Source organism: Balearica regulorum, chromosome 1 (assembly GCF_011004875.1).
Source record: "Balearica regulorum gibbericeps isolate bBalReg1 chromosome 1, bBalReg1.pri, whole genome shotgun sequence".
In the NCBI taxonomy this organism is placed as follows: Eukaryota; Metazoa; Chordata; class Aves; order Gruiformes; family Gruidae; genus Balearica; species Balearica regulorum.
In genome coordinates, this window is record NC_046184.1 from 121,414,096 (window position 1) to 121,536,917 (window position 122,822).

The window sequence follows — 122,822 nt, forward strand, 5'->3', positions numbered from 1 at the left end:
GCAGCACAGAGCAGCATCCCTGCATCAAGTGGATCAGGGCATTGAGATCTAGATTTTGGCCCAGAAGACAGGTATTCCGGGCTCCCCTGCCCTGATCCTCAGCCCACCCTCCTCCTGCCCCATCAGGACTGCAGGGCAGTAGGGAAAAGGCAAGGGGGAGCGCAACCCACCACACTGCTCCTCCCTTAAGGTCACTGTTTTTCTGCTTGTAGCCCTGAGCAATGGATTATTTTTACGTGCCCGACACCTGCTCTGGACACATGTCATTTGCTGTGAAGTTTATTATTCCAGGAAAAGCTAAAGGGGCACAGTGCCATTGCATTTGCCTGCCTTACTGCACACTGAAATCCTAAATTCTGGCGTGCTAAGGGCCCTAGGTTGCCTTCCTCTTGCTCTGCCTGTGTTTGGCCTTCAAATGGGCAAATATAACTCTGGTAACGACATAGAGGAAAGCCCAGAGAGGCCACAGGAGCCTTGTGCCTCTTGGGAAGGAGGCAGCAGATAAACAGGATTAGGGAATTTTGCATAGCTCAACCTGCCAATTTCTGCAAAAAGGAAATGTAGGCAGTGCCTGCAGCCCTGATTCAGAGGAGAAACCTTTGAAATGCCTGCCAGGCAAAATGTGTTAAGGTACAAGCTACTTTTCCTCCGTCACAGGGTGCAACGCAGGGAACAGCCCTCCTCTGTGGAGCCTACCCTGCGCCAGGCACAATTTATGGCTGATGAAAGCCCTGGGAACCAGGCAAAGGAGGCCTGATCCTGCACCACAGGCTCCAGCTACTGCTGGGATTCAAACAGGGAGGTCAGCTGCAAGAGGTTCTGCTACAGACCAAACCAAAAAATTTCACTAAGAATTGGTTTCCTGGGAAAATCTTTATTTTTTTCACCTCTTTTATTTTGTTGAGAAGAACAGACTGAAAACCTAAAATATTTGAAATGGGGTAGGAAGGGGTTGGATTTGGGGTTTTCTTTGGAGAAAGTGTTTGAATTTTCAGGTGAAAATGGTTAGTTTTCAACTTTCCATCAGAAAGGCGGCTATTCCATGGGGAGATACCGGCATGCACCCACTAGCTCTGACACCTAGTCTCACAGCAGCAGGCATATTCTGCAGTAGTTAGGGCTTCGCCCTGTGGGAATGTGATATCAGAGAGTCACCCTAGCATCGCATAACTCTGCCCTCAGGGGTCTCGCACCCCCAGGAGGAGAGGACATGCCCATAACTTGCCTCTGCTCTGTGACAAGGGGAACCACTAGTGTCTCTCCCCAAAATCAGAGCCCCTGGCATCCTCTCCATGCTCCTGGTCACGGCACCAGAGGATGAACGCTGATTTTCTAGTGAGCTCTCTGCAAGCAAGCACACCATGAAGCCCACGAGGGCTCTGCTCATTAAACCCAAGGGGACCATACTGGGAGAAAGGGCAGGAGCACTGTAAAAATAAGTTGCTGATGTGTGATCAGCTCTGTAGCGGTCCAGTCTGGACTGGACTGCCGTGTTGGTAATACTTGGTGTTATCACTAGCAGCTGTGCCTTTTTGCCCCTCGGGTTTGGCTGGGGATGGTGGCTTGAAAGCACAGGGCCAGATTTGAGCAGTTTAGTGGAGCTGGGGAGAGGGGGGAGAAGAAGATCAGAGCAGAAACCACGACAGCCTAAGCATTCCTTGTGGCATATCCATGGGGGTGCTCTGACAGGGACAAGGACCCACACTAATATGGTGGTAGCATCCATCATCCCAGCCGGAGGACAAGCAGCTCTTCCCTCTGGTTCTGCCACGGTCCCAAAAATCTTCAGTGAAGAGCTGGGGTAGGCATGTGGGAACAGAAACTGGCATGAAATGATGGAGCTGGTCTGGAATATGGCAAATACAGGCTGGGCAGAGAACAAATTGAGAGCAGTCCTGAGGAGAAGGACTGGGGACTGTTGGGGGACAAGAAGCTCAACATGACATGACCCAGCAATGTGCCAACCACGTCCTGGGCTGCATCAAAAGAAGTGTGATCAGCAGGTTGAGGGAGGTGATTCTGCCCCTCTACTCTGCTCTCATGAGACCTCACCTGGAGTACTGCGTCCAGCTCAGGGTCCCCACTACAAGAAGGACATGGAACTGTTGGAGCAAGTCCAGAGGAGGGCCACAAAGATGATCAGAGGGCTGGAGCACCTCTCCTATGAAGACAGGCTGAGAGAGTTGGGGTTGTTCAGCCTGGAGAGGAGAAGGCTCTGGGGAGACCTTCTAGCAGCCTTCCAGTACCTGAAGGGGCCTACAAGAAATCTGGAGAGGGACTGTTTACAAGGGTATGTAGTGACAGGACAAGGGGTAATGGCCTTAGGCTGAAGGAGGGTCGATTTAGATTAGATATTAGGAAGAACTTCTTCACTGTGAGGGTGGTGAGGCACTGGAACAGGTTGCCCAAAGAAGCTGTGGCAGCCCCCTCCCTGGAAGTGTTCAAGGCCAGGTTGGATGAGGCTTTGAGCAACCTGGTCTAGTGGAGGGTGTCCTTGTGGGGCAGCCCTCAGGCAGCTGCCAGTGATGAAGCGTGAGGCTGGTGATCCCCAGTGGGGAGCTCCAGGTCGGGGCAGCTGGTCCCATCTTTGCAAGAAGGCTGAATCTGCAGGCCTTGCACCTACAGGGGATAATCAAACCCACATGTAAACACAAAATAAAGCTGCACTCCTGAAGTATGTAGCTCTAACCAAGTCCAGCTGAAATGAAGAAAAATCTAAGATTTTAGTTGATATATTTTTTAATTATTTATTTGCAGGTAGTGATTCAGAACAGAATTTTTCAAGGTTGGTCTGTACAGCCTTTTATTAAAATTACTTTTCTCCTGCACAAGTGGCACCCACCAGTGGTTACATGAGCGAAGAATTAAGTGAGGAATCACGTCTAGTCTCCCTGCATCTGATCTGAATTTTCTCTCTTTTGCATTGTATGATATTTGTTCTCCCCCTCAGGGTACTCTTGTCCTTGGATGAGATTTTAGTGTTGCTCTTAAATCCTGTTTGGGTGGACTTCCAGCAAGCTCCAGACAGCTGAAAGCTTGGTTGCACAGCATGTAAGATAGGACCATTTGGTACATGGTGCACAGAGCAGGCATGGGGAGAAGCTGCTTCTTCAGACAAGGTCTCACATGTGGTGGGCAGGTTTCCAAAGCAGCCCACCCTTCCCAGCACTCCTGGGCCTGGGGGGCTGCAGGTAACCTGGGTTGTTGGCCCACTCCACAGACCCTCATGCCCAGCCACTTTCATGATGCTTCCAGGAGGTCCTCGGGGACACCACCTGCCCCGCAGCCATTGCAGAGTGTTCAGCCAGGCCCTGTTGGCTCCCAGGAGCTGGCAAGCATGATGCTAAATCAGCAGAGCTCAGCAGCACCCAGAGGCAATGCCCAGGGCTGGGAGAAAAGTGAGAGACCTGGGGTGGAAGAGGGGATGATGGCCCCAACAATGTGGTTTGATGACATGACCACGGAGATCCTAGCAACAGCCATGCCCGCTAGCAGGCCAAGGGATGGCCATGTTGGTCAACATGTCCTGTGCTGTCCTGAGCACTGATGCAGTTGGATGCTAAATGTTCATAAACATTAGACCTGAAGCTCTAATCAGGATTGAGCCCTGAGAAGAATCTCAACTCCCTCTCCGAGTCTTTCTTTCTCAGGTATACTGTATATCAATTTACTTCTATGCAGAGATTGCTTAGGACACTAGAGACAGGCAAGAGAAGCTGCAAGTAAAGAAAAATTGTCAAATAAAAGTTAAAAAAATATAAAATATCCCATAGTAGTCTGAAGTAATAGCTCAGCTGCTATAGATGGTGAAATTAAACAGGTCAATCTGTAGAGCTGTGCCATTTTATGCCAGATAAAGGAGCTAGCTTCTCATCTGCTAGACTATTTCATCATTATCTTTTCCAAGAATCCATCTCTCTGATAGTAATGATGTCAAATAAATCTTCACTAAAATGTAAAAATGTTTATGATTATACTTACTGACCCGTTCCTTTATTAAATGAGGACAATAGGATGATGCTCTGATATTTGCTAATGGGTTACTCCCATCTAACCTTTTCTTGTTTATCCAGATCATCTGTTTTCATTTCATTATACAATAGTTGCCAATAAAATTAAGTCAATTAAATTAAAGGTCTATTATGTTCTTTGAAATCAGGCTGAGACCTTTTTTCTTTCCTCAGTCAATGCTCTGAGAAGATTTTTGATAGGGGAGCTGGGAAATCTCGAGCAGATTCTCATCTGTGGTAAATTGGGTTACCTCTTCTGAAATCAATAGAGTGGCATCAGCATACCCTAGTTGAGGGCCTGAAATGTTATGTGTATGAATAAGCCTCAAGCCTGTCCTTGGGCCAAAATTTAGATCTGGAATTACTCTCTCATGCAATCTCAAAGACAGTTTACCTATAACAGAAGTTCTGTAGTTAGGTATACCATTAGCAGCCAGGTATACAGTGGAGTCACACCATGATCTCTTCCCTATGTAAACACCTCTATTCCAGTATAAAAATGACCTTTTATATTTAACTTTAAATGTGAGCTATTCCCAAGAGGCATAAGTGAAATCAATGAAAGACTCTGATGTTGCATCGTAGTGTCCGCACAAAGCTGCCTGCTTTGCTTTTCTCATATAAAACATTTTACTGCATTTTTTTCCAGTGTAGACAAGGCTTTAATATCTCATTCAGCAATTATTTAAATAAAAAGGCAAACAGAGGAGGAATGTTCTACATCCTAACAAAATTCTAAGCTCTAGCCTTGAAATGCCATTCAGGTCTCTTAAGAACCAGTACTGGATATTACAACTATAAATGGTCTGAATTTGCAGACAACCCATTCACTTTGCAACATCTTTGAAAGTAACTTCTCATTTCTGGGCCAGGCTTCCAGTAAATTTTTTGCCAAAATCAGCTGCTGCTTAGAAAACACCATTTAGCTATATCATCCTTAATGGAAACGCTACGGCTGATAAGGCCGGGTGCCCATAGATTATTCCCCTGCCTTACTGTGGGACAAATGCTTTGTGAAGAGCTGAACATGCCCCTCAGACAGGATGTGTAAGTGAGGAGAGCTCAACCGCTTTGAATATCCCTGGCGTGACTCACCGCCTGGTGTGGTCCCCAGCTCCATCTCATTTTCTATTCACCCACAGTGCCTCTGGCATGTCTGATAAAAACACAAAGGGGAACAGCTTCTCATGTGGTGGGGCAGGACCGATGTCTCCAGTCAGCCAGTGGGACATGCTAGGTTGAAGCCAGGGACTCAGACCCATCCAAGGGAGCATCTTTAAGCAAGATGTCTTGTAGGAGACTTGCGTATTTTCTTGTACTTCCTAAGCAGTTGGAACTGGTTAGTGTGTTGGGTTTGCGTGGCAAGGTTTTGGTAGGGGGGGGGGGCTACAGAGGTGGCTTCTGTGAGGAGCTGCTAGAAGCTTCCCCTGTGTCTGACAGAGCCAATGCCAGCCGGCTCCAAGACGGACCTGCCGCTGGCCAAGGCCAAGCCCATCAGCACCTCTGTGATAGCATATTTAAGAAGGGAGAAAACCAGTTAGGAAGAGCTTTTGCAGCCGGAGAGAGAAGTGAGAAGATGTAAGAAACTCTGCAGACACCAAGGTCAGTGCAGAAGGAGGGGCAGGAGGTGCTCCAGGCGCCGGAGCAGAGATCCCCCTGCAGCCTGTGGTGAAGACCATGGTGAAGACCATGGTGAAGCAGGCTGTCCCCCTGCAGCCCATGGAGGAAGGATGAGGGGGTGTAGAGATTCCACCTGCAGCCCATGGAGGACCCCATGCCGGAGCAGGTGGAGGCACCTGAAGGAGGCTGTGGCCCGTGGGAAGCCCACGCTGGAGCAAGTTCCTGGCAGGACCTGTGGCCCTGTGGAGAGAGGAGCCCATGCCAGAGCAGGTTTGCTGGCAGGACTTGTGACCCCGTGGGGGACCCACGCTGGAGCAGTTCGTGAAGGACTGTCTCCTGTGAGAGGGACTCCATGCTGGAGCAGGGGAACGATGAGAGGAATCCTCCCCCTGAGGATGAAAAGGTGGCAGAAACACCGTGTGATGAACTGACCACAACCCCCACTCCCCGTCCCCCTGTGCTGCTGAGGGGGGCGGAGGTTGAAGCCAGGAGTGAAGTTGAGCCTGGGAAGATGGGAGGGGTGGGGGGAGGTGTTTTAAGAGTTGATTTTATTTCTCATTCCTCTACTCTGTTTTGCCTAGTAATAAATTAGATGAATTTCCTCTCTAAGTTCAGTCTGTTTTGCTTGTGACAACAATTAGTGAGTGATCTCTCCCTGTCCTTATCTCGACCCACAAGCTTTTTGTTACACTTTTTCTCCCCTGTCTAGTGAAGGAGGGGAGTGACAGAGCAGCTCTGGTGGGCACCTGGCCCCCAGACAGGGTCAACCCACCACAGTTAGTAAGCCGTTAGTGACCCTGGGTCATGGCTTGGCAAAGTTTGGAGGCTACACTATGAATCTGAGCTCTCAGCCACCAGGAAACGTCAGACTGCAGCCTCCGGCAGCAGAACGTGTGACCTGCCTGGTGGAAAACCTGCACTGTGGCAATCGCAACAGGGTGCAGGGATGGGGGACATCCTTCTCCAGGCACAGATGAGTGGCAACTGCTTGTGCAAAAGGCCATGTGTTGGCATATGGTCAGGGGAGAGAGGAGAAGCTGCCAGAGCAGCTAGGGACTACCTCAAAGAGGCCTTCCGAAATGTGTTGGGCTGCAGTCTGATAGATTCCTGGTGGAGTGAGGGACACCAACTGGAACTGGCCAAGTGGTTTCCTTCAGTCTCATCTCATAAGGTGGGGATGAGACCTGTCTTTCTACAGCTCAAAATGGCAGGCCTTGGGAAGACAAAGGATATCATACCAGTCTTAGAGGCCCAAGATATTCTTATTAACCCTTTAGATGGCATAGAGAAGTGGGCTTGCTCACATTGCCCCAGAATGTATTTTCCTTGTTGTGTTTTAGTGTCTTCCCTCTAATAATAAAGAAGGACTGCAGATCTTTTCTGTAAAATTCTTATAGGGCTAGTGAAAATGTCAAGAATAAACCTAACAAAGACACCATCATCTAGCTCAGGTCACAGTCTTGGATGCTTTATTCAACTTGAAAGCGGTGAACCTTGTTTAGCACTCTCTCTGAATGCTCTGTCAGAAGTCATCTGTAAACTCTTAACTCATCACATTGGTACTGCTATTAAATTTCAGACTCCAGCCCTCTGTTAGCAATCATCCTGAAGAGCTGGTGCACAAGTAGAAAGTGTTTTAACTGTCTTCCTGCAGATTTGATGGCAAAGTTAGCACAATCCCCACCAAGCCTAGACAAACTCTGCTGTGAAAGGAAGGCAAATAAAGGCCTGGAAGAGCTGCTTCATAGACATGGAGAGGAGAGAAAATGTTTACCCGAAAACCTTAAAGCAAACTCGGGAATTAACAGCGAACAGCTTTGTGTGTATTTCCAAGTGAGAGACTTTGTAAGCAAAGCTTTATTTAACTCTCTGCTGTCACAAATTCAAACAGTGAAACAGCTCTTAACCCTAATTAACTCAAAATGTTTGACATGTTAGAAAAGCTTTGAAGTGCAGAAAGGCTCCCTATCAGCCAAACCTACAGTGCAGACCAGAAGCTTGCCTATTCAAAATTCAAAGTTATTCAATTTGCATCAGGCATTGTATAAAATACATGCAACCTCACACAAGATCCCGCGATGTATTTTGCTCCTGGAGTGCATTTTTCTAGGATTAAAGCTTCAAAGTGATCTATAGACTTCTGACTGTAAACCGAAAATCCCAACTTCTTTTCAGACCCAAGGGATGTGAAAATCAATACAAGAGATACGGTCACAATGTCAAAAGGCAAGGCAGAAATGTCCCTTGCATGGTGTTGCAAGGGGCACAGGACAAGAGCTCAGGGACAGACTTTCCTTCTGAGCTGATCTCCTTGCTGCCACTGAGCAAGGAATGGACTGGAGATATCCCAAAGTTTCTTGCCACGGCAGTCCCTACTCAGGCTAGAGACTGGCTGAGGATAGAAAGTTTAACACTCTCTCTCCTCAAAAGATCTTATCATTCATTTATGGGTTTCCAACTCTAAACAGCCTCTGAAGCTATGCAAACAAGGCTTGATTGCTCGTTGCCTGTTAATGACCCTGGTGCGTGCAGTTTCATCAGCTCCGTGTAGAGCTAATTTTTGCTGAACAATCACAGCTAGGCTGCTGGAAACCCACACGTCATCAATTTCAAGAATCGTAAAGGTGAGCTTCCTCCCATGACAGCCACACCCCTCCTGTAATTGTCAAATTAATAGAGTTATGTTGGGGTAAAAGAGATGCAAATGAAAAGAACACTTGCTTGGCAATTTATGTGCTGTATCAGGAAAATGTTATCACTTCTGACATATTAGGCAGATTCTCTGTTCACTGACACCTTTGTAACACAACAGTAATTTTGATGAAATTCTCCGGTAGTGATTACATCAGGAGAGTTACACCACTGAAAAAACTATAGTACTTTCCATCTGCGGTGCACATTAAATATCAGTGATAATGACTTCCACGGGGCTATCCCTGTGTAGAAGTGAAGCAGCAGAGCTCAGATGGCTGCCTTTTTGTCAAGGCAACGCACAGCTTTACAGTTACTTCCAGCTGCTCACACAGAAACAGCATCTTGAGGTGCTTTACTACATTACAGCTTACAAAGCAAACAAGGGTAGTCACCGTGGTGCTACAGGTAACTACCATCTCGTCACGTGAACCCTGAGAGCCATAGCCAGGAGAGCTTGGCGTCAGCAAGAGAGAAAGGGAAGGGGATGCTTATACCTGATATGCTTACTGAAAGAACAGGGTTTGACCAACAGAAGCAGCAGCAGAATGACTTCTCCATCTCCAGACAGGCATCATGTCTATGATTCACTGATTCACTCACAATGGTGGATTTTAACAGGAAGGAGAATAAAAGTACAAATTTGCTGAACAAGATAATATCAGTTTGTATATAAAAACTTTTGCAATCCAGTTACCTTTTCCTTAAAGAAAGATCTTTCTTTAGATCAAGGCCTTTAGATCAAGGTGCTCCAACAAGAGTTAATGCTCCCTTTGACCAAAACTGAAGTGTTGCTGCCATAAGGATTAGGCTGGGGGCTGTGGAAGAGTACCACGCTCAGAGTAGGCCAGGGCGGTGCGCTCTGTTGAGGGGCTGCCCGAAGGGTTTGCAGATGAGGGACATCTGGACTGCTAAGTCACACGGGTGGAGAGAGCCCCTGCTGCAAGCAATGGCCAGATGGCAAAAACATACAAGAAAAGCTGTGTCCCATGTGCCTCCCATACAGGATGTGGGATATGACAGTATGATACAGGAAATCTGTGTTGGAAGAGGTGGCTGAGAGGCTTAACCCTGACTGATGGGCGAGGGGCAACCCTTGCTAAAAATGGCAGTGGTGGGTGGTTCCTGTGCAGCACAGGACACACAGAAGCGGGTCCCACCCATGGTACCCATGCATCCTGGGGGGCCTGTCCACCACCCGGGCAGCACCCCATGTTTGCTGAGGAAAGATGCTGCAGGGTATCCTTGCCCTCTCCACTGGGCTCTTTTCAAGCCAGCGCTGCCAAGAAGGTCAGCTGCCTATTTTAAGAGGTCTGCCTTGGCTGGTCCTGTCCTCTGGCTGCAGAACCTCAGTCTGGGCCCTGCTGCATCTGGCTGCAGGCACCTCCCCATGTGGAAGGGAGCACTCTCCCTGAAGGCTTTCCCCTGGAAGAATGGAAAGCCACCAGCAGCTCTCGGCAGGAAAGCGCAATTGTTGTAAGAGAAAAGAACAATGAAATGATACATAGACGGGGGTGGGAGGCAGTGAGAGGGAAGAGCAGTCATTTGATAGTTTGATTTACTGAGCAGGGATTATTTACAATATCCACAGTGCAGTGATGGACCTGCGACTTTTTGTGGGCGTGATGTGTCCAAGCCCAGTTCTAACAGCTGGGGGGGTTCCTGTGTCACAGGCCCTGGCTTTATTTCCTGCCAGGTAGACTGGACACCTAGAGTTCTTTTTTTCCCTTTCGTCTTGTTTGCTAATGGGCGGAGGAATTCCATCACATTAGTCTGGGAGCAAAAGAGAGAACAAAAAGCAAATATTGCAAGACTTACAAAATTACAAGAGCTGGCAGTACTGCATAGATTTGTCTGTACGTAACTCTTCTGGAATAATTGGGAGAGACTTAACCCTTAACCCAGAGAGACTCTGCCCACTGGCAGAGACAGGGATACATGGTGTCTTGTAAAACTCAGAGCAGAGAACAAAGTGAAAAGGTAGCGAAACCCAGCTCCCTGCAGATGCAGAATTGCAGCATGAGTCTTGCGGATCTACTCTCTCTCTGTGAATGCCCTTGTTCCCTGCTACGTCCCCAAATCCCTGCAGATTTCAGCATGAACAGGTACTCCTTGAGCCTTTTGACAAACTGAAGGAGAAACAAAGTCTATATGTCAAGAGCACGAATTAAGAAAAAAGCATTTGTTAACTCCAGACAGCTGCCGAGTCAATGTGTCTAGACTGCATCCAGTAAATGCTCCCTGTGCCGTGTGGGCAGACCACCTTTGATTCCCACTGCCTCTGGCATTTCAGTGGCAAGAAGCGTGTTGTGGTGTAAACTTGTCCTTAGTTCACTCACAGTTCTCTGTGGTTCTCTTGGGACTTGTTGGATAAAACATGATCTTCTCAATGTCACCACAGTAAGGACGTGTGAGCCACATCCTGTGTTCCTCATGCATCTGATACTTTCAAGGCTACAGAAATATCTATTCTAAGGCTAACATTTCAAAGAAAAAGTTAAAGATGCCCTTTCAGAAGAATGTCAGGGTTGGATGCTTTGCGTCTTCTCTCAGGTCTGGAGCTTCAAAACCAGTTGCCCATATGGAGGCATGGTTTAAAGTAGAGCAACAGTTTGCATTTTGTTTCTAGGCAGCCATTTATTGAAAATGCCAGGACAAGCAACTTTCCATGGAGTCACACTAGCCCCATTTCTGCCTGCCAAAGGAGAGCTGTCTTAACCAGCCACCAGTCAGATCCTTCCCCATGGAAGCACACCAAGCCTAACATCCTGTAGCACCTACGCCTCCCCTCTTTCACTCCAGTTTGGGTTAGGAAGCATTGAAAGAGGCTCAACTGATAGAAAACTGTAGGAAACTATATTCTTAGGCACAGTCGTTATGGTAATACGGTACCTTTGCAGGACAGAAATAAGGCAATTTTTTTTTACAAGAACCAGCAGCAACAGAACCGTTGACACTCGCAAAACCAGCCGTAGCGAAGGAGCGAGAGCTGTCTGACAAAGCTAAGTAAATACACTACAACAACCAGGATAATCCTAACAGTGTGGCGGGTAAATAGAACAGGTTTTTCTCTGTCTATACTTGCACACATGCGTGCACACGCATATCTATATACACACACACACACGTGCAAGTATATATATTCAGGTAGAAGCATTATTCAGACAGAGGTCTAATTTTAAGTTGATGATGCCCATTAGTGTAAGGCGTAACCAGCAATTTGGAAGCACTTGGAAGCATTTCCTTTTGTGGGTGTAGAGCTGCTGAATTGCATTATAGAGGCAGCAATGGCTCTGTCTTAGGGAGACCGTGCTGCACAGCCCCAGAAGGCAGGCTGGTGCCCCCACTTCCCCATGTGCCTTTCATTGCAAGTCAGAGCTAGGCTGCAAGTAGGATTTGTTGCCTTACCACCTCCTCCTGCCCCTTTCACTGGAGTTTACATCAGCCTGAATCTGGCCTGGCTCATTTAAACAAAGCCATCAAAGAAAATGTCACTGTGTTTTCCTAAGCACAAATGGATTTAGAGAGCCCAGCGTAGCAAATAGCAACGTAAAACTCACTTGCTTTACAAGTACAATCTTGCTGATATAAACCAAAAGACATATGCCAAGGGAAAGTTGAATAGTCACCTGGAAAAAACATTAACTTGAGTTACATCTATTTTCTAATGGCATATTGTGTATGTAACAAAACACCCACAAAGAATTTTGGGACCAGGGATGTTCCCCCTTCTAATTGTTTTCATCATGGGGGCCGCCAGGGCTCTTACGTGCACTTTCGACTGCCGCTGTGAAATATGTGTTCCCTGTTTGTTCTTGTTCTGCCTCTGCAGGAAATCAGAGACTCTGGCTTCCTGTAGGCTGCAGATGCTTTATTCTTTGTATTCCCCAAATAGGAAGTCCTGGGGTCATTCTGCCAAATATATGGAAACTTAATTTCATTTCAACACAGGATTAATCACTAGGAAGTGTCAGGACATTGATGGTTTGATAACAAGACAGTTACAGCAGAAACCTTTTATGGGCACCAGGGCTAAAGCATTTGGCAACAGACGTGAAGCTGTACGTCTCTGCATCGAATGGGGAAGGAAGGCTACCTGATGAGAATTAATGCCGGCAATTGTAATAGCGGTGTTTTTTTAATGCCCTGTAAACCTTACCAATCTTTTATGCCTTTTTATATTTTAAGAGGAATGTAGATTGTTTTTGATGACTAACCCCTGTTTTTGATGACTAAGCTCTGTTTTTTCTCTACAAATCATAACAGTCTGCAGCGAACATCCTCTCACCTACCACAGCCCAGCAATGGCACACCTCCACTCATTTGAAGGAAAGGCTTCTGATTTGCACCCTTGAAAGTCACAGATCAATCCCCTATAGCCACTGCATGTCAAAGGGGGTGCAGAGGTCTCAGGCTAATGGATACAATAGGAACACTGGAAAAAACAATTGCTATATTTAAGTCTGTAAGCAATTAAATGGAGTTTCACCAAGCATGCACAGACTTTCTGTTTAAAGCACTGTTTAAACACAGCCAAGGCCACACTGCTGGGAGGTTAGCAACTGTTATTATTCCCATTGTAAAGGCTGGGAAATGTGAGGTGCAAGACTGTGAGCTTGGTCTGTGCCCATGGAGTTGGGCTCTTCGTTAACACTCAGGGATCAACAGCATCAATCTTTATGCAGTGTCCAGCTTTTTCTCAGGGCTCAAGGTAGCTTACGGAAGAGTTGCTGTGTGTAGCATCCAGTTTTAACCGATCAGATCCCAACAGCATGACCTTCATAACAGCTCCTCCTGGATTCCCTTCTGTGCGGGCTGGCTGTTACAGGCCCTATCTCTCGTACTGCACCCTGCTCAGCTCATTAGGCATTTTTACATTTTTTCTGAGGTCTAGCTTTAGGGACAGGTACAACACTGTTTTATCATGACCCTGGGCCGTGTTCATCTTAGCTGCAGTTGGGACAGAAATGCAGCTCTGTAAGGGATTAGTATGTTTTATGGCAAGCAGTTAAGGACAAGACAGGGTTGTGCAAATCATTTCACGAATATGAAACCAACCGTATCCTGGGCTGCATCAAAAGAAGTGTGACCAGCAGGTCGAGGGAGGTGATCCTGCCCCTCTGCTCCGCTCTTGTGAGACCCCACCTGGAGTACTGTGTCCAGCTCTGGGGGCCCCAGTACAGGAGAGACATGGAGCTGTTGGAGCGAGTCCAGAGGAGGGCCACGAAGCTGATCAGAGGGCTGGAGCACCTCTCCTGTGAGGACAGGCTGAGAGAGTTGGGGGTGTTCAGCCTGGAGAAGAGAAGGCTCCAGGGAGACCTTATAGCAGCCTTCCAGTACCTAAAGGGAGCCTACAGGAAAGCTGGAGAGGGACTGTTTATCAGGGAGTGCAGTGATAGGACAAGGGGTAATGGGCCCCAAACGGGAACACAGGAAGTTCCATCTGCATATGAGGAAAAACTTCGCTTTGAGGGTGACTGAGCACTGGGACAGGCTGCCCAGAGAGGTTGTGGAGTCGCCTTCTCTGGAGAGATTCAAAACCCATCTGGACATGATCCTGTGCAACCTGCTCTAGGTGATCCTGCTTTAGCAGGGGAGTTGGACTAAGTGATCTCCAGAAGTCCCTTGCAACCCCTACCAATCTGTGAATCTGTGTGAATCTGTAAAAGAAGGTAGATTTAGATTAGATATTAGGACAAAGTTCATTGCTGTGAGGGTGGTGAGGCACTGGAACAGGTTGCCCAGAGCAGCTGTGGATGCCCCATCCCTGGAAGTGTTCAAGGCCAGGTTGGATGGGGCTTTGGGCAACCTGGTCTAGTGGAGGGTGTCCCTGCCCATGGCAGGGGGCTTGGAACTAGATGGTCTTCGAGGTCCCTTCCAACCCAAACCATTCTGTGATTCTATGATTCTAATATAATGTCATCTCCTGCCTTAGAGGAAGAGATGTAAATCATAGGATTTTGTGAAGACAGTATACTTCTAAAACCATGCATTTTCTACAAGGAGTAAACTGGGAGGGAGGAATCTCCTTTACAGAAAGCAAGAACCCCTTCACAGAGACCAGCAGGCATCTGGTGCCCTGCCCAAACTGCTCTTGCACAGTGTACAAATGGAGCTGTCACCTCCTCCCTTCTAAAAACACACTGCAGAAACTGAGTATTTCAATTTCTACCCTTCTGAGCTTGTGTGAAATCTGCTATGGCAAAGCAGTCAGATCAGCCCACTGTGCTTCACGCATCTCCTCCATCTCCATTGTCTGAAGCCGGAGATGAGAAAAACCGTGTGTGTAGAGCGATGCTCTCTGCACACCGCATGGGATCACCCTTCCCACCCAGCAAAGCTGAGATGCTCGCCAAGGTCTTGAGCAACCCCACAGGCCATTTCACCTGGCAAATCCAATACTACAAAAAGATGAGCGAGATTAAGATATCAACACCATCCCCTGGGAATAAACTGTTGGATGCATAACTGGTGGAGTGGGGAAGCCTTGGGGCAGGAGTGCACCACTCTTCTGCCTGAACACAGCTCAGCAAAGTTCCCCCTTCCTTGTAATTAATCCCCTTCTCATTCAGTGATGTAGTGTGGACATTCATCTAAATCCAATAATAAGCCATGGGATTTGAGCATGAGTTTAATATTAAACTCATGGTTAAACATTCTGCTGAATAGAAATGGAGCAAAAAATTGGCTTATGTGCTTTGCTGAATAGGAACAGCTTGCTGCAGTTCAGCCTCAGTGGAGAAGGGAGATTACTCTGTGAGGATGATTCACTTCACTCAAGTCCAGACAACCCTGAGCTCCGCAAGCCAGATCCCACCCTGCTTGTAAGGGAGACTTGAGAACATGAGAGGCTGGAATCGAGCAGTGATGCATACGATGACTGCCAGAAGACACCCAGGACGTGAAAATAACAAATGCAAAAAGGTTTGCTGGAGAGCGTCACTCCCTCGGGGGACTACATGAATCTGCAGAGACGCTGCATGAATAAAGCGGTGACCTTACCTAACTGACGTACGGCAATTGAGTCAAACCACTGCTACTTCAGTCAGCTTCACTTAGGAGCTCTTGTCTACACTACAAAGCCTTTACCAGCAGCTAAACTGGCTGATTTATGTCAGCAGTGTCTCCTAAAGCAGACTAAGCTTATATTTGGAAGGGGGTGATTTGAAAGATTTATCTTAATGTCGTCCCTGAATAAAATAAGCCGTGTTCTTCTGCTGGTCAAATTCTGCTTACTCTGCAGGTTTTCCTTACCTACCTAACCTCGTTTGGGAAATAATCTCTTTTCCCCAGAAAAACTTCAGAACATCATCTTGCTGAGGAGACCAATGCAGTGGCAAACACACATAAAGAGGGCAGCCTAGGAGAAACGAAATGTAAAGATGACAAGAGGCAGGAAATTTGGGATAAAAAACAGGCGAGGAAAGGCTTCCCAATGGTAAATCATTTTTGTTACAGACAAAACCCGAAGGAAAAAAAGCTAAAGAGCTTATCACAGAAAGAGTCATGCTAAAAGCCTGTCACAGAGAGAGTTTACATTAGGGGATAAACAAAAGACATCAAGAAAGGAGTAAAATGTTGCCCTGAAGGACATGGCCTTTTCAGAAATGGCTGGGCTCTGGAGGACAGATCAATTGGGGATGAGAAGGAAGCTGAGAAAGCTAGATTAAAGGATCCTGCTGAAATTTGTTGAGATAGCTCTTTCAGTCTTTAAAGTCTGAACTGGAATACCAAACTAAAAAAAAAAACAAAACAAAAAACACCACCACCAAGTGAATAACAGCATTTCTTCAATTGAAGGGTTTTACCAGAAGCCCTGTGAAGATTTATGGTGTGCATGTGTGTAGCCCAGGGCATGAGCTGGGTAGAGCCCCAGTGGTGGGTGCGAGCAGGCTCCCGCCAGCCTCCGTGCCAGCCAGCTCAAGTTGTGGCAAGCAGAGATCTCCTGAGCACGGAGCTGGCACCAGCAAGGTGCCTTCAGGGCCAGACCGAGCCCCTGGGGAGGCTGTTCTTGCAATGTCACCGACATCTTTGTGCAGCTGTGCAGAGCTGGGATCAGAGAAAATGGGTGAGGGGTCCAGCAGGGGATATACTGAAAATAAGACAACCAGAGAGAAGAATTGCATTTCACAGAAAAAAGAAAAAGGAAAAAAAAAAAAAAGGATTTCAACATTTGTTCCCCACCCCATGCCAGAGCAGGAACTCAATTTTGGATGGCCCCAACATGGGGAGAGGAGGGAGGAGGGAGTAGGGGAAAGGGCGAGGGAAAAAATGTGGAGAAAGCCAGAGAGGAGCGCCTCAGCAGCAGGCGGCTGGGGCTGGGGTAAAGCCTGAGGTCAGGCGTGAAGAGTACTTAATCCTCAGCATGGCTATTCACTTCCTCACTGCTTAAAAAAATCCATATATTTACAGGACCTCTCAGGGAAGGGAAGTTCTGTGAATCACTGTCTGACTATCAGTTGCTGACCCAGATGAAGGCATTAGCAACTCGGAGCGCCCCTTTCATGTCGGGTCCCCAGGCATCCTGTTAGCTGTGTGCCATTAGAGCTAACCTCACCTGACCTTGCATCGCTGTCATGTTGACATAGCACTAGTAATGTCTCTCATGGACCTGAGCTCACCTGAGGGGCTTTCTCTTCCTGCCTTCAAACTCTTCTTTCAAGGTCCTTGGCTTGTTGAAGTGTAAAATCTTTCCATTTCATGATAGGAAATTCTTCAAAAGGAGGTACTTTCTCTCTACGCCACACTATCCTTGGAGCTTCTCGCAGCAATCAAGTTCCTACCCTAAGGTGCCTTTGATCATATCATTGCTCTGCAGAGCACCCCAAAATATATACTACCAGTTTCCAAGAACTGTGGATTGCCGAAGGAAACCTTGCAGCTGCTCACATCCCTGTATGTATTAAAGAGGTGCTCCTTTCCCTCTGCGAGCTGCCATCAGGCTCCGCAACGCTTCTCCCAGGCTGAAGGGTCACATCTGACTTCAGCCTCTGTCAGTGAGGTCTTTCCTGTACACCACAGCCCTGGCCCCGGGCCAGAGAGGGGTGGTGTTCAGCCAGCGCAGCCGCTGTGACTTCCCCCAGTTCCTCGTCACTGCAACGAAGGAAACCCTTGGAGAAGGACCATTTGGAGCCCTTATGAATTCAACAAGTCCTAAGTTTTCTTGATGGCATCTTCCAAACTGCCAGTCAAAGGCATCCCCGTGAGATAAGGACCAGCAGGTCAGCTCAGCCCGGGGAAGCATGGCCACAGGGTAAGGGGATGTTCAAGTTTGTGGAAGTGATGGAGAAACTTCACAATTTGAGTGGTTTCTGGTGAGACACCCAGAGACACATTTGTCAAGGCACCCAGCAGGGTCTTCAAAAGATCCCATTCTCCCAACGCATTTACTTCAATGGAAGTTGGGGACCAAGGGGCTGCCCAAAGCCCCATTGCTCCCCCCATCACCTGGGGCTCCTTGCACATCTGGCCTTCAAGAGCCACTGGTATCACCCACCAGCGGGCTTTTGGCCCCAAAGGCTGTGGCTTCGTCACCATCAGCAGCAGCTCTCCATGCTAGCAGGTCAGCTGGCAGGACAAAGCTGGCCCTGAGCAGTCACGCTCACACGTTTGCCTCTCCGTTGAATTGGCTACAACACGTGACCCAATGTCTGTGCAGCTTTACTCCATCACCCTGGGCTCGTGCTAGCTGCAGGGGGACGTGTAGCACCTGAGCTAGCATGAAAGTTGCTTTAATAACGTTAACCCATCCAAAACCACGTCGTCTGGTGAATAAGAAGCAGCAAAGGGATTCAAAATAGCAGCTCACTGCTTTGTGCTGTATGTTTGCAATGGATTTGGGTCAGCACTAAGTGCCCTGAAAGTTGATTTACTATCTATCTCATTGAGCCACAGCCTCTGCTACTTGGGAAATTTGAATAACATTTCCAGAAGTGCTCCTGATAAATTTTACTGCCAAAAATTAATTTCCTTCATTTCCTCTTTTTCCTCCCACTTTCTCCCCTTATTCCCATTATTGTTTCAGGAGCAAAGAATTGATGTCAGTACCATGAATAGCTTTGAATTCATTTGCTTACAGCTTTGGGTAGGGAGATTATTTTTTTTCCAAAGGAAGGTTTTTTTTGCATTTGTTCTCTCCTCCTCCTTTCTTGCACCTATGCCTGGCCTCTTCCTCCCTGCACTAGCATTTCAAGACTCCCCCTCAGCTGCTCTTGTAATGGAGGCATCACTACTGAGTCATTCTTTTGCATTCAGCTCGTTGCTAATCCATCTCTTGCTGTTTCCTTCACAAGAGTTGTTCACATCTTCCCCACATCCATCCCCAGCGGGCATTTCCACCCTCAGTCACTCCTGTTACCTCCTCTCTGAATTTTCTCTCTCTCCTTCCTCTAGAGCCTGCATTATTGAAGATGGTGCCCATCCCTTTACCCTACCTGCTGTTTATTTGAATGCCTTCTTCAGATGTCCTCCCAAGCTTCCAACCTTCCTCCCCACAACCCCACTATGAAAGTAGCTACCTTATCCTCATCTTTACAGTCACTGTGGATGCAGCAGGGACGGGCTTGGCAACCTTTCATTTTGATAATTTTCCATGGGAAATAGATTTCCCCGTTTTGATTTTTTGCTTTTGTTTCTCTGCTCTGGCCACTGGAGTCCTGAGACCTCCTCCTTCTCCTCCTCCGTGTTCTCCTCCTCCTCCTTCAGAGGTAGCTCACAAGGAAGGAGGCCCGCTACCCTTGGAGGCTGGTGACACAAAGTCAAAGCCTCTCCAAAAACCTCTCTGTGCCTTGTGCTGTTGAGGCTGGGTCAGGGGAAAGCTGTAAGCAAAGCTCCTGCACGAGGTGCGGGAATGGGGAAGGGAGGAGACGGTTCCCTCCCTGGTGCTCCCAGACACACTGCTCAGGTCTGTGGGCAGCTGCCTCCCTTTGCTCCAGCAAGGCAGTTGAGGTAGGGCAAAACCCACTGCTTCTTGCACTACAGTATAATCAAAAGAATTGTTATTTCCAACATTACACTTGCTATTTAGCACATTGCAACGACTCTATGGGCAGGTTGCTTGGACTTAACCAAAATCCTTGGTTTTCCCACCTCTTCAAGAAAGGAGAGGACATCACAGTCTTTCAGTCCTCCAGGTCCTTCCCCCTCCCCTCCTCTTCCTGCAGCCCTCTTTTTGTGAGCCCATCCATAGGGCTGGGGACCCTGAGAGTTTCTTCCTCAGGCTGCCTCTGCTTAGGTGTCTGGGAGCTCAGAAATACCTGGGATGAGGGTCATAGGAGGAGGCAATCATACAGAGTGTCTTTTGGAGAGGAGCCGGAGTCCCCAAATCAGAAGCTGGTTGTCGTTACCACAGATGAAACACACTTCAGTGGAGTGGACAGTAGCCAGAGGCAGTGATTGAGAGCCAGTCGCTACAACACAGGAGGCTGCATGCTTTTTTACATCAGGGTCAGGAGCTTTCACATCATGTCCTCAGAGGACTGAGACCACCATCAAGATCAGATCATTTCTCGTCCAAGCAGCAGCTCTGCCCTCCAGCACAGTTAAAGCCTCCGGAGCGGGAGAGACTTCCTGTGCATGAGCACATCACAACAGGCTGTCACACCACTAAGAGTGCCCATACCAGCATCTTCGCAGTTGTCATCGGAGAAGTCCAATGTGCAAAATGGAGGTAGAAGATGGAGAGGGAACAAGACACGCTCCTCTTCCTGCTCATCCAAAGACCTTTCTTTCAGAGGTATATGAAAACAGTCCATGTAGCCAGGACATCAGCTGGCAAAACTCAATCACCCAAGTAAAAGGGAAAATTATAGGATGTTTTGCCAACCAGAAAAAAAAAAAAAAAAAAAGAAAAAATAGGTTCAAGTGGCAACAAATAATTCAACCCATAACAGCAATAACCTTTCAGCAACTTACTGGCTATTCAGTAGCTTTCAGTGCCATTTTTATTAGCCATATAGGATGGAGAGTGTATGATCCTATCCAGGTAACACCGTTAAACTAGGAAAAGATACTGGAGCGAAACAGCCTTTTCTGTGGCTTAATTATATGGACCTGATCCAAACTCCGCTGAAGTCAATAAGAATCCTCGCCACTGACTTCAACGACTTCACACAACTGAGTACTCCCAGAAGGGCTTTAATAGGGAAAAAGACTGAAGTTTAAACTGCAAAATACAGGATATAATGTGTACAGCAGGAAAGCTGCCGACATACTTCCAATGGCATAGGCAACTGTCATTGATGGGAAAAGGGACATTCTGACCTAATGGAAGAGCTTTAAGGTTTGCATCTTTGTTTTCTGTTTACAGACTTAAGGAATCCTTTGGGATTTACATTAACAAACTGGTGCCTAACTATAAAACATACACAGACAGAGGGCCAAAATGCACGTCTGTGCATCTGGGAGAGGTAGAGCATGTTGACACTCAGAGCTTGTTTTTTTACTGTGCCAAATCTTGATTATGTTGAAGTGAATGGAAACACTTCCTTGGGCTTCAGCAGGATGGTGATTTAGTTCACTCTCTGGAAAGGGCTGGCGCTGTGGAAGGAGCGCTATTGCACACTGTGGACTGACTGTCGCTTTGCAGAGCCCTTTTTATAGATGCTTTTTGTTTATAAGCAAAAGTACTTACATTAACATTGCAAAAACAAATAGTCTAATGTTGTTACATTTTAAGGGCACATTAACTTGAAAGAGCGGCCAAGTTTGTTGACTAAAAGGATTTACACAACTCTAAGGCCACTAAACAAGTATTTCTCAATGTCTCATCAGCAGCTCAAGGGAGCAGAAGCTAAAAATGCCACAGCTCAACAAACAGTTCTGTATTCCTACTGTTGGTAAGTACATCATGTTTCTTTGCAAATAAAAGACTGTCAGGGGTTGCTTTAAGGAAAAAAAAAAACCCCACACAAAACCAAAACAAGAAACCAACAAGCAAACCAGAAATAAATAAATAACACAAATAATTTCTAACTGTACATACTATCTTCTTTCCCTCCTTCCATTTCCCTCATATAACTCCATTACAACAGCCCTAAAAAATCATCTGCAATATGCCCAGGATTCCCTAATTACCTTCAGACGGGTTGCTGGCTGGCCAAGAGGCAACCCCTAGTGCGGCTGTTTCGACACAACAGCCCTTTGCTTGGCAGCAACAGGAATGTCCAGGCGTCAGTAAACTCCATTTACACAAGTTGATCATCCAAGGTTCCCGGGTTGCCTGAGGGATGCCGAATGTCCTCCACCAGCAAATATTTTGATGGGAGTTGAGCATGTTCAGTGTCACACAGACATGGTAAGCACCCCACAGCGGCCAGCCCTAAGACTACAAGCCTACGCATGGTCGTGGGGCCTTGTGCAAAATTCCAGTTTGCAGATGCACCCCATGATTTGTCAAGTTGCAATGGGCATAGGGCCCTGTCAAAGGTTGTCATTGGTGAAGAACTCAGTCAGGAACTCAGCTCACCAAGGAAGCCTTGCCAAGGAAGCAGTATAAAGTTCTTTAACAAAGCAGGCGAGGGAATGGTAAGACAAGCAGCTGGAAACTGAATTCAGGAAAGCATTATGCTAGCAGACATCTAGTACTGAGAGCAATCAATCAAGGGACTTATTTCTGAGGGACACTGTGCAATCCCCATGACTCGATGCTTTTACATCTAGACTGGCAAAAATTTCATAACAAACACAGTACAACCAAAAGCTGTTGAGCTTGATTTTAGGAACTGGAGGATAAAATTCAAAGTCCTCCATTATATAAAGGTCAAGCAAGGTGATGACAAAGGATTTAAAAACATTGAAGACTATGCATGCAATCATTTAAAAGATTTGAAAAGCTTTTGTCGCTGTCAAAATGTAGGACAAGCAGAATGGGAGAGTGTGCTCCACAGCTGGACTGTAGGTAGGCAAAATACCAAGAAGCACTACACTGCTCTCTCAGTTTTGGTAATTTCTATGGCTGTAGTTGCCAAACGAGAGATCCTCACTGATGTGTTGACTCCAGCAGGCCTAGTGAAGCATGAACAGGGCCAGATTTCACAGCTACAGAAAGAGATGAGAACCACTGTTTTATGTCATCCAGTCACATAAAACATACCTATGTTCTAATGGAGGCATGCAAAGTACTTGCCTTACTTCCTTTGCTAAGCCAGCTGAGCTGCTAAGACAGCTGAGAATTTTTGCTCTTGCAGTAAAAATGGTCAATCTGCCGAACGTCGCATTTGGGGCATACGTCTTCCATCACATATAGTCTGTGTTTTCCCTTGGGTTTCCTTCTGTTCTCTGTAAGGTAGCAAGAAAGCTTCACTGTAAGTAGACAGACGTCTTGCAGACGTGACTCTCATTCAGGTCCTATATCCTTACCATGCATATTCATTACACAGATCTATTCTGCCACAAGAAGATAGCTGGTCTTTTGCCTGAGATAGGATCATTTGCCAGAAATTATTTTAAATAGAGCAGACAATAAGCCTATTACTTAGAAATGTTTTCTGATAATTATGTTCTGTCACCCTGAGCCAAAATAATATAACATCTTTGCTCAAACAGTTCCTACACAGATGCTGTCTGAGACCCATTTTCCCCCTGAACATTTGGTGAACGGTGCAAGACAGAGCAGGAAAACACCACTTTGAGTAACATTTGGCAGTATCTCCATGGTGCAGGGAGAAGTCCACGAGCTGAACTCTCTTTACATAAACACCAATAGGGGATAAGTCAGTACTCTTGAAATCGGTATGTCACCTTATTTCAACATCAAACTGAAGATTGATGTGAAAGTTCAGTCAGAGCTGAATCTGGCTCCATGATTTATAGTGTTTATTTAACTTAGGAGCCAGCATGATGGTAAAATATCTCAGATATCTCTTTAATCTCAATAGTTTATATCCCAAATTAAATTTAACTGTTGGAAGATGGGAAGGAGGGATAGTCACATTTTGGGCAAGGTTTTATTTTGTGCACTGGAAACTGCATGTCCATCCTGGGCAACAAGACCCGGAGAGTGGGCTCCAGAGCAGGGACAAACTCTGGCCTTGGAGGCCAGAGGAGAGGCAGGAGAGGAGCGGGGAGGGAAAAACATGTCCGTATGGAAGGGCAAAGGCACTTGGGATTTCCCCACCCCAAAATGTATGCTACAGGGCAGGAGGCTCAAATGAGAAAGGCATGGGCCAAGCTTGGCACACGAGGCAGCCCGACCGACCGCGCTGCCCTGGAAGGAGAGGGGAATGGCTCTGCAGGCTGCCCGCGTTGCTCAGCTTCCTCTCCTGTTGCCTCCCTCTGTGACAAGGGATGATGCACGTGTCCCCTGCAAGGAATAGAGCCCAAAACCCTGGGAGTCAAGCTTCACCACCGTGAGAAGACGTCCCCCACCACAGGCAGCTGGCAGGACTGACCCCTGCTTCCAGAGAGGTGCTGAGGGGCTGGCTGGGCACGGGGGGGCACCGGGCATCCCCAGGCATCCAGCATCTGGCTGTGGAGCCACACACAGCCCCTGATGTAAAGGTTGCTGTTATTTTGGATTCATTAACGACTGGGCTGGAAGCTGCTTCAGTAGGGAATTATATTCAAATCATCTTCAGCATTTCGGGGGGGGGCAGCGAACAAAAGCTCGCAAATTCCCCCGTGGGCCACATAGCTATGCATCTGGATTTTTAAGTATCAATTTTGACATTATATATAATATAAACATATACATTTATGTACACATGTATATAAAACTCAAGAGAGTTTTTTTTAAAGGCATTTAACTGCAGTAGAAAGTTGTCCCGTTTCCCTCCAGGAGGGCCCTGAAATGCCTCTCATGGCCAGATGGCATTCCCTGCCTTTCTCCGCAGTTGTCTCAAGAAGGTGGCAAAGGTTTTGTGCTTGCTCGAGAGCCACAGCCCCCAGGGAACTGCCCAGGGACTCACTCCTGCTGCCCACCTCACCCAGGCTCCACCCAGCAGGGGATGGACCTGCTGTGAGGAGAGGCCTGACAACCCCAAGGCAGGAGTGCTGATGGGCTTTGTACAAAAAAAAAATGAGGCTGTTATCCAGAGGGTGCTGCAGCTGAAGTACTTGGGTGCAATATCAGGGTTGGCACATCTCAAAACTGGCACAGGTCCCAACGCAGATCTGCTGTGGGTGGCACAGGCACAACGGTACATTTGGACCAAAACCACATCCAGCCACAACTGCCATGTTGAATGGTTTGGTTCGTCGGGATGGTGACAAGGCCTAACGAGGCCCCAGGCTTTGCTTTATCCTTTTGCTTGGTTAGCCGGTGCCGAGATGTCCTCCAGGATACCATGACAAATACCTTGTCCAATGGCTCCCCCTGTAAAGCCAGGATTTTCTGAGTCCTAAAACCAGTCATCGCCGGACGGTCTAGGAGGCAGATCCAAGTGATTCAAACAGCAAGCAAATGCCAGAATGGGGATGATTTCACTGCATTATTGAACGCACATCCGACAGATAAGCCTAGCAACAGGGACCCTGTCTGCAGTCTGACTCCCAGCAATCAGCTCCTGCTATAGCTCCCTGTCATTTGACTGCACTGCTGCAAACGCATGAATAAATAAATAATCTCCTATAGCATCTATGCAATAAGCACAATATTAGCATGTGGCTCTCAAGACAACCTTTATCAAAGGAAGAAGCATTTATATTGAAGAAACTTATCTAAAAATAAATTATTATCACTCATGTATACATAGAAATACCAAGGGCAAGATATGACTTTCTATAATGTGAAATGACTCATTTTCCCCCTGAAGTTTTAGCGAGTGTGGAAGATACGTACTTCTAAGAGTGAATCACTCCAAATGGCCACTGGGTGACTGGCTGAGTTTGAACTAATCTTGGGGAGGAGAGCTGACGTAGGGGTGGTGGGACTTGGAATGCATCGGCTATTTGCAGGGCAAGGATGGCATACATTAGCACTCAGTTGTCAGTAGTAAATCTCAAATTGCTTTGACAGGTGGCAGATTGTGAGACGTGAATGGCTACAGCTTCCAGGGGGAACACTTCTTTTCATGGAAAGTGGGATGAGGCCAAGGAAACAGCCCATATTTCTTCTTTATATATACGTGCGCATGCGCACACATGCATATATAGCTATAAAAAATAAAGCACCTCTTTTATAGATCAGTAAACTAACTTGAACCCTCATTTATACTTGCTAGTTCAACCCCAAAGTAAGAGCTCAATATTTCTGGAAGCATAGCTGGATTGCCAGCCTCCAGAACAAGCCCAAAAAAGTTCTGGTGAGTTATCTGCAAACTTCATAAGCCTGAGAGAATTCAACAGCTCTGCAGACATTTACAGGGGAGCGTGGAGCCTCTTCTCGCTGGGTTCAAACCACTCCTGGGACAATCAGTGACCGCAGTAAGAAGCCTAAAGTGTGGGGTTTTTTTCAGTTACCCCAGTGAGGTGTGTCCTCTGTGTCATTGCCAGGTGTCCACATCAGCACTGATTGGCACCCCAGGAGATGGCACAAGCCCTGGAGAAGGGTGGCATCCCTTGTCTTCCTGGACACAGCCAGTCTGGCCAGCATATTAGTTGTGACAGTACAGGGGAAGACCTTTCTTTTCTCTTCCCAATGAAATAGATGGGAATTGAGGGTGGCAGGACTGAGCAGGCACGGCTGCAGCGTGCTAATTGAGCACACAACAAATTCCTGACTCATTTAGGAGTGCCTCCCCCAGGGCACAGGCATTACATATACATAAATATCAGCTTCATATTGGAGACGTATCCTGAGGAGGGAAGTGAAAGAGAAGCGAGCCATGACTTTACAGATTAGCTCACAGCTTTTCGCAGTCTCCCTTTGAACAGTGATTAGAGCAGCCTGACTGCTGAGGAGGGAAAGATCCCCAGAAAGCACTGTCTTCCGGGGGAACTTAGCAGCCTCCATAAGCAATGTGAGTACAACTGTACTTGGCGATAACACATGCCAGCCATGCAACATGTCTCACAGTTAAAATGGACTGAAACAGCAATGTACCGATGCCTCAGAAATGGCTGCACATGCAAACTCATATTCTATGCTCTGCTACGTATAGCTCCCAGCATACAGCCCGTGCCTGGTGCGTGTGCGGGTTCCTTACGCTCAGCGAACTCAGTTGCTGAACCAGGGTCCCACGCAGGGTTTACACCTTGCTAAGAGACTGCCTGTCTTTCTTTTTCCAGTCCCAGAGGGAGCAGTCAACACAGCTTGCCCTGCATTTTATAGGGAAGTTCATGAAAACTAATTACACTGGGGTACAAGTTTTGCCGTGGACTATAAGAAAAAATGAAAATCAAGGCAAACCAATTCAGGGCAAACTTGTTATGAAGAAATGTTTCCTCAGAGGACAGAGCTGTCAAGCAGAAGATCTTTCAGACAACAGGAGAAACCTCTTTTGACTAACACAGTCTGCCAGAAAGGATGAAATCCTGGAAGGATTTTGAAAATGAGAGGGAAATGTGGATATTTCCAGTACTGCCACAGAGACTTTGCATGGCCTTGGAACAGTGGTTTAACCCGTTTGGGCCATAACATCTCCCTTCCTCCAAAGGTAGAGAGATGACAAGAATGCCTGCAGTTCCTCCCGCTCTATAAGGGCATTGGTAAGTCTAACACACTGCACAGGTAAGGATTTTCAGCAGCTGAATTATTTGCTATAAATATTCTTTTCCACTTTACTAATTATTCATGTACCTACTTGGACAGCTATAAATTTGTTCATCATTATTAAACAAGAGAGGGACGCAGCTGTACTTCATCCTGTATGCAAACTCTTTGCAGCTGCACAGCCACAGCCAGCTGCTGCTAGGGGAGGCATCTCTTAGCCAGCCTCACACAGGAGTAAAACAGGGGTGCAAACCACTCTTTTTTTTGCTGCCATGGAGTTCTTCAGTTGCACTTCCCATTCCCATGGCATCTGATGGTCAAAGCCACAAAGAAATGCCGAGCTAACCCTGTGACCCCTTCCAAATATTGATATATTTGCATTTTACCTTCTTGAGAACAGTCTCAAAAAAACAAACTCCTCAAGTAAGTGGGGTCCTTCAATAGCTAGTAACTCATGTTGTTTCTAGTGAAAAAAAGATTTCTGGGTCCTTTTGAGAAGAATTTAAACCATTTTGCTCTTACAGTGTGTGCTGGTTTTGGCAGGGATAGAGTTAATGTTCTTCATAGTAGCTGGTATGGGGCTGTGGTTTGGATTTGTGCTGAAAACGGTGTTGATAGCACAGGGATGTTTCATTACTGCTGAGCAGTGCTCACACAGAGCCAAGACCTCTTCTGCTTCTCACCCCACCCCACCAGCGAGTAGGCTGGGGGTGCACAAGGAGTTGGGAGGGGACACAGCCGGGACACCTGACCCCAACTGACCAAAGGGATATTCCATACCATATGACGTCATGCTCAGCATATAAAGCTGGGGGATGAAGAACGAAGGCAGGGACGTTCAGAGTGATGGTGTTTGTCTTCCCAAGTCACCGTTACGCATGACAGAGCCCTGCTTTCCTGGGGATGGCTGAACACCTGCCTGCCCATGGGAAGTGGGGAATGAATTCCTTGTCTTGCTTTGCTGGTGTGCGCGGCTTTTGCTTTACCTATTAAACTGTCTTTATCTCAACCCATGAGTTTTCTCACTTTTACCCTTCCGATTCTCTCCTCATCCTGCCATGGGGGGAGTGAGCGAGCGAGCGGCTGCGTGGGGCTCAGCTGCCGGCTGGGTTTAAACCACAACACAGTGATACAGCTTATCTAGAGGGAAAGATACTATATAAAAACACAGACAAGCTGGATTCAAATCCCACTGCACCCCAGCTCTCCTCTGTGATTTCAGACAAACCGGGTAAGCATTAACTACAGTTTCCATTTTCCACCAGAGGACATTCAAAGGACTGTTATACCAATGACTGAGAAGAGGTCATAAACTACACAGATGAGATCTATAACCATTTGCACAGGTGAGGCAGGAAACTTCAACATAACATGCTTATTTAACAGTCAGGTTTTCTCTCTTGTAACAGGCAATAGTTGATACCTGAAGAACAGATTGTTGCATGAAGAATTTTGCTATGAATATTCCATTTTCAGTGGCTGAGATTCTCCTTCAGAGAATAATTAAGTATGCAATATATGGTCTAAACCAGCCAGGAAATAGATTGAAAATATAGAAAATTGAAAGGAAATTATTTCAAACTGGAGTGCTCTGGCTCTGGAAACTAAGTTATAAATGCTTTTGAGAACCTGCATTTATTACTTGCAATAAATAACTTTTCTTCCAAACATGCCTTTGTGTGAGAGACAGATTAGCAGTGCAAGTGGAGCATATTTCTGCTGTGCAGAAGTTACTTATTTTAGAATAATGGACGTCACAAATTGGCCCTGCATAGCAACACTCATTGGAAAAAGATCACAGTTCCACTTAACACAAAAGTGCAATCTTGAAGCCCATTGAAACTGAAGTCTCTTCACAGGGCAAACACTGAAGTAGCTCCTCATTTGCGTAAAGCTGGACAATTGCTCCACTTCCATACACAAAAAATTGCTTAGATATCTGCTATGCATGGGGAAAGGCTCATTAATCACATTACAGCAAGTGAACATCCCAAGGTTAAATCCTCCTGCTGTGGAGTGCTTCAGTGTTTTATAAATTCATCTAAATGGGATTTATATCTGCAAATCTTCACCGTGTGGTGAAGATTTGGAGCTTACCTTTAAACTCAAGGCATTTCTTCTTCCCTGTAAGAAAAGCAGCACAGTTCTGAAAAACAAATTTAGATACATAAGGTCTGATTCTCCACTACATTAAGTCTGTCTTACAGCTGTGTCACTGCAGTGAAAATCAATGGACTGGCACTGGTGAAAAAAACCAACGTAATGACGAGGAGAACTAGCACAGGCTCTTTAATAGGCAATTCATGCAGCCATTCCCTCAGGTCTTCTTCAAGTCCATTTTGCTAGCTGCTACATGGCAAGAGGACATAGGAAAAAAAGGCCATGAGATTGCAAATCTTTCCACCCTTGTTTGCTTGTTTTATGGCATTCCTGTCTTTCTGCCTTTGCATCATAACTCTGCTTTCCTTCAAGGAAAAGAAAACAATGAGACCTAGATTTATCCTCACTAAGCGAGCTGCCTTTCCTTACAGTTTTTTTCGGAGAGAAGCAATTACACCTGCATTTGTTCCAGTGCCTCTTACTGCCTGGGAGGATGACTGGGAGCACGGGCTGTAAGCACTGAGGGAATGGTGCTGATTTACACCCACAGAGGATCTGTCTCATGAGGTTTGCTATCAGGCATATTATTTCACTTCTGGAATCTCCACTGGCAGACACTAAGTTTCCCCTCAGAAGCCAGCCAAAACTGCTCAAAATCTTGCAGATCGCTTCAAAGTCACCTTGAAACCGCTTGTGAGCAAAAATGGGGCAGCAGCTCCTCTGCTTGTCACCAGTCACACACATCCCTCCCAGTGCCGCTGCCTCCCACCCAGCACACATCAGCTCTCGCTCGCACTCCTGCAGGACGCCCGGCGCCGGGCCGGACCCAGCCTCACCACCCTGTCCCTGACAGAGCCAGCTGATAAGGCACACGTGCTGGAGTTTCTCCTCATGCATCATACCAAAAGCTGCTCTTATGTGGCCAGGACCCAGACACAGGAAGTTTGAGTTGGTGTTTAAATTTGCTACGGACTCCCTGCATGAGATTAGGGAAGACAGTTGAGCCCTCTGTGTCTCAGTTGCCCGTCTCTGCTGCCAACACCATGGCTTGTCCTCTCATCCACCCTCTGCCCTGAGCATCAGCTTTTGGGGACAGGGGGTATTGTATGTGTCGCCCTGGTAGGACCTGTCCCATCCCACTTCATTGTGTGAAACTCCCCTCAGAGTCTAAAAAGCAGAGGTGGGTTGCATACCTGTGCCTGCATTCGCTTTCTCAGAGCAGGCACTTTTCCAGAGTTGGGGCATAACAAGGCCAAGTGGCAGAAGAGCCGGCTGGGTGCTGGGACTCTGCTCAGTGTCTACAAGCCGAGTTGCTGGCTGCAGAGGAGGTTGGCACAAGACAGCTGGCAGCAAGGAATTATCCGGGTCAGGGGAGCATACGAGCAAAAGAAGGTGTGTATGAGCAAAAACTTGCTTAAAAGAGGGGGGGCCACACCTGGAGCCATGGCTGTGGAGAACTGAGAAGGGAAACGAGATAGGACGGCTGAGCAAAATCCTGGGGAAGAGTCAAGAGCCATGTAGGCACAGAGCAGCGCAATACACCAGCTTCAATTTTTCACGCCTCTCTGATTTAGCCAAGAAACGTTATTCCTTTTAAGTGCTTTGTGTCACGCAGCTGCAGTGTTCTTTCGCCCAGGACAAAGCGCTCTAAATCCAGATTTGCCACCTCCCAGACGCACGACACCACAGCTGAGGCTGTGCCCATGCTGGAGACAGCCCCGGGGAAGGGGGAGCAGGGATCCCCGCGCAGCAGGGTCGGCTCTCTGATCGCATTTCCAATAGGCGCTGCTGCAGCTGCGATGTATACATGTGACTGGCAGAGCTAAGTCACCCTTCGTTAGATTAACAACCGATTCAAAGGCCAAGCAGCTGTCATATCATCCGTCCCATTTCTGGGGTCAGACTGTTTTAATTTTAGCAGCCCCACATACTTTTGGGGCTACTTACAAGGTTAGAAATGGGGGGTTTCCAAGTAAAAGCCATGGGTAGCCAGACCCACCCAGAGCTGCTTCTTCGTTCTGGAGATGACACAGCTAACTGGACATCAGCAACTGGAAGACAGACACAGCTCCATGAGGTGTCTGTGAGTCATCTGACTGGGGTTTCGGATTTGGTTTCCCTTTGGAGGTAAAAGTGAAGTGCCATAACTCCCAGTAAAATGACAAAGCACAAAGATGAACTGCAGGGATTCAGCCGGTGACAAAGTAACGAACGAGGAAGGGAGGGAACTCTGACTGGAGGACTCTTCTGTTAATCCACAGCTGGATGAATTGCTCCTCCTGATAACATGAACATATTGCCCACTGGCAGCAGGGTGGGCTTGAGATTTTCTGCAATGTTCAACGAAGTATGAGCTTCAGCACTAGTTTGTGGGGATGTGGGGCCAGGTAAAGGAATGAGGTGAATAAGTGACATATCAGGAATAAAACTAGGTAAAAAGTTGGTTTTGTCAGTGGTGTAGCCAGAAGGAAACACAGGTAAACACAGCTCACCCATTTCTAATTTGGACACTTCCTTCCTTCATGTACGAGGAAGCAGCAGACAAGTGAGTTTACCCACCTCCTTCCTTACCAGCTCCCACCAAGCTACACTGTATTACATTTAGCTGAACAGCCAGCTCCAGCACTGACCTTTAAAGCACTACACAATCCTTTCTAACCCCCCTGTAAATAAAACAGCCTTCTATCCTAAGGACGGGCAGCTGTAGACACCCAGGCTATGTCCGTAACAGTGTACCAGGCATGCCCAGGTCTGTCCTCAGGCACTAAGGCCAGCCAGTTCCAGACTATTGAACTTTCTTATCTGCCAAAACAAGGCAGTTTCATCTCAAATGTCTACTGAGAATGGTCTCCAGGCCCTGCTGGCTTCCAAGCCATGCCTGGGAAACATCTGAAGGACCACAGACGTGCTTCAGACATCCTAACAATTTAACAGTATAGATGACTCAGTCTTAATGTCTGGGAATGTGCCCTGGCACCATTTAATTAAGTAGCAGAGAAGTAGCTTGAGGTGCTCAAGTACCGCAACTCCAGCTAAAACCAGGGGACAGTTTCAGGCAGCCACTGGCAGCTAGCACTTCAGCTGGTTTGAGCTGAGCACCAGCATCTGAGAGAACAAGAGCAAAGCAGCTTTCTGAAGCCTCTTTGTTGTGATTGACTCACTCCAGTAACAGAAGATGTGTCACATCACTGCCCCAGAGCATGTCTTGGATATCTCTTCTCTCCTACTAGAGAATGGTGTGGGAGTGAAACATCCTTTCTTTCATCCCCATTGCACCCTAGTTCCCACACAAAGGAAACCTGAGCACACAAGCTGAGTTAGACCCATGCCGCAGCTTGTGAAAAATGTAGATGCAGCTGCAGTGGTCCAGAAGAACTGGGAAACATCCTCCTAAGAGCTCTACCTCCCCTCCGCCTTTTGCCCCAACTTTCTGGGCAGCCTTCTTCTGTGGCTAGGTCATGGAATTAACCCTGAGCTTAATTGCACAAATGACAGCATGCAACTCGTTAATTAACGACAGACATGTCAGCCTGCTTGCATGGAGCTGCACACATGCCATGCATTTTTAACATCACTTAGTAAACAGTGGTGATGAAACGTGATAAAGAATGCCAAATGTTTAGCACTGATACGATGCCCAGACAGGTTTCAGTGCCTTTGGCAGACAAGAGAGAGGGTGAGCTCCTTTTCTTTGCCATCACAATAACCCAGCGGTCTCAGTAGAATCGTATCTGCAAGATCTCGGAACTAAGCAGGATGTCCTGTTCATAAATCAAATCCCTGCAGACCTCTCCCTCGACAGGCTTTTCCCTTCCTGGACTGGACTTTCTGGAAACTTAACGTTTAAGATTCTAATCCTGCAAACATTTGTACACATGTTTTCCTACCTAGAGGCCCCATTCTTGAAGTTAAATCTATGCACGAATGTTGACAGGACAGGCCTGTGCTTAGGAAGAGATTTTGTAATGTTTCTTTTCAGCAAGTTACCTATTTCTAAACAAGCATCTGTATTTTTCCACATGACCTTATAACTCTGGGGCAAAAAGAGAACTGCATACACCCACCGAGTGACATAATCACTTGTCTTAGCAGCCTTGCCCTACACCAGATTTGGGATGTGCCCAATGGAGTACCTCAGATATTGCTCAAGTCTGTTGCACTTCCCTCCCTATTATTTAGGCAATAATAGCTGATGGGGAGGGTATTTCCTGAGAGTCATCTGGAGAAAATGAGGTCTCTGCCTTAGGCCCATAATTCAGCGAGGAATGTACCGCCAGGAAGTAAGTCCCACCCTGTCCCCCTACGCCGGGCCCATCGCTGTTACAGCAAACCAGCAAGTGGCTGCTTGGTTTGGGGTTCTCAGGTGTAAAAAAAAAAAAAATGTCAGACTTACTTACATTTGTGTTTTCTTCAGTGAGCTATTTCTCAGGTTTCCAGAGTGACTGGTGATTTTGGAAACACAGAAGGATGCTCCATTTCCAAAGGGAAATTTTGCCCCAAAGGTCAATGAATCGTGGGATGTCAGGCTGCAAAAGGGAAGATACACAATAGGCAATATATGGAATATTATACAATAGACAAGATACACAATCAATATGTGATTGCTGCCACGTGTCGTGTATTGATTGCTGTGGCCTTCACAGGACAGGCCACAGGAAGGCTTCACATAGGAAGGCTGCACAAGTAGCAGGGGTCTTCACCCTGCGTTTGAAAAATCTCTGCTTTACACGGGGACAAATTTACTGATCCAACTACACACTCGGAGCCATTGCTCTGAGCCATAAGCTGCCATCCATAAGCAGGGTTTATGGCTGTACTGAATTCCCGGAAAACTGCACAGCAATCAGAGCACACAGAGGAATCTGCCGCAATTATTTTATACCAGTGTTTCTTTGATGGGTTCTTTGCTTTTCATAGAACCTTTTCTTGCTTAAATTGTTAGGATAGCAGGACTTCTTCTTCTCAGCAGTTATATATATATATACATCTATAGGTATATATTTTCTTTTTTCCTAACAGAGAAATAAATAAAAAAAACCCCACAGGGATTTTAAAAACCTTGGATTCAAACCTGGAAAAATGCCAGTAGTGGATATGCTGGGGAGAGTATTGTTAGCTTTATTAATGTGAACTGTGAGAAAGAGAAAATATTTTTTCAGATCTGTACCTGTACAGCTACAAAGACTGTAGCACAGCTCCAGCAGTCTGCAGAACCCATTGCCACAGGACAGCAACGTGTTCACAGGTTGGGTAGGATTGATGTGGAGTATTTGGAACCACGGGATATTGTCTAAAATTACTTGTTGCTGCTCCAAATTAGCACACTTCTCCTAACTTTACCAGAGAGCTGTTGCCATCAGCTGAAGTTTTAGCTGCAAAGGTTCCTGTGGACACAGTAACACCAGGACTAGAAGGCTATAGTTTCATAATACAAAGCCATCAGTAGGAACACTAGCTCAGGCAATTAACATCGCCCTCCCTTCTTGTCCCCTGTGTCATTCCCTCACACTACCTAGCACCATTGTCAGTGGGGCCACGTTTTGAACTGGCTTAGGAAATGGATCCAGGAGAAAAGTAATTAAAAAACCCCAAACAACCACAACAAAGAATCCTTGGGTTTTGACCCAGCTCAGGTGTCCCACCTGCTTGACAGCACTGGCCAAAAGCAGGCGGGCAGCACAACAGCAGGCAGGCGATCCCCAGCGCAGGGCAGAGGTGAAGAGGCGAGGGTGTCCACTGCTGAAACCAGCAGTGCCAGCAAAGACGGGGCAGTGCAAAAGCACGGCCTGGCTGAGCTCCCCTGGGTCTCCACGAACAGGGCAACTGTACATGAGGCCCTTCCAGTCTATGACTGCCTGTGTTTCAGGGATTTCCTGAGCCGACTGTGGTGTCTATAACCCTTCTGGTGACACTCAGTCCGCAAACTTGTCTAACCTCCTCCTGGATCCACCCAAGCTTCCTTAGCATCTACAATACCCCTGTAAGGGAGAGACTTGCTCCACCACCAGGTCATGGAATGGAGGGCCCAGGTACGGAGCATGTGCCTCCCAGCAGGACTTAGCAAAGCCCTGCTGAGGGCAATGTGGCTCACACCACACGTCACGCTGACCCCCTCACATCAGGCACGATGGTAGGGGGTGTTATGGGGCTGGAGAGATGCTGCAGTGCTTTCCCCTGCCAGCGCAACGAGGTAGTGGCCAAGAAACACATGGCCAAGTTCAAGGGGCCAGCTCATGCTTCAGAGTACAGATCAGAGCAAACAATAGGGTCAGGAAGAAGTGTCCCATCCCCCTCATCCTCCTAAGAAATGTACCTATTCCCCAGATTTTCAGCATGTTCCTTGAGAGCATCTGGTGGTGTTTCCAGCTGGAAATAGGATTCTGGCTTATGGATTGTGATTTTGCCTGATACAGCTGCCGCTCTCTCTGCACAGTCCCCACCACAGTGCAAACAACCTGCCTGTGGAAGATGCAATTCTTGCTGTTTCTTTAGTGCTGATCGATTGCACATTTTGGGTGGGAATGTCTGGATTACTGCTGATGTGAGTTATGGCAGAGTGTCAGGTCGTTAAACATCAGAAGGTTTCAACATCTTGCACCTGCCACTTGGACAGCAAATCCTGGCATTTCACATTTCCACCGGACAAAAATGTAAGCCCTTTAGAGAAACTGAATCTTTAAAGACACCAAATACTGTAGTGTGACAAAACTGACAGCATTTCTATATTCACTTTAGGTTTTGTCTCTTTTTATCTGAAATCACATCTATACCCTAGTGTGGCTGAAACTCTGGATGTACAACTCAATTGAAACTGAGTCACTGGGCTTGATAAAAGCAAACAGACGTCATCATAATGGGAGTGAAGCCCCACTTCAAGCCTCTACTGCCCTGCTGAGTTACAAGATTAATTAAAGGAATGTATAAAACTGTAATGAATAAAGGAACCATTAAACATGTTGCTAATATTTGAAGAAACCTGGCCAAAAAAGAAAAACCAGCTAGCAAACTAACGTTTACATTGTAAAATGTAAATTTACAGTGTTAACTTTCTCCATAATGGACAAACAAATATTTTAAGCAAGCAAAAAAAAATGCACACGCTTTCAGCAAACGTTGACATCAACGTTGACATCTTCTCACACTGGGGAAATTCTTGTCATGCTTAACCCAAGTGTGACACAATGTCTTTTAATAATTATCCATTACTGAAGCTTATCTCGCCTTGCTGATAGCCTGGTGTTCCTGTAGCACATAAAGAAATGTGTATATTTCACCACATTTATCTTGGACACCAAGCTTACTTAACCCACCCACTGCCTTAGGAGGTCCAACTGCCTGTATACTCAGCATAAACCAAGAAACACTTGGGTGCTTTGAATGACTTGCTTGGGGCTACAGTCAGTCTTTGGAGAGCTGACAAATCTACCAACTTCGATGCCTAAAGTAGGGCAGGGTGAGTATTTACTAGATATCTATCTCAGGAGCTGAGGGTTTGGTCCCCCACTTATAGTTTCACCAATGGCAAAGACATTGCAAGTGACTTCCCTCAAATCTTCAAAAAAAATTGCCCAGAAAGAAGTCAGGGTTTCTTTTAAATCTGTGCTGCCCCACAAGCAGACGCTCCAGTATTGCTGGACAGTGTATCCTGCACTGAGAATGAGGGAGAGGAAGGGTAGGTGGTGACAGGGGACAAAGCCTCTTATCTGGGGACTCATAACACAGTTAACATGCCCTGCTTTCATGCACCCAGGGAAAAGCAGAAGAGGTCTTGACTAAGACCACGTTCATGGGCCATTAAGAGTGTGCCAGTGATCCCAGCTGCTTTCATGGTGGTGACACCCTGCTTTGTTGGAATGGACCAGTACGGGCCACAGGAGAAGATTTTACTGGCAAAACCATGCTGTGCACAGAAGCTGTGGTGACACCACTGTTCTGATCTTCAGAGATCCTCCTCGGGGCAGCTGGAAGACCACCTACAGGGAAGCCATTTTCTAGACCGAATTAAAATGTATCAGTGACCACAAAATACTTGTGGCAAAGAGCCAGGCAGATGCTGATGGCCTCTCCCCATCACACTGCAGAGCAAATGCAGCCCACGAGGCAGAGCTGATGGCGACACAGGAGAGCAGGGGGCTTACAGTCCCCTTGCCCACATTCCTCTTTCCCCCCCATCTAATCCCTAGCAAAGGGAAAGTCTATGTGTCTTTCTACAGATTTTCCCATCCTAATGCCCACTTGTGGCCACGGGTTCAGGCTTGCCTCCATAAGCAAAACACTGGCAAACTTAGAAGTCAGTCTTAACTGTAGTTATTGACAGAACAGACCTGATTCAAGTGATAAAAGTTTCACTTGTTTCTGCCTTTTTTGGTTTGGAGAGCATTTACATCAGGTTATGTTAGTGGGCCTGTGTCTTTTCTACTGATGTGGAGAAGGGATAACTCTTCCCATTTAGCCCAATTCCTTTTATTTGGAATACCAGATAAAAAGTATTACTTATCCTCAGAGCAAAAACCACTGTTATCAAAGCTCAGCAGCAGAACCTAAAGTTCTTTGGTTAGGCCTTCAGTCCAAGAATTTAAAGATACTGGTGAATAAGTCAAACAGATGTGTGCATGGGGAACAATGAGGGGATGGGGAACAGACTAGAGAAGATAAACAACCATGTTATACTCTTCTCACTTCCAACAGCCCCACATTTTCAAGCCACAGAATGTAATCTTCATGCTGTCTCTAGACATAAGGATAACTGCTCTTCAGGATCTACTTTGTGTGTTAAACAAATATGACATTTACAGATTGTTTTCTCTCACTATTTATTTGCTATGTCCTGAGCTAATGACCTTAAAAATTGCTCTCTCTGATGGCATTAGTGTGAGACGATTTCCAAAAAGCATGAAATTGCAATAAACTGTCAAGTTTGCACAGGTGCATTAGAGATTAAGAGATCAGCCACAGAGCCATTAAGATCTATGGCAAAATGCCCAATGGGACCAAGATCAAACCTTCAGAGTGTTTTTTAAAATGTCATCATTAGTAGAGAGATGCCTTGCCTGGCAATCCCAGGAGTTCAACATAACGCTGCATTTTAACCATATCCTTCTGCAGTATTCCTCTGAGATGGCAGCTGCTGGAATTTCTTATTCATCTCAAAACAGATGAAGCAAATATTACTTCTGCTGGAACAAAGATCAGTGGAACATCCCCACTGAGATGTTGGTATATACTATGGAAGCCTTCAAATTCTTCCTAACCTGCAGGAAGAGGGCATCTTACAGCTGCAAGAAGCCCATTTGCACTCATTGGGCAGGGACATATTTTTACCTGCTATGAAAAACTCTGAGGAGGCAGCTCTTGTGAAAAATCACACCGGCCACCAAAAGGTGGTTTTGAGATCAATGACTATCTTCTCTGCAGTCACACAAGTTTCATTCTTACTCCACTACCTTTCCACGCAGAAGGACTCTGGCCGAGGAAGCTTCTGCTAGCTGGTGTGGCCAAGGGCAAAGGCATTGTCCTGAGCTGTCCGCCTGCACAGAGAAGGTGTGGAAAGAAATCAATCGGTGTTCAGAATCTCCCATGCTTCCCCTGATCTTTTCCTGGAAGGACAGACAAGTTTCCTTGTAACTGCCTGGGAAAGAGCTCTAGAGCATCTCAGCCCAAAGAGCCATGAGATACGCCCCAGGCATACATGCGCAAATGTGGAAATATTGGTACTGCAGGAACGCAGGTGGAGATTTGCTTAGCAGCGCTCACACATGTGGTTGACTCTGCATACATGATAAGTAATGAGTAGAGTGTTTGTAACGGCTTGGGAATGCCTTTCGGTGCTTCTCATCTGAAAAATGACATCATCAATGCTGAGGTTACACTTTGCTTCAGTTCTCTGTTGGCAAACTCCCAATTCTGTCCTTTTGTACTGCTGCTTTTGCTCTGCATTGTATTACCCCACAAAGGAAAACAAAGAGAGAAAGAATAAAAACTAATCCAACTTTTTTTTTCCCCCCAAACATTCCATATTGCTTTTCCCAAGAGAAAACCCGAGGTGTTCATGGAAACCCATGCCCTGTACCATACTGTTGAGCACATACTTTCAGTTAGTTCTTCAAATATTTTTGTAAGATAGAAAAGTCAAGCAGGAGGCGGGAAATGACTAGATCGGAGGGAACACATGCTTAGCAAGCTGAGTCACCCCTGAATCCAGCCAGCTGCCTGTAGACCGCTCCTCTGCTGCTCAACTGTAAATTACTTCTGGCCTTGCACAGGGAATCTGTTAAACAACACACAACAGGTGCTGCTTCTGTAACACTTTATTGTTGCTGATTTTATCCTTGTCCTGTCCCACCATGACACAGGCACCTGAAGCCCTGCAGTTGATAGCATTACCTGCACGGTACTGAAGGTGCTTTCTGCACACCCTTTCACAGAAGTCCAAATCAGACAAGCATCAAGTCAAGTACCGCTGACAAGAGACAGCTATATCCCAGCCACTACAGCGGTTTGCAGCTTTTTTCAATACAAAGGCCCATACGCATTTTCTAGTGCTTAATTCCCAGGAGAGGAAAGAGGGCAGAACAGAGGAAGGTGCCTATCTTTGTGGACAGGGCAAGAAATAGAAAAATACTCTCCTTGTCAGTCAGACACCTAGGAGACCTTCTGCCCATCCCTGTTGTTGCATCCTTGGCCTTGGCTGCTATTCTGAATTCAAGGACAGTGAGATTTTCAAAGTTAAAAAACAAAGCATCCCCTGCAGGGCAGAGGAAGGAAGGGAACTACAGCAAGCCCTTGGGAGAGGGTCAGGATAAACAGAAAGTCACAGAACCTACCTGTCTGCCTCCTTTCCTCTCTGCAGGTTGTGGTGGTGGAGCAGACAGAAGAAGCTGGGCAGCTCCTCACCAGGCCAGGCAACTTTATGCAGCACTCTGGTCACTGCTGCTGCCATTTTCCCTTCTCAGTTCTGCTCTATCCCCTGCAGCAATCCCACGCTCATTGCTCATGCAAAAAAGCTGAAATATCAGCCTGCTTGGTTAAGACAGGATTTGCAGCCCCTCGGGGACAGCATCACTGCAGTGACCCTGCTGTCAGCTTATTAGATACACCGTCCAAAGACACCAGCAGGCTCAGCAGTATGGGGACGTTGCTCTAAGACCTTGTGAAATGAAGGAAGGAGTTTCTTTGAGACCTGACAAGGAGATGAGGGCTTCAGGGGCAGCACTAACACATGCTGTGCTTGGCTGAAGGTCTGGGAGGTGTGCTGATCCACAGCAAGAACGATGCCGTAGACCCAACCAGCTTCTCCAGGCTCCCGCTAGCAGCAGGAACAAAACACACGGGACATTTTCCAGTTTCCGAGACACACTGCGAATCTTAGGTTGCCTGCTCCCCAACTCTATCTTTTACTTTCCAAGGAAGCTGACCTCTTCAAGAATGAACATATTCAGTATTCAGAAAACATTCTGCCCCAACTTCCCCAGGGGAGGGAAGGAAGCCAGGTCTGGCTGTGCTGCGGCATGAATGAGTACACACATGGGCCTCCTCAAAGCCTGGCCCACCAACAGTGGCACACCAGCACCACAGGCAATGCAGCCACAGACAGTGGTTTCTGCTTCTGGGGGACGAGCTTCCCAGGGAACAGACCTACCTCTTTGCCCTGCCCCAAAGGACAAGCTTTCGTTGGTGAGCTGCTTCTTCCTTCCCCACTCTTTAATTTCCTTTCTCACTTCCTCCGTAAACAGAATCTCCTTCTTTCTACGTCACTGTGCTTAAGGGTTGAACCTTTGGAAGCAAGTTTCTTTTTACTCTTCCTTTTGGTGCCAGAATGTCCTTTGTCCTTTTGTCCTCCCCTAAAGTATCCAAAAGGCATTGCTTAATTCTTTGTTTCTTCTTCTCTCATTTAGGATTTTAGCAGGCTCCTGTCTGGAGGGGTAGAGGAGCACAGGGATAGAGTATTTCTCCCTCACATAACCTATGGTGGTGAAAGCAGGAACACCAGTTTTACCCCTCCCTGCAATATAGGAGCTGCTCCTCTCAGCAGCTGCGTCCTGCTTTCACAGCACGAGCCCAGGAGAGATCACACTGCCCAAATCCAGACTGCTGTGTGCAAGCTGGGCTGCAGATAGGCAGGACCAGCTTGCCTAGGGCCTTCTTTTCCACTGAGTTCTCTGTAACCTGGCAGGAGCAATATCTCCTGGGCTGGAAAAGATTTATAGGACTTTGTAAAGATGGGTCCTCTTAGAAGCGTTCATGGGTTTCACTCATTATCCATAGGTGGACTACCAGGTCATGTCACAGCCACACAACCAACTGAGCCAGGAGCCAGCTGGTGGCTGGGAGCAGTAGCCTGGGTATCCTCAACAGCTCAGGCTCCCTCTTCTCCTTCCCTCTGCCACCTATTGCTTGGACTGCAGTACTAGCCAAGGAAGATGACAGCCCCTTCGTGTCTGCCAGACAGTTTAGATACTTACCTGAAAGACTTTGCAACCCAAATAAACCTGGTCAGACTAAGGCAGAAAGGAGGGGAGTTACATGAAAAGAGAACCAAAGCAGAAATCTAATTTGGAGGACTGAACCCTCCAGCATACTCCCTCTGAAATCAGGAATGCTCCAAGAGAAGCTCAGCCCCTCAGCAAATGTGGTCCGCGTGGCTCACCTGGGCACACAGGAGGTCTGTTATTGCACAGGGAACCAAATCCACATCCCCTGAGTCCCAGACAGCTGCACTCTACCTTGTCCTGGAGGGCTGCACCTCAGGCCCCAGCAGGAACCACGGAGACAGTATCTCCTGGCCACTAGTGGAGCACAAGCTGTACAATCTTCTTGTGCCCAGAGAAAGTGCAATGCAGGTCTAAGAAACTATAAATTAGTAGCAGCAGAGCACTTCAGTGGAAATGCTCAGTTTGGGTAGTAATGTTTCATTTTTTGTGGCATTATAGCAGTGCCTTAGAAAGATTTTCCAGTCCTTTCCTCTGTGCTCCTCTTGTGATAGCCTTATTAGTGAGAAGGTTGCCAGTGGGCCACCCCCTGCTGCAAACAGCCTATACAGTAGAAACTACCTATCACTACAGAACATTCCATTATAATTAAAAATTAATGGCAAATGCACTTTCTCCCTTTCTCCATCCTGAAAAATGTGTATCATTCCGGGGCCAACGGCTTGTGGGATACCAAGCACTTTCCGTTACAGGCTCAGTATGTCGCTCAAAAGCTGCCTCCTCTCTGGCAGCTTCCCCATCAGTTTCACTGTGCTCTCAGGCTTGTAATCTGCCCTTGAAGCCTCCCCTCTCCCTAGGCCACTTACAGCAGCACTATTGTTTTTTAGCAGCTCAGCTTTTCAGCTGACTTTAAGATCCCCAGAGGCAGTCCCTTTTTTTCTGACTGTGTTCCATGTTGCCATCGGTGCTCATGAAACAACTCCAGCACCTTTTGGTGCCTTGCCATTTACAGCCAGGAGGGTACCTCCTTTCCCTTGGCTTCCTTACCCAAGATCTGTCTGTTGCTAGATTAGCTGCCTGGGTGCTGGAGACACTGGCGGTGTCTGACAAGTAATCTCTGAAGGTTTCCGGGGCAGTATTACACACTGTCAGCATTGTTAAAGCTGAATAGCTCGGCAGCGGATCAGGGCTGCACAGGACATCATTGCTAGAGAGGCTTCCTGAAGGGGCTTCCTTACTGGAACCAGGGTGACTCACTCCTACTCAGCTGCTCTTGTTTCAAACAGATTAAGCTTCTGCTGCAACAGGGCAGTAACGATGTTCACGAAAATGACTCTGAAGGAATAAACAGTTACTGCAATAAAAAGAAGAGAAAGGATACGTTTGGGATGAACAGCAATCGCTATCGGTAGCTTCTTGCTGCTGAACAGTTTCTGAGTGCATGGAGACCTCTGCGTCTCTTTGTGTCAGGCACAGGATGGAGCGTCCACTGCATTTTCCAAAATGCAGCTGCACCCCAGCCAAGCTGTGAAATGCAAAAAACAGTCACAAGAGCACACGTATGTCTGTATGTGCATGCTGGGGATCTTGCGAGCACTATGGCAAGCCTACTCCAGCAAAGCAGAGGCAACCACCCTGCCCATCTGCCGCACTGGTATGGGCCCATTATGCATTGCAGATCCCCCAGAAGTCCCCTGTTGTCCCTGTGAGCAGCTCTGCCCGCACACCTCCAGTGCTAGCAAGGTCTGCTGGGGCGGGCAGGGGACCCGCAGGGAGGCTAGCAGGAAAGCCTTTGCTCACTGGCACTCGGGTTTACAGTGTCTGTCTGCCCTTTGGGTTGGCCTCTCTGTCCTTCACCCCAGGTTCGTTACTTGGAAAAGGCATCCCACATAATGCTAGCACCACTTTCTGGCACAAGCAAGGCCTTGGTGCTTTCCGCCATCCCCCCCAAAGTAATGCACCTCAGGAAACTCATTCAGGATTGTATGTACCAGTGGCCCCCGCCTGGGCAGAAACATGCCTGCCCAGCTGCCTGGAGCAGAGCCCCAAGCATTGCTCAAATCCCAGGCATGTCTGCCCCCAACCCGCTCTGCCCTGCCCTGCCAGTCGCCTCCTCAGAGACTTCACTCCCTCTTATCGCTGGCACCCAGCCCGCTTTCAAGCGGCAGGGCCCAGCCACAGCGTGGCAAGGTCCTGCACGTGGGTCAGGGCAATCCCAAGCACAACTACAGGCTGGGCAGAGAATGGATTGAGAGCAGCCCTGAGGAGAAGGACTTGGGGGCGTTAACTGACGAAAAGCTCAACATGAGCCGGCAGTGTGCACTTGCAGCCCAGAAAGCCAGCCGTGTCCTGGGCTGCATCAAAAGAGGTGTGACCAGCAGGTCGAGGGAGGTGATCCTGCCCCTCTACTCCGCTCTTGTGAGACCCCACCTGGAGTACTGTGTCCAGCTCTGGGGGCCCCAGTACAAGAGAGACATGGAACTGTTGGAGCGAGTCCAGAGGAGGGCCACGAAGATGACCAGAGGGCTGGAGCACCTCTCCTATGAGGACAGGCTGAGAGAGTTGGGGCTGTTCAGCCTGGAGAAGAGAAGGCTCCAGGGAGACCTAACTGTGGCCTTCTAGTACCTGAAGGGGGCCTACAGGAAAGATGGAGAGGGACTGTGTACAAGGGCATGTAGTGATAGGACAAGGAGTAATGGGTTTAAACTAAAAGAGGGTAGATTTAGATTAGATATCAGGAAGAAATTCTTTACTGTGAGGGTGTGAGACACCGGAACAGGTTGCCCAGAGAGGTTGTGGATGCCCCATCCCTGGAAGTGTTTAAGGCCAGGTTGGATGGGGCTTTGGGCAAGGTGGTCTAGTGGAGGGTGTCCCTGCCCATGGCAGGGGGGGTTGGAACTAGATGATCTTTAAGGTCCCTTCCAACCCAAAGCATTCCATGATTCTATGATTCTATGGTGGCAGGTGTGCCTGGCTGCTGGCTGTGGGCTTCCCGAGACTCTGGTGGGCTGATGATGGCTCATCTTAACTCTCTCTCATGGCCATTCATGCTGTGGAGGCAAGATACACTTGGCTTGAAAAGCTTCAGACAGCTCATCCATGCAGGAAGTGGTCCTTTCATCAGAAAACCTCCCTGATGTTTCCTCTCGGCAGAAGATGCCCTGAAGACCTATCCTTGTGCTGCACTGAAGGCCCCAACAAGCCCCACGAGAGCTGTAAAACCACCAGGAACCGTAGTAGCAGGTCCTCCGGTAAAGCTGCAGTACACTGGCAAGCAGCGAGGGGCTGGTTGCATTGATCACCTTTCACACATGCTATAGCTAAGCCAAAGTGCCCTTGAAATGGATCCTGGACACCACAGATTCTGCAGACCCAAGAAGTGGTCTTTTTTTCTAACATTCTCCATTTTCTGTTTTGTGCTAATACAAGGTGACTCCTGCACCTTATTTGACCCTGCCAGTGCTACAGCTCCAGAAGAAAGGAGGCATTTATCTTTCTGCAGAGACCTTCAAACATCTCACTTGCTTTCCTAACACCCAACCCCCTCCCCTGCCTCAGTTCCAAGCAAGACCCAGGTGGCGTGAAAGCCACTTACGCAGCTCAGTTGGACCTGGCAGAACCACCTGGGTGGCACAACATCTTGCCTTTCTCCAGGCCCACACCAGCTTTGCCCTTAGCGATTGCTGCCTTTCATGACTGCAGCCCAACAGCACAGAAAATGAAAAACACATTGCATTCAAAGAGACTGAGCACCTGGCATCAGACGCGCTTTAACTGCAGTCACGCCCACAGTAAAAATTATAGTCCTATAAATTACATGCGGAACTATAATTTGGTCAAAGTCTTTTTAAGGTTTCCGACTGAGCGAGTTATAGATTGTAAAGGTCATCATAAAGCACTAAGAAGTTAAAATCTGTATGACCTCATGAGTTTTCTGATGACTTTTTATCAGCTGTAACTTGTAACTCACATATACGAGAAACAACTAGCAGTTGCGAAAGTTCCTACGTACAAATCAGGAAAATTACCTACAGAACATAACAGACACGGCCAGATGCAGCTGCAGATTTCCTGCTATGAAGGGAGGGGAAGGGGCAGCCATGCTTCGCATATCCCTTAAGTTGTAGTGTATGCATTGGGCAGGGATAAAAGAGGAAACAGAGGTTCCTTACTCCCCAGTAAAACTCCTTTCTCCTCACCTCCAGCATCCTTGCAGGACTGGATGCAGCAGAGGAGATGAATCATACAACATTTGCAAGGCTTGTAAAATCTTATCAATTCTGAAGTCCAATCTGTGCTAATCAGCGCATATCACAAGTACAAATGTTAACCCAAAGGAGCAGCTGAAATTGATTCACCTGAAAGTTCCCTCATGGCCATATGCCCAAATCACCACCCTCTCCCATTCTTCCTCCAACTTACTTCCCTCTCTTACAACTGTAACGGGATGATGTGTCTTAACTCTAGTTCACCACCTTTGTCATGAGCTCCTGGGAGCGGGTCAGCATCGGCACACAACCAAACACCAGCTTCCCTCAGGAACTGGGCAGCCAGTTGCCATTCTCATCCAAGACCTTGCAGTTCCCTTCCGGAGATGCCAGGCCCCTCGTGCTGCCATGCCTGCCACTCAGCACGGGGCACCAAGCCACCAGGGAAGGTCTCCCTTCAGACTGGGCCTCACCTTCTTCTACTGAGGTTCTCCAGTTTCTTTTCAGCCAGTTCATACAGTCCAGGCCAAACTTCAACCTATGACAGCACATGAAGAACTAATAGGGAAGTACATTACACAGCTAAACTTCCTACATTACAGGAAGTATGTTAGGGGATCCTCATTTATTTTTCCTTTGCATCTAATTGATCATCAGCATCAAATATTGAAAAGCCAGTATTGCCCAGGAGCGCCAGCAAACTGACGTCATTTCAGCAGCTCTGTACGCAGTATATAAAATTGAAAGGAGTAAAGTTCAATTTTAATTGTGCAGCTGATACTGTGAAGTAAACAGGCGCCTTCTCCTAAGGATTTTTAAAATAGATTTTTCATCTAAAAGTCAAATCGTGGTTTCAGTTATATTGGTATCAATCTGGAGCAACCCCGATAATCTCAAAGCAATATCAAACTCACGTTTTCTTCTTTGAGATTGTGCAACAGAGGAAATGGCAATGATGGAGTAACCCCAGACTTTGAACAGGGCTAGTGAATCTACTGCTTTGACTGTGTGAACCGCCTTTGCTCCTGCAAGCTAGTAATGCAATTAATCAAGTACACAGAAGGATCCCAAACTTTTCAATGGGATCCAAAAAAAACAAACATTCTAAAGCCAGTGTTTTCCAAAGCATATGCTGAACTCTTAATTTTAAACCAGTAAAACTTCCTAAGGGCCCACAGTTTCAGACTGAAGCAAAACTTCACAGCAAAGTAAAACCAGAGATTTATAATGCATATTTTAACCAGCCTTTATCTGCAGTGGCACCTTACAGTGTCATATTGTGTTCTGCATATCACTCATTATTCAACTTTGTAAATAAAGCTTTGACACGCTCTAAGTTTTTGAAAAACCACCTGTTACTTAGAGCCTTTCTTTTATTCATAAACTGTAAAAAAAGATGTGTTTCAGTGGAAAGGAAGACTCAAAGGAGATCCACAGTTAGTTTACAATCTAATTTTTGGCACTAACCACATGAAGACAAGTTAAGGCTTTAATGCTCTTCTCCTCCAAACAGGGATTTCTCAGGCTTATCAACAAAGAAGATTCTAAAACACTGTCTGTGAACAGTAAGGTAACCTGAAAAATTGCTCTGTGTCTATTATTGTAAAATGGACACCAAATGGTAGGATCCATCTCACCTAGTTTTAGCCATCTAAACTAAACAGTCGGCACCTTGTCTCAGCAAGGAGCTTCCTCTACAGCCAGTGGCTCCCATCAGTTTTAGCATGGAGAAAGAAACAACAAAGATGACACTGATGCCGCTGATTGGAGAGTACAGATCATTAGCTTATGATAGATGCCAAGGTCTGGAGAATCCCACCGTGACACGTCCAACAGTATGCGTGGGGTATAGCAGACGCCTGAGTGGAAAGCTGCAGGTTTCACTCCCACAGCAAAAAAGTTCAACTAATCGCAACACAGCCCGGGACCTGCACAGCAGCAGGAGGAGGGGGTTGGTCCCCAGCTCCATCAAATGGGGGATTTGGGATTAAAGGAACCTGAAAAACAGCAAAAAGATGTAACACCTCATAATGCAATCTGCAACTACTTATGTCCAACTTATTTTACTAAAATATTTAAGTATGAGAAACCTTAATGAAATTTCAATCACTCTGAGACATTAAGGAGTCAGGCTTACCCCTGTCTTCTATCCACTTGCCTTATCTCAGCACAATTTGACTCCAGTGACCCTTTTTTTTCAAACCAAAAAGTATTATGAATTTGCTTTCCTGTGATAACAGGTTCCCCTCAAATATTGTCTTTTCCTTTTCCATAAACCCAAATAAAGAATTAAAACTATAGCATTAATTGCAAACACCTAGACAAAGCAAATTTAGGGAAAACATCAAGACTTTCCTAAGAAGCCTGTTCGTCACAGGTTCTCTCTGATGCTTCTGATGTTTTTGCTCTCTGGTATTTTTGAAGATACACTGTGTTTCACAGATGGGGTGGCTTTTTCTTATTTATCAGTCTTGCATAACCGAACAGTCAGTAGAGAAAAAAGACTTTCTCAAGGTCGGTGGATCATTGATGGCTTGATTCTGAAGAAACAGTCCTGGTGAGCTGCACCCAAAAATAAAGTCATCTGGGAGATATTCAAAGACTTATCATCACATCTGAGCAGCTTGCTGGGGAAAAACTAGTGTCTCGAATCAGCTATTTCAGCATGGCTTTTAAGTGCTGACCATGCCAGCAGACACACGATTACAACAAACAGTCCTGAATGTTTTCTTTCCTGATTTCACATGGAAATGAGGTGCAATTGCATTGCCAGTCCCTCTCATAACACTGAATCTATCACTCAGCTCCCAGCAAACTTGACAGAGGGAAAAGACTTCTCAATCAAGCTCCTCAAGTTCCACAGCCAGCTAGGGTAACAGCAGAAAAGACCTAAATTACAACCTTCCCAAAGGCAAAGCTGGCAGAGCGGCATGCACCCTGCTCGGCGGCAGGTATCCAGCCCATTGCCACAGATTGCTAACCTGGCCGTGAGCATCGTGTCCCCCTCAGCTTGTACACTCCATGCTGCCCCTTGGGTAGACTTAGTATCAGGGGGAAGGGCTGGGAAGGACAGGGAAATTTTCAAGAAATATTTCAGATCCACAGGACATGAGGATTCACCAGCTCTTCTGCTCAGAGAACTACTTTTTTCTTATTCTGTTATTTACTGGCTTCCAAAAGTTTGAGGAAGACCTTCATGAGCAGCTACCAATTAAATGGAAAGTGGATGCCCTTTAGTGTTTCTTAACATGGAAAACTTTCATGAGTTGATATTCCAGGAAATTACCGATCATCATTTTGATCCCTTTAGGATTAAACTTTGGGAGGTTTAACTAGATAGCAACAGAAGAAAGCAAATCCAAAGAAAGCATGCTTTAAAGAAGATTTAAAGACTTCCAAAAATCTGCACTTGGTAAGTTCAATGTAGTTTTGAATCAGACACAGCATGCAACCCTTTCATGTATGCGAGATCTGTATCTTAATCTTAATTTTAGACAGTCTCATATCAGTCTGCTACCGTTTGTAGCATTTCAGCCAATTATTTCAAGTAATTTTAAGCTGGTTTATTACATTTCTAACTCTGAACGTTCATCATTCTGCAAACAGCCTAAGAGGAGATGACCTATACCTTAACTTACATATTTTACAATGGTCTTCCTCTAAAACCATCTGCCAATCATAATATTTAAATCCTATGAAGTTTACTTCATGTTTGCTATACATTTGGATTACAAGTCCACATTGTATTTTGTTACCACATTGGGTTCACAGCTGAGGTACCATAATTGTAGTATGGGAAAAGTTGCTACTACAGCACGGCATTTCTCATTTGCTATATTCCCTTGAGTACCATCACCTAGCTGGCTGTGTTTCTGTTATCACATAAATTGATGCTATTTTCTTCCTAAAAAATGGGTAAACCCTACCAATACAAAGCACACAAATGTTTGTATTTACCACTGAGGTAAGCAAGCTGTACACAGAAGCTCAAACAAACACCACAGTTGTGAGGGAATGCAATGCTGCTCACGACAGAAAAGCACTTCATTTTGGCATCTTCAGCTCACAACTAGGTCCACAGACAACAGTAATTAATTTCCTTTTTTCAGGGCTTTTGAAAAAACAATGGTTCAGTTTTTAGCATGCCTGGTAGCCAAAGACAAGGTCAACTTGCAGTTCAAGTGAATCTGAAAGCGAATTTTGAAAACAGAATCCATTACACGCTACAGAATTTAAGTTTTCTTTTATTAGAACAGAAAAAGAGAGGTGAGAAATAACAACAATAAAACTGGAACTTGGGATGAATTCTGACACAGAAGAGTTATGAAAAGCAACGAAGCTTTCCTCACAGTATAATTCTTAAGGATGGACCAAAAGGATTATTTACTACTGCAATAAACTATAAATTATCAATGAATGAGATGGCTACTTTACTCCTTATATACGGTAAATAGATAACCTGGACCATTTCGGAAACCCATTATCAACAAAATCCTACTGAAAGAAATTAAGTCTGTCCCATCTCTACCAGATCACCTAAGATTGTATTTGGGCAGCTAAACCCTAACACATTTTCCCAAGTATTATTTTAGTTGGGTTACCTAATTTCTGAAAAGGACTTTGTCAGAGGAACTTGGGCTTGACTGAAAAAACCTCTGCCAATCTCCAACAACTCTTGCAGCATAAAAATATAGGAAAGACGTAAGCAGTTGGTGTCATAGAGCTCTTCTATGCTTCATACTCAAGTATTTTAAGATCTTCAAGTAGTTCTTTTGCAAGTGCTTGCAGATCTGCATTGCGGCTCTTTGACAGCGCAATGATACGCTGAAATGGCAAAGTATCCCGCATTTCAGAGGCTGACTTGGCTAATACTTCTGGCTCCAGAATCACAGACTGGAGGAGCCGCAGAGCATGAAGACAAACTTCTGTATCCGGGTCTAAAAGCGGGGGGAAGAAAAAAATCCAGTGCTTATTAGAAGCAAGTCCAAAAAAGTAGCATTAAAGCTCTACAGTGCCATTCCTCACGTCCCACCAGGCAGACAGGGAATAACTGAAGTTTCATAATTCACAGCTGCCATTTGGTGCTGGCTGGCTCTAGGAGAAACCTGAAAACACCATCTTTGTCCTCCTCAGTAGCTTGTGCTCAGCAGTGTTTGGGAGGGAGAGATAACCAGGAACCTTTCTCTTGTTTTTCAAATGTTGAAAATGCTATAAATCAGGGAATTTATCAACTTGAATTTATCTAGTCGGTAGCCAAGATGTACTGCTGGATGCAATCTGATTTAAGAGCAGAACAAGCCACATCCCATGACTATTCAGACTTAAAAAACAAACAGGCCAACTAATCAAATCTGCAGTAAATCACCAGGCTTTTCTTTAATTTCTTTTTATACAAGCCTTCAGATTTCTTCAAAGCTCAATAAAATATTAATCTTTGAGTAGGGTGTAATCTGAGGACACGGGAATTGTCCAAAACCAAACAATAACATCCATTTTCCGATTTTCTCTGCAATGAGAATCTTAGCTATTGGGCATACTGGACAACTTCAGACATTCAAATCAGCATTTAAAAACCCCAATGATTCGTGCTGCACACCCCACAGAAGCGGCCACACTGATAGCACAGCCACTCCTATTGCTGCTGCCTGGGCTGAAGCCTCTAAGGAGTCTCTTTCCATCATCATCTCCAGCAGTACCTGCAGGTGCAATTTTCTGAGTGATGAGCAGTCATAACTCATGGAGAAATGCTGCAACTCAGCCTCACAGACAGCAAGACTTTATGTCCAACTTCTTGGGCAGCAACACTTCAGTGAATCCTTTTGAAAAAATTTGTTTTTTTCAAGTTTTGGTTTTCAGATTTATACTGACCTAATCAAAATATGACTAAAAGTGTTGAATTTATCCTCCCATTCCTTCCATTTTTGTCTTCATGCCTGCCAGAGTTGGGTTTTTTTTTTAATTCCTGGGGGGGGGTTGCCAGATATAATGTTCAAACTCTGCACATACCACCTGCCCCCTTTCTCTATACTTAGTGTTATTCTATGTTTATTCACCGGAAATAGCAGCAACAAACCATAGCCCAAATAGGTAAGATGACAGAAGCTTGGGGGAGTGAAATCTATGTAGTTCATTACAATCTTCCTCTGTGTGACATTACTCCTCCATGAAATAAAGCCATTAATACTTTTAATGGCCTGCAGTACTGCTGGGAAGCTTCATATATGTGAGAAGTTTTAAATCCCTGGATGAAAAGTGCTTTGTTATAAATACTGTTACAGGCATCTATGTTACTATTATCTGCAAGTGTTTAAAGGCTGTAAAAAGTAAAGAATTGATGAGGGAAGAAGTGTTAGCAGGGGAGCTAACAAAATTACGATCTGTAGGAGATCAGGAAATAATTTCCAGCTTGACGAGCAAGAACATTTTCCAGTAAGAGCAAAGAGGTTCTAGGACGAATCTCCAGCAGCAGCCAGGGGAGCTCAATGGCTTCAGTTACTCAAATGAAGAACAGATTAGGCAATCAGGCATACAGCAAAGGAAGGAAATGATCCTGCACCAGAAGATGACTTAATACACATTTAACCTCTGATTGCCATTGTTTTGCATGTATTTTGAGATGCTTTGAATTAAATAAATATATATGCCTTAAAATATACTCCCTTAGGATTACATGCGGGTTTGAGAATACTACTTATTATGGATAATCATGTTTTCTAAGAAGACTTAAAAAAAAGACCTAGAAGTCTCATCTCTCCAATATGATTAGGAATTTTTTCTACAAACCTTGTCTAAAGAAAACTAAGAGGAAATGTAAGGAATCTTCATTATTCAGCATTATATTTATTTCAATAGCTTCCAGACTTAGTCATTTCTACACTAGCTGAGTAACATTTTGTTTGTACAAGATCAAAAAAATCCTTTAGCTGTAATCAAATCACTGCATCATATCCTCTGAACAACTAGCACACACATCTCTCCAACTGAAATTTCAAAACTACAATCATTATTTCTGGGGAATAGGGGAAGGAATCAAGCTGCTTGCCTCAGTTGGAGATCACAAGCATAGCGTAAGCCTACCACCATTATAAAATGCTGATGCAATTTTAACAAGGTGTTGAAACTGCTGGAGTTTGCTGACGTTCTGCTAGCTGCCAGCACTACCGTTTGATGTCACTGGCTTTCAGTCACTGACAAAAGCAACTGATAACGTGGACAGATTTTAGTCACATCTGTCATTAGCACCATGGTCTCAGATGAACTGTTCCCTACAGCAGGGTTTAAGTAATTGCATTACATCAATGCTAAACAGCTTATCTACAATTGGCTCCGAGTTGTGTGAACTCAATTTACACATGCCCCTACCATTCCCTGGCCACCTGAATGCAAGATTTATTACCAGCAAGCTGTTTACAGCTATGTCTATGTACAAGAACAGTATTTCCAAAGCTTCCCACCACGGTCGTAAATGTCATTCAATTACTGTGTGATTCGAGCATGAAGGGGCGACCCGGCACGCCCCCTTTCCTTTTTATGAACCTGTCAGACTACCTACGTTCACAGCAGGTCTAACAGAGAGAGCTAGGGCCACAGCTTGCCCCATGTAAGATCTCTTTGCATTGCCAATGCTGGCAGAGCTGAGCCAGTATCTACAGCAGCAGTTTTCTGGACATTTTCGTAACACCGATACGTCTGGTGAGACAAGAAGCATCGCAATAAAGGCACTGTGAGGGAAGGAGCAGGGAGACCACCATGGCAGAAAAAAGACTTAAGTTTTGCTGCCACAATTCTTATGGACACAAATGCACTTCCTCTCTGCAACATATTTGCCCCAGGTCCTGTATAATGGCTGGGTTTGCTTCAGTCTCCTCCCTGGCCAGGTGGCTGCTCTCACATGGAGTTCAGCTAACCACAACTCCCCACTCTCCCACAGACACATGCTTGTCACACTTTTATCAGGGAAATCCTTCAGAGAGACTCCCAGGGTCAAGACTGAAACAGCAATTTGGTCCCAATTTGCCTGACCTTAGGGGCTGCAAGTGAAAAGGAGCTTGCACAGACATCACTCTGCAGCTGGCAGATTTGTGGGTGAGCTATTAGATATCTTGTCCAGCTCCCATCAATCCTAGCTTGGGCTTCTGAGGATTCCCACAGCAGCTACTGAACGAGAGTAACAATGTAAGAACAAAGCAACGCTTCAGTGGCAGATGCATTTACCAGAGTTAAGGTTTCTTACATATATTCACAAAAGGAGAAACACTGTGGTCCTCAGGAGAACAGGAGTCTGCTGTTAGGCAGGGTGAGGACCTAGTCAAGAAGCTCCTGCTCAGATGGCAAGGACAGCCACACTGTGTCCAGCCGCAGCTCCATCTGGGCAAGTATCCTTCACAGCAGCTGCTCAGAGGAGAGTATGGAAAAGGGCAAACGTTCAGTAAGACTTCCCCCGGCCACTCTTCCAGCCTCTCAGCTAAGCGTGCTTCAGGGACCTTCTGCGTCAGAGCTGACATCTTCGCATTTAAGAAAATGGATGTGGTCTTAAAGGGCAAGAAGGGCAATCCTCTTTTTAAGATTAGTTTCATAGCCTGAAGAGTATGAAACTGTTGAGCACTTGAAAGACTGGTAACTGAGGTTTTAATTTACGAAACAAAATTTGTTTTAATACAGACACCAGTGTATAAATAGGGGGGTTCTGTTTGTCCAGATGTTTTTAAAATAACGTGCTGCCATGCAAATAACCTGAATTTTCAAAAACTCTCACAGCCATAACCAATTCAGACAGAAAAGCAAGGCATTAGAAACCTTCAGGGTTAGTCATGAAAAGTAAATATTGAAGGTTGCAGGCAGCATTAGCAAAATGAGAATGTGCTTCACACAGGCATTTATAATAGAGACCGTCATTTGCAAAGAATTTGGATAAACAAGGTTAGATTTCCGTGTGGAACTGTGGTGGAGGAAACTGAAGGGCATGATCTAAAATTAGTCAGACTTCTCTTGTTGTCTTTTGTTTAATGAAGTACCTGGAGCAATTTCCCAGCTATAGATGAGAAATGTCACTGACATAGTGTGGAATTCAGAAAGACTTTCTCACGTATCCAAAAAGAGCAATTCTTTAAACTGCACTTAAAGAAAAGTGGGAAAAACCAAAATAAAGATACAGGATAGTAAATAAAAAACAAACAAACAAAAAAACCCAGAGAAGAGCCTAGACCCTTTTTTGCCAGTACCTATTTGTTGGTAGGTGTTCTATATGATCAAAAATGAAAAACATAAATCTAGTCTTTATTATTAATACCTGAACTGCCTGTGTCTTCTTATTCTTCAAAAGATCCTTGGCAGAGAAAAGTCCCAGTCTACGCCTTTGGGAATTACAGAATGAAAGTCTTGTTGCATCTATAGATGTAAAGCCCCAGAAAAAAAATTGACAAATCTTAGGTGAATTTCTACCCAAAATTATATAGCTTCTTTTTCTATTGCTGAGGACAGGGTTTCTGCAAATCTGAAAGTTATATGAAACCCTTACCAAGACATCAACAGTGGGACAGCAGCTGATGGAGGAAACTAAAGCTGCCTATTTTCTCCAAGATGGGAACAGCTGCTCTGCAAACAAATGGTGCTCCACAAGAAGAGAACTCTACTGATCCCACAAGCTGCTCCATGGACAGAGTCTGAGTCATCATTCATATGTTTTATGCTGGCAGGAGGCTGGGAAGGTATAGGCAGGCATAGCTGATACCTACGCAAGAATACAACAGCTATGTAAGCTACCAAGAGTATATCCTTCAGTGATCAGTGTTGCTTATTAAAGGGTGTCCATCTTTTAGATGGTGTTTAAAAAGGCAGAAATAAAAGAAGAAAAAAATTGCCCATCTCATGAAGTGCTAAAACTACAGAGATCTGCATCACCTTCAAAAAGTGTGTCAAACATTTGTTTTTCTCCTATTATCAGTATAGCCTCCAGCAGAAAGAGCTATTAAGAATTCTTGTTAGCGAGTGTGAAGTCATATCGGCTCATCCAGATTTTCCAAAGACAGAAGGACAGACGAACTCAGTTTGCTGTTAACGTTCTTACTCCACTAGAAATCCTTATTAGATTTCTCCTCCTTTCTCTTCCAATCCGTGTATTCAACGTCAAGGCATATTTCTGTCTCTTCAAAAAGTCTGCTAGACAACCTGAATCAAATCCCTCTTTGCTTCAGATACAACAAAGAGAAATAAAGAAAATTGAGTTAATTATTTCTTCTCTTCACTTATTGGGAAGGACATTCTTCTTCAGGGGCAAGAAGACTGGGCAGAGACTGAGAATTCAGGGATGGGATATGAGAGATTTTATCAGCTGCATACAAGCCAGTGGAAGAAAAATTGCCTTGAATGTATAGGCTGAGGTCACAGACACTTGTAGACTGACGATGGAAAAGCAAACAGGATGATTCTCTGAAAACAAAAAAAAAAAAAAAAAAAAGTTGAAGGATGATTTCTGGGGCCTCTCTTAGTGGGAATGCTGTTAAAAGCTTACGGAACTGTGGAAAGCTGAATCATCTCATAAGCCTTAATCAAAACACTCTTTGAAGAAGCTTCCTGCAGGAAGGCAGCATATGCAGGATACCCTGCCAGCAGAGTGCAGTGCTCTGCTCTCTTGCATGGGAAAAACTGTTAAGACCTTACGCTGTAGCAGCTCCAGGTGTTTATAAGCTGAATCACGACTAGCAGAAGCTGAAGATGCTGGCCACAGAAACAGGAGAGCAGCAAGAGTGGGAGGAAGCTACTGAGTTTTGCAAGTTGAAACATTTAGAAATAGACTAAATGTGCAGAAAACTACAGAGATCTCATACAAAATGATGGGAACAAGATTGGGTCTTGGATCTGACCTCTCATCTGATATACAAACTAGTCAGCCCTCTCCCCTGACAGTAAGCAGACTTCCTCCAAAGCCAGAGATCTGAACCAGCAGATGTGGTTTATCTGAAAATCCTCCTCCTTTGCTCTAACTGGAGAACTTTATTATCAAAAAGTGAAGGAATTAGCCAAGCTCGTCCTTCCTTCTACAACCCAGGCATACACAATGAACACTTCCAAAATGCAGAGTTGCCTTTCCATTTCTTATTTCCACTAGCAGCTATAATTGTAACTGTGCCCCATTTCATCCTCTTATATGACCTAAGAGCCTTCTTCAAACAATAGACTGCATCAAACAATTAGCTTCTTTGTGTTATCACAACATTTAGAAGGGCACATTTGGGAAGAGGGGTTTTGAGGGTGTTTTGGGTTGGGGTTTAGGTTTTTGTTTTTTTTTTTTTTTTGCTAGAACAACAGCTTATGTATATATTAGCCAAACAAAGTGAACGGGAAATGTGGACTAACATATGTTAAATCTATAAGCACAGCAGCACAGAGAACCATGTATTCAGTGTTTTCTGAGAATACAATTTTTCTCAAACTATATTAAAAAAAACCTTAAAAAACTGGTGTTTTCCAACAGTCTCACAAAGATTACTTAATCTTCTGAGATCTCAGAAGAGACAGCCTATGGCATTGGAAAGCAGGAAATTATTTGGTGAAAAGCACAAGTACCTGCATTTTCTGTAAAATATTTGATGGAACTGTGAGCAATACAAGTAGCTTCCAGTTTACCAGCCCAAATCAAAGCTGTTCGAAAACTTCAATATCAAATTAATTCCTTGACAAAGCAGATGCAACGTCTCTCGCTTCAGCTGCCATTAGCATTTACTAGTTGTATTTTAGCAGGGTTTTGCATAGCAGCACAGTGTGCCAGGATGACTAACATCCCCAGTCCTATGAACTGCACACCAAAATCTTCTCACGGACAAGCCACAAAAACGTGAGAAAGCCAAGACAGAGCAACTTTAGGAGCAGTTCATAGGCAGGACGGTGTCATGGGTCTGTCCTTACTGCTGTCCTCACTATCCCTTATGAGCTGTGCACACAGCTGCCAGCCAAGTCCAACGCACGCTGACAACGTCAATCTCTGCTGGCTCCTACGCAGGGATTTGAAGCCTCCAAAAAGAGCAGAGCCTTGATGTCACTCATGTACCTGACAAAGGCAACAGAAGTCCTTGACGTCCTTGAAGTCCTGCACTCGCAAAGGCAAAGCTGGGAATAGTACTCAAGCCCTGCAAGCCCAAATCCTATTAGAGCCCAAGGCCTGTCTTCAGCTGTAGAAAGGGTTACTTTTGCCAGGGGTGAGCGTAGTTACAGAGATTGGCTTCTTTCCCCAAAATCTGTCAGAACACAGTTACATTTTCTTCTGCTAAATGGCAGTGAACTGATACATAGTTTCCCCTCAGGGTTTATTTTAAAGTTGATATGTGAAAATACAGGTGGCCTTTTTTAATCCGCTTCATCAAATTTCTCCATTCCTTATTTTTAATTTTACCATCCATAAATTTTATATTAATGGAGTATTACGTACAGTGCCAAAAATGTTGTGGGAAATGCACATCTTCTCCCTCTAGCTATTTGCCATTTTTGTTTACTTTTAAACTTACAAAGACAATACATAATCAGGTTACAGATATAAATTTCAGTTTTGTTATTTGCAACACTTATTGCCAATCTACAATCCCCAAAGTCACAATATACAAGGTTCTTAGAGCAACTTACCATTCAATAGCCACCATAGCAAAGGAATAAAACCCGGACTTTCACTGATGTACTTCAAGCCTTTCAAGTTGATACTCACATTGTAAAGTGACATTAGCATTAGCCTAGAATTGAAAGAAAAAAAAAAAGTTATGTCCTTTGACTTCTTTGCATGTTTTAGCATCTTTTGCTATTTATGCCAAGCATATACTGATGCAGAAGCTTATTTTAATGATTTATATTTTGATAAAAGAGACAAGTCTTATATTATATATAGGCAACATTGTGCAAAACCTTGTTTCTACTGTTAAATCACGTATTTCAAACACATGGAATAATATCCCATACGAGAATAAGAAAGTCTCATCAAATTCCATGAGATTCCTTACGTGAAACGTGCAAAACCAGTACCTGGCTTTATGTGACCATACGACCTACACAACAGAGCTTTTGTAGCGACGACCCCCAGTAGTCTGACCGTCATCTCAAGTAAGCTGGCTGCCCTGACAAACAAAAGGGCCACTAGGAAACACAGAAAGCAAGACTGTGTACTGAGTACTAGAAACGACGTCAAAGTCTCTGCACTATTGGTTGTGCAACACCGGCCTTTCTGGGTGCTGGCCCTCCAGTCAGCTGAAGCACAGACGCATTACTAACGCCATTCTCTCAAGCATCCTCCTGTGCCTCCTGCAAATGGGAAGACACACAATATACAGCCAGCATACAGCAAACACCAACGCAGTCTCTCTCCGCTGGAAGGGGAAGTTACTAGGCCTACAGAAGCATTTGGAAGAAGGGGACAGGCCTGAAGGAGGGAAAAGGAAGGCATTAGTAGACCCAGTTCAGCTCAGCACACTCCCTCCTAAACTAGACTCGTCCCTTCTGCTCTGCGTGGAAGGCAGAGAGCCGGCTCGCTCTGCCTGCTCTCCAGCCCCTTGCAGTCAGGCAGGACCGTCGAGTGAGACCCTGCTGTGGAAAAAAATGACTGCTTGTCTCTTAAAATGTCATCATGGACTCTCCTATTTACTCTGCCTTCAGGAGTCCAGATTGATTACGTTCAATGTACAAGTGGAATTTTTTTTTTTTTTTAAGTCAGTAACACTGGAATTCAATTTGGCTGTAAACTGTGCTCTTGTCTTAGTACAGACATCATCAGGATCACACAGGCCAAATGGTACTCTCACTCGCACCTCATCAAAACTGTTCCCGAATAACATTTGGGCCCACTCAAAGCTTTTTTTTTTTTTTTTCTTTCCCAGATGGTGATTTCTTTTGGTCTTTTATAATGGTCATTAATGTTGAAGGAGGACAGAAACAATATCCTGTCTTCCAGGCAACAGAGGAGATCTGTGGCCCGGCAGCTAGAAAACATTTCTTTAATTGAGCATTGAAAAAAAAAAAAAACCTACCACAAAACCTAAGATGACATCTCTGACAAACCAAAACCAAGACCATCCCTTGCACGTCAGTGTGTAAACAACAAAATACAAATACGGATAGCAACTATATGTTCATTTCAGTCACAATTTCAAAAGCTTCCAAACCCAGGATTTCCTAATTTTTCAGCCCCCCAAAACAGGAAGTTCATTAGTCATTCTGGGGCTGCGTACATCACAGGTTATAAATTAAACCAAAGTCTCAACTTTTCTACAGAGAGAAACCCAGGTAGGCTGGAGAAGGCTCTGCATTTTAAAAGGACTGCTCTAGCCTGCTGATCGCACCGGCTTCTCCCACAGTGGCTCACGCTGAAGTTACTGCAAACATGAAAAGCTTCAGTACGATCGGTAACTTGCAAAATCTGAAACCCATCAGGGGAAGGGGGTTTGGCTACTAGCACCCCCTCAGCCTTAGCCACGGCAGGGCTGAGGTAACTTTGTAAGGTATAGGAAACTGCATACATAAATGGCAGCTTTGCTTCTTTATGCAGATAAATCTCCTGGGTTAAAATTCACTTCTAGCTGCTTTCAACTGCCAGACAAGTATGGTGACCTGGGGCTCAAATTGAGTCTCCCTTTCCAAAGCCATCCAGAACAATCAGTAATACTCAATGCAGAGCATTTCCTCTGGAATAAATCTTCAGTTTCTGCTGAACTAACTCCTTTCAAATGTTCGATGTTGATGTTGTTATATCATCTTCTATGATGATGATACAAGATTTTTATGGTTTTGGAGGATAAAACCTTCTTTTTCAGCTAAGCAGATCTCAGTGGGCTTAATGCAAATTATTTCGGTTTCCCTCTAACTTCCAGTAGGAAAGGGACCTGATACTCAAAATCAGAAAGCATCCAGAAAAAAAAAAATCCCCACTAACATTAACATGACAAACTAATGTTCAGTTTCTTTCAGAATCAGATCACTGCTGTACTATGAACTTCCAACCAACAGACCCTTGATGTTCCTGAAAAAAAGAGCCATACTCTGAAGTCAGAAGTTGTCTTACAAATTCTTTCACCCTTCTAGCGATGTTCTCCTGCCCTGCCTTTTACACAGATCATCTTTACAGCTGTGGAGTAGCTGGGGGGATACAGCATTAGTGCACTTTCTGATGTGCTATGATGGATGCTATTACTTTTTATTTCTTTTTGAAGATGATAATACGCAAGGCAATCTTCTGGACAATGAAAAGGGAAGATGAATGAGCAGGGCTCCTGTAACATTTATGGAACTTGTCATCATACCCACTCACAGCTGGGTGGCAGATTGCATACAAAACCATTACAGAGAAAGAGGAACGGGCTGGAATGTTCTTCTCCATTCTAGGGCCAGCTTGGCTGCGGCTCACTCTCATGACTGCAATAAACCTGCATGTCACTGCACCGCCACCATTTCCAAACAAAAAGGTAATAATGTTATTCCAAATGGACTTCACATCTCATATCCTATTCTCAACTTCTCATGACTTAAGCTACCATGCCACCAGCAGACTTTCCAACACTCTCTGTGCATACCTTCAGAAAGCAGGAAAATAAGTAACCCACTGCAGGCTAAACTGAGTAGTAAGAGGCACAACTTACATTATGAGCTGCAACACTCTGAGTTTGATCACCTAGGCTCTTAAGCAGTAGGAAGAAGAAACACATACAGCCTCTGCAGCTCTTACTCAGCTTCCAGAACCCAAGCCCTGACAAAGGAGTACAGCCATAAATACCTATGAGCAGCCAGAATGAAAATGATCAATAAAACAGTATCTTATAATGGGAAGTGTTAAAGAGTTCTTGACAACATCTTTCATCCTTAATCTGTTTGACATTTGCAGTTAGAAATAAAGTGACGTAAAAAGATACTGCTATGTTTGTATTTTTATTTCACTTGTTTGCTTTGTGCAGACAAAAGGGACTGGTGGTAGTGATCCAGGGAAGTGCACTGGTTTTGGAGTGTCAGAAGAAGACATAACCCACCCCACAAGCCAATGTAGTAGCATAGTATTACTAATTCAACACACTTACCTGAGCACCACATAGAAGCATTTCCAGGCCCTTTATACCACCTTCACCTCTAGTACTTGCACATTTTAATAAGTATTTTTTTCTATAATTATTACAAAAGTGCTTATTGAAGCTAACCTGATACATGTAATTACTGGATAAACAATACTTTCTGGGTTTTTGTTTGGTTTTTTGGTTTGTTTTTTTAATGTGGACAGGTTTTTTAATTATGCATTTCATAGTCTTCCTATTCAGGCAATCCAAATTTAATTAACATCTTGTACTACTGTATCTGTCAATGCTTTCTTTAAAATCTAGAACTAAAAGTACAGCTAAAGCCTCTTCTTGTCTGCTTAATACATAGCATTAACACATACAATGTACCAATACGTACTAAAGTACGCATTTTTACTGGCTACTTTCAACTGCTACATAAGCAAAGCTGAATATTCCTAACAATTTAATTATAGCTATGAAAAATTGTGTTAATGTTTATTGACTGCCTAACAATTACAAATGTTGAATAAACCCTATACCAATGAGAAGAAAACCTAAAGTCTTTCACACCGCTGCTAGGTCAGAAAGGCAAAGACACCCATGAGATTTCAGTCCCAGCACTCATGTAGATGCCTTGGATATATTTATTACATACTCATGGACTACAATGGATATTGCAGCAGTGCTGGAATAAATGACAGCTTTTCCCTGTAAATTTCGTATTTATATGCTGGTACAAGTAAAACACAGGATTACTAGAAAAGGAAAGAGAACTCCTCTCCCTATCAGCTTACTTTGTTTGATACTGCTGTGTATAGAACTAGACTCACAGTTTCCCCTGATTTGTCACACAGTAAAGAAAAATACTTTTGAAAATAAAAGCTAGAAAAGAATTGTAAAACCTCAAAACTGAGCAAAGGACAAACATATATTTTCCTTAACTGATTAAAGTTGATGATGTCCTTCCATGTAATACCATGGTGATGTTCTGAGAAAAAAACATTGCATTTCCAAAATAATGTACAGACATTTTCATCCATGAGATACAGTTTTAAAAATGTGTCTGTGTATGTACATGTATATAAGTGTGTGTGTAAACGTTATTTATGATGACTCCAGAGTCCACCTATAAAGAACTTTGCAATTTCACTACAATTTATGTTAACTATCATATCCTTATCTCGCAATTGTCTTTCATTTTTGTACTGCTTTATGCCCCTTATGGTAGGGAGAAAAGGGAGTTATTCTGACACATCTGCTTATGAAAACATTGATTATTCAAGTTTAAGAAGCAGCTTATGTGCAGAGAACAATTTAAAAACAAACCGACCAACCCCCAAAACTCTTTTATGCTGGGCTGGGAGAGTGTAAAAAGAGATCTAGTGTTAACAATGGGTTTTAAGAACTGAACAGTGACAAGACATGTAAGGAGCTCATAGACAAAAAGGAACCTGACCACGGACATGAAAGACAGACACAGGGGAACCATTTTGCACTAAAGCATTTGAGCAAATTAGGATCTCTCATTCCACAGCAAGGTCATGAAGAAATCTCCTTTCTGGCATTTGCTCTAATGTCATAACACAGCTTTTTTTTTTTTTTTTTTTAATCAAATGGCAAGTTCAGAACAGGAAAAAAAATTGTTGGTTCTGTGGAACATCAGAAAACATTATCACTGTACTGAGTTCAAGCTACTGTAACATATGCTTAACATTTCTCACTTATCAAATACCTTGTGCAATCTCTTATTTAAGCTTCACTCAATTTGTTAGCCTAAGAGGCTGGCCCCTGTTGAATCCCTAGCCAATTCACAGGATTGCTTTATGTATATTTTATGAGTATTGCTGTATGGCAGCCAAGTTTATATCACCTTCTTCTGCAAAGCAGGCAGATTTTAAAATATAATTAAAAACCACCCAAAACATCAATTCCAAAGGAAGGCCTTCAAATTCAATTACATTGTCAAATTACATTAATACAATCTGAAACAATCAAAAATAATTTATCTGAACCTATAGACACATTTGCTTGGAATTCAGACTGTGTGTTTAGGAACACTTTCCCTCCTTCTCTCAAAATAAAGCCCTTTTGTGTTAATTTTTTTTTTCTGTACAGATTTTGAAACAGCATAGGTCCTCTTTTCATGTTTGGGTTGGTTTTGTTTTTTGTTACATAAAGGAAGGCACAAATTACTTTTTCTTTCTTAAGTTCAGATTCTCATACAAATCTTTTAGTTGGGGCTTTACAAAAAAAACTCCACCACTGTTGCAAGAGTTAATTACCCTGTTTTGAGTGCTGACCTTCAAGCCCAACACTTGGGAAACACAGTAAATCACTGACATCAAAGTATCTAACCACTACCTACCAGCACAGGTTATTCAGCTTCCTGATCGCCACCCAACAGGGAAAGGCAAAGCACTTTCAGGGGGCAACTCGTTCCCCCTAACACGGGCTGAGCGAGCGACCATCTGACAGCACCATCTCCTTGCACTGACTGTGAGAAGGAGCCCAGACAGTTAGCAGATACTTGACATCCAGCTTTCTGATAGCTGAGGTTAGGCAAGATAAAACCTATCCAAAGTTAAAGTTGAACCTGATTTCATGCTTATCACGTACAACCTGCCTGAATGCACGCACAGACGCAGTCAAGTTACTGTGGCTGACAGGGTTACCATTTGTCAGCTGAGCTAGGACAGCTGGCTTGGGAATGAATTCTTAGTGTGTGTTTGTCCCATTCATTAAAAAAAACCACCACACTGGCTTAAGCCATCTTCATGAACACATTAACCAGGTGTATGGGGCAAGTGCTCACAGCTTAGCGGATGAGCAAGTACTCGTTAAGGCACGGTAATTTGTTCAGTCAAGGCCATATATCCTCAGTTTGTAACAGCTCTGAGAAAAAGGCAAAGACAATAGTTTATTTAATCTCTCCACCAGCTGGAAAGTAGAACTTTTCCAGCACCTGAACTGAGTAACATGGCCTTTTCTTTACAACGCTGTATCACAAGGTCCCTTTATAGGCATTACCTTTTACAAACACAAGTGCATAGTGCTTCTGGCTACTAAGTAGCATAAACTAATTTAATTTTTGCTCTTAGCAGATACATAACTCACTTTCTTCACTAAGCAAATGTAACATTTTACTGCCTTCATATTGGAAGGGAATAAATATGAGTCCATATTTCCCACATCCTGTTTTAAAACTTCACCTCTCGCCTTCTTTATCTGACCCTCAACTCACAAGCCCCTCCTAAGTAGAAAAGTGCATCACCGCTCATCTCTACAATATTATGGTGCTTAGGAGACTTCCAAAGAGACACAAAGCCTGGATGAAGCTAGCCTTGTAGCCAAGCCTAGTACATCTGCAAGGAACACTACCGTGAAAAGTTTCCAAAAACTACCTTTCTTCTCCAGGAAAGGAAGTAATGGGAGAGCGGGAATACTACTGTCATCATTGTGACCTTCACTACAAGATAATGCATTCCACCATATCCATATCCACAAGATAATGCATTCCACCATACTGCAATGAAGCTGGTGAAGGGTCTAGAGCACAAGTCTTATGAGGAGCAGCTGAGGGAACTGGGGGTGTTTAGCACCTGGAGAAAAGGAGGCTGAGGGGAGACCTTATCGCTCTCTACAACTACCTGAAAGGAGGTTGTAGCCAGGTGGGTGTTGGTCTCTTCTCCCAAGTAACAAGTGATGGGACAAGAGAAAATGGCCTCAAGTTGTGCCACGGGAGGTTTGTATCAGATATTAGGAAAAACTTCTTCACTGAAAGGGTTGTCAAGCATTGGAACAGGCTGTCCAGGGAAGTGGTTGAGTCACCATCCCTGGAGGCACTTAAAAGATATGTAGATGTGGTGCTTAGGAACATGGTTTAGTGGTAGACTTGGCAGTGCTAGGTTAAAAGTTGGACTTAAAGGTGATCTTAAAGGTCTTTTCCAACCTAAACAATTCTATGATTCTGTGATTTGAAAGGAAAAAAAAAAAAGTCATCATACACTTTAAATTTGGTACAGAGTCCCGGCTTCATGTCTCCCAGGAGGTGCATCATTGTGTCCAGTAATTCACGACTTGAACTAACCAAGAACTCACGGCCACATGCCAGCGCAGCCACATCTGTGACAGAACACAAAACATCACCATAAAAATCATGTTTCAAAAAAAAGTTTATGCTAATTATCTGGACCACTAAAAAGATACATCAGCTGTGAAGAATGAACTATGGCATCCATATAAACTTCAAACTATATTCATCTACATAGCAAATACTCAAGCAGTAAATCATACTGGTCAAACTCCCCTCATAATTCTACTTTGGTAATGAAAATAGTTATTCAAAATGGCCAGTGTCCTAATAGTGACACAGTGAATTATGAAACAAAAGGTTGGATACATCTGCAAATAACGGGGTACTGAAGCAAAGCTGACCATTGCACATCCCATTTCAAAGAAATGAGATTACAGATTGTTTTACAACCGCTTCATCCAATATACCTGGCACATAAACCCAAATCTCTTGTGGACATCTACTCAAAAGCTCTTTTCTTACCTCTCTGCAAATGCTGCATTATTCACACACAAACCAAAAGGCAAAAATATTTCCAAAGACTACTGCTCCCAAGTAGATTTTCCTTTAGTATTTTCCCTTACGCTTGCCCCATACTTCAGGACATCTTTATGTGCAAGAGGTATCTTCCAGCAACCCGAGCTTCTTCATACTGTGCAACTGGCCAAGCCTCCTCCAAAAGCGTGAAGTGCAGTACATGTAATAACTAGTGACAGAACCTGGTTCCCTGGTTACCTATTCTGGGTAAGTCTGGGAATCTGCGGCATGATACAAGTCTTCCACTTTCATGCAGCCTCAGGTTCTCTCTCCTATGCACGTACACCATGATGCCTTTTTTAACCTCAGAGTAAGCAGAGGCACTATGGACACAGCATATAATTAAAGACTGTTATCGCAATGTTTGTGCACACTGGGCTGTGCTAAGACTGCACTGAGAACTTCTGTAATGGTGTTTTCTAACCTCTGAATACTTGGCACTTCATGACCACCTCCTCAGTGTTCCTTTGATACCACTTTCTAGTGTAATACCACCTCACAGTGTAACTAGGAGGATTAAATTGGTACTTACTACATTGTTCATCTGACTGTATCCTTTATCACCTTTGAGTTTCAGCAACCTCCCTTCCCAAATTACAGAGACAAAGAAACAAATCTTGGTAATATAAAATTCACTGGCAAAATATGTATCGGCTTCAGTGAAGCAAGATTTTATTCCACCATCCTGATTCCTCCTCAGGCAGAACTCCACCACCTTTTCCTCCCAGCCTTTTAACATTTTTTTTGTTCAGACTTTACTTTTGCTATGCTTTTTTTTGTTTGGTTTGGTTTTTTTCAGTGAAGCAATTGGAGAGAACTGGATTTTGCCTTGGTACGGTGGCATAATGCGTCACATATTGCTTTTTATTACAATCTTTAATAACACTCCAACACTTAAAAATCACACATTCAAAAAGCTGTTAATGCAAGATTCACTTATTTGTATAGATACCCACTGTTTCGTCTATCTTGTATCACGTCATTAGTGTCATTTTGACAGCTGCACAGTTTCACAAAAAACACAGATGATGTATCAACCCCACTTCTCACAGACTTCCAAGCCAAGGGCAGCCATACTAAGATAGATCTGTGGCTTTCTACTTGTTTTCTGAGCCTAGAAAAAAATGTTTAGTATGGAAGTCAGTTTTATTACCTTTTACTTCTCTTAGCACTATGGACTGAGGACAGTGAAGATGGGGGTCCATCTGGCAGCAACAAAATTCTTAAGCAGTTTCAAAATGCTGAGCACAGACCTTAAGATGGGCCTCATCTACTCACATCACCTGCGATTCATACATCTTCAAGATGTCAGCACTACTGGCAATTCAGAAAGTAAATTGCTCAACGTATACAAACTAAAGGTGAGCATAAACAACTAGTAGAATGGTCCTTGTTTAACTCCAGATTGAACAGAAGTGTTAGGGAATTTCAGAACACAATGGCTCTTACCCATCTAATTCTTAACTGTGTCACAGGCAGTACAATGCCTCACAGAATTGTCTATGACAAAATCTGCTAGAACCTTAAAAGACTAGAAAGGCACCTAAGATATCAACAGTGACTAAACACCTGACTTTGAAAAAGCTGTATTTACTGCAGCACATGTAAGGCAATATAGAAATTCCCAATACGCATGGAATGCTATTCTGAGATACAACATTAACTTACTTGTTACAATCCCTGCCAAAGCTAATACAAACTGATTTTCATCAGAATCCAAATCCTGCTGTTTCATATCTTCACTTAATGACTTCACAAAGCTCTCCATGGTCTGTGCAGTGATTGTGAAAAACTTTGCTGCTTTACTCTGCAAGTGCGGGGGAGAAAAAAAAAAAAGAAAAATTATACACACCACAGCAGCTATGATTATTAGATGCTACAGTAAAACAGGACAATCTCCAAAATTACAAAAACATTCAGTTACTTCAAAAAACCAACAGAAAATAGCAGGCATGCATTAAGTGACATGGTTGATCCTCTAATATTTGAAGCCATTACCTCAGAAGAAAATGGGAAACTACTCAATGCTACATTTATTTATAAAACTAAACCACTGCAAATTTACCTCCTAACCTCACAATAATATGTATATCAAACAGCAGAATTAAAGCTTATTTTCAAAAGTGAGGATATTATCTCTTTGCTTTGCAATAGCTGTACCAGGTGTTCCACATTTACCTGGGCTATTACACCACCTTTTGTCAAAACCCTATCCAGCTGAAGACTGGAGAGCAGCCTGACATAGTGATGAATTTCTTAAGAAACCCAATGAATTACTCAGGATCCAATTGAATTCTGCTTTTTTTCCTAACAGGATCCATTAATGGCTCGAAACAGGATAGAGAACAACAGGCTAGGTAGAAGTTCTTTAGAAAAGGAAACTGAGGTCTCTCCTGGGTCACAGGTTGAATTTAAGTCAGCAATAACGATCACCACACCAGAGCATACAAACAGGAGTACAGCCTGTAATTATGTTACACAATCTTCTCTCAGCTGGAATACTGCTCCATTTTGGAATACCCACCTGGTACAAAGCTCAGGGCAGGTCAAAGAGCCTGGTCAGAGGTGCAGACAGATCCACAAGAAAGGACGGAGAGAACTGTTTCTGTTCATTAATAATTCTGACCTGTAAAGCATTGCTGGAACACTGTTTCATAGAGAAGATGCTGGTTTTCATAACAAAAATAGCATAGCAGAGAGCCCATAATGCCAGGTTTCCCAGTGTCCTTGATAATTTTGCCGGTTGTTTCAGGAAGCTTTTAGTCATTCCCAGCAGTGCCCCATTGGGACAGCCCAAGACATGCCTGAACTTTTATTCATTTTGCAAAGTGACTGAAAAATTTTAATATTTTGTCAAAACTACTGCTTACACAATATGTGGAAAGCTACTGGTAACATTTATTTATTCCTCCACTGCTGCACATGCACCATATCAAAGATGTACAGTTCCTGTGGGGTGACTCCAGCAATGAGGCATAAAAAGCAGGGTCAGCCAATATTGAGTACCTTCACAAATGATACTGTGGTCCCAGAATAACAGGAATAAAATGATCACAGGGAAAGAGAATGGGGAAAAAGTGCACTTCTGCATGTGCTGGGTGTATTTTTTATACTTCCATGGACAGCACTCCTCAAAAATAGCAATTTTAACATAAGCAGCAACTATAGTTCAAGAAGCAGAGGGTGTGAGAATAAAGGAAGAGCCTACTATAGCAGGCTAGTATAAGTTATTATGAGAATATGTATTCACATGGGAACATAATAGAGTACTAAGCAAACCAAGTAGTTAGTAAGTTGTACAGAAAACAAGCAAAATCTTCTATTTGCCAGTCTCTTGAGGTGCCACTGGTGTCCTCTCTGCTGAACCTTCTTTCCAAACAGCCATTAATTAACTAGCGGTGAGGTCTGAGGAGCTGCAGAGTCCAACCAGGTTTATAAATAGAAAACATTACGTACTCAGCGCAGTCTCTTATTAGCTTGACAGTATTTTCATGGGACTGAAGAATGTCTCACCCACAGACACTGAGATAAGGACAGTTCTGAGAGCAACCATTAAGGTGCTCGAGCTCAGATGGTGCAACGAACCCTTTGCTGCCCAAGTAACTCCTGCAGGAAAACATCAGTTAACATGCAAAATTGCTGCCATAAAATATAACACCGTTTGTCACCATAGCAGATAACTGAAGTAGCAGAGCACCTTGTAGGATCCAACATTTCTCAAGTTGAAGCAAGCCTTGATGTTGTTCTGAAATCAAAGCTTCAGTTTGTGCTTCCATGTGAGAGCCCTGTCATGTGGATATCTGGTTGATGTTTTTTGAAAGACATCTAAAACAATCTCAGGGGAATTAATTTCCTTCTTTTTGTGGCACATGCAAGTAGGCATCTTTGAAAACTCTCCCTCATGCTGCTTCTCTGGATGCTTCTTCAAGTTGTCTCTAGAAACGTTACGCATGGGCAGAAACAGTGGGCATCTCTCCCCCACTGCCTTGAAAACTACTTGTGTTGCATTTCAAATCTGCTGCCTGAGTTTTGACTTTCCGAACCCATAAGGACACAAACGGTATATGGGTCCCAAACGTCATTTCAGTCAATCTGCATTATAGAACCGTATGAAAGACCTACTTCTGTATCTGTACAAAGACAGGAAAAAGCTTGAGCATTGTTCCCTAAAGCATGAAATGATTTTGAATTGATGCCACCCTCCCCACAGGCTTAAATATGAGCAACAGTTTCAAAGCATTCTTGATGTTCTTACACATTTCTGTAGTTCACAGCACTTTCTCAAGGGGGGGGGGGGGGGGGGGGGGGAAGATGCTACAAGCTGTAAAACTTGTCCAAAAATAACCCAAACCAAAAACTTTGTATGACAAATCTCCATCATCTTTGAATAACCTGACTCATTGCCAGTTGTAATCTGTGGTTGATGCAATGCCATACGATCCATTTATGTTTTTCCTAGTAGTCTTGTTGCAAACCCAAGCACATTTCTTACCATGTTATGTGTACCATCACAAGAAAATGATGCCCAAAAACGTTGCTACAACCTTCAGCAGTTTGATAGGCTCTAATGATTGCTGGGAATTACTATAGTAGAAGTATTTTGCATTTCTAACAAACCTAGAAACAAAAGTATTGCATCTTCACAGTTGGGCTTTTTACCCTTATACAAATCATCAGGTAACAGTTTTGGTTTTACCTAATTTACTTAATTTTGATTCTTAAGACTACTTTCAACAAGGCTTCTACTAATTTTACTCTCACCTTGTAGAAATACGGTCATTTTCATCACTGCTAGCATTTTGTTTGTGGGAAACAGACCATTTCAATACCGTTTCACAAGTCAAACAACAATGGCTAGTCACTAAATATTGTCAGCTCTTACAGTTATAAACTGTTCTGAAAATACAGAATGTAATTTTATACTGGTTTTGTTGCTATGTGGGGGCTCTGTAGTACGGACCTGCCTTTTTTTTTATTCTGCTTTATACAGTGTTTTTACTGACTTTTTTTCCTTAGTAACTGCTACTGCTTGGATCTTGAATCATCAGAAGTTATCACCAAAAAGTATCACTGTACAGCTTTCTAATATCCAATATGAAGTTATAACTGTATTTTGGTGCACCCAAACTGGAAAACCTCTTACAGACACACTGGTTTACCACTTACTATAATGAACTAATCCTATTCACTAAGCTGTTCATCGTGGTGCTGAAAAATCAAGCCAGAAGACACTGTGGCATCAGTTCACGCAGATTAAATACAACAATTCCTTCTCACTTTGACTGTGACAAGATTGAAAATCATATTTTTATCAGCCCTGTTCCTCTGATCCCTCTTAATTTCATCAGCTGCACTTAGCAGTGAAAATGTGTTAGTTGTAATATTACTATTGTAATTAACTGTTGTTGATTTGTAGTGGGTTTGGTTGGGTTTTTTTGTTTTGTTTTTTTTCATATAAGCTACCTGTCCACCTTTAACATTGAAGATTTAGTAAGATTCATTAGCAGCTAGGCTCTCTAAATTTCCAAGAGTCATGTAAGTATTAAGGCAGCACAAAGATTTAAAGAAGTTGAAAATTAGTGGATCTGTCTTCCTTCCATGGAAATAGTTCCTCCAAGCTCTCTACAGGCATGGGAACTGCTGCGTGCGCCCAAGAATTATTTTTTTCTTCTGTTAGCTTGCAAAGATATTTACATTGTGCTAGCTGTAGCCTTGCTTCCAGTTTAATTGTGTGTGGTCAAAAACAGATAAACCTTGTTGATAACATAAGAGTTAATTACTGCATTTATTCCCAGCCTGCTTCGTAACACTTCATAGTTCCAACACTTCTTAAATGAGAATGGATGGTTCCTAAAGAATGTACAATTCAGAAAACATTTTTGCTGTCCAATTAGTTTCTGAAATATATCATTATATTAAAGTGTGTTACAGAGCAAGGTCCTTATTTTAAAGGCCTAACAGGATTATCACCGATAAGTATTCACCTGCCATACTTACTCCTCCTAGAATGATTTTAACAGCTTCCTCATTGCTAGATACACCCCACAGCAACGTGCACACCGCTGCACCCATTTCTGTGCAATACTCTGCTTGCTGCAGGAGCTGCTGCTTGGCCTCATTCAGCTGCTGGCGGAGGTCTAGTTTCTCCTGAAATAGCATAAGGAAATTTTGGTTGCACTTAGTATCAGCCAAAACAAGTTTCTAAGTTAAGGGACAGAACAAGAAACAACATCATGGCCATGTATGAAATGGGGTGAGGGGAGGTGTAGGGTGGCAAACTCACAGCAGTTGCAGATACAGACCTTCTCTCCTGAGCTATATCTAAGTAGTAAGTACATTGTGGAGGCTGACAGTAAGCAGAAGCCTGTCCACAAGGTCAGACCAAGTGACCCGCCGAGACCGAGTGGCACCTAGAGATGTCTGATAGGAGGGTCTGCTCCTCCTAAGCAAACAGCTACACGTCTCTTCGAGAGAGAAAGGATTTCAGCATCAGCGGTCAGCCTTTCCAGACACCTTACAAAAGATACTGGAAACATCTTATAGGAAGGGAGGGTTGCTTTGTCTTTCAAAACAGACTTCTGCCTTAGCTAACATGGTAGAGTTGCTTCATATCTAGGATAAATACTATTATCTCTTCCAACTTTTTTCTATTGGCATAATCCTGATCAGCAGTGGCAAAGTAAGACAGGGTCTCTGGAAAAACACACCTAAGGTTTGAAGTTTGGAGGGCCTTTCATATCAAGAAAGCCCAGGCACCATTGTGCAGCCATCACCAAAGCGAGCTCCTCAGTCATCCCTGCCACAAAGCATAGAGAACAGACCAACGCGACGAGGACACAAATTCAATTTGGCAGTACTATTTTCCAGTCACGTGGGAAGTTGGCTAGAAGATTATCATGAGATTAGGTATGATTCTAGGTCTCACTGGCTTCCTACCAACTGCCACAGGGGTAGTAAAGCCGCTGCATTTCTCAGTGTAGAGCTAGTGCGGACAGTGAGATCAAGGCAGGGACACTGCAGTCTGTGGCCTCTCAGGGTGAGTAGGGGCTCCCTGCTAACTCCAAGTGGGGTAGTATAAGACAGTGCTGCAGGGAAAGAGAAAGGCCAGTCAAGAAAAGTGATGCTAACTCAAGTACTAAAAGAAAAAGAGAATCACAGATCACTGTCAAAAGAACAGAAGGATCTTGTTCTGCCCATTTTGTGGGCACGGGCTTTTAAGATTCACCACAGAAAGCACCCTCCTCAGCCCAGCCTCCCTGTGTGCTCAGCTATGTGGATGAAGTGTGGAGAAGTGAGAAGGAATCTTTTCTACGTCAATTTTCAAAGCAAGTAAGCAGAACAAAACTTTCAACCATGTATTCCTGTCAAGATTTTAAAATAAGTATCTTATCATTTCAGGGGTTCACCTCAATGTTTTATGATGAGGGTTTGGGAAGAATATAAATGTAAACTCATCTGAAAATTTATGTAACGTGATACCAACCAGTACAAAGCTGCTTGTACTCTGTCATTAATTACCTACCCAGCCCCCTGTATCACACGTGACAGCCTGATTTGCATTGCTTTATTAGGGAACACACAGGCTAGGATTTGTAAAGTTCAAATTAAATTTATCAAGCAGATTGCTGTGCATATTTACTCTCTCGAGTCTCTTTCACCTTATAGTTTAATATATGCAAAAGATTGACACTTGCTGCTGATTCCCTAGGCATAGATGTTCCAGGAAAAGTCTCTTATTTCTTAATACTTTGACTATTTTTAAGCAAGTTAGTCAAATTTTATCTTTTACATAACTGACTGCCAGACCTATCAAGTGTTCTGCCACCATGTGCATCAACAAAATGTCCACAAGCATCTTCCTGTCTAACCCCTATATTGTCCCTGTCTTTTCTGCACTGTTCTTGTCTTAAGAAAATGTATCTTTTAATACATTTTATTTGCATTTGGATGCTAATACTGAATAATAAGACATAAAACTTTAATACCAAAGCTAGATCCCCCAACAAGGATGCAAAGCCAGCACAAGAAATGCCAGAATTTTTAATAGATCAAAAGCAACATCAGAACAAAGATACGAAGCAAGGAAAACAAAATAGTACATTCAAGAGCCAGGAAAATAAACAAAGCCTGCAAAAGCAAATAACCTAGCTGGAAGCAACACTCCTGAGAGTTCGTATCACCAAGCAATCACTGTGCTATGCAACACCACCATCTTCAGGAAAGGGTCAAGGCACGAGAATTCAGCAGTGCTTAAGTACATAACTATGAAAAGACAGACAAAGAAGACATTAGCCAAGAATAACATGTACACTTCAAGTTTTGCTCAGGTTCAGAAAGCACAGCAATTCCCTAATCAGTGATACAGCATTGCACAGGAACTTTGGAATGCAAAATGTTGATTTATGATCCCTTAAGAAACGTACACTGCTTAACTAGAAAATGCACCTATGTTTGTTTCAGTCAATTGTTTCCTTTTCCTTCAGAAGATATATATGTAGAAAATTCAGAAATACACAAGGATGCCTACAGCAGAACAGCAATCAAATGAAAAACCCCATGCAAAGTGATTAACAGGAACAAAAATCACACATATACATACACCATCATCTTTTATCCCGAAGAGCTAAAGGATGTCAGAACGTACATAAGCACAAACCACTCAGACAAATACACCTTTGTGGCATACAACAGAAGCCATTTAGACAACCAGTGTATACTGCACAACAGCAAAGATATGAAGAGAAGAGCTTTGGTCAGGAACACCAAGACAACTACTATGCTTAGTAAACCATCCATGCTTTAAGAAAAACTTTCGTCCAAAAGAAATCACAAACCTAAATCACCTGCCATTTATTCTGTCATGTTAACAAGAATAAAGGGTGGGACCCACTTCATTAATATCTAAAGCAGCAACATTAAATCTTACAGAGATTTTATCCTGGATGCTTATACAACTAAATATCTGGGCGCACAGCAAAAATAACCATGTACCTATAGCCGAACCGCAATACCTATCCCAGAAGATACTTATTTTGAAGTAAGGAATACCTAGATAGACAACTATTCCATCACACTTTACATCCAAGTCAAACTTTATTCCAGAATGACTTGTCCAAGCAAATGTGCCCTAAAACTGCATGTCTGAACTCTTCATTTATTCCTTTTCAAAAAAGAAATAATTTCTGTAGATTCATCTGTCATTGTGCAACCCCAAGGCTGGCAGATGCTAACTCTAGAACCCGCACCCCTCAGAAATTAAGTCACTAGTGTGTGTGATCCTATTTGAACCCCAACGGCTTCACAGAAGACCCACAGTCTGAGAAGTCAGGGTCTTTGCTATTCCTTCATTGTTAAGAATTCCTTCATTGTTAAGAATCTCGCCTCTCATAATCACCAAATACAATATTGACAGAGCGAAAGGATCCCTGTAATTGTTCTTTGACTCACAGCTGTACATGGCAATTGGATCAATAGGTGCATTGAGAAAGACTATTAAAACTAAACAAAGGTACACAGCTTACAGCAAGCCAAGAGAGACCAGTTTCATTTTGTACATTGTGTTGCTCACATTGACTTCTTTGAAAATATGTTATAGTTATATTAAATTCAGAAGAACTGATTCTGTGAAGGACTTTTTGATGCCAGCCACACCACAATCTTCCTGAACACCTGATGTTTCACTTCAACATGTTAACATAAACAAAATGCTAATTGCTGATTTTTAACTTTACAGACACCAAAACGAACCCTGCTAAGAAGCCCGTAATGCAACCCCATAAAACGGCACCTCACACAGTATGGAAGTTAAGAGAGATCTACGCCATTATGCAAGAGTTAGGTACCTAAGCGGGAGATCAACTGTCAGTCGGTACCTCTGTTTGCACACACTGAATAATTTTTGGTACTGTATCGTATTATATTTTGACTAGTTGTAATATTGACCTTTTTGCTCTAGAAATACCAAGGAGAAAAAACCCCATCAATTGTGAACTTGTAGGTAATTTACTCATCACCTGACTATATGAATAGAAATCTCAGATATTTTTTTCAGGCCAAGGATGTATTTTGTGACATGAACGTGAAAAATTGATCATTACTGCTTTTGTTATTAAAACTCAAGTATACAGATACCAATATTCTCATAGCAAATCTACCTTCTTCTCTCTCATGCAATCTGCCTGGGCTGTTTCCAGACGGGCTCTGAAGTGTTCACAATCCATTTTCAGCTGCTCTAGTTCCTCCTCCTTTTTCTCCATGTCTGTGATAGGATAAATCAGATAAACGAAGTAACAAGTTACAACCAACAGGCTTGCACTAAACTAAAAAAGAAACCACTAAAATGCAACTTTAATGAGGTGCTTTAACATTCGCTTGTGTTAGACCACCTCCTTGTGGCTACACTGCCATATCGCCACTTGCCACAGTTCAACAGTTCTGGTAAGAAACTAAACGAACATGATGTTTCTGATTTAAAACAGGGAAAGACTGAAAGAATCACAACTAGCTGTTAAATACTGCGTGCCAATAAGATGCCAGTCTGGAACTGAGCTGCAGCTCCTCAAGGATTTTTAAAAATTTACTCAATGCTCTGCTTTGTTTGTTTTTTTCATGATGGTTTTCATGTTTGGTATCTTTGAAATTCAGCAAGTGTAATGAGAATCTAAGAAAAAGAACATCAAGATCAGTCAAAAGCAAGTGTTTCACTATATAAAGTATAAATTATATGAATAATAAGAATGAAATGCAACTACTCCAAACATTTTAAATTAATGTTTATGAAGTATTATAAGACATTATAAACTATTTGAACATTATTGTCAGTGACATGCAAATTTTACAATTCCCTTAAAAAATTAATCTCTGATGAAGTTAAAAGCATTATATTTCAGGCTCATGATGTCTGTTTTTAAAAAAATCACGTTGAAGGATATTTTAACAATTGTTGTGCATTGTATTTTACTTCAAAAAACACAGTTCTGGATGTTTAGTGTTTATACTGAAAAAAGGAAACACATTTAAGTAATTTCAAAAAATAATGTCCAAAGAGCATCTACCGTAATTTTGCTTAGCTTAAAAACAAGCTACACTCTACTTCGAGCACCATAGCCTTGATCATGAGATTATGGTCTATGGCTTAACACACTTCAAATACTTCCCCTTACATGCAGTCAGTATTTTTGAATGTATTTACCAAAGAGCATATCAAATTCAATCATAAAAAGATAACATAATTTTAAAAAAAAGCCCTTATTGTCCAAAGACCTTGGATTCTGGCATTTTATTTAGTAATGCTATGTTATTTGGAAATAAATTCCTTTCTTTTTTGGTCCTAATTGACAAAATGTTACCATCTCAAATATATACATGTTGCTTTGAGTAGCAGGTATAAAAGAAAATAATCTAGCCACAAATAGCTTTTCTGAAATGGTGGAACATACTTCCACTCAGCTCTTGCATGATTCTAAGCTATCAACACTGAGACTTTTTAACAGAAACCAAAGATGCAACACAAGCGTCCACTCCTAGGACACACAAACGTGCCAGGGCGTGCTCTCCCAGCGTTCAGTTCTTTTCAACCTGCAATCCAAAGGAAAAGAATGAAGGTGGGAATGGATTCATTGAGTTTCTGAGGAACAACTCTGGTCAGTGGCAGGAAACTTTCTTCTGTCAATTAAAGAAGATTCAGTCCCATGGACCTATTACTATGTGGGTGTTAAGTCTTAAGTACTTGACAGAAAGATGACTTGAGCCAGAGTAGGGCATGCTCTGCTTATCGATGGCAGACCAAGAACCTGTTTATCTTTACCAGGTAAGTACATCCAGTGGAACCCAACTCCCAGTGAAAATCTCTCTTGCTGCAAGGAAACAAGCTCTCCTGAACGAGAAGAATTACTACCAGCCTTCAAGAGGATGGATCCACCCTGAAACCAGTATCAGCACTGCCAGCAGACACACACAGATGCCATATCCTTCACTGGCAGACTTCAAACGTCCTGGAACCAAACCTGAGCCAGGAGAAGGGGAACAGTATTTATTGAGTGTTAGTACAACGCTGTCTGTACCTTTTGAAGTCCTCCAGATAAAAAGATACATGTGTTAACCTCCTCTAAAGTATCATAATGTTTTATGTCAAGGAAAACTGGGTCCATTCTAGAGGGAAAAATTGAGTAATATTGGAAGCTGATGAAGAGAGATCTACATACGCGTCTCATTCCTGGCAACTCCCCCTATTATGCCCAGTCAGCTCTCCCAGCTGTGCACACCTTTGCTACGAAGAGAATTCAGGGCTGCACGCACCAGTCCTGACATTTGACAGCCTCTTGGCACACAGCAGCAGACGCTTTGCTGACACCAAAGACTGCAGCTGTGCTGCCAACTCCTGCACACAGTGGTCCTGAGCAGAACACAGGGAAGCCAAACAGGTTCTCCCACTGACTACAAGTCCCAACCCCCAGCAAGAAAGTTCGTTTCCTCTTGACACTAAAATCTTGAGGCTCAGACTGTCTACCTCCACCAAGTGAAGAAGCAGCAGCTTTCACTGTCAACTTGGATGAGCGAGAAATATGAAATGGCATCGTTATACAACCTGAAAACATATAACTTTACCCCTGCAGTGGTGAACAGGCCTTTGGGAAGAAGTGGCATTTGCCCCTGAGAGAGACAGCAGACTCAAAAGCAGAACAAGGCAATGGGCACAACGAAAGGAGGCCCACATTTCAGGCCTCATCAGGTAGGCTCACTCTCATTCATGCTGCAGGTCACATCAGGAGATTTTCTGGACCAGAGATTTAATCTTGAACCTCTGGGAGGTAGAGAAATGAGTAGAATTACAATGAACGCCAACAAGTGATGGGATTCCAATTCTACTGATCCCAATGCTAGATCAACATTAAATGCAATTTTCAACATTTCCCCAGTAGACGAAGTTCAAGCCAAGATGAGGCTTCGGGCAACGTGGAGGGTGTCCCTGCCCATGGCTGGGGGGTTGGAACTAGATGATCTTTAAGGTCCCTTCCAACCCAAACCATTCTATGATTCTATGATTCTAAACATACACATAATAATACAGAAAATTTGTTGGAGCCAAAGATTCCCGAAGCCAAACACCCTTCCTGAGGAGGCTACTAAGAACAAAGCATAATTTTCTTTTTGAAATGAACAATTATCCTGGCAAAAACGTTAGCGAAGACCCTGACACCAGCCTGAAAAGCAGGTGTTGGTTGCATTGACCATTGCCAGTTGAGATCTCAGATTTGCTCCCACAGCAAACAGGTATCCCTATTGACCTAGATATACAAGTAAGACGTGCAAAGATCTCAAGGCTTCTGAAAGCTATTCAAGACTGCATCAGTCTCACCAATGAATGGGCCAGAGGTGTTGAAAGATTGTGACTGCAACGTGCACTTCTTGAGGAGCATTAGAACCTGCTAACCAGTTCATGTTTACAATACCTAGAAAACCACAATAGCTGATGAAAGTCTAGAGAGATGTACAAATAGCCATTAGGCTTCTGTAAGAACAACGTGAAAAAACATCTCTAGTAGCTGCCAGGACACCTGTAAGCTTCATACGCCAACATCAGGAGACTGTATTTAATAAACGGCAACAGAGAGCTCCCCATTCTGAGACTGAAGACTGCTTGTGTCCCTGTGACGTCCAACCTTTTATGAACTGTATGCTCCAAACCCTCCTTTCAGTCTACCTTATTCCATGCTGCAGAGGTAGGAGCAGATTGGAGTAGCAAAAATCACCACTTGACTTGTCCAGCAGTAGGGGCAAACAATGGCAAGAGCCTGAATAAGTATTTAAACAACTTCACCAGCTGCAAGAGAAATCTCCACTGCAGGGATATACTCAAGAGAGTTCAAAGGCTGACTCGGCTTCAGGTACTCCTCCAAAGGATCTACAGTGCTGGCTAGCCAGCAGAACACTTGAAAGTCAGTCTTAAAAACCCCAAGTTGATGCCACAAACCTGCTGCTGAACGGCCCTAACAGTGTCTCTTTGATGCCTGGCACAAGGAGTGTAAGAAGGATCAGAGAGAGAAATCTTGAGACTGAGCAATGATAAAAGCAGGTACAACAAGGATCTGACTAATTGATGGTCCTGAACACTTAATGCAACTGGAAACAGTCCTTGATGCCCTGCAATAGCACAAAGAGGACATTTCCAGATCCTACGTCACTTCTTGTGACACAGACGATGTCCCGACTGGCAGCAGGAGAGGTGGTACGGTCTCCCCATCTCTGTTAGGATTTGATGGCATGGAAGAATATTTCCAAAGAGTGGATCATTGAGGCAGCTGGAAGCTCTGTCCCAGCATCTCCTTGGTATCAGAGACAGGCCTGGAGGCTCTATCTTACTCTTTCTTAGCTAGCTGTTGCAAATTAATTTTCAATTAATCACTTGAAATTCTAGAAGAGATACACTCTCTATAATCTGTCTCAGTGCTTGTCCGATGTCTTTTCAGACAAAACCAGTTCCAGGAGGACAGGTGAACTGTACTGCTGTATGTAAGCTACAGGCCTTAGGGATGGAGCTGACTCAGATTTGGTCCTGATGGCAGGTTGGGAGTGGTGCAATTGTTGAAAAGATAATGCACGGACAATCACAAGACTGAAAAACTGGACTTTGGAGACAACAGTAAAAAGACCTTTATAACAGAGAGTCAGTCTTCAACTTTTTTTTTTTATTATGAATATTAATGGCAATAAAAGCATACAAGCTAAAAAACAAGACAAGCTATATACAACAATATTAGCTCCTCCTTTAAATTTAATTTTTTATCCACAGCTTTTGCCACATTTTTTGCTGTGCATCTAGAGCTACATTTTGAAAAACAGAATGCTTTCACCTTTTCTCAAGAAGGAATCACTTTTTTCTCCTGATACAGCTTCCCTTATTGCCTAAACTAAATATGTTTTTATCCACAGTAAAATATTTGTAAAGATTAATTTGACATGTCTAATTATTTCTAATGCAGTAATTTTCTTCATTACAAACAGACTCATTTAGTGAAGCAGTCACTGAACATCATATTTTAATCCGGAATACCTCCACAAACTCTACAATTATTCATAGAGGCACAACAGTTTGTTCTAAGTAGCTTCAGCAGAAACTAGAATAGCTTGTAACATAGTACTACTCACTTGATTCAATAGCATCCAGTTTCTGGAATGTCCCCAGGATATCCCCATTTAGTATTTTGGGTAAGAAATCCCGCAATTGCATAACCTCAGTTGTCAGCCTTTCCAAATCCCTCCTCCTAACTTTAACAAATTCCTCTTTGGTCTCAGTCTTCTGAAATAAAAAGAAAGGAAACAAACCAACAACCAACCAAACACACCATTACAGTCTTGCAGTGCTTTTCTGCCTGAATCCCTTCTTTCAGACAAAAATATTCCTCTGTATTACATTATTTCAGAAATTCATAACCTTTTAAAAGAGAACTATCCAGTAATAACTAAACCCAGCAGTCTCTGAGACAAACTCTTTGACTATAATCTGATTTTTGCCACTCTGGCCTCAAGCAAATCACATTACCTCTGTGCATCTGTTTCTTCACTTAAAGTGTGTGCAACATAGCTCAGAATGCTGTAAAAATTAAAGTTCACGTTTTAAAACATGAACAGCTATGCATATGCCAAGTTATTGTTTCAAGACTGTTTAAAAGCATACAATGTAACTCAGTTTAATTAATTCAAGTATCTGCAAGATCCTCAGCTACCTTGCTAAATTACAATAGCTCTTTTAAAAGAGATTGTATTTTTTCAAAATAATTCATCTTTGTGAGAAGCAAAAACTATTTTCAACCCAATCCCCCATAAAGGTAATTTAATCCCAAGTTAAGACAAAAATTGTTTACTAGTTTCCTCTTGTGCCAAGCCATTGCTATAAAATAACTTTGATTCCACAGCCCAAGAGAATGTGCATTAATTTTAAAATTATAGAGAAATTTCTGTACCAAAACACTCCTTAATTCCAATTTCTGATGTATGTACATGTGCACACTGCTGTATCTTAAAGATTCAACTTCCTTGCCTAAAACATTAATCATCTAATTTATTCTCACAGAGCAAAATTATAACATATCTTAGCACTATTTTGCACTGCATTGAGAATGGTGCAGAAAATATGAGATCCTTTATGTATCACATATCCTTCTTCCAGAAAGGAGTGGGTACGACAGAACAACACAAGAAACTATCTCCTAAAGGTACAAAACATGCCATCCCCACAGTCTTCTCGAGTCCAGCTGCACAAGACAAACTGAGGTCATTACCACAGGTACAGACAATGCCACCCTGGCATTTCTATCCTTTCCAATAATTTCCTACAACTCTCTCTTTCTGCTTCCCTACTTCCTCAGGTTAAACATTTCCTTTCAGTTTTGCTTCCTACTCTCTCTTTTATCAAATCCAGATAGTTGCAGGGACAGAAAGGGCCAGTTCCAGCTTTCTGGTTCAGAGGCATCAGAGCCACAATAAAGTAAGGAAGAAAGATTTTACTTTTCACTTGAATTGTACGCTCTAAGCTGCATTTAGGAAGTGTTTCTGGCAAAGTTAGTATGGCCAAGTACCATCACATTACATGATTCAAGAAAAATACAACTTATTTAGATCTCAAGAAAATAAGGAATGAACACATGGCAACAGGACTCTACAGAACAATACCATCTGCATGTCAGCAAACAGGAAGGACAGAGACAATTCGGTATTGCTCAAAATTACGGAGCACAATTTGGTACAGGCATGAGAATAGCTTTATTCACTAGCAGAAGCTAACTTCAAACAAAACCCACTGCTGAAGTACTGGGACTGAGATTATGAAATATACGAAAAGGAGAACATTCTCATTTGTAGCTCCCACGGTAAATGCAGCTCTTTGCAATACTGTAGTTCCAATACAGAAGTTTTATTTTCTCTGCTTTTAGCAACTACTCAACATCTCCCCCCCCCAACAATAGTACGTTAAAAGCAACTACAGAGAATGGGGAACGATAGTTTTCTGTCCAGCCCCTGACAGTAATTGCAGGTGACTGGATGTAGGAAATTTGACTTGAGACTTCGGAGGCCTCTTGTGCAACGGGCAAGTTAGTTACTTGGGGACCTTAGCTCACGACCTGCACGATCCGAATCCCCCCTTCAGGGCGCTGAAGCGGGCAGAGCCCCAGCTGGCGGGGAACACCCAGCAGAGGATCGCAACCAGCCCTGTTTCCACTCCCCCCCCCCCAGCCCAGGGCGCCCCTGACGCTCCCCCCTTGCAAGGGGACAGCCCCTCATCCTCGCCCGCAGGCGTATTACGAGACAACGCTGCGGGCAGGAGCCCACCCGAGCCGCCACCGCCGCACTAGACGGTGACCCCAGCGCCAGCCCTGCCCGGCACTCCCCGTCCCCCCGCGGAGCTCGGGGGCGCAGGCCCCGCCATCGCCCCCCTCAGGGCACCGCGAGGCCCAGCGGGCAGCGCAGCCCCCGCCTCCGCCTCCTCCCTCTGGGGGTCCGACCCCCGCGGCGGGGTCACCCCCACACCCCGACCCCGGGGCGGGCAGGGGCGGTCCCGCGGCCGGGCTGGACCCAGCCCCGCACCCCCGGGCCGGGCTGGCCGCGGCGCTACCTGCGCGTCGCCAGCGAGGCCGGCTCGGCGCCGCATCGCGCCACCGGCTGCCGCCAGCCTCGTGGGAGGGAGCGAGGGCGGAAAGGGCGTGCCTCTAGCGTCACGCCACGTCACTGACCCCGCCCTTCGCGCTAGCCCCTCCCTCCCCGCTGGCGGGACGGGCGGGGCCTGGAGCCGGAGCCCGTCCCACCCCCGACCCGGGCATCGGGCAACTCTCTGGGGACGGACCGAGACGTGAGCCCGGCTCGGCGGTGCCCATAGCCGGGCATGGCAGTGGGGAGCTGGAGACCGGCCCCGCTGACGGCCCCGGGGGGTGACGTGGGGTCCTGGGCCGTGGGCAGGGTGAGGGAGCCCGGGCAGATGCCGCCCTGGCTTGCCTCTGTCCCGTTTATACGTATTCAGGCTGTAAGAGATGGGTTTGAGATGCCACCCCCGCGGTGCCCCCGCCACCCATCTCGGCTGCCGGCGGGCCGGGACCGCCCCGCTCCACCGCGGCGCCCGCCCTGTGATGACAGCAAAGGGGGGCGACGGGATTGTCGGTGACGCCATCGGGCGGCGCCTGGCTTTGCGCGGCGCGGACGGGACGGCTCCGGACGGGACGGGGAGAGGCCATGGCTCCCGCCGCCGTGCAGCCGCCTGAGATCCAGTTCGCGCAGCGGCTGGCCGCCAACGAGAAGCGCATCCGGGACCGCGCCGTGAAGAAGCTGCGGGGCTACATCAGCGTCCGGACCCAGCGCCCGGCCGGTAGGGCTCGGCACGGCACGGCACGGCGGGGCGGCATGGCCTGGCGCTGCCTGGGGGCGGTGGGGCTAGCGGGGCCGCAGCGGCGGGGACCGGGCCGGGGCCGGGGGCCGAGGCCGAGGCCGGGGCCGTCAGCGGCGCGGGTGAAGCGGCGGCCCCGGCAGGCTGGCGGGGGGTGGGGAAGCACGTGTGGCGGGGAGCCGGGACCCGCCTCCTCTCCCCGGCCCGGTCCGTCAGCGCGGGGCCGCCACCTGTGGTGTCTTTGGGGGGTTTTGGGTTTTTGGTTTGGTTTAATTTATTTTCTTTTTTGTTTTGGTTTGGTTTGTGGGTTTGGGTTTTTTTTTTTCATTTTTTACTTTTACGCACACATTTCGTCACAGGATGCCAGCAGCCCTTAGTGGCGCGGAGGGCCTTTCGCATCCTCGCCTATAGAGTTTCCCCGCGGTGGGAGCGGGCAGGCCGGGGCCCGGCGCTGGCTCAGGGCGCTGGAGGACTCGGGGAGGATCTGCCTGGCCCGGAGCGGGGTCTTGCTGGCAGCAGTGACGTTGCCGGGAGGGGAGGGTATAGCTCACACGCTCATTCCCAGGCACAGGACGTAAAGGCACTGAGCTGACCCGGACTGAACCCACGGCAGTATGTGGAGCATATATTTTCTGCTGTGCCGCCCGGTGAGGTGGTGACTGCCAGTTTCTGTGATTGATATTGGAGGGAATGGAGTCAATTCGTTGTTACCTATTCAGATTATCTGGGTTACCGGTTACCTCCACATTCATGATATCAAAAGATTTTTTTCCAACAAGGTTTATTATCCTACTTGGAGCTGTGTTCTGCCGCTTTAGTCCAGTGCATGGGCACTTCAGTGTCGTCTCTGGAGATAGCTTGTGTCTAGCCATGCCAGTCTGAAGCTGTCTGCACCTAAAGGTGCCTCCTGTGCACCCTCTGCTCATGGACGCAAGTTATAGGAGGCTTATGAGGTCAGTCATAGCATTATGTGAATGCATGGACCCGGTTCAGTAAACGTTCCCGTCGGAGCCATAAGGAGCACCATAGGGAGATGCCCAAGAGATTCTGTGATGTTTCTGGACTGCTTTTTGCAGCATGCTATGTTGCAAGCTGGACACAACACAGGAGGGAAACTGGTCGTCAGCATTTGCAGAGCGCTGTGTCTGACCTAGTAAACCTTCCAGCTGCGTTTGGGAAAGTGGGACTGAGGTTTAAGTGTACACACTCCTTTGGCTTTGAGGAAGCCAGCCTAGACCTGGCACCCCGAGAGCTAAACTGAAACTGGAATGCTGGTTGAACCTTAGTTAATTCCTTGAAAAGACACTGGGGAGTAGATGTTGTTTCTTCTTCCCTTTACCCTCTTCCCTTTCCAAATACCATTTGACCCATTAGCCACATTTGACAGAGGGAAGAGCACCTAAGAACAGCCTTACAGGGTCAGGCCAGAGGGCCAGATAGCCTGTTATCTCATGTCTGACAGCTACCATAGATCTAGGGGTTACCTGGGGACTAAAAAGAGCAAGTGAGTGTACATTGTATTCTTCCCAAATCCTTTCTGAGCCTCTGGCTATTTTTTAGCTCTGGAGACTTCCTAAGCTGGATGTGGCTTCTCTGTGTTCAGCAGAGCTCTGTGCATCTCATTGCAAAGTACAGATTCCTTTAAGTTTGTCCTAAGAAGGACAGGAGTGCCCTAACTGAGGGAAAAGGTTGCAGGTTAAGCTAATGCCTTAAGATATTAGGAAACCACTACAGGGAAATTGTCAGTTGGGATGTGAACCTTTTGCATGTTAAAGTCAGCCCATCATGAAATGCAAATGAGTAGGAAACAGGGTTACTAATTTTCAGAGCTGTTAGATTTACTTACTGTTACGTACTATTCAAGCTAGTAATATTAAAACAAAGGTTAACATCTTTGGACTTGGAGAGAAAGCTTTCTGTTTAGGAGAGATTTTTTTTTTTAAAGTTATTTATTAATTAGCAGTCTTATATCCATCCAGCCTTCTGAGAGAGATGAGGCTCATACGTTGGATAACCCAGCTAGATACCCTCGCTTCAACAGTTGAGAACACGCTAACTTTTGAAAGAGGTGGCGGAGTTCACCTGACACCCCAGTGACGTGTTTCATGGGCAGACAGGACTGCTCAGTATGGTCCGTGCTAAGGCTGCATTACGGGTCACGCTGGGGAAACTTCTTCAAAGAGCTAGAGCTCTTAATTTTCAACAGGAAGTTTAACTCTACAGAAGGCACAGAACTACTGAAGTCGTCATGTGTGCAGATGAGCTTGGGTGAGCACGTTGTGCCTTGGAAGTGGTCCTTCTTGGGTTTTTTCTTGTTAGCTACCTTGAAAGAGAAGAGCATGCTGTACTGGGCTGAAAATAGGAGGATATCTTTATAGAGACATTGGTAAATGAATTGGTGAAAGAATAGTGAGTAAAAGTAACTTCTAGTAAAAGAGGGAAGATTGCTGGGCAGTTTCCTGTCTCACAGAGCTGCACTTACTTGGGCCCAGATCTACGAAGGATTTATGTAATTTCCACTGAACTGTGCCCATTTGGATCTGGTCCTTGAAGATCATCTAGAGTAGGAAAAACCACAACAATTTTAATGATAGCAATGTCAAAGCAGCATTAACTCCCAAGCAGAAATGGTAACAAGGCTGGCATTAAAGTAGCATGTCTTCAGTGAGTGGTTGCACATTGCTAATCCAAGATCCCACATTGTACCTGGAGATGGAGTTACAATCCAAGCCCTAAAACCAAAATCTTTCTCAAGGTAGCTTTAAGGTAAACAAGGCCTTAAGTTTTGTGCACTGTGGTTGCTAACACAATAGATAGAATTTTTAAAATAATCTTGCTTGAATGATCATTATTTGCCAGCTGTGGATGGTGACGGCATGGTACATAAAGCTGAAAAAGGGAAAACACAATCTTGAAACTACTTTTTGAGTGACTAGGATAAGAAACTTGCTCTAAAACCTTTTTGATCAGGGTACTTTGTCAAATGGACGAAGGACCGCCTAGGAGACTTTAAAAAGCCTGCTATGTATCAAAAGCAACCCCATGGATGTCTGCATTCCCTAGATGGGGAAGAACTCCTGAGCCATCTTTATAGGTAGCAGCTGACACCCCCTGGACATAAGCCTAATGTCTGATGCCTCTGTAGGGTTAATGCTGCCTGTGAGGTTAAGCTTGCCTCTTACCGCTACGTATGTAGCCTATAATTCTGTTAAGAAAGGTTACTAATTTTAATATTTCAATGAATATTAAATCAGTAAATCAATTTGTTTCATATTTAATCTTAACACTACTGCCAAATCTAAGTTAAATTTATAATTAATGCTTAATATTACTAGACGTATTTCTTCCTATGTAGCATTTTGCATACATTCTTTGCTCAGCTCTACTTCCTTTCTTTTTAACCAAGCGTGACCGTAGATGATTTAACTAACGTGTTTACAGTTTTTTGCCTGAGTGGAGAATGATGCCATAGTGATAATTGCTTTCAAATGACCTTGTCCAAAGAGGAGGTACTTAATTTAGACCTAGCCCTGGGTCTCAGGCTTTTTGATTGGCAGATCCCTGAAAATTATTCAAAAGTGACAGTGATCTTTTTGGAGCAAATTTGAGCTTACTGATGATGATGATGATTACTTTTTTAAGGTGATTTTTCTTGAAATTACTTCAGAGTACTTAATAGGCCATAGTTTGAAAATAGCTGTGGTAGGTTATTGCAGCTACCTTGTAACACTATGGCATTATAATTCTCCTTCCCAGAAATGTATCCAATGTAATGAATAATCCAGTTTTTAAAATGTTCTTGAACAACTATTACTGATAGTAAAATTCTATTTTCCATGTATTGCTTCCCTTCTGTAATGTGTGATTTTGACTAGAATGTGAAGTTTTATGCTGTTAATAGTAAAAATATTCTTTGCTGTTAAAATTCAGATGATACCGTACCTCAAGACTAACTGTAAGGAAAGTATTTTCATTATGGTTGCTCAGACTTTTTGATTATACATTTTAATATCAAAATACATGTGTTGACTGCTAGAAGCATATTCTATCAAAACAAACCCCTAATAAGGAACAAAACTATTGGTAAAGTGTGACTTTATTGAAAACGAAACAAACAAGCCAAAAAGCCTTGTCAGTTATGTTTGAGGATTTACACATCACGTCTGTTGCAAAATTAGATATGATGCCCTCATAAAAAATATTGCTCAGACTTGGTACTAAAAATATGCCAGAGGGATTTATCAGAATTATCTTAGCATTCATCTCATCTCATGTGTGATTCCTTTGAAATCTTTGTTACTTTGGTACAAGATAGGCGCTTACTGTCATGGAATCACTGAATTATGCCAAGCTGCCTTCCAATTAGCGTGCTTACAGTAGGAACCAAGGTTTGCTCAAGAGACTATAACAAAAACAAAGAAAGCAGGGAACAGAGGGAACTGCATGAAAACATTTTGGTGGCAACGTGGGAATTTTCTTATTCATTCAGACTTCTTTTGTACTGTAGGTGGCTTCAGCCAGGAAGAACTGCTAAAAATATGGAAGGGACTGTTCTATTGTATGTGGATGCAGGATAAACCTCTGCTACAGGTATAGTAACTGGTTTTATATTTGCTTGAGTGTGTGTCTTTACTATAGGGACATACTAATTTAAAATAGTGAAAATTACCTCAGTGAGTTTTGCTCACTTTTTTTTTTTTCTTCCCCTGCTACTCATATGTTGCATGTGCAGGAAAGGTGACTGTAACTCGGTGATCCTCACCATATGAACAGAAGCCTAAATGGCATCATGTTTGGAGTCACCTTCTGAATGGCAGGTGTAGCTGTTTACCTTGCAAAGCCAGACCTGAAATATACACCGTTATGAAGTGCATTGATTTGGTGGAACCAAAGGAGTAACAGCAGATTGCCCTCAGCTGCAACTACAACATACCTGCAACTTTTAGTTAGCCTCGTTTCAAAGTTTCACGTTTTCTTTTCTTTTGTTAGTTCGGTGGCATTTCCTCTACTACCACCTTTGTCTCTACTACTGACTTTTGTCAACTGCTACCAGTTTGTCTCCCTACTTTCAAAAGAACCAGTTTTGGAGTACCAAATCTTAGTAACCTCACTTAGTCCGTTTTCAAATCACTTGTCTGTTTGCATGAACAAGGTTTATCTCACACATAGCACAGAGAGCTCAGCCTACAATTAAGCTGTATGTAAAGTTTTACATCATTTTTTAATTAAAATAAATGGGATTTTTCTCCTCCTAATTTAATTTTGTCTGCTGTCAAAAAGATGATTTGTGCAGAGATCTGGTGAAATGAACAGGGCTTGATACCCTTGAGTTGTCTCTTACAACCGACCTAATCCCAGGGAAGGATAACTGCAGTACTAAAGCAGCTGACACGAGAATATTTTTCATTTTGAGGGATGTTTCATGATACTCATACTTCTTGCTGTTTTCTGATTGTGAGTTGACCAAGCTCTGAAATGTGCTATACTAACTATATTTATTTACTTTTAGGAGGAACTTGCAGACAATATCTCACAGCTTATCCATGTGATTCAGAATACAGAGGCTCGTAAGTACTATTTCATTATCCAGTGCTTTGTAAGGTACTTTCATCTTTGGCAATTTTGAGGCTACTATCACAGTGCCAGAATAGAGACAGCCAGATAGGGGTGCTGCTTTGGGTTTTTTCTTTGCTTTTTGTCCAACTGGTGTGTGTGTGTGATTGCATTAAGGGAAGCATGAGATGCGGTTTGTTTCTGGTTGTTGCAGGGGAGGAGTTGTATCTCCAGTGTGATAAAGGTGAGACTTTGCAGGGTGCATAGCAGAGCAAACTTGTTCCTTTACTTTGCCATTCTGCATAGAATTACTTGTTCTGTGTATCTCCTTCTCAAAAACAACCTTGTTTCATGAGCTGTTAAGCATTCAAAATGCATTTGAAATAGAGTGCTCAGTCAATGCCAAAACTTGCATAGGTAGAAATTAGTGCAGAATGGCAATTTTGCTCTAACTTGTATGTATATAGCACAAAATAGATACAAAGCTGTCCCTGTAATTACACTTGTCTTTAAAAGCAGCTGTGTGCCTTTTCTTGTGTTGTTCTGAAGTTTGATTTGTCCTTGTTCCTGTCTGATGCATGCCTTCCCATAGCTCTATCCCTGTCACTAAGCAAATCCCTAGGGAGACGCATCCGTTTCTCACGTTGAAGCGCTTTCTTGAGGTTCTTTTAGGTTAGCAAAATAAACCATTGTGCCAGACATGCAGATATTTGTTCTTATTCTTTTACAGGTCACCTCTTCATTCAGACATTTTGGCAAACTATGAACCGTGAATGGAATGGGATAGACAATCTGCGTCTTGATAAGTACTACATGGTAATACTAACTCTGTTGTAGATCTTTTCTGCAAGAAAAGATGTGGTGGTGGTGGTGTGCTGGAAGGCAGCTTTGTCTGCACATGCATTTATGTGTATTGTAAGAGAAGACAATTGACTATCTTTGTGATGCATTGCAAGAGACACTTGTTTTAAAGGCTTTCACTCACCACTGCAAATCTAAAAGCCCTTGCAGTTTTATGTCAGGCTGCAAGTGCTTTCTTGTTTGCCTTCCTTTATAACATAGTGATATTTCTCATTGATTTCTGTACGGGTTATAAATACTGTCTCAGAGGACACTGCATCAACATCAGTTATTTAGATCAGGCTGTTTAAAGACATTTTATGACTCTGTATAAAGTAGTTGTCACTAGAACCCCAACTTTCCACCACTGAAGTATGCACTGTAGTACATTCAGCTATCAAAATTCTTTCTATAGGAAACACTATAGGAAAACAAATAGTAAAATCAGTGAGAGAATAATCTTAAAAGACCTACCTTTGTAAAGACCAAAATCATGTTAATCATCTTCTTTGAAAGAAGTTAATTGCAGGCACATTCGCTGCTGGGTTTTGTTTCTCAATGTTAGCAGAAACCAGGTATTTCAGTAAGTGAAGTGGTTTGAACCAATTTAATGTAGCTATATTACATATAGCTGTCTCTTAGTGCAAGTTTCAAGTAAATTAAATTATTATTGTTATCATCTGTCCCATATTGTTGTCTCCAGTTTAAGCTGTGGATTTTTTTTAGATTTGGCAGCACTTAATGAAGAAATCAGGGTGATGGAACAGGAGAAAGTTGTATAGTAGAAATGGTCATGGATTTCTCTGGGCTTAGGATATGAAAATAGTTTATTGTCTTTTGATCTTCACAGCATCCTTCTGTTGCTTGATATGATAAACAAGTCTGTCAAAATGTTCATATGAGGAAGCTTTCCACCTTGTGCTATGGTTTACTAAGTAGTCTAATCATATTACAGTCACAGTAACTCCTTTATCTGTTTTCATGAGCAAAATGTATAACAAATTTTGTACTTTGCAGCTAATGCGTATGATTTTGAGGCAATCCTTTGAAGTGCTGAAAAGAAATGAATGGGATGAAAGGTAAGCAGATTTCTGAATGTGGCTGCATCACCTTTATCAAATAAATTTTTATTTAATAGGTCTTTTTTCTCCATAGATGGCGCTGTCGTGAAGTCGTATCACTAAGGCTTATTTGTTCTCCAGATCACTTACGATATGTAGTTTAGAAACAAAGTTAGGTGTTACACTTCATTAAGTTAAATGCACACTGCACTCGATAACTCTCACGTTCACCTAAGCCACTTAGTGTGTGTGTTTCACAGAAAGAGATTTGAGAAAGTAGCTCATATATGCTTGTGCAAAACCTGAATGTAGGAGCTTGTCATGTGGTATTCCAAGCAGTAGTGAAATCTGAGGGCTCCAGATTTTTAATGGAGTTTGCTAGATCTGACTGATTTAGCCAGGAGAACTAGCAATGGAATGTTACCTGTGGAGAGATTAGACAGGGACCCTGCAACCTGCGTCCCAGAAAATATAGGAGAGGTTGGGGTTTTTTTGTTATGTTGTTTTTCTGATTGGCTGTGACTTTTTTAATTTTTATTTTACTGTGTTTAATCATGGTGACTTGTCTTTTCATAAGACTCAATTCCTTAATTGTAAACTGACTTCCTGTTTTTTGTGTACATCAGTGGTTTTGTTTGTATTTCTTCCCTATTCTATCAGATGACAAGTAATTGCAGTCATCTTGCTCTGTTTAGACCTCTTGTGCCACTTCAAAGCTTGCTCTGGGTTTAAACTGATGAAGAGGCTTAAGTCTTTTAATTAAAAGTGTTTGATAACCTAGTGCTAAGGTTATCCCTTCTCTCTCTTGCCTTCTGAAATGTGGAATGTATATAGGCGTGTTTTTGTGGAAATAGAAAGGAATGCAAAGCTAAAGTACACCCCATCCCCTCTGTTCTACCTTAATTTTGCATTGGGTGAATGCCCACGTGTGGAAGAGATGACAATGCTCCTTGACAGGAACAGAAAATGTGGGAGGAGGTTTGATAAAGCCGAAGCCCTTCTTCCCCACACATGTTCCCATGGCAGAGACATGGTCACCCAAACTGATCTCTGACAAGGTTTCTTATGGCTTTTGCGTCCCTTTTTCCAGCTTCAGTGGAAGGATGGCCTGGAGACCCTTCACCACCAGAGGTGGGAAGAGATCATGATTCCTTTCTTTGCAGAGTGAGGGAGCTCAAGAGCTGCCTTTCCCTCCTAGGTGGAGACTAGAAGCTGCCTAGCATGCCTTCTGTTTCTCTTTTCTTTTAAAATGCTTTTTGAAGAAAGGAATATTAAAGCAAAACTGAAATAATCTTTCTGGGGTTTGCATGAATTAAATTCTCTTTGGAAGTGGAAATGTTTGTTCTGGGCAAATTTGCAGGAGGTCTCACAGAACACCAGGGGAGAAAGCGTGGAATATGCAAAGCTTCACTTCCTTAAAGATAGCAAGGATAGGCCTCAGAAAAGAAAAAAAGAAAGAAAAAAAAAAAAGAAAAAAAGTCCCAAGTGCTGCTTAGTTTCAGCAATGACAGCATGTGTCTGAGCCATGGCACTCCAGCAGTATTTGTTAGTACTCCAATAGTCAGTAACTGAAGAGAGACACAGTCCTGCTTGTACACAGCTCAGTCGCTTCTGGCTTGAGCTATCAGGGTGATGATTTTTTTCTGCGTAGCTTAGCCCTCGATCTGTTCTTCAGTGTAATTGTTTTGCTCTAAGGGACAGTGGATAACATGCTTTAACAAAGGCAAAGTCTGCACAGTCAAAATGAGTTTGAGAAGGATCAGTATTAAATTTAATCCTTGGGTGTGCACCAAAATGAAAATCCTTTTGTAAAATGGAAGGGTACAAGGTGTTGCCCATCAAGGATGGATGAATGTGACGCTGTGTCTTCAGGAGGCTCTGCTCAAATGGCAGAATCCCTTCTCCTTCCCATCAATCATATGGTATATAAACTTCAGTCCAAAGTAAGGTGTGAACTTTAAAACAGTGATTTTCACTGTAGCAAATTGTGTTGAGTGGATTGTCTGATCATCTAGACTGTAAGGAGTTCTGATTATGGATGAATTTTTTTAAAAGTTTGCTTCAAGATGTGAAAATTGGTCACTGGATTTATTTCTTACGAGTGTTGGACAGCCGTCTTAAAGAACTGGTAAAACTGTGAGTGAATGGAGTTTGTTTTCAAAGCAAATAGAATATGAGCAATTGAGTATGAGTATCTCTTGTTCTTTTTTATGTCCTTTTTTTTTTTTTTTCAGTCTAATTGAACTATTCCTGCAGCTACTAATGAAAGAAGTTATGGACCCAGACAGCAATGCTCCCACTGGGATAAAGTTACATTTCATTGATATCTATCTGGATGAATTGGCTAAAGTTGGTGCAAAGGAGGTTAGAAAATACATTGTAATTTTCTTCTTGATTAAAGTGAAGTGTGGCATGCAGCATTTCAAAGAAATATAATTTTTAGATGATGTATGTTTTAACAGTTTTAAATGTAACATAGCAACATGGAATAAGCATGAAGAAAGTGACTTATTACAATATATGCTTTTACTTTTGTTCATGTCTTAGTGTAGACAGTGAGAATGTAGTAGTTCTCTCAAGTTCCTGAGTACCGGTATACTGCTCCAAATTAAGGTTAGAAATAGCGATAGAAGAATTATACTATTCTCGTTTGTTTGTTTCAACAGAAAGGACTTACATCTTTTCTCTTGCGTGAACATGTTTGCCAATCTTTGCTTTTGCAAAAACTGACATAAAGCCTGCTCTTGACTGATTGTATAATACATGCAAATAGAGGAAGAAAGCGACCTTTTAAAGTTGTCTGTTATTTGGTTATTGCTGCCTGTGCGTTGGTCAATTTGCTCCCTACATCCAGTTGTTCGTTTTGCTGGTGACATCTGGTGTCTTTCTCTGCTTGTGCGTTGCTGTTTCAGTTGCCCTTAGATTTTGGTTGGTGTTACAGTGGTGCAGAGTTTTGCAGCGACTGTTGAAACCTGTTACTGCAGCTGTCGCTGCTGAATGTTTTTACGAAGAGTCTATCTCCTGTTACTCCCCTAGGGCAGGCTGCCCGCTGCCCCACACTTAGCTCCAGGCTTCTGCTCATTTACCTCCTCTTGTTTCTGCCATCTGATACATCTCCTTGCAATGGATGAAGCTGTTAGCAGTTTTCCATTTGTGTTCTTTGCAGTCAGCACTGAAAGCAAATCCTGCCTGCAGCTTTTGTGGTCCTGGGTTGTGGAGTGTGAGAGGGAAGATGTCTGCGCAAGAGAAGTGCCTGCACTTGGAGCCCAAATAATTTCTGCAGCTCCATAGTCACAAAACCCTCATTCCATGGCTAAGCCACTCACAGAAAGCATGGGGAATTAGTCCCCTAGACTATGTGAAATCACAAATTATGCTCATAAATTGAATTTAGGGAAGGATTTTTGTCTTTAGTACTACTGACAGTCTTTTGGTCCAGTTAAGAGAAACCCAGATCTTACTCATGTCTGCTACAGACCTTCTTTGTGAAAGAGCACAAAATTATTTAAGTTTTCTCTGCCTCATGTTTGCATATCTAAAATAAGAATCTTTGTTATGTTTCTGTACCGAGTAGGTTAAGGTCTGCAAAGCAGTCAATATGTTTATAATGATCCCAGGGAATATCTGGAAGTAAGTGATAGCAGTGGTAACAAAAAGTCTCTGGATACTCCTGTCAATTGGAATTAGACACTATTCTGAAAGACTTTGACTTCACTTCTTAAAGAAGATACTCCTACACCAAATATTCAAGAAGTTTGAGTATACGCATACAATATTTACTGTACTAACTTTTTTTCTTTCTAATCCTATAGCTCACAGCAGACCAGAATCTCAAGTTCATTGAACCTTTCTGCAAAATTGCTGCCAAATCAAAGGAGTAAGTTTAATGAAAGCATAAATATTTTTTTAAGAATTAAGAAATTCTGCATATACCACTCCACATGGTAGTAAATGGATTGAAGAAGAGTCATAGTGTAACTTCAGAATGTAGAGAAAGGAGAATATTTTATCTATGATATGCACAGTCATTTGAAGATAACATGTTTATCAAAGCTATAGATAATCTACATGGATTTATAAGAACTTTATCAACCTCTGTTGATTGGGTTTGTCTGGTTTGGTTTTTTTTTAAACCTGCATAGAACAGCTGAGCTGGTTAGATTCTTTGTTGTCACAGTGTAATATAGAGCAGCATATAAACACAGTGAAATTTAAGAGGAGAACATTGGCAGGACACTATTTGGATTAAAGGACTGCTGTTTAGGAAGTAACAGGTTCACTTTCCTCATCTGGAGAGCTAGATGCTCTTCCACTGTCTTCTTTCTTACCCATTTTCCCTGTATCCCTCAAATTTCCTTTTTTTTAATGTGGGAGGGGAGGGTTTGTATGCTTCTGCCTTTCGACTCTCATCACTGCTCTCTTGTAACACAGTCGGTGTGTGCTGCATGCTGTAGCCACTGGTGTCTTTGAGATCATTGTGGATCAGTCCCCCTATGCCATCGAGGACCTAATGAAAGAACTGGGTAGCAACAGTGATGAGGAGGATGCATCTGAAGAGGAGAAACAGGAAAATGAAGATGTGCTTAAAACCAAAGGTGAGGACGAAGTTCTAAATGGCCTTGGTAACACTTGCTAGGATTTAAAAATCTGTTTCTTAAAAATACATTTCTGCTCTGAATCAGTCAAACGCACATTCAAGGTGTCGTCAGGATAATTGTGTTTTCCTCTCTTCCCTTCACATGTGCTTAAACAAAGTGACTGCAAAAATCAGTGGTCTCTATAAAACCAGGCAATATCAGCTTTCTGCAAGAGTGCTAGATGATAACCCACTCTGGCTTTTGGCTCTTGGATATCCGTAATGTTTTTGAAGAAGATGAGGTTTTGGCATTCTGTGACAGTTTTAAATTAAATTAAATAAAATTGAAAAAAAACCAAACAAAAAAACCAACTGAGCAGGAATGTTTTCAATCCATGTACTCTGTACAGAGGCAATTTTTTAAAAGGTGCTCAGATAATGCCACAGTTGTGTATTGTGTAATGGTGACATAAAGTAGTTAAATCAGTCCAGGCTCATAAGATTGCATAAAGAAAAATGCACCTGATCTTCCATCTATCAGAGTAGTGTGTGCTGTCTCGGTTTTTACAAACTAAACATTAATGTTCCGTCTTTTTGTTGTTGTTGTTGAAATAGCAGACAGATGTATGTCAAGAAAATCAGCACAGAGCTCTGAAAAAACAGAGGATGTTTATGAAAGTGCTGATGATGGTATTGGGACTGTTCTTCAGGTTTGTGGCTTGCTTCCTCTGTTATTGATACTCTCCCACTGTTTTCTTTTCTGCTATGTCTGTCAAGAGGTACAGAAGTAAAGTGTGTTAATCAGATAAACACATTACAAAATTTTAATCTCCTTCTGCTTTAATGTCAGGTGGTATTTATGTAATGTGTACTGTCCGAATAGTTTATAAGAAAAGAAATCTACATCTAAATTCTGAATTATTCTTTCTTCTCTCCCATCCCTTCTTTTTTCTGCTCCTCCCTTCTGGTTTCAGGAGTTCAAAAATGTCTGGCAAAAGCCATCTCTCTGTGGGCGGGGAAGCAATCAGCTTAAGTTTCATTGACAATAAGAGCAAAAGTAATGGATGATGGAATACACAGGAGAGAGGGTAGCATGTTGTCATTTGGATTTTTTAGACCCTCTTCCAGTGCAGTGTAGTGTTTTTGACAGATCCAGCAGTCACACATGCACGTAGATGCGCTTCATGCATCTGTGGCTTTTAAGCAAGAATTAGGACATGACACACTTTAAATCTGGTATTTTGCTAAATGTTTTGTGGGAGATTTGAAGTTAATTGGTTGGCTTCTCTTGAGCAAGAATTAAGGTTTTGAGTGTTTGAGAAAGTGATACTGAGTTCAACTGTTCTGTTAATGAAGCAACCATCTGTAAAAGTCAGTATACATGTGTGAAGGGGCTGTACCTTTCAACAGAGGAGAAAATACTTTGGGTTTAAAGGAAGTGGCTGTTTAAAGGATGCATATGCTACTTGAAGGGTTGATAACATGAGTTGCGTTGGGTTATCTTGCATGAATAAGCTAACTAAGAAAAGCTGTATCTTACTTTCCTCCAACAGTTTGATTATAAGGCTGTTGCTGACAAGCTCTTTGAATTGGCGAGCAAGAAAAATACACCTTCCCTTAACAGAAAGCGTCTGTACAAGCTGGTCAAAAAGTGAGTTTTGTGAAATACTCCTTGCATGTGCCACCTCATCCTAAACAACTTTTACTTTGCTTTCTCCTTGCCCTCGCTTGTCCTGGTGACAATGTCACGAGAGCAGGCTTGCCTCATAATCCTCGATAACATACATAAGGTGCCTGAAGCCTGTGCTACTGTTCCTCATTGGTACCAGACAACTGCAGCTAGCTGAGGTGTATCCACATTGGGTGGATTTGTATTGCAGGATGTGACATTAGATTATGTGTGGTGTAAGTTACAGATATGGGAGAAGTGTTAAATTGCTCTTTTCTTAATACTTTAAGTGATTTGGTTTGAGTTTTTGGATTTCTGAGGTGGACCTCTTCTGGAATGAGCTCTTTGTAACTTCCTGTGTAAAACATGTTGTTCCTATTTTGACAAAATCATACTAAGTACAGTGATACTGTGCTGCTAGTGTTAGTAGTAGTAAACCAGTAATACTGTTTTGTTTTTCTTTCTCTCCCTTCTTCCCCACCTCCAGGTTCCAGGACTTAGCAGAAGGTAAGGACTGAGCAGCATGCAGACACAGTAGTTTCTTTCCATAAAAGGATATATAATGTTCCCATACAATGTGTATTGAAAATATTTTTTCTTCTTTTTTTAATGTGTATTTCAAGAATACTGGTTTGGGGATTTTGTGGGGGTTTTTTTAAATCTCACTAAGACACATTACACATTTTTGGTGAGATGGCCAAATCTCTTTCATGATTTGAGTGGTTCTATACTTTGTCCTTAAATGAAAGATGATTATTTTTACTTAAACAAATAGGAATCACTCGTATGATTTTCTTTCAGGTTGAGTGGGGAACAAGGAGTTGATTTTCCTTCTGTGGGAATTACGCTGTATATGAACAGCATAACTGTTCACGGAAATAGAACTATTAGTTTTCAGATACCTTATCCTTCTTCCTCAACAGGAATCTTCCCCCAAGATTTTCCCGAAGATGTTTCTACAGATGAAGATGATGATGAATTCAGCAGGGGAAGGCGAAAGAAAAAAGCTGTCAAACCTTGGGAGAAAAACAAGTTGGAAAAGGTAAAAGGTAAGGCAAGATCAACCTTTGGAAGAGAGACAATCTGCAGTCACTTGTGTAATTTGGCAAAGTATCAGATACAAGCTGTTCTGAAGAAGGCAAACCTGTTGTTCAGGTTGTGCTGATTTGTATCATGTTGTGATGAAGGTTAAATGTGAGATTAAGGTCTCTTTGAAAGTGGTGGGAATTTTATTACCAATTTTGAGGCAAGCATCACCTCAAAAATTTCAATCAATAGCAGAACTGGAAGCAGTTGTTTGCATTGCTCCATTGAGCAATTTCCATTTACTGCAGAAAAACAGAAACATATCAGAGTCCTTAAAATAGGATGACTCTTAGAATATAGGAATTTGAATTTGGGGGTGTTTCTGGAAAGGTGAAGAGAGTTACTGAGAACCACGTGCAAATATCTCTAGCCTAATCGCGGCTGATACTGATGTGGCACAAGCCAAATCATAGCCAAAAATATCTCATCAAACTACTGAACCCCTGAGTTGCCCCTTGATGGGCTTAACAGGTAGGTAATAACTTTTTCTAGCAATATTGCTATACAAAATAGGGCTACCACAGGGAATGGCTTAAATGTTAGCTGTGACGAGGCAAGATCAGCAAAATATTAATTAGGCCGGGCATCAGAAGAATGCAGTGTCCTGACCAGCTGTGATAGTAAAACTGTTGTGCTGGCTGATAGTAGGAAAATGGTATGTCTATTTTAAAAGAAGAGAAAAAAAAATAGAATTCAGTTGCTGTAAGTACCTTCGTGTTTCACATCTGTGTTACATGGCATTCTTTTTGGGGTAGATTCAGAGGATGAACAAGAGATGTCAAGTGCAAAGGAGGCATCAGTTCCCCAGAAGAAGAGGAAAAAAAGGAAGAAGAGGGACAGCCCAAGTGCTGATTCTGGACCAGCTGATGGAAATTGTGAGGAGGGAATAGCTGAAACATCTGGATCTAATGGTTTTAGCCAGGGAAAGGTGCCAGAAAATAACAAGGAAAGGAAGAAAAAGAAATTGCAACTAAATGAGGCAGATGAGACCACAAACATAGCAACTGACACCAGAGAAAATCACAGTATCTCTGCACAGAACAGTCCGGCTGATGCAGAACAGAGTAAAAAGAGTCAGTTGAAGAAAATGAATCCAAAAGTGCAAAATGTTCCTGTAAAACCAGCATGTCAGAATGGACCAGCTAATGCCAGTGAGGCAGAGGATGTCAGCCCATCTGTCACACCAGTAACTCCTAAGGTTGTGAAAAAGAAACAGAAAGCAGGGTCTGTCTTGGTGAATGGGGATACCCTTTTGCAGCAAACTGACGTGAAATCCAACAAGGAGGGCTTGCTGGGGACCCTGTCAGGAGATGCAGACTCTGAATCTGCACCCTCCAGAAAGGTCAAATTGAAGACAAAGCAAGTTGGTTTGGAAGGGATGAAAGTCTCCAGCCAGAAAGCAGCAACCTTGAAAAAGAAGAGAAAAGTAAAAGAGGTGCTGAACTCTGTCGAAGCCAATGGAATTCTGGAGACTGCATGCAAGAAGAGCAGGAAGGGGGTATGTAGATCTCATTCTTTTCTCTGCCTTCTTGATGAACTGCCAGGCTTTTTTTCAAATTTGGCTTTAGCTTTCTTAGTGTGGGGCTTCATGGGCAGGCTGTGGTGCTGATGTCATCATGCATTGTCACCAAAAAGAACTCAATTCCCCAGAAATCCACACCCACTCCACAGTCTTACACCCTCCTGTGCAACGACACTAAAGCCTGTGCCAGCTGCTCAGCTGAAAGGACTCATCTAGCTGAAACTTAGGTTGTTAGGGTGTGTGGTTGTCTTTTTTTCTCCTTTTTTCAGTCCCTGGGTTGATTATTCTTTTGCATTGGGTCTCTGGTTGAGCTTACAGCATGTTCACAAAGATCATATTTTGGCAAAAGGATAAGAATGGGAAGATGGAACATGCCTTTTTCAGTAGCAGCGGCAGCACACACTTAGATCAGTATCAGCTCGCTGTGAAATTGCCCACAGCAATTCCAATAGTGGCTTCTTTTGCTAGCTCACTTCTCCATCTTAAACTGTTAGTGCTGTATGGGGAAAGTATATGGGGAAAGAGCGAACAGAGAATATGACACTGTGACCTTCAATGTCATTAGTGACTGTATGACCATATTTATGAATGGTCATTTATGAATAAAGACAACACTGTGTTTTTTTGCTAGGAAGGTCTGATTGTAGTCTTCTTCAAAAATTTGCAGCTTGAGAACAAGCTAGGAGCATGTTGTGATTCTTGATTTCAAAGACAACACACACCCCCAAAGAATTAGCTTCAAATATCAAGAGGGAGGAGGAGGGGGAGAAGGGGAAAAAACAAGACAACTTCCACATTTTATCACAGTTGTCTCCAGAATTCAGGAAGCTAAAAGACTTTTGCTTTCTCACTTTATTTAAAGCAGAAGTGATTTTCAAATTGAAAGAGGCCATATCCCCTGGACGTTTTCCACAGCATGGCTGTGAACTGCTTTTTGAATTTCACATCTGTAGGTTGATATGAAGCATAGCTGAACTTCCCCGCACAGCAGTCCACAGATACCTGGGGCCCATAGACAACAGGTTGGGAAGCTCTGGAGCGGTGCCGCTGCCAGGACAGGTCCTAAGAATTGCCTTGTGCTGGAGAGAAGGATTGCTTTAAATGACAACTCTCAGTATGAATTTGAGGCAGCACACTAGTAGCAATACACAATAGCTGGATTTCTGAGAGTATAGAGAGACTTCATACTCCACCTTTTTTTCTGCAAAGTCTCCATCTTAGCCTAAAACAGTTTGTTCGTTAGTTGCGTATCTTATCCATCCAGAGGTACCACAGAAGAGATTTTGCTTAGGGGCAAGAAAATAAAATTCAGCAGTTACGTGCAGGAGAGCTGGGTCGATTGTAAGGCAGCCTCATGCACATGAAGAAAACATCTTTCTTTGCACTCTGACGGGCCAGTTCTTCCTTCTTTGCTTTGCAATGACCTTCCTGTTTCAGCACAGAGCCGACTTAAACTTCTATTTTCAGTTACGCTATACTGCAAAACTAACTCCTGAGAGTTAACCATGATGACTAGCTTATGTGAGTACCAACTAGCTTTCTCTCAGCTGTGGCAATATTTACAGAAGCTGTGTGTGGTAAGCTCTGAGCACTGCTCACTGTACTACATATAGTTAACTACAGTACTTTTGTACTGAGAGCATTTTTGCCTTTCCCTCCTTTATAGGAAAGCAGTGCTGCTCTGTCACCATTAAAGAAAAAGAAAGCAAAACCAGGAAATGATTTTGTAAAATTTGAAAAATCAACTTTACCAAAGCCAGTGTTCTTCAGGAAGGCCAGAAGCACCATCTCTTCGCCCAGGGCATCCATGCAGGTAATGTGATCTCACAGATGGCAGCTGAGTCAGGGCACAGGTCTCTTCCCAAGCTACCTGCCCAAGCAAAGGCATGACCTCACTCATGCTCTTTTCCACTCTCTGTTAGTCTCCTAGCACAGGCAGATAAAACTGGAAATGCTGTTGCATTTTCTTGTAAACAGTCTCACACATGCCTCTAAAGTTTCAGAAAATGAGTTGTAGGCATCTTTAAAATCTCTTCTTCCTTCCCCCCTGCTTCCAAAAATACCTTCTTGTTGAAAGGACACCATTCTGAACCTGCTCATTTCACAAGAAAGCAAAAGCATAAACTGACTTTCAGTCTTGCTAAGGGACTTTGAACCTCCATTTCTTCCCATTTGTGGAGGCTGGCAACAGTAGAGGGTTTCAGAAGACTGCCCTTTTTTCTAAACCTTTTTAACGTGATATCTTTTCAAGCCCTTCTTGCACTTTGAGGCCTGAGTGCAATGGGGACAGTGTATTTAATACACAAATATCTTCTTGTTTATTGTTGAATTACATAATGACATTAAGGAGAGTATGTGATTTCTCTACAAATGGAATGTTTGCTTTTGGCTAGAAAAGCAGGGCTGTCTTAGCAGCGCTCAGTGCTAGAGGATTGGGGGAATTCTAAATCAAATGAAGAAAGTAGTCTGCTTTGCATCAGTTTTGATGGGATGCAGGTAAAAGAACTCGTAGCATTGCCTCAGAAATCTTATTTTATTTCATGTCTTTATTTTGCTTTATAGCTGAACAAGCTGCAGTCGTCCAGCTCCAAAAAAGTCACATTTGGCTTGAATAAAAACATGACTGCTGGTGAGTCTAATACATCTGTGTGTCTCCACAGTCTCTCTTGTAGCCAAGGAAGGGGGAAGCTCATGTACAGTTATACTCTTCACCTCTAGAACAGGATGATTCTGATCCTTTCTTGCCTCAATATTTGCATATAGCTTATAAACCATCCGCAAGTTTCTGTCCGGAGGAGATGGTAAAGTTTAGGACATTGGGCCCAACAGCTAGACTTGTGCAATTCCAGCGTGCTGCGTTGCTGTGTTACTGACTTGCAGATTGAGCCTTATGGATAGACAGGAGTGCGGCAGAGCAATGGGCTCTCCTTCCTGAGCTGCCTGTTCTGCAGGGCACCTCTTAGGGAAACGCATGCACTTTGGTCTTCATTGATCACTTCTGCTTTGCAGGACAAAGGCACTGATATGCTGATGAGCTCAGGCTGTAGAACAGCAAAGTTTTGGTTTTATCTTGGCTGCCTGTGGTTTATTAATGGTAATGAGTAGATAAATGTCAGTTTCTTTCTGCATCCCACCTGTAAGCAGACAGTGTTTTCCCTGATAAATAAATGGCCTGCTCCATAGCATAAAAGTTTATTCCATGTATTCATTTAGCTCTGTTTTTTTAACTCTCTGAGGTGTGCTATAGGCCAAGTCCAAATGGAGAGTAGTGGGGTTGGATATATGTCTTTGTGTTAATATAACACAGCTGCACAAAGAGAAAAAAAATGCCTACCTGCCAGCAGACAGAATAACCAAGAGTCTCTAGAACAGTGGTGTTTAACAGTCAGAGTAGAAACATTTATTACCCATCATCATCTTTTAAACTAAAGTGTGGTGGTGTTCAGGACAGCTGGGACACTTGTTTCGGAGGAGTCAGCCCAGGGCCTCCAGTGGTCTGTGAAACCATGGGGATGGTTCACAGCCTCTCTGGATTGCTACAGACCCTGTTCTCACAGGGACTCTGCTGGGAGGTGTGCTTGACCACTGTTTCTCCTTTTTTTTTTTTTTTTTTTTTTTTTTTTTTTTTTTTTTTTTTGCAAAGTCTTAGGCTTCTCATCCTTAGTGAGGGACTTAAGCATCTAAGGCAGACTTCCAGGGTTGGACAATTCCGCAGTTGATTGAGGGGTCCAATTATTTATTTTGTATTTCTTTTAACTTCTTTGCTTGTTTTTTTTCAACAGAATTTAAAAAGACTGACAAAAGTATATTAGTGAGTCCCGAAGGACCTTCCCGTGTGGCTTTCAATCCTGAACAGAAACCCCGTCATGGGGTGCTGAAGTCACCCACAGGTACCCCAGCAGGAGAGCCTCAAATGAAGAAAACATTTACTGTATCAGCTAAGAAGAGACCAACTGCTATGGACTTCTTTTAAACCAACAGATGTGGCCTACTTTTGTACAGGACATTTTGCTAACCTAGAATGTTCTCTGGAGGTATTTTGAACTTCTTTATTTTTTTAAGTTAATACGAATTGTATATACAAAATTCTGATTGTGACCTGGGTCATCGCTATTTTGACACCACTTCAGCTGTATCTTGAAATACTTGTTTTGTCTATTTACAGAAAAGAAACAAAATCCAATCTCTGCTCAGGTTTGGTCTACAAAGAGTATGGTCTCTGCCCATGTCATTCCTGAGAGACTTGTTCATTTAATTAAGGAATGTTCAGGGTTGATTGTTCTGGTGATTTTTTTTTTTTTTGAGCCAGTTTAAGAAGACATGCACTTCGTGCTATTAAATTGTCTTTCTTTGGACAGGGCTTAAAATGGAAAAAAGACAATGTAGATTTTAAACCTACTAGTTGTTAATGTATTTTACAATTTTACCCCATAATTTTTCTTGTGTCCTTGGCATCCTGTTAATTCTTCTTCTGGAAATTACAATTACCTCATGTCTCTGTTTAACTTAAACAGCTGGACTTGCATAGCTTTACAGATAGTAAGCGAGCTTTTCCTGGGATAAGAAATGCGTAGCTGCTCAAGTGGTCACTGTTGCAAATAAACCTTCACAGCTGGTTGCCTGCTGAGTTGGGAACAGTCACCACATTATTTTCAGTAACACAAGTGCCAAAGCTGGCTTACACTTGTCATGTTGTAAGCTGGCTTCTTCTATTTACTGCAACTGAAATAATACTCTCGCACAGGAGAAATCCCCTCACTGCTGTCTTTCCTGAAGGTCTGACAAGACTCCTAGTTTTCTACTTTAGCAGGTGGCGTCGCCACATTTTACCAGAACTCAGATCTCATTCAGTGAATGAACCTCTGATTGTCCTGAAAAGAGCTAGATTGGTGTACTGCATCTTTGGTTAGGACACACATCTCTCTCCAAAAGCTTTGGTGCCTCTCAATACAGGGTGAAACTTTACAGCCCAGACAGCTTGGTTTTCGTTTTGATGTAGAACCAGAAGAATTCTTTCTGCAGCATTTCCTTGCGTTAAGTTTTTATTTTGATATTTTATTACTACTGTGCATGTTTTGGTTTTCCTTTGCGTCTTTGGTAAAGAATTAGGTGTACTTCTGTGAGAGACCATTAATGTATTCTGAGGAGGAACTGTGAGGAAGGAGAGAGCAAATGAAATGAAAAACTTTTTTTTGATACGGTTGGAAGATTTGAAATCTTTGTTTGCAAGTTTTGTGTATGTGAATGAGGCAAAGGCTTTGCAGCAGATCTCTCTGTTAGAGCTCAGCTTCAAAGCACAACCTGATGCCAGAGCAAAGCTACTCGTGAAGCTTCCCACCAGTTACTTCTCTGATCCTATAAGATAAAGGGTAGGCCTGCTTCATTACCTTGTCTTACAGTAAACAGTTAGCTACTTCAGCCAGCAAAATTAAATTTTTGTGACATAATATATTCGCATACTTCAATAGTACTTTTTACCAGTCTGATGCTGATTGTCCTCTGCTAGTTGACTCCTCGTAAGCAACTGAATTGAAACAGCTTTTCTGTAGCACGTATAGAATTTCTTCAAAATACTTGTATACTTGCAGATTGTTGGTTGGTCTCAGTGGCTCAATTCTAATCCATGCCAGTTCTTGCACTGTTTGTGGCAGTCTGCAAGTTGTTTGTGGTACCGCCAGAAAGTCATTTTGCTCTTGTCTTATCTTGTTTAAAGTCCAGGACTAAATTTTGTTTGGTTTAGTTTGTATTGGTTTGACTGACCAGTAAAGAACTCTGGAGAATACATCTGATAAAATTAATAATACTTGCTGTTTGAGCAATTATTGTTCATTTATATTTTAAAAAAACCTCATTGTATATTAGCATAACGAATTTTTTGGACAAGACAATGGTAAGTAGGATTTAACAAAGACTGTCCAATATGTTGTACTGTTTATCTTGTACTGTGGGTGAGAAGTCTCTTGTGGAATATGCATAAATGCATTTGTATGCGCATGGTTGTTAATGCATTAGGTTGAAGATGCCACGTTCCTCCAAGGATATAGATGCAAACAATCGGTAGGTGGATCTGGTGTGCACAGAAAAATCCAGGATCAGGACGCATTGCGGTTTGGGTTTGTTTGGGTTTGTTTTGAATACATATAACTTATTATGGAAATGTACTTAAATGGTTGTCTGGATCTTTTTCTATTGGTTGTGAATCCATTGAACCTGTTACTTGTCCAAATATTTTGTTGCCCACAGTGCTAAATGGAGGGGACAGAAATGGCAGTCAGGTTTTTATCTAAAATTTTAGTGATGTGGTTGCTTGTTGGGATTCACACATAATCCATCCATGCCACGAAGCTAGTGGAATGTTTTCTAAATATATGTATGTAGCGTGTATTGTCTTCAGTGGTGTCTGGAATTTCATTCAGGACAACTTTACAAACAAAACCCAAGTGCCGTCAATGCAGTTTAGTCAGTATTGTTGGGTTAAATTGAATGCATTACCCAAAATATTTGGATAGTGAGAATTCCAATAAACGCTGGAGACAAAAAAAGGAAAGAGAAATAAATGCAACATCTGGGATATCCACTGCACGGACACGATGGTACTGTAAGGAGAGATGTATTGATAGGAAAAGAGAAAAGGAAAATTGATAGGAAAAGAGAAAAAGAGAACTGATCTGATCTGTTTGATGTCACTTCATAGGTTTTTTTCATAGTGTTATTCCAACTCTACAGCTGCCAGTCATGCTCTAAGTTAATGTGGCATAACTTGTAAAGGATAGTATTTTGTAATGATTATCTCTACATTTTTGTTATGAATCTGATCTGATTTGTACTTCTAAAGATCTAATAGTTTATGATTCTTTATAGCTTCAAGAGAACTCAAAAGCACAAAATGAATTCAACAAGGCAAAAAGTCAAAATTATATTTAAATTATGGGGTATGCAAGATCTTTTATAGTCTATCAAAGCTGTGTGACTTGGAAAGCATCAAATGCCCTTTTTGTCATTTATTTCCTGTGCTTAGACTTAAAAAAAAAGGCAGAAAAAATTCCATGTGTCATTTTATGTACTTCTGCAACAACGTTGTTAATACAAATACAGTGTCTAAGCATTACATCATTTAGTCTAGTCCAATAAACCATCTTTTTTTGTGGACATTGTTTTGGGTAAATCTGTAAATTTGGGGAGTGGGAGGGTAGCATCCAGGTGGCCACTTGAAAATACAAAGGAAGTTGTTGCATGCATGCATATGCTCTCTCTCTCTCTTTATATTTTATTTTTATTGTACAAATAACCAGAATTGATGAAGACTCAGACGTGTGTCAGAAGTGAGTAGGGTGGCGAAAGGATACACCTCTTCATACACCTTAAGCTTCCAACCTTTGTAATTGGGCCATAGAGTAGATACCAGCAGCTGAAAGATCGCTCAAGAGAAGCAAGATCACATGCTGTCATTCCTTGACAATTACAATTGGTAATTGTGATAATGTGGCAAGGTGCGTACTTCAAAGGTGTAACTACAGATGCCAGAGTAGGTGAGAGATGGACACTCTGAAAGCTGTTTGCTTATTTGTTAGCAGTAGCACGCCTTATGGAGTCACATACATACAGGAATTCCCCACAGAGTACTGCCTCTCCATCTCGGGTCCTGACAGTTCCTTGCCACTGTGCAGGATCAATAAAAAAAATCAAACATGTTTTCTTGACAGGCACAGAATTTTCAGAAATGCAAAAAAAAACCGCAAAACCCATTTATTCAGTCAAAGAAAAGTGCCCTATCCACAACAGTGGCACTAGTAAAATTAAAAGAAATCCTCAGGTAAAATCAGAGCAAAGTCCTGTAGAAGTGACATTCTTGTTTTACATTTAAAATAATTCACACATCTTAAGTTTCTAGATGGTAGTATTGTGTTGAAGATCATAGTGATAGCATACTAAATTAAAGTAAACTAAGTGCTACATGTGCTTTTATTATACGTGGTGTCAAGTGGAAATCCCCATTTGTGGTTTAGCCGTGGGGCCCAGATAGGACTTTCTGCTGTACCTTATGCTGCCTTCATGCCGTGTAGGATCTTTATTCACTCTGGTGGAGTGCTGTACAGCAAAATTTGTAGTGCCTGAACGCACTCCAAGGCATCATTGTAAGATTCGGTGCCCCTCATGGTTCTTCCTGGGATCCACGCAAGCAGGTTGGACCTGGATTGTCATTTCAGTGATCCATGCTGGCTGGTGTTTCCAAGAGAGCAAGAAAACGTCTGTCCGCACAACAGTCTGCAAGGTAACACAAGCATATTTTACATTTTATTCCCACTGTGCAAATCAAGCAGAAATGTAGTGCCTCTTTCAAGATTAACATCATCTGCTGCAGAACTAAAAGTTGAACCATAAAAATATCCCTTCCTGGGAAAAAACTTTAAAAAAATAAAAATATGGATTTTGTTACTTTATCGCAACACGGCAATGGTTGTCATATGGTATTTTGGACAGATACAATTATTAACGTGATAATTCTGTGATCTCTAAAATAACTTCAGCATATTTGACCAATCTGCTGCGCTCAGGCATCTGAATAGCTGCATCCAACAGTATATAAATTCTCACTCAGGTAAGAGAAGGGCTTCTACAGGTATGTCAGCCAGAAAAGGAAAGTCCAAGAAAGCATACCCCACTGATGAGTAAGACTGGCAAACTGGTAACAATGGACGAGGAGAAGGCTGAGTTACTCGACAACTTTTTTGCTTCAGTCTTCACAGTCAGCCTCTCATCCCACACCTCTCAAGTGTATGGACTGCAAGACAAGGACTGGGGGAGCAAAGACCCTCCCACTGTAAGAGAAGATCAGGTTCGTGACCACCTGATGAACCTGAATATATGTTCAGGGACCTGATGAGATGCATCCCAGAGTCCTGAGGGAATTGGCTGATGTAGTTACCGAGTCACTCTCCATGATATTTGAAAAGTCATGGCAGGTGAAGTCCCTGGTGATTGGGAAAAAGGGAAACATTGCCCCTATTTTTAAAAAGGGTAGAGAGGAGGACCCTGGGAACTACTGACCTGTCAGCCTCACTTCTGTGCCTGGGAAGATCAAGGAACAGATCCTCCTAGAAGCTGTGCTAAGGCACACAGAAGACAGGGGTGATTTGACACAGCTAGCATGGCTTCACCAAGCGCAACCTGCCTGGTCCTACCTGACCAACCTAGTGGCTACAGATGTCACCTATCTGGACTTCTGTAAGATCCTTGACACGGTCCCCCACAACATCTTTGTCTCTAAATTGGAGAAATATGTATTTGATGAATGGGCTATTCTGTGGATAAGGAATTGGTTGGATGGTCGCATCCAGAGAGTAGTGATCAACGGCTCAATGTCCAGACGGAGATCAGTGACAAGTGGTGGCCCTCAGGGGTCCATACTGGGACCAGTACTGTTTAGTATCTTCATTAATGACATAGTGGGATCAAGTGCACTCTCAGCAAGTTTGCAAACACCACCAAGCTATGTGGTGCAGTTGACACGTCTGAGGGACAGGATGCCGTCCAGAGGGAAGTGGGTTCCTGTGAACCTCATGAGGTTCAACAAGGCCAAGTGCAAGGTCCTGCACATGAGTCAGGGAAATCCCAAGCACAACTACAGGCTGGGCAGAGAATGGATTGAGAGCAGCCCTGAGGAGAAGGACTTGGGGCTGTTGGTGGTCAAGAAGCTCAACGTGACCCAGCAATGTGCGCTCACAGCCCAGAAAGCCAACCGTGTCCTGGGCTGCGTCAAAAGAGGTGTGACCAGCAGGTTGAGGGAGGTGATCCTGCCCCTCTACTCTGCTCTTGTGAGACCCCACCTGGAGTACTGCGTCCAGCTCTGCGGGCCTCAGCACAGGAAAGACAAGGAGCTGTTGGAGCGAGTCCAGAGAAGGGCCATGAAGATGATCAGAGGGTGGAGCACCTCTCCTGTGAGGACAGGCTGAGAGAGTTGGGGTTGTTCAGCCTGGAGAAGAGAAGGCTTCAGGGAGACCTTACAGCACCCTTCCAGTACTTAAAGGGGGCTTATAAGAAAGATGGGGACAGGCTTTTTAATAGGGCCTGTCACAATAGAACAAGGGGTAATGCTTTTAAACTAAAAGACAGTATATTTGGACTAGATGTAAGGAAGAATTTTTTTACGATGAGGGTGGTGAGGCACTGGAACAGGTTTGCCCAGAGAGGTGGTAGATACCCCATCCCTGGAAACATTCAAGGTCAGGTTGGACAGGGCTCTGAGCAACCTGATCTAGTTGAAGATGTTCCTGCTCAATGCAGGGGGGTTGAACTAGATGACCTTTAAAGGTCCCTTCCAACCCAAACTATTCTATGATTCTAATTTGAAAGATTGTGGGTTTTTCCTCTTATCTTTGAATTCTGCTTACTGTGTGGTTTTGACTGTGGGTACAAGTTCTGCAATCTTGGAAACTATCTCCTGTTTGCATTCCCGCAATGTTTGTTGCTGAAAAGCTGCTGTCGCTGTTTCTATGGTCCACCTTCCCTGAAGACTAACAGATGGTGATTGTAATACTCAGCACAAAAATATGCATACAAGGTCAGAAAGGCAAAGAATTAAAACAGAAGGGAAAAAGACTGAAACTGGAGTTCAAGATCTTAATGACAAAAAAAGCCAGACTTCTCCCCAAAGTCCAGTAAGATTTCTGGGTGCACAATTTAGAATTTCCTTCTGCTATTGAGAGCTTTAGTTAGTGGGTTCAAGCCCACTTCTCTGTGATCTTGCTCAGAGGAGGATACAATACTAAACTAGTTCTCTGTGAGGAAATTTTGCTCTTTACAAAGTAGTGGGGATGTGGAGAGAATCCCTGATCAAATCCTGCGGCTTTGAGACAGGTATGTGAAAAACATGGAAGTGCCAAGAGTTAGGATCTCCAGGGAAGGGAATTCCACACTCAGTTTAGGGAGCAGATCTCATTCCAGCCTCGACCCATGTTTTCACAGGCTTTGCCACTACGGTAAACATCTGGGAGACATCTGCTGTAAAATGAAGGCTGAAACTGTAAACACTTGTATAATCCAATAATGTGTACTTGTCTCTACAGAGTATTGCCACGGAGTAATTTTGTTTCTGTAAAGAAAGCCCTCAAGTCTTTCCCTGTCATTAATTCCTTTGAAACGAAGAAGGGGAATCATTCATGTTGTCTGCACTGCCTTCAAACAGACTGACAGAGAGGAGAGAGCACCCACCATGGCTTCCTTTGAAACCCACTCAGGAGCCCTTCATGGCAAGAGGGGAAGAAATTGCTGTTTGATGTTCACCAGGTGCAAAATTGGCCATTGAGGGTCTGAACTCCAACATGGTTGTTTGCCAAGAGTAGGAAGTGTTGTATTGCATTGTAATGCCAGGCACCGGAATTTGCAGTTGACCACTGGCATGTTTAGGGCTTGCATATGACACAGACATTTTTGCTGATTATTTCTAACCAGCTGTGGACAATGATGTTAACTGGCCAAGGAACCTACCATTGCTGCTGATAACAGTAAGCAGCTCACATATCTGCCAGGACCAGATGGCAACTTTTAGTTTTTGCCCATTTATCTTGTGCAATCTTCATATCTTTTCTGTATCAGTTTAGCTTATTTAATTATAGAGGTTGTTAATTGTCCTGGAGAAAAATCTTTGCTATCAAACGTACCGGTATCTAGCTGGATGTTTTTCACTATGCGGTGTTAGTAATTTATGTAAAACGTTTTCTCTTTTCTCCTTCAGTCCCAGGATACCAAATTTGGGAAGATGAAAGGTCCTCATAAGAAATAACCTTGTATGAAGCAATGAAGCATCTTGCTTTCATTTACACGAGAGACTGAAATGAGTCCAAAACAATGTTCTGTTTTCTGGCCCTCCCTTTCCAGAAGCCCATGTCCAGATTCTGTGGCCTGCACCTAATTGCACTGCTCATGTTAAGCTAACGATCTGTAGTCTTAGGTTCTCATTTTATCCCTTTTACGTTTGATAGAGGACTGCCTTTGAATTGCTGCTGTTTGCTGAGAGGATCTTAAGTTGGGTTCCAGAAAAGAATTCTTCATTATCCATGTTCCAAGAATGGAAGCTAATGATTAACTTTCCTCTCGATTTTTATAACTTTGGCTCTTTGTGTGAATTGCAGTTCTGGAGGAGTCTAAGTGGGATTTCTTTTCTTTTTTTTTTTTTTTTTTTTTTCTTTTTCCCCTTTGGATACCTATGGGTGCTAAACCAACAATGTACTGGTAAATGCTAAATCTAGCAAACTAAGGATCACTCTGAAACTCCTGATGAAAGTTTGAAAGTTTGGTGTGAAATCCTGGTCCCGCTAATGTCTGCTAATTTCATCTCACCATTATATTTTTGTACCAAGAAGGAAAAACCAGGAGACTTTCAGCACTACATAGGTTAGAAGAATTGTCCCCTAATAACACAGACAAAAGCAAGAGCAAATTAGAAAGGAATTTCCAGCATGGAACAGAACTAACATCTCTCAGACTCCTGAAATCTGTCCTCTATTATTGCTATTTTGCTAATTAGTGAAAAATTACATAGTTTGTTTATGAACTTACTGTATTTCTTTCAGATTTTTAAAGGTTAATTTAAAGTAGAAAATCTTTTTGTAACCACTGAAGGAAAAGAACAAAACGAAATTACCATTACCCAGGTAACAGGACTAGAAATAGATGCGGTATTAGTCAACTTGGTATGTGCTCCCTGCAGCTTGAACTCAAAATGCAAATCTGTTCTGTGTAGAGCACAGCAGTGTTCTGACTTCCCACTGCCTTGTGTGCACGTTTCCCCAGGGAATAAGTTATGTAGTGACATAGCTTTGCCAAGCTGATATCCCTGAGCAGTGGGAGCTGAAGCAAGTGACTCATGACTGCAAGATGACAGCGTGTGATGCAAGACACGCACATGACAAACTGCTGAGAGATGCAGTTCATGACTGAGAGGTTTATTCCCACTGCCAGGAAAAGCCTTGTTATTTTCCAGCTATTGCCATGGTTTATAAAACAAATATACATAGCGTGGCATTTCTGATCCAAAATCTGTATCAATTTTCAAGGTTAAATGTTAAAAAATAGCTACAGAAGTGTCTGTGAACACTTAATATTTGAAATATTAAAAGCAATGAAAGAACACTGATTTCTTTCCTCTTTTCCCCAAAGTACCTTAAAAATGAAGCAAAAGCAAACTGAAAACATTTGTATGTATTTCTCTAAAGCTGTTATCATGACCACATGCCATGTTGTACTGTATTGCACCATAACTGCTTACATCTCCTACCTCTGCTTGCCAGAGCAGAGTTTGGGTCTGCTGCCAGAAATACATTGGTTGGCAAAAAGGTATATGCACTTACTCTGCTACTTGTTTAGTGCTGGGGAATGGTTATTCAAGGACAAAATGCGGTAACTGGGATTAAACTGATAATAAGGAGTTGCTTTTCCCTGATATTAGGTGGTAAATACTAAGCACAATAGGACTGCATCCTGAGGATGTGAGCATGAGCATTCAGGACAAAACTGCAAGCTGATCCTAGGCACTGTAGCTCCCTTAGCCAACCAAAGGAAGCCTTCTGCTTCTTTTTTGTTAACTTCAACCATTTTGTTAAATGGACACTGGAACCAAAATGTGCAGGCATCAGCGCCAACCAAAATATTTGTGTGCAGTTACTGGGAATGGTACCAATATAAGGGGTGTTTTAGCTTAGAGTTTCACAGCAGAGGGGTCTTGCATTGTTTGAAAAAGAGGAGAATTTTTATGTTTCTGAAGGAGATGACGATCAGGAATGCCATGCTATACAGTGCTGTTCAACTGTGAAAACTTGTGACAGCAATACATTATTTTAAAAACAACTTTGTTATCGCTGGCCTATCTTTCAGCTTGACACCCGGCCCCTTGCGTGTTTTTCATAGAAGCGGTTCCATTTACTTCAATAAAACAACTGACATGAGGATTGCAAGACCGGGCCTGACATTTGGAGGCTGGTACTGTTGTCCCAAAACTGGGGGTTCGTTTATCTGGTGTGCAATACGCCAATATACACACAGAGCAGAGGTATTTTATTGCATATTTGTGCAGATCTGGGTGTCTGTCCCAAGGCAGCACACCAAAGCTCCAAATCAGTGGTTATTTATACATACAACATTAACATATTCATCTTTCTAATACATATGCATTGTTACCCCATTAAATTATTTGTTTTAGATATATTCATCTAGCATGCAAACTAGAACACATGCTCAGTTCTTTTCTCCACCTTTATCTTTTGAGTAGGTGGTATAATTGGGGTAGGTGGTCCACGGGTCAGTAGTCATAATTCCTCCTGCCGGAATGACCTTTCCCCTAGTTTTCCGATACTTTTGGCAAGTCCAAATGGTTCCTCAAGGCCTGTTGGTCAAACTAACAATTTATCAGTTACGCTTCTACTTCTTAACAATCACATCTTAATTAGTACATTGTTTGGATAAACATTAACTAACACAGGGGTAGGACTATACAATGGTTGGCCTTAGCAGCAATAGTCTTGGTTACATTTGATTTTGCTGTAACAGTACGTTGCATGATCTCCTCCTTAAGGCCTCATTTTGCAAAACTTGCTCAGAATATATAGAGCTTTGGCAAGTCAGTGATAGAGGACAAGTTTGAGTCAGAGGTAAAAGAGAACGGGTAGTCCAGCGTTACTCTTCTGATCATGTCATCTCTTAATATATAAAACGACTTTTTTTTTTTTCTTTTTCCTAAATGGCTACAACGCCAGGCTATTCTGGGATGTGGGAAAGATTGTAGAGGCCCTTGTTCTGCAAGTTTCAAAGGCCAGAAGAGAAGGGAGCACCTGGCAGTTTGCATGATTGGATCTGGAGTAGAGAATTACACGTACTACTGTCATTATCTACTGCCTGTTTTGAGGACTGTTTCTCTCAATTCTGTTTAAAGAAGTTGGGGCATCTATGAGTACCATTCTCTGCATTATAATCGCTAGTGGAGTCAATCTGGATTTAAGTCCAACAGTTTTTCTGTAGGCAGTTTTTTCACCAAAGCTGAGAGCATGTCAAACTTGCTAGTTTGCAGTTCTATTTTATGCTAGGTTTTGGAGAAACAGCACTGACGGATGGTCTTTTTGTATTAAAGACAGCAGCCCCACCTGCTTGTCAAAGGGTTTAGAATGGCCTTTCTAATTCCTCCATGCAGAACAGCTTTGATGGCAAGATCAGTTTTCAATAATCTGCTTTCTTTTGCTGAGAAAATGCCTCTTTCTCTGCCATTATTGACAATTCCTGACAAAGTTAATCATTTTAATACAAGCCAAGTGAAAACTTGGTCTGAAACAAAAAGAACACCCTCCCCACATCAAATGCTGCTCATACTTTATTATTATTATTACAATCATAAATTGGTACTTTACAATCTGACTTAGCAAACATTAAACTGACCAGCAAAAATCAGTATCTTAAGTACAAAATGGTCTTCTGATTGGGGAGTGCACAATTCTGCCACCTTGAAGACTTGTTGAGAAAATGAAAGGCTATTGATACGACTTTTACATAACCTTGGCCTTTTATTTTCTGCCAATGCCTGTGATGACTTAGAGAATCCATATATGATCTACAAAATCTGATTTAAGACCCTTTCTCTATGCATCTTCTATCAAGCTGAGTGTGTTGTATTCTTGGCAGCACCATTTTTTTTGTTGTGCTTATAGAGGAAATCTGGACTTCAGGAGACCTTGGTAGTTAATGTAGTCTGTCACCCTGTTCCAATGCAAATTTAAATATAGCTATCAATAGTTATAAAAATATTTCTTCCATTAGTTATGAAAAGCAAACAAACTGAAGATAAAACCTCATCAATCTTCCAAAGCAATCTCTTCCTGTGCTTTTTATAATTCTTCGCAAAGTTGAGGTAAGCCCTTCATTATAGACATTAGTTTATTCCCTTCTGCTCCTTCATAGCTCTGTGATATATGTATTTGTAGGCTGTTATTAGAGTTGAGCTTTCATTAAGCTAAAGAAACCATTTCCTCCTAGATTGTGTGTCCTGAGCCTTGGATCCTCCTTACGCCTCTTGCATTGTTCTTTCATGAAAGGTCATTCCAAAAACTTGGCAGTACTCCACCAGAGACCCCACCAGTGCTGAACCGGCTGCAAGGATTACTTCACATGTCTTGCAGACTAAACTTGTTGTTTATGCAGTCCAAAAGGTGATTCCCTTTATTGCAATATTGTGACATTGTTGACCCATGTTAAGCTTGTTGTTCACTGTAATCTCACGATTTCTTCATGCATAGCGAGCTGGAATTCCAAAGGGTATCAACACAGACCTAGGAAGGCTTCAGCCTGTGCAACAAATGGCCCATAAAGGTATTTGTCCTGCCTGTCCGGGAGTAAAGAATGTAGGTAGAAATGTGTATCTTCACAGATTGCTGGCTGGCCGGCAACTGTGATGTGTATTAGTGCCTCAGGTCTGCCACAGGGGTGTATTGCTTTTCGGTGCACTGACAGGCTGAGCAGAGAAGTGGGCGAGGTGTGAGAAGGGTGTAGGGGAGCTGCGGAAGAAGAGCATAGGAGGAACAAGGAATGCTTGTGGAAGAAATATTGTCAGTTGTTGATAAACTGGTCTTTCTGAGTATCCTCTCTCTTAATCAAATTATGATAATCTTCTAATCAAACTTTATGATTTCCAGAAAATATTCTGCTCTGACCAAGGAGAACTGGTTTGAGAGGACAGGTTACCTTAAAAAATAAACCATAAAACTCCATGCACATTCCAGTTACAATGTCAGGAGCTTGAGAAGGTATTGTCCCAGTAGTACTACAGTAGCAGCTCTAGAAGGAAGCCTAGGACAGCTTCTCTATTGCCTACATTTGATCTAACCTGGCCCACCTGTTTCTTTTTTCCTAATGAAGCCCTTTGTCACCCACTGAATGGGTATTTGCTCTTTGAATAGTCCTAGTAACCCCAGATTTGGAGGAGTACCTGGGAGTTAATTTGTTCCAAACAGAACAGGCTTGAGAAGGATAGCATAGCAGAAGGTGGAATGACTATGGAGTTGAAGTCTAGCTTCATGCCTTTTTATGAGGAAGGGGCCAGATTTCTTAAAGAATAAGTAGAGCAAAGTCTGTAAAAAACCACTGCTCTGAAACGGAGCGCTCACATTTAGATGAGCTTCTTTATGGAAAGGAAGGAGAATTGTCTTCTGGTCTTTGTTTTGCTTGTGGCAACTTCTTTAGTGTATAGACATATAGGTTCCCCCATATTTTCAAAAATGTTGGGGCTTGATACTGTTGAGTCACGGCCTTTCTTACTTTTGGTCGTGTATGCAGGTTCTACTCCTTAATCCACGAAAAACACTTCCATTTTTACAGCTTTTACAGGGTATAAAGGGAGGCTTCAGATGTTCTTCTGGGGTAAGCATAAAGGTTGCTAGGAGTACTTGCCTTTTTTGGACCTTTCCAAATATTAGGAAGAAGGTAGCAATCCTGCATAGAATGGGTTTCTCCACTTGCTTGGAGAAACAGCATGTGCTCCCCTCTAACAAATACTCTTTCACTGTCAGCAGCTGCAGAGGAAAGCAGAGCTCTGCATTTGCACCCTCCCTGCCTTCCTACAAAGGGCCTCAGCATTGCTGCCCATATTGTAGTGTTGTAGTTTCCTCACTCAGATGTACAACCAGCCTGATGTCAGCTAGGCTCTGCAATGTAAGACTTCCCTGAGGATGTTCCTTACTTTGCCTGTGTGGTCTAGTAGGTGCAGGAGTAGCTGCTGCACAAAACCTAAGGGTAGGCATTAATAAATGTATGAGGTGTGCTTTCCTTCTTGGGGGAGGAACTTGCTCCAGTGAGAATGTCAGTCGTGCTTGGGCAGTTTTTAGAAAGAACAGCTGTAAATGCCAGAACACTTCCTGGCATCTTCTTTGGACAATATATCATCATCAGGAAGGGAAAGATACAGTTGGTGTAGGCACTACAGAGACAAACCATTAATGTCACAGCACAACTGTCTTAATAGAGGCCCAGCCTTACCTGATAACACTGTGGAACCCACAAGATGATAGATCTTCTTGAGTCATCCCCAAAAGGAACATATGCTAGTATGTAGGTGTCATATGCTTACAAGGTCAAAGTGGAACATTGGGACTGGCACTGTTTAATATCTTTGTCGGTGACATGAACAGTGCTGAGTCACCCTCAGCAAGTTTGCCGATGACACCTAGCTGTGTGGTGCAGTCGACACACTGAAGGGAAGTGATGCCATCCAGAGGGACCTTGACAGGCTTCAGAGGTGGGCCCGTGTGAACCATGTAAAGTTCAACAAGGCCAAGGGCAAAGTCCTGCACGTGGGTTGGGGCAATCCCAAGCACAGCTACAGGCTGGGCAGAGAATGGATTGAGAGCAGCCCTGAGGAGAAGGACTTGGGGGCGTTAACTGACGAAAAGCTCAACATGATCCAGCAGTGTGCGCTTGCAGCCCAGAAAGCCAACCGTGTCCTGGGCTACATCAAAAGAGGTGTGACCAGCAGGTCAAGGGAGGTGATCCTGCCCCTCTGCTCCGCTCTTGTGAGACCCCACCTGGAGTACTGTGTCCAGCTCTGGGGCCCCCACTACAAGAAGGACATGGAGCTGTTGGAGCGAGTCCAGAGGAGGGCCATGAAGATGATCAGAGGGCTGGAGCACCTCTCTAATGAGGTGAGACAGTTGGGATTGTTCAGCCTGGAGAAGAGAAGGCTTCAGGGAGACCTTATAGCAGCCTTCCAGTATCTGAAAGGAGCCTACAAGAAATCTGGAGAGGGACTGTTTACAAGGGCATGTAGTGACAGGACAAGGGGTAATGGCCTTAAGCTGAGGGAAGGTGGATTTAGCTTAGATATAAGGAAAAAATTCTTCACTGTGAGGGTGGTGAGGCAGTGGAACGGGTTGCCCAGAGAAGCTGTGGCAGCCCCATCCCTGGAAGTGTTCAAGGCCAGGTTGGATGGGGCTTTGGGCAACCTGGTCTAGTGGAAGGTGTCCCTGCCCATGGCAGCGGGGTTGGAACTAGAATGATCTTTAAGGTCCCTTCCAACCCAAACCATTATATGATTCTATGATTAAGCCCTTTTGCTGGGGAAGGGAGGAAAAAGACAACATCTGTATTCCAACAATTGTCCTCCAAGCTAGAGGAAGGCCAGAGAAACTTTATTCTTCAGTAGATCAAGAGAGATGGAAAAACACAGGACAATAGCACTTCAGCATTTGTTGTGTCGTGTTTGTGGAGACTTTAAGAGCAGCAAAATGGAGGCACGGATGCCTTCTGTTCCAAATAACATGCAGTAGCCACGCCCTTGAAAAGCACAGGACATGCAGCAATTGCTATTAAATGAAAAACAGTGGTTGGACTTCAGGCTGAATGAACAAGTTGTAAGTAGGTTTCATGTACAAGTATGTATTACAGAACAGGCTGTGTCCTTTGGATGTGCATCATGGGAGCGGCACATGGATGTGGCATACAGCTTACTGCATGTATACATTTATCTTTATAGTGCGTGCGTTCTGTACTCATTTATTATGATGAGTGCCAAATATAAATAGGGCTGGAAAATTCTGTATGGTTGCCTAGCCTTTTCCATGTGAGACCTTACTTTTAGTTGTTTATAAATTTGCCAACACTTGAGTGTTTCCAGAGAAACTTTCTGTCTCAGGTTCATTTTGAGGTAAGAGAAGGAGAGAGGAGAGAGGGGAAGAATGTTAGCTAGAACAATTGAGTCATGTCTGGAAATCAGTCTTGCAGAAGATAATACCTGTATTTTTGGCAACCTTTCTTTTAAAAGGTGATGACATCTTATGCTTTGGAAGCCTGGATTTCTTATTTGGAGGAAAACAACGCTTTCATGTCAAGAATGTGCATTTTGCTCAAGTTGGGAAAAGCAGCCCCAAATGTAACCCAGTTCTGTTAGCCTTTGTGAGGGGAAAAAGGGAAAGTCAGTCTATGCTCTGTTAAGATTTGATAGTGCTTTGAATTCTTCAAAGTTTTGTCTTCTTTAAAGTAGATTTGACCTGCAGCTGCCAGTCTGGACTCTTAACCATTCTGTCTCAGCACTGCAAATGGAAGCAGGGAGCCTCTTCCTCCCTTGTGAGTTCAGGAAACGTCAGCCTCAATCAGCTGCATGATTTGGACCAGAGCAAGACGTGTTGGTGGGGCAAGTGTGAGTGGGAATGAATGGGTCAAGGAGTTTGAAGCAGGAGAGGAAAGTGAGACAAAATGACGGTAGGTTAAGAGCTGGAAACTGAGAGTAGATAGTCAAGGACATGGACTTCAGCAACATGGAAAGAGAAAGATAAGATGATGGAGTTGTAGGGGATAGATGGTGCAGTTATTGGGGGCGGTGGGCAGAATAGCTCAAGTCAGAGGAAGAATAAGAGGGAAGATTAGCACAAAAAGTTAGAGATGTGACAGAAGAAAATACGAAAGAGGTAACAGCTCTTGAGCTTTGGCTCTACGATACTAAGAGATGATGAGAGGAAGAAATTAGGACTTGGGATCCTGCAGGTTGAGGGATGTGGTGAGTGACTGAGTGGAGGAAAGCAGGCAAGGAGCCTGGGGGTGGAGAGTGGAGATGGGTGACCAGAAACTGAGGAAAATCACATCCCAATATACGCCTCTGTCTCTAATTCTTCTGGCTCATCCTGCCATCCAGACCTGTGTCCCCTCGAGGTAACCTCCTCACCTGAAATGCTGTTTTGTAATGTTTTCCCAGACTGCTGGATCTGGCACATATATGGTGCAGATCATTCCCAACATACATGGTGCACATCATTCATTGTTCTGACCCTATCTATACTCCAAGGAGATGCACCAGTTTCTACAGTTCAAGAAAATACCTACATTTATAGGTGATGGAGAACCTGTTAGTAGTAAGGCCAGCCTAGAAGCCCCCAGTTTTGCAACTGGAGTGACAACAGAAAAGAGAACAGTATGTTCCCTCATTTTCTAACAGATTACTTATGATGTAGAAAATATGCTTTCATGTAGCTGAGAAATAAATGCGCTATTTCAAGAGTCGGTTTAAAGCTATCCACTAAGAACAAGAGGCATTGGGTGTGATTTCTTGTTGTGAAAGGATCTTTGACTGAACCTGTTGATAGTCAATAATGACAAGCGGCCAGAGGAAGATGAAATTCCTAAATGCATTATAAAGTCCTATCTCAACACAGTCTTGATGTATTGTAGCACTTGCCAGCCAACACATCTTCTTTAACTCTTTGACAGCCCTGCAAAGGTTTTTTTGGTGTCAGTAGCACACAATTGCACTCCAAAACCTGGCTGTGAGGGTGGTGCTCGGTTCAGGGCGCCTGCAGCTCGGGCTGGCGTGCCACCGCAGGGCATTGCGTGGGGCTGCCTGGGGTGTCCGTGGCTTCACAGGGCTTTCTGGACCCTTGAGGAAGGGAAGCTGTAGCACTGTCGGGATGTGTGCGCTGCTCTTGGCTCTCCAGTACACGGAGGGGCAGGTGTGGGTAGCAGCGGGGTGCGGGGACAGCAAATGTCAGTTAGTGCACTGGATGGGTGGTGCAGGAGGGTTGGGTGGCTGACGCTGTGTACTGGCCAACGTTTGGACATACCTACGGGCACTGAAGTGTGCTGCAGGTACCAGGTGCCATGGTGGTGTGCAGTGAGGGCAGGAGAGGCGCTACGGTAGCAGCCGGTGTGACCCGTGAGACCAGGCCAACAGGGCTCCATGTGCGTGGGCCGCGGGTACGCAGCATGTGGCAGCACCAGCACAGGTAAGGCAGCGGCGGTAGCAGCGGTACCGGCGGCCCCGTGCTGGGGAGGGGTGGGTGACATTGGGGCTGTGCCTCTGTGGGTGTCAGCGGGCGCCTCAGAGCAGCGCTTGGCGGGCGCACCACTACGG

At 43.5% G+C, this 122,822-nt stretch overlaps 2 protein-coding genes across 7 annotated transcripts; one reads left to right on the forward strand and one right to left on the reverse strand.

Annotated features, from left to right (window-relative positions):
- Positions 1-38,277: 38,277 nt before the first annotated feature.
- HSF2BP (heat shock transcription factor 2 binding protein) lies at positions 38,278-83,953 on the reverse strand. 5 transcript variants are annotated; one of them, XM_075773172.1, is made up of 8 exons: positions 83,883-83,950; positions 81,419-81,569; positions 76,426-76,529; positions 72,269-72,418; positions 67,940-68,078; positions 65,667-65,784; positions 58,262-58,365; positions 38,278-38,537 (listed from the first exon to the last, which is right to left on the reverse strand). In XM_075773172.1, the coding sequence occupies exons 1-8, from the start codon at positions 83,916-83,918 to the stop codon at positions 38,425-38,427; spliced, it is 915 nt and encodes a 304-aa protein (XP_075629287.1). In that variant the 5' UTR covers positions 83,919-83,950; the 3' UTR covers positions 38,278-38,424. The 5 variants fall into 5 exon arrangements, with proteins under 5 accessions (XP_075629287.1, XP_075629278.1, XP_075629269.1 ...); XM_075773163.1 differs by lacking the exon at positions 38,278-38,537 and adding an exon at positions 49,919-50,583 and having other exon boundaries at positions 81,419-81,566; positions 83,883-83,953; XM_075773154.1 differs by lacking the exon at positions 38,278-38,537 and adding an exon at positions 49,919-50,583.
- Positions 83,954-84,055: 102 nt separating this feature from the next.
- Positions 84,056-108,098, forward strand: RRP1B (ribosomal RNA processing 1B). 2 transcript variants are annotated; one of them, XM_075773203.1, is made up of 16 exons: positions 84,056-84,626; positions 89,152-89,234; positions 90,154-90,211; positions 90,928-91,013; positions 92,055-92,116; positions 94,333-94,462; positions 95,911-95,975; positions 96,530-96,693; positions 97,290-97,384; positions 98,228-98,325; positions 98,831-98,850; positions 99,267-99,392; positions 100,191-100,927; positions 102,618-102,764; positions 103,514-103,580; positions 104,734-108,098. In XM_075773203.1, exons 1-16 carry the CDS (start codon positions 84,494-84,496, stop codon positions 104,922-104,924), a joined length of 2,262 nt encoding a protein of 753 aa, XP_075629318.1. In that variant the 5' UTR covers positions 84,056-84,493; the 3' UTR covers positions 104,925-108,098. The 2 variants fall into 2 exon arrangements, with proteins under 2 accessions (XP_075629318.1, XP_075629326.1); XM_075773211.1 differs by having other exon boundaries at positions 84,397-84,626; positions 97,293-97,384.
- The last annotated feature ends 14,724 nt before the right edge of the window (positions 108,099-122,822 follow it).

Excerpts from the sequence above, each read along its gene's own strand:
- HSF2BP (XM_075773154.1), bottom strand. The coding sequence starts at position 83,918 with ATGCGGCGCCGAGCCGGCCTCGCTGGCGACGCGCAG. Across the intron at positions 81,570-83,882 it reads GCCTCGCTGGCGACGCGCAG|AAGACTGAGACCAAAGAGGA; the intron begins GTAGCGCCGCGG and ends TTTTTATTTCAG. Across the intron at positions 72,419-76,425 it reads ATTGCATGAGAGAGAAGAAG|GAGAAACTAGACCTCCGCCA; the intron begins GTAGATTTGCTA and ends ATGCTATTTCAG.
- RRP1B (XM_075773203.1), top strand. The coding sequence starts at position 84,494 with ATGGCTCCCGCCGCCGTGCAGCCGCCTGAGATCCAGTTCGCGCAGCGG. Across the intron at positions 96,694-97,289 it reads AGATGTGCTTAAAACCAAAG|CAGACAGATGTATGTCAAGA; the intron begins GTGAGGACGAAG and ends TTGTTGAAATAG. Across the intron at positions 100,928-102,617 it reads GCAAGAAGAGCAGGAAGGGG|GAAAGCAGTGCTGCTCTGTC; the intron begins GTATGTAGATCT and ends CCTCCTTTATAG.